The following is a 122,248-nucleotide window of genomic DNA, read 5'->3' as shown; positions in this document are numbered from 1 at the left end:
GCAGGGTCTTCTGAGGAATTTACGACCTGTGACCACAGCATTCTGGTTGTAGAAGCAGAGAGCGGGGGATGGTGCTCGCTGTAGTCAAAGAGGGCAACGTCATGACAACTGTATGTTATATATTTTTCTTTGAAATTGATGTTTGGAAGGCAAAGTGACAGTATTTGATGTATCAACCAGGTGGAGATAATAAATGACACTTTCCTCCACTTAATAACTCTAAGATGTGTGTTTATGTTGCGTAGTTTGACTGCTATTGGCAGCGTGTCTAATCCTAAAACCTTTGAAAGGCAATGTTCCCGCATTAGAGGAATCTGCATATGTCGACTCAATCGGAAATTACTTAAATGTGACTGGTGCTATAATGCGGATTATCAACGCTACGGATTGAATTGAGCCCTCGTTTCTGAGCTTTTCTCAGGACATGTCCTTCTAAATTCCAGGAAATGTTGCGTAACTATGGATGTCTTGAGGACAAGCATCAGTTTGATTATTTTAAGATGAAACAATACCAAAACAATGGCAGAGGTCTAGACTACCATCTGTGTTTCATTTGAGTGTTTGTCTGAAGATATTATCGCAAGAGATAAAATTCACTTTATTTGTATACAGATTTGTTTGGGGTGGTGGGAAAATGTTGGGGAAAATATAGAATCTTTTTTTCTCGTTCAAACGTGTGTTGACGTAGAAAGTCATGTTTGCTGTCTCATGGTGGATAAGTGTTTGTGGGATTGGCCTCAGGCCACTTGTGCATGGGGAGAGACTGAGTAAGATAATTGAAATCTGGAAAGCAGTCAACCTCAGACATGTTTGGATCTGTGGTCAATACTAATGTGATCGGGCATTCATAATTCATAATTTCGAACAGTGGTTATATTTTTCCTCTCCTAGTCCACTAATACAGATGTAGGATCTTAATTTGAAAAAGTTTGCTACAGCAGGACAATAATCCTGCAGCAACAGAAAATGTGAATTATTATGTGAATTATAATTAATGGTCAATCTTTGTAGGGAAGATACATTTTACGTTAGGGCAATTAGAAATGTACAACTTTAGAAGCCTTTTTAATCCTTGAATAAACTACACTTTTGTAAATCCTGCAGTACAGGAAAAATATTTTCAGGAAAAGAGTGATCAAAATAAGATCCTATGTCTGCAAGACTCATCTCAGCCTGAGTACTCACCATCATAGCAACACCTGAACACCACCATTCTCAGATATTACCCCTTAGCAATGTTGTTCAGATTTGTTTTAGAAAGAGACAGAGGATCTTAGGATACATCATACTTCTAGTTGTCTGTAAAAGTGAACCACAAATAAATAGCAAACATGAAATAATATAATATTCTCAATCTGTGTGATATTGCTTCAAACAGTGGTTCCCCACTTGGTATTCCCCTGTGACTCAGTGATTAAACAAAGCCAGTGCCTCTTTTAACATCAAAACAGGCTTGACCACAACCCATGGTCCAGTGGCGTGCAAACCACTATCTTGAAAACACTGCTCGAAACGCTATCATAGCATTCACAAAGAATCCTACATGTTCACAAAAATATAATCAGAAAATGTCATACATTGTATTGCATAGGCCAGGAAATGAGTGTCTGATGGCTCTGTGTTGTCTGCAGAATTTTTGTGTTCCTTCTCCTGTTTGGGAATTCTCCAATTACTTCTGGGAAATTCTCAATTGTCATTCTCAGGAAGATGTCCTTTTCCCTTTTTAGATGAGGCTTTGGTGACTTCATATTTCATTTGGAAGTGTGGATGGGGGGGCAAGGTTGATTACTGCACTTTGATAAATAGTGGACTTCATTCTGTACTTCTCCTCGCGGGGATCCTGTCACCAGTGGGTTTTGACACAACTTTCACATGATTACAGTATTAATGGAAAGGGCCTAATTAACATGAATACTGTTGTCCATATATCGTAAGTAAGAAAGAAAACAGTTTGTTAGAAACTGATAAAATTAGTACATGCTACTGTAGAAAACTTTTGTTCATGTTCAGGTCACATGGTCCAGAAAAAACTAATGGATCTTGGAATGAGCATCGACCTCTTTTGTTCACAAGGTCATTGTCAGGACCCGGTTACGAACCCGGGTCTCCGGAGTGAGAAACAATCACTTAACCAACTGAGCCACGAATAGTCGGCAGAACCCAGAAGATGAGGCAGACACAGCAGTACTTGAGACGGTGTATTTAATGAAGTAAAAAGTGAAGTTCTTCAGGAAAACATGTAACTCCACAACCTCAAAAGGAATCCTACAAGAACAAAGGAAATCCTCCAAGACAAAAAAGGTAAATCCACAAGGTGGAAGGTAAAGCACAAAAAGCCTCAAAAGATAATCAAAAAACAAACAAACAAGAACAAAAAAAAAACAGAATTCCACAAGAGAGTCCACCGGGATCAACAAGAGTTCACAGAGTACTAGGGCTGGGTGCTAACATACAAACACAGAGCAAAGAACCGAGGAAAACAAAGGGTTTAAATACAATCAGGGGAAACGAGGCACAGGTGGAAATAATAATGGGGATCAAGGGAAAACAAAAGGTCAAAAGGCACAATGGGGGCATCTAGTGACCAAAAACCGGAACAACCCTGGCCAAATCCTGACAGTCATGATTAACAAAATGAGAGCCGCACACACTAGGAGCTCAGATGCAAAAATGTAATACCAACGTTTCGACAGCCAAGTATTACATTTTTGCATCTGAGCTCCTAGAGTGTGCGGCTCTCTTTTATTTTCAAGTTTCTACTCCGCTAGCCAGCACCTCGTCTTAATAGGTGTGCGTTTCTTTTTCTTCTACATGATTAACAAAATAACACATAGCTTCAGTCACCAGACAAAGGGAATTTGGTGCACGGTGGCACACTCATGGGTTTCAAAATACTACATACAAATGATATTTACGTATGTATGCGTCATAGGAAACCATCATGGTTGTGCAGCATGCAGCGTTGCTGTATCTGAAAACAGCCATCTCTATAAATCAACAACATCGTATAAACAAATAGGCTTACGTACGGAAACATTTTGATGAATGAAAGCGAGCCACACAAATATTTAGGTCACAAGTTTTATTACATCTTGTTTTGTAACTAAAATGTTGAGGGTTACCTCTTGTTAATAGTGCATACAGCTTGAAACAGCTGAACATTTTGTTCTGTGATGCTCACCCAGTAGCACTGAGAAGTCAACACAATCATTCACAATAGTTTTCAGTCATTCAACCCCAGTCAAAATCATTCCGATAGTTCAGTAAACGAGCATCTCTGAATCTTTAGGGATAACTTTCATATATAACTGTCATAGAAAATCTGCAGTCAGGCTATGCCATAATAAATAACACGTTTAATAAAATAAAAAAACTTAAATACAGCTTTATCTTTACTATGCTAAATAACATCAGCATATCATACAATGTATCACAAAGTGATGCTCTCTGCATCCCATCCTTTTAACATAAAAGATATTCAACATGTCCAATTGCACTTTCTTCTGTGCAGAAATTCAGTCTGAATGCTTGTGCAATGTCCCAAAAACCCTGTCCCAGTGTGTGAAGTACGGAGCATAGTTGGACTTGAACTTTAGATGGTGCAGGTCGTGGTGCGGAGCTCCACCGTAGAGCCCAAAGGGCACCAGTCTATGCGTGGACCAGGGCAGGTCATAGCCACAGTGGTCCTCCACAGAAAGCCAGATATTCAGAACATAGAAGAGCATCTCTGTCAGGGGGTGGCAGCCCAGCAGCAGAGGGTTGACCCCAGCGAAGAATCCCAGAGACAGGGTTTCCCAGGCCCCAGAGTACTCAGTGGTCAGGGCGAAGGTGGATGTGTGCTTGTGGTGCACCTTGTGGAACGCCCGGTAGAGCCAGGGCACCTTATGGTGCAACAGATGCCAGATGAAGTATTGGAAGTCGAACAGCAGGAGGCAGGCGACCACGTCCCAGATGAGACGCAGAGTTCCGGGGGCCTCGGGCATAAAGGTGGCTGGTCTCCAGAACCAGTGCAGCACAGTGAGAGGGAAGAGGAACACTACATGGTTGTAGAGGGAGAGAGCCAGGCAGCTCCACATCATGGTCCAGGAGACGTGGCTCTTCTGCTGGATCTTAAAGGTCCTGATCCAGGCCAGCCTGGGGGAGAGGAGGTCCAGCACCACGAAGGGCAGGCAGAAGGTGAGGTAGACACTGAGGGAGAAAAGCACAGGGAAGAAAGGTGATCTGAGCCACGCATGATGTCCCAGGATGAAGTCCCATAGGCTCTGTAGAAGCATTGTGTTCAGTCTTGTTGTGTGTGAGCTTGACAGGCGTGTTTAAACAACCTCCTGCAAAAGCTCTCTCCTTTTATGAGTTCTCTGTGAAAAGTATCCGCCCACAGATGTCCTTATATAGACTTACTAAACTTCCGGGGGACTTCTTACAGTGCCTTCAGAAAGTATTCATACCCCTTGACTTATTACACACTTAGCTAAGTTATCTGATTCAGAGTATGATTGTTCTGTGTGCCTGTATTGAAAATGTCTATACAATCATTAAATGAATACATTCAGATATTAGTGTTATTCTAAGCTAAGGGAAATCAAAGTTTCCCTGTATTGCATAATGTTATCAAAGAGAAGAGGAGGACAAGGAGGAGGGGTGGGTTGAACATTTTTATTTTGCCAGGAGCAAACAACGTGGTGAGAGCTGATGGAGGTCTGACCCACTCCACTGACAGTCAAAGAGACTTCACCACTGTCACAACAGAGCTGTGACCCTCTGATGACTCAACCTGTGAAGCAGGATTCCTGTGAGAGCTGAGAACTTGGCATAGTGACAATGCAAACAGCAGATGGTGCTGTTGATTGCTATCTGTTTCTGTTCTACTAATTGTCCTTCTATTCACATTCCAATGTGTGATGAAATGAACATTCCATTCATCAGTTCTAGGGATGTGTTCCTGAACAGTATTATGTCAGTGCCAGAGATCAAACATAAAAGGAAACCTGTCATTCCTGATGTTGAGTGGTCAACTGCCTTGGTATTTAGAGTGAATAGCTGGATAATAGACCATGACTCATATAGGCTCTGTCAAGCCCTACTCCTGATAAACATCTGTTAACAAAACCCCAGCAATTACAGTATTTTCTATGCACAATGAGGACGTCAATAGCACATTCTGTAAACTGGATGTGGCAACTAACTAGGGGTTAGTTCGGATTAAAGTTCATCCTCATCTCCACTTTAAATTAAATCCATGTATCCTATGAATCACAGGGAGAGAGTGGGAGTCGAGGCAATAGGTGACTCTCCCTTTCTGAGATAAGATAAGGTAAGTTAAGTTCCACTTGTCTTTACTGGTTCTTTGGTGTCAGCTACAAATAGAGATCCTTCCATTCCCGGAAAATCCAAGGTGTACTTTCCAAGATTACCCCACACACAATGGTTACATTCCGAAATCTCAATTCTGATCATATCTGTGGCAGTGCCGACTGGATCTACGGGTTTACTTTGGCTCCCCCCCCCCTGTCATACAATCTGCAAAGGTGAGATAAGGGAGGTAAAGGCAAAGAAAAGGCCATGGTGGTGAAGTAAATACAATATAGCAAGTAAAAAAAAAATACTGGAATGATAGACTTGCAGTGGAAGAATGTGCAAAGTAGAGATAGAAATAATGGGGGTGCAAAGGAGCAAAATAAATAAACAAATAAATACAGTAGGGGGAGAGGTAGTTGTTTGGGCTAAATCATAGATGGGCTATGTGTAACGGAGTTCTTCATTTGTTGAAAGAGAGTCGGACCGAAATGCAGCGTGGTGGTTAATCATGTCTTTAATGAAGAAAAAACGGAACGATACATGAAATAACTAATAAATACAAAAACAACAAACGGAACGTGAAACCTATTACAGCCTATCTGGTGAACACTACACAGAGACAGGAACAATCACCCATGAAATACACAGAGAAACCCCAGCTACCTAAATACAGTTCCCAATCAGAGACAACGAGAATCACCTGACTCTGATTGAGAACTGCCTCAGGCAGCCAAGCCTATACAACACCCCTACTCAGCCGCAATCCCAAATACTACAAACCCCAATACGAAAATACAATAAACCCATGTCACCCTGGCCTGAACAAATAATTAAAGAAAACACTAAATACTAAGACCAAGGCGTGACACTATGTACAGGTGCAGTAATCTGTGAGATGCTCTGACAGCTGGTGCTTAAAGCTAGTGAGGGGGATACGTGTTTCCAGTTTCAGAGATTTGTGCAGTTTGTTCCAGTCATTGGCAGCAAAGAACTGGAAGGCGAGGCAGCCAAAGTAAGAATTGGTTTTGGGGGTGACCAGAGAGATATAACTGCTGGAGCGCGTGCTACAGGTGGGTGCTGCTATGGTGACCAGCGAGGTGAGATAAGGGTAGACTTTACCGAGCAGGATCTTGTAGATGACCTGGAGCCAGTGGGTTTGGCGACGAGAATGAAGCGAGGGCCAGCCAACGAGAGCGTACAGGACGCAGTGGTGGGTAGTATATGGGGCTTTGGTGACAAAACGGATGGCACTGTGATAGACTGCATCCAATTTATTGAGTAGGGTATTGGAGGCTATTTTGTAAATGACGTCGCCGAAGTCGAGGATCGGTAGGATGGTCAGTTTTACAAGGGTATGTTTGGCAGCATGAGTGAAGGAGGCTTTGTTGTGAAATAGGAAGCCAATTCAAGATGTAACTTTCGATTGGAGATGTTTGATGTGAGTCTGGAAGGAGAGTTTACAGTCTAACCAGACACCTAGGTATTTGTAGTTGTCCACATATTCTAAGACAGAACCGTCCAGAGTAGTGATGTTGGACGGGCGGGCAGGTGCAGGCAGCGATCGGTTGAAGAGCATGCATTTAGTTTTACTTGTATTTAAGTGCATTTGGAGGCCACGGAAGGAGAGTTGTATGGCATTGAAGCTTGTCTGGAGGGTTGTTAACAGAGTCCAAAGAAAGGCCAGAAGTATACAGAATGGTGTCGTCTGCGTAGAGGTGGATCAGAGACTCACCAGGAGCAAGAGTGACATCATTGATGTATACAGAGAAGAGAGTCGGGCCAAGAATTGAACCCTGTGGCACCCCCATAGAGACTGCCAGAGGCCCGTACAACAGGCCCTCCGATTTGACACACTGAACTCCATCAGCGAAATAGTTGGTGAACCAAGCGAGGCAATCATTTGAAAAACCAAGGCTATCGAGGCTGCCGATGAGGATGTGGTAATTTGACAGAGTCGAAAGCCTTGGCCAGGTCAATGAATACGGCTGCACAGTATTGTTTCTTATCGATGGGGGTTAAGATATCGTTTAGCAGCTCTGAAACCAGATTGCATAGTGGAGAACGTGTGGTGGGATTCGAAATGGTCGGTAATCTGTTTGTTGACTTGGCTTTCGAAGACCTTAGAAAGGCAGGGTATGATAGATATAGGTCTGTAGCAGTTTGGGTCAAGAGTGTCCCCCCCTTTGAAGAGGGGGATGACCGCAGCTGCTTTCCAATCTTTGGGAATCTCAGACGACACGTAAGAGAGGTTGAACAGGCTAGTAATAGGGGTTGCAATCATTTCGGCAGATAACTTTAGAAAGAAAGGGTCCAGATTGTCTAGCCCGGCTGATTTGTAGGGGTCCAGATTTTGCAGCTCTTTCAGAACATCAGCTGACTGGATTTGGGAGAAGGAGAAATGGGGAAGGCTTGGACGAGTTGCTGTGGGGGGTGCAGTGCTGTTGACCGGGGTAGGGGTAGCCAGGTGGAAAGCATGGCCAGCCGTAGAAAAATGCTAATTGAAATGTTAAATTATAGTGGATTTATCGGTAGTGATAGTGTTTCCTATCCTCAGTGCAGTGGGCAGCTGGGAGGAGGTGTTATTACAGTGTCCCAAAACTTTTTTGAGTTTGTGTTGCAGGAAACAAATTTCTGCTTGAAAAAACCTGATCGTGTTACACAGGGAACAATAAGAAATATAAGTATTTTGGCATTGTTCTCCTTTTAAGGTATATTTCTTGAAGAAATCAAATACATTACATTACAGAAAGGGTAGTGAATACATGTAGGGTAGTAGGCTATGGCTCCGGTGACAGTGACATTGTAGTAGTGCTGATGATAAAATACTCAGAAAAAGGGAAAGAATAGAGTAGCCAAATGTTTTATTTGCGTGTGAAAACCTATTGGGAAATAGGCATATAGCCAACTGGCTGATTCATTTCCCTACTATATACACTACCGGTCAGAAGTTTTAGAACACCTACTCATTCAAGGGTTTTTCTTTATTTTTACTATTTCCTACATTGTAGAATAATAGTAAAGACATCAAAACAATGAAATAACAAATATGGAATCATGTAGTAACCAAAAAATGTGTTAAACAAATCTGCAGCAGAGGTAACTCTGGGTCTTCCATTCTTGTGGCGGTCCTCATGAGAGACAGTTTCATAATAGTGCTTGATGGTTTTTGCGACTGCACTTGAACAAACTTTAAAAGTTCTTGAAATGTCCTGCATTGACTGACCTTCACATCTTACAGAAATTATGGACTGTGGTTTCTCTTTCCTTATTTGTTCTTGCTATAATATGGATTTGGTATTTTACCAAATTGGGTTGTCTTCTGTATACCCCAATACCATGTCACAACACAACTGATTGGCTCAAACACATTAAGGAAATAAATTCCACAAATGAACTTTTAGGAAGGCACACCTGTTAATTGAAATGCATTCCAGGTGACTACCTCGTAAAGCTGGTTGAGAGAATACCAAGAGTGTGCAAAGCTGTCATCAAGGCAAAGGATGGCTATTTGAAGAATATCAAATATAAACTCTATTTTGATTTGTTTAACACTTTTTTGGTTACTACATGATTTCATATGTGTTATTTCATCGTTTTGATGTCTTCACCATTATTCTACAATGTAGAAAATAGTTACAATTAAAGAAAAAGCCTTGAATGAGTTGGTCTTCTAAAACTTTGGACCGGTAGTGTACATATTGTATGTAGGCCTAATGCAAGTTCTCTATGAACTCTTCAAAACCATGAATAAAATAAATATTGCCTCAGATTGAAAATTGAAAGTGAGAGATCAGGAATCTGTATCTTTAGCATTGTAGTTTCATAAGTAGAATGCTGCTGTGTTGTCTGCTCTATTTTGACTGGACACTGGCCACGTATGAAACCCAAACATCTTTTGCCCCTCTTGCTCCTAGTGCAGTGCGCCATCAAGTGGTTAAAACAAGTAATGATAAAGATGAATACCGATAGTTCGTAAACGCGACCCGGTAAATTGTTGGAGAAATCCATCAGTAAATCAAATGTATTGATAAAGCTCTTCTTACATAAGCTGGTGTCACAAAGTGCTGTACAGAAACCCAGCCTAAAACCCCAAACAGCAAGCAATGCAGGTGTAGAAGCCGGATGTATGGTATGCTTGAGATACTGTTAATATGATGGTGCATACACGTTATCTAAATTTCGATTCAGTTGTTGATAGTAGGCTACTGTTTTTTATTCACATAGAAAATACTTTGTTACATGATAAATAACTATTTGGCAGAATAGAAACTCATGTCAGTCACGTATCAGTTTCGTTTTCGTCTCTGCAAAATATAGATAATATGCCAGGGAGTGGCTAGTTCAAGTTTCAAGTTTCTGTGCCAATTATTTCTATATATACTACATTACTTCCAGGGGGCGCTGTTTTGAAGCCTCGATCTTGGCTTGTAAAAAATGTTTAGGAAGCTATATAAATGCATTTATTGTCTACATTATTTTTTTCCATAAATGTATTATATTACAGACACTTTAATGCATACTTTGAAATTATATTATGTGAGCTAACATTATACATATATGTGTGTTTTTTTAATGTTAGCTCACAAAATATAATTTCAAAGTATGCATTAAAGTGTCTGTAATATAAACATATATCAATATTTTATATAAACATTTTCCTTAAAGTACATTTTTTGAGATAACTAATGTACTGTTACCATTACAACAACAAAAATACTTGGCTTCATAGCCTCTCAATGGTCAATCCATAGAAAAATCACAAAGCCAGGGTTTATATACATGATTGGTTTGCACTAGTCTCAGATTTGTAATACCTCAATACTGTGGTCATATATCTTATCTGCCATCGAAAATAAAACAAGGTAAGAATTTTACACCAATTGTAAAATAATTGAATTACACGCACATAATCTATCTCTCTGAACTACTTCATATCACAATAACAAACAATGCTGTTGTGTTGAAGAGGAGGATGATTATGACTGTTAACAACGATAACAATGTTGGGCTAGTAATAATATAATAACTTATAATAATTCATATTTTTTCTATTTCCTCACAGAGGTCAAAGCAGATATGGAAGTCAAGCTGAAAGCACTTGGACGTCACTTTACATGGGGAATAAAAAAGGCTGACATTAAGAATAAAAGCGAAGGTGGAGGTCTGTATCCGTCACTTCTCCAGAGCCGTGGAGTTGAAGCCCTCTAACGACCACGCCAGGGTGACCCTGGCTGAGGCCTACTGGAACAACTACCAGCTGGAAGAGAAGATGAAGATATTCACTGTCCTTTTTGAGGACAAGTCCCTCAGTGACTCAGACAAGCAGCTCTGCTATGTCGGCTTTGGCATAGCAAGAAGAGAGACGGGGATGGCGCCGTGACATAGTTAAAAAACGCCTACCAGATTTGGATTGAGAGTTGGGACAGGAGGCAGGCTGGGAAGAGGCACCTCTCAGCGGATCACAAAGGTGTCAGGGATAACAAGAGAGTTGGCGAGCCCTCTGAGATTTTGTCGTTCCACAAACAGGAAAGGTAGTCTGAGGACACAGGCGACCTGAAAGATTATTTCGGCAAAGGAATGAAACTCAAATGATATGCCTAACTACAACACAATGCATGGCTTACATGGCTCACACTGCTGCATGCATTTGAGCATTTTAATGTTTTTAATGGTGAAGTGAAAAGTAAAGTTCAAGTTGGGAGTACGCATCTCTGGCTGCACTCTTCGTTTTATTTTGTGCAAAAGTTGCAAAGAAAATTTGAGTTCAAATGTATCACTTTTGGGAAAAATATATGTTTCTATGTCTTAAGATGTCAGGTAGTGTCACAAAGTTCAAGTTCAGAGGTCTGAGTAAAATTGCACCATCTTGCAATAAAACAACTAGGCCTATAAAAAAACACTTGTAAGTCTTATTATAATTTCTAAAGTTGATTATTCGTCATGTAAATAAGCATTGTTCAGAAACAATGAGTGATTATAGAGTCACTAGTGTTGAAAAAACAATTTGAATATTTACTCGCTGGAAAATTATATTTCTACAAGCATCTCCTCTCTACCCCTTATATGACCTTCTCCTTTCCCCCTTTATATAGTACACAGCGCCAGTACATGGTCAAACATGGCAGCACAGGAATTCTCTTCATGCAGGTTTGAATAAGGGTGTTGATGACACTGCTTTTCTATTCAAAGTATTAAGTATTAGTTTGTCACATGATGATCACAAGTCAGTAGACCATATACCAACATGTTCTGTAGGCTACAGTGCAAAATGTTAATAATTTACGTATTTGCACTTGTCAGAATGTAAACCATGGCAATACAGCTACGCATCAGTTTCGGTTTCTTTTCATTTATTTGTAAACTGCAGAAGGCCTATATATAGCCAGGGAGTGAGTACGTGTTGGCTGTGTAGCCTATTCAGCGTACCCGGACATTACAAAAACACAACTCGCTGTATTCAACAAGATGAGGTGAGAATTTTACTCCGAATATTAGACAGGATCTCTATGTGGGATATAAATATATGTTACATTGTTATTGTCAATTAATTGTCAATTTATCAATTAATTGAAGGCACAATTTGGCATCACCTGTGATATTTCTTCTTGAAATCATGATTTATTTAGCGTATACTACAATTTGTGTAATTTCGTATTGCTAATAAATAGCTGTCCTGAATTTGACAAGTTTATTTTTGGATGCAATATTCAGACATTAACAGAAGTAATGACATCATAACACAATCATCCAAACCGGAAAATGTAGTTTACAGTAGTCCTAGCGCTAATTTATGAAATATTGATTTAACACAATAGCTAATATTTAGATAACTCTCCGCTGACAAAAAACACAACGTGAATTAGCTAATAGCAATTACTATTTATTACATTTACATTTAAGTCATTTAGCAGACGCTCTTATCCAGAGCGATTTATCACGGGTGAGCTCAACATTGATCGAAATAATTGAGTAAAACACTTTTTAGAAATAAAAAATAATCCGATGATGGGTAGTTTGTGCGCGCCGCCTTGTTTGTTTTTCGCGTCGACCAAAGATAATACGAGGAGACAAGATGAGTTTGGTCTGTTTGCAGTATGCACGTTGAAGGGGCTGTGTCGTAATATCATGCTTTCAAATGCTGTTGAAGATGACGAATTCCCCTCTTTACCGGTTACTCCGTCCAAACCTCCACCCTCCAAAAAACCCAACATGAACTCTGACATCGTGGCTACCCTCTCCTTACGCATCAACTCCAAGTCTGACGCAATTGAGAAAATGGTAGAGGCGCAAACACCATGTTTATCGAAGGCTTGAAAAATACTGGAGTTTGCATGTGGTGAAATCAAGGATGTGAAAACGAGAATGGCAAAAGTTGAAAAAGGTGTGGAAAAGACTAACAATGTCTACCATAGACGTCTCAAGATGCTAACCAAATTCCAATATCGATCAATGTGATACAATCATTTCCCAAAACTTCTGGTCTATATCTTAACATTAATAAATGTGAACTCATGACTGTCAAATATTATGGGACACCTTCATATTATGGTATTCCAGTAAAATAAGAACTTACATATATAGGCATAACCATTACAAAAGATCAGAAGTCTAGAGGCGTACTATATTTGAACCCTATTATTAAAAAAAAACAGAAGAAGCTAAATCAATGGCTAAAGAGGGACTTATCTTTAAAAGGTAGAGTCCTAATAACCAAGGCTGAAGGTATCTCTAGACTAACATATGGCACTCTATCTTTATATCTTGACAGTAAAATAAGCAAGGAAATAGACCAGATGCTTTTCAACTTTCTGTGGAGAATCCGTACCCATTACATTAGGAAAACTGTTGTAATGAACACTTGGTGTTCATTACAACAGAATGGTGGGCTGCATTTTCTGGACTTTACTACCTTAAATATACTTTTAAGTTCAATTGGATAAAACAATTCCTAAGAAGACCCACTTCTATCTGGAATTTTAGTCCTCATCATGTCTTCTCTACTTTTGGTGGCCTTAACTTCATGTTGTTTTGCAATTATAATATTGACAAGGTTCCAGTGAAACGTTCTGCTTTTCATCTGCAAGTTTTCTTGTCATGGTCCTTAATTTATAAACACAATTTTTCTCCACACAGATATTATATATGGAATAATCGGGATATATTGTATAAAAATAATTCTTTGTTTTTAGAATATTGGTTCCGAAATAAGATCCTATTGGTGAGCCAACTGGTAAATGCAGAGGGTCAGTTATAAGGAATTCTTATCACTTCACAAGGTCCCTGTAACACTTAACGATTTTGCAATTGTTTTAGATGCCATTCCCTCAGGTGTTGCTCTATTATTCAGGAACGTGTGCCTCAGAGCCTACCTTCTATTGACCCTGTTGACTCATCAGTAGGAAGGATTTGTTTGTTTCTCTTTTGGTCCATTCAACAACAGAGCGATACGAACCTTGTTTCAGCAGGATGTTGTATCTATACTAGAGGTCGACCGATTATGATTTTTCAACGCCAATACATATTATTGGAGGACCACAAAAAAGCCGATGCCAATTAATCGGCCAATTTTAAATGTTTATTTATTTATTTGTAATAATGACAATTACAACAATACTGAATTAACACTTATTTTAACTTAATATAACACATCAATAAAATCAATTTAGCCTCAAATAAATAATGAAACATGTTCAATTTTGTTTAAATAATGCGAAAACAAAGTGTTGGAGAAGAAAGTAAAAGTGCAATATGTGCCATGTAAAAAAGCTAACGTTTAAGTTCCTTGCTCACAACATGAGAACATATGAAAGCTAGTGGTTCCTTTTAACATGAGTCTTCAATATTCCCAGGTAAGAAGTTTTAGGTTGTAGTTATTATAGGAATTATCTGACTATTTCTCTCTATACCATTTGGATTTCATATACCTTTGACTATTGGATGTTCTTATAGGCACTTTAGTATTGCCAGTGTAACAGTATAGCTTCCGTCCCTCACCTTGCTCCTACCTGGGCTCGAACCAGGAACACATCGACAACAGCCACCCTTGAAGCATCGTTACCCATCGCTCCACAAAAGCCCTGGCCCTTGCAGAGCAAGAGAAACAACTACTCCCAATTCTCAGAGCGAGTGACGTCACCGATTGAAGCGATATTAGCGCGCACTCCGCTACCTAGCTAGCCATTTCACATCGGTTACACCAGCCTAATCTCAGGAGTTGACAGGCTTGAAGTCATAAACAGCTAAATCCTTGAAGCATTGCGAAGAGCTGCTGGCAAACGCATGGAAGTGCTGTTTGAATGAATCCTTACGAGCCTGCTGCTGCCTACCGTCGCTGAGTCAGACTGCTCTATCAAATATCAAATCATAAACTTAATTATAACATAATGACACACAAAAATACAAGCCATAGGTCATTAATATGGTCGAATCCGGAAACTATAATTTTCTAAAACAAAACGTTTATTCTTTCAGTGAAATACGGAACCGTTCCATATTTTATCCAACTGGGGGCAGCCCTAAGTCTAAATATTGCTGTTACATTGCACAACCTTCAATGTTATGTCATAATTATGTACAATTCTGGTAAATTAATTACGGTCTTTGTTAGGAATAAATGGACTTTACACAGTTCACAACGAGCCAGGCGGCCCAAATGGCTGCATATACCCTGACTGCTTGCACGGAACGCAAGAGAAGTGACACAATTTCCCTAATTATAAGAAATTCATGTTAGCAGGGAATATTAACTAAATATGCAGGTTTAAAAATATATACTTGTGTATTGATTTTAAAGAAAGGCATTGATGTTTATGGTTAGGTTTGGTGCAACAACAGTGCTAAATCATCACCCGTTTGGCGAAGTAGGCTGTAATTCAATGAGAAATTAACAGGCACCGCATCGATGATATGCAACGCAGGACACGCTAAACTAGTAATATCATCAACCATGTGTAGTTAACTAGTGATTATGTGAAGATTTATTGTTTTTTATACGTTTAATGCTAGTTAGCAACTTACCGTGGCTTCTTGCTGCCCTCAAATAACATGTAGTCAGCCTGCCACGCAGGCTCCTCGTGGAATGCAATGTAAGGCAGGTGGTTAGAACATTGGACTAGTAACCGGAAGGTTGCAAAAACGAATCCCCGAGCTGACAAGGTAAAAATCTGTCGTTCTGCCCCTGAACAAGGCAGTTAACCCACAGTTCCTAAGCCGCCATTGAAAGTAAGAATGTGTTCTTAACTGACTTGCATAGTTAAATAAAGTATATCGGCCAAATCGGTGTCCAAAAATACTGATTTCCGATTGTTATGAAAACTTGAAATCGGCCCTAATTAATCGGCCATACCGATTAATCGGCCGACCTCTAATCTATATCTTATGTCATGCATTATTGGTATGGATTTATTGATAATATCTGTTTGAAAAAAGTTTGGATGTTGCCACACACTTACCTACTTGTCAACAAAATTAAGGAAGTTCCCTTTGAAATTATTCATAAATATTATCCTGCCAACCACTGTATGAAGAAGTTTAAGGAAAACATCAACTCAAATGGTTCCTTTTGTAATGACCACCCAGAAACAGTGTTACCCAGAAACAGTGTTGCATTTTTTTTGGCATTGTATTCATGTAAGAAAACTGGCAAGACATCAATAGATTTATAATTGAACAATTTTATGAAGGTTTAACACTATTGTGGAGAGATGTATTGCTTGGATTCTTTACCTATGATAGGAATAAGCTGAAACATTTTTATGTAATTAATTTCATTATTCTTTTGGCCAAATTTCATATTCACAAATGTAAATTTACAAACAAAAGAACACATTTTCTTACCCTACAAAAATAAATTGAACTGTATTTTAAGACAATTAAATACTCTACTAACAAAAAAGCTGTTAGAATTATAAATGTATGTATGTCCCTTAAGGTCCTTGTGTAATGTGATTTTGTACCCCCTGGCTCAATTGTCCTTTGTTTATCATGTATATATACTTGTATTTCCGTATTGATTTGTAGTTAATAAAATAAAATAAATAATAATAATAATGTTAAACAAAAAAACAGATGACAGATGTTTACGTGACACCCAGAAGGCATTGTATAATGTGAACGAAACATGGCGCCACACACAGCTGGCAAATAGCTTAGCAGTAGATCATCATAATCAGAACAACCTTCAAAAAAGTATTTTACACACATCATAGATGTCAATTACAATATATGCAATAATCTGAATGCATTATTTGTTACTTGTACTTGAAAACGTGACTAAGACTGTAAATACATTACGCTCCATCCATACATACTTCATGCTACAGTAGAAACGACAACACTATATACAGATAGGCTGTCAAGGCAGACAAATTGCTAAATAACTTTGGCTGAGCTGGAACACTAGCTCGAGCCCAGAGCAAATGACAGGAATCGAATGTTCGCCGAGCCTCTTCGGACTGGAGTGACGCTTAAAATTAAATTTTACCCCTACAATCTGTTCTTAGGACGCAACAAAAATAACAACTTGTGTAGAAAGTAAACATCCGCACCTCGATAGTGCCAAGTGTGCTTATGTCTGCATAATGAGGAAGTAGGGGAAAAATTACAACTTTTTACTATTTCTGGTCTAGCGATCATGACAGCAGAGTACGCTGCCCAACCTTATGTAATTAGAAAGAGGTTATCCACCAAGGTAAAGTTGGTTTTATATTCCAGTTTTGATTTGATATAAATAGCTCAAATCTATATAATGCCATTTAAAACGGTATAAATCAATAACTAAATCACTGTTTGTCACAGAAACATCAAACTAGGTATGATTTATTCTATAAATGTCTAGTATACTTTTACAACCTTTGTTTTGAATAAAAATTCCAGTTTTGATTTGATAGGAATACATAACATCTCAAATATTGCATTTAAAGATGAAGAAATCAATAACTAATTCAGTGATTGTCACAAAAAAAGTGAAAATATGCATTTATTTGCAATAACTTTAAAGAAATGTTAATTTCAAGTCAAATGTGTTCTATAGGAAGTTAGACCATGTTTACATAAAGTTGTACTGTTTGCATTTTTAGTGCAACAGTTCCACATTTTAAAGTAGTTACAAGGCACAACAGTCATTTATTTATATGTCTCTAATTTAACAGGAAAGAGGCCCCTTCCAATCATGTTCTATTTTGGCTTTGTTGAAGTCCTTCTTTGTCATCCCCAGACAAGCTGAATAGTACCACCTCCTGAGGTAATAGACTAAAATGTTCAACACTTACAGCCAAATGTTTAATACAGTATTAATACAGTATTCCCAGAACACGTTCTGGAAAGTCTATAGATCGAGTGGTCACTTTATTAGGTACAACCCCCTTTGCATCTGGAACAGCGTTATTTCAGAACTGTTGATGAAACTGGGAAAGGAGATAAGACTGTTCAAGTTTTTAAGTCCAGTTGGAGTTAATTAGTCAGTTCACGTTTTGGAACTTTTCCGAGTTACAGAAGACCATCACAGACTGCTGTCATTTTGCACATTCTAAAGTTCAAACAAACAGTAACAGAATACCTGAATAAAACTTCTCTGCATGCTTTAGTGTCTAGCAAGCCAAGACCACGGGGCTTGGTGTATGTACTGTAGGAGTAATTTATTTTTGTGAATAGGATGGTGAACCTAATAAAGTAGCAACTGAGTGTAGATATCACAAATAACTCCTTTTGAGCTGTGTTTGTCTGTTATACGTTTCATCAATGGGTATAATGGTAAATCTGATCCCCAAGGTCCTCATAGGCTCACTTAGATATATAGAGTTGGAGATAAAGAAAAAAATATGAAACTAGGACTTTAACACACTGGCAGAATTCTTTCATCCACGTCCATTCACGTAAAATATGTATTTTAAAGTATAAATACCCTTCTAAGTCTTTCTGGATGTTTTAAAAGGTTTGCAAATAGTTCTTTCTGCAAGGAATGTGAATTGAAAGGGATATGGTAATACTTATGTAGGTGATGTAATTTCTCCACTGGTATAATGGGTATAATGTGTGGTAGTTGCACACCTCCCTGCTGAATTATGTATAGCTGATTTGGGCCAGTTGATCTTTTTTTTCATGATCTTTTGTGAAGAAAAAAAATTCACATAGGCTTTGTGCTAGCAGTTTAAGAGAGAAAGAGAGCAAATAGCAAAGGGACAGCCTGGTTGAAGTCCTAGTTTTTAATGGTTAGTGCCGGTAGATTGCAGAGGGTTTCACATACAGTTCAGAGGCAAATCACAATGTATACATTTAGCCCAAAAACAAAACATGTACCTTCCACTTCTTTTATTTGTGTTTTTTTTGTTATCCACCATCTGGTATCTTTCAATACCCATGCTAATACATATATATATATATATATATATATGTGTATTAGCATGGGTATTGAAAGATACCAGATGGTGGATAACAAAAAAAAAGCACTAATAAAAGAAGTGGTCGGTATATGTTTTGTTTATATAAATATACACTGCTCAACAAAAAAAAGGGAACACTGAAACAACACAATGTAACTCCAAGTCAATCACACTTCTGTGAAATCAAACTGTCCACTTCGGAAGCAACACTGATTGACAATAAATTTCACATGCTGTTGTACAAATGGAATAGACAACAGGTGGAAATTATAGGCAATTAGCAAGACACCCCCAATAAAGGAGTGGTTCTGCAGGTGGTGACCACAGACCACTTCTCAGTTCCTATGCTTCCTGGCTGATGTTTTGGTCACTTTTGAATGCTGGCGGTGATTTCACTCTAGTGGTAGCATGAGACGGAGTCTACAACCCACACAAGTGGCTCAGGTAGTGCAGCTCATCCAGGATGGCACATCAATGCGAGCTGTGGCAAGAAGGTTTGCTGTGTCTGTCAACATAGTGTCCAGATCATGGAGGCGCTACCAGGAGACAGGCCAGTACATCAGGAGACGTGGAGGAGGCCATAGGAGGGCATCAACCCAGCAGCAGGACCGCTACCTCCGCCTTTGTGCAAGGAGGAGCAGGAGGAGCACTGCCAGAGCCCTGCAAAATGACCTCCAGCAGGCCACAAATGTGCATGTGTCTGCTCAAACGGTCAGAAACAGACTCCATGAGGGTGGTATGAGGGCCTGACGTCCACAGGTGGGGGTTGTGCTTACAGCCCAACACCGTGCAGGATGTTTGGCATTTGATGAGATCCTCAGACCCCTTGTGAGACCATATGCTGGTGTGGTTGGCCCTGGGTTCCGCCTAATGCAAGACAATGCTAGACCTCATGTGTCTGGAGTGTGTCAGCAGTTCCTGCAAGAGGAACATCATGTCTGGGACATCATGTCTCGCTCTATACACCAACGCCCCGTTGCACCAAAGACTGTCGAGGAGTGGGCGGATGCTTTCGTCCAGGTCTGGGAGGAGATCCCTCAGGAGACCATCCGCCACCTCATCAGGAGCATGCCAAAGCGTTGTAGGGAGGTCATACAGGCACGTGGAGGCCACATACATCACTGAGCCTCATTTTGACTTGTTTTAAGGACATTACATCAAAGTTGGATCAGCCTATAGTGTAGACTCCAAATCCAGACCTCCATGGGTTGATAAATTTGATTTCCATTGATAATTTTTGTGTGGTTTTGTTGTCAGCACTTTCAACTATGTAAAAAAAAAAGTATTTCATAAGAATAGTTCATTCATTCAGATCTAGGATGTGTTATTTTAGTGTTCCCTTAATTTTTTTGAGCAGTGTATATACACACACATATACAGTATATACATACACTACCGTTCAAAAGTTTGGGGTCACTTAGAAATGTCCTTGTTTTTTAAATTTAAGCAAAAAAAAATTGTCCATTAAAATAACATCAAATTGCTCAGAAATACAGTGTAGACATTGTTAATGTTGTAAATGACTATTGAAGCTGGAAACGGCTGATTTTTAATGGAATATCTACATAGGCATACAGAGACCCATTATCAGCAACCATCACTCCTGTGCCCCAATGGCACGTTGTGTTAGCTAATCCAAGTTTATCATTTTAAAAGGCTAATTGATCATCAGAAAACCCTTTTGCAATTATGTTAGCATAGCTGAAAACTGTTGTGCTGATTAAAGCAGCAATACAACTATCCTTCTTTAGACCAGCTGAGTATCTGAAGCATCAGCATTTGTGGGTTCAATTACAGGCTCACAAAGAATAGCCTTCTTTTCTCAGAACAAGAATAGACTGATGAGGTTCAGAAGAAAGTTTTGTTTCTGGTCATTTTGAGCCTGTAACAATGTCTACACTGTACACTACACTGGCTCATTCTGTGGAATGTCCATGTTGATCCTCTTGGTTGTCTTGGTCCTCTAGATCCATCCACTGGTCTTCTTCGTTAGTCAGGCCTGACCACTTCATCCCATAGTTTTGTCCTGTAATCTAATTTAATATGACTGAAGATGCAGAATTTTCTGTCAGGCCCCTTCTAATAGACTCGTTAGAACTTTAAACACACACCCTCTAGATGGACTACATGCCCTCTATCAAATCAACACATGGAATTTTTACTCAAAACCAAAGTTATAAAAGTATGCTAGACATTTATAGAATGAATCATGTCTAGTTTGATGATCGTGACAAAAACGGTGAATTAGTTATGGATTTTTAAATGGATTTTGACGAATGTCTGTTGAATGACTGATGAATGTCTGAATATGTGAATATAAAACCAACTTTACCTCGGTAGATTATCCTGATTAAAATGGTGTCCAACTTGAAAAAAATCTAAAATCTGATATCACGTGCAGAAAACAACTCACGCTGGGGCGACTGTTAGAGATATTTGGAGCTCACCTGTGGAAAGGTTTTAAAGATGACAATTGACAGGCGGGCTACACGTGAAAAACGATTCATATTAAAAAAATACCAAGAAGTAAATAGGACATACTTTGTACTCACACACAGCAACTTCGATAGTGCTAGTGCAATGTTAATGCTCGGGCAGTAAAGGGAGCTAGGCATTCGTGTAAGTGTGTGAAAGGATAGAATAGGCAGATAGTGCCGGTCAGGGGTGTTGATCAACTAGACGACCTTGGGTACAATTGTGATTATGTGACCCTCAGCTTTATGGTCCGACACCTTGGGAGGCAGAAGTGACAACGGTAGTTAAAATGCTGGGTGTTAATTATGGTATTTTTTCCTTTCTCACAGTGCCTCGGTCAAAGCAGATATGGAAGTTAAGCTGAAAGCACTTGAGTGTCACTTCACATGGAGCATAAGGAAACGTGACATTAAGGAACTGGACAGCCTCCCTGAAAAACTCCTGGATCGCATCATGAGGTTTACCACGCCGAAATACCATGCCACATATTTCAACTTACTAGCGTTCCTGAGCCACCTGGAGGAAAATAATGTTAGTGCTCTTGAGTATCTCCACAAGGCTGAGAGTGCATTGAAGGATAGACAGGATGATACAGAGTTACTGGTGACCTATGCTAACTTTGCATGGGTTCACTATCACTCAGGAAACCTTGATGATGTGGATGCCTACATTGGAAAGCTGGAAATCATCAGTAAGGGAATTCCAAGTGCCTTAAATATTCAAGGCAGCTTACCTTCCGTACATGGTGAGAAAGGTTGGAGTCTTATCAGGTTTGGGGGATTATTTTACAAGAGGGTAAAAGAGAGCTTCCAGAAAGCTCTTGAGGGGGAACCAGACAATGCTTCTTTCAATATGGGCTATGCCCTGGTCCTGTACAGGTTGGAGGGCATGGTCAAGAATAAGAGAGTGAGTTCAGTGATGACTGCAGCTGCCAACCAGCTAAGGAAGGCCTTATCCTTGGAGCCTGATAACTCTGAACTTATGATCCTCCTAGCTCTGAAACTTCAAAAAAATCAAGAAAACAAAGTGGAGTCCTTGAAACTCACCAAAGAGGCCCTTAGGCTGTCTCCTGACGTGCCTCATGTACTACGTTATGTGGCCAAATATTTCAGATATGAGGGCTCCATCAATGAGTGCATACAGGTTTTGGGGAAAGCTCTGGAACTGTCTCCAAACTCCCACTTCCTCCATCACCAAATTGGCCTGTGTCACAAACAGCAGCTCATCCAGATGTTCGAGCAGAAGAGGGAAGGGGGAGAGGTGAAAGTGGGCCAGATAAAAGCAAAAGTGTTGGTCTGCATCCGTCACTTCGCCAGAGCCGTAGATCTGAAGCCCTCCAACATCCTCGCCAGGGTGAACCTGGCTGAGGCCTACGGGAACAACTACCAGCTGGAAGAGGCGATGAAGATATTCACTGTACTTTTAGAGGACAAGTCCCTCAGTGACTCAGACAAGCAGCTCTGCTCCACCGGATTCGGCACGTTTCTTTACTACAGGAAGATGGACGAGGATGGCGCTGTGACAGAGTTCAAAAATGCCTACCAGATTCCAATTGAGAGTTGGTACAGGAAGCAGGCTGTGAAGAGGTTGAAGCAGATCGCAGAGAGGTGGCAGGCTAACAAAAAGAGAGTTGGCGAGGCCTCTGAGATTTTGTCGTTCCTCAAACAGGAGAGGTAGTCTGAGGACACAGACATCCAGACAGATTCTTTCGGCAAAGGAATGAAATTCAAATGATATACGTAGCTGTAACACAATGCATGGCTTACATTGAAACACTGCTCAAATCCAACTTTATTTGTCACATTGCGCCGAATACAACAAGTGTAGACTTTACCGTGAAGTGCTTATTTACAAGCCCTTAACCAACAGTGCATGTTTTTAATGGTGAAGTTCAAGTTGGCAGTACGCATCTCTGGCTGTACGCTTCTTTTTATTTTATTTAAAAGTTACAAAGAAAATTTCAGTTCAAATGTATTACTTTTGGAAAACATATGTTTCTATGTCGTAAAGATGTGTCATGTAGTGTAACAAAGCTCCGTTTTTTTGTACAATTGTACCATATGGTTGTATGATAAATCTTGCAATAAAAAAATTACTTTGAAGTGTTATTCTAATTTCCAAATTTGGTTATTCGTCATGTAAATAAACATTGTTCAGAAACAATGAGTGAATGTAGCGTCACTAGAGTTGAAAAAACCATTTGAATATATACGTACTCGATGGAAAATTATAATTCTACAAGCATCTCCTCTCTACCCCTTATATGACCTTCTCCTTTCCCCCTTTATATAGTACACAGCGCCAGTACATGGTCAAACATTGCATCACAGGAATTCTCTTCATGCAGGTTTGAATAAGGGTGTTGATGGCACTGCTTTTCTATTCGCGGTTTGAAAACTTTTGTCACGTGATGATCGCAGGTCAGTAGACTATATGGTCTTTGTTAGGCGACAGTGCAAAATGTTAATAAATGACCTGTTGTCACTTGTCAGAATGGAAACCTTGGCAATACAGCTAAGCATCAGTTTCGGTTTCCTGACTTTTGCGAATCGCAGAAGGGCTATATATGGCCAGGGAGTGAGTACGTGTTGGCTGTGTAGCCTATTCCGCGTACCCGGACAATACAAAAAACAACTCGCTGTATTCAACAAGATGAGGTAAGAATTTTACTCCGAATATTAGACAGGATCTATTGGTGCGATATAAATAAATATGACATTTTTATTGTATTTCATCAATGAATTAAAGGCATACTTTGGCATCACATCTGATATTTCTCTTTGAAATCATGATTTATTTAGCATATACTACCATTTGTGCAATTTCGTATTGCTAATAACACCTATAATTTGTATAATCGATTTGACATAACACAGTAATAATCCGTGTGGTGTGCTGTATGCTTCTTCAGTTCAATTCACATTTTATTTATCCAGAGGGACAATTATTCTGGAAATTAAAGGTGACAGTTGACAGGTGGACTACACATGAAAAATGATTAATATAATTACCACAACATATAGGAAAAAAAAACATTAAGAAGAAAATAGGACATTTGTGTAAGTGTGTGAAAGGATAGAGAGGAGGTAGTGTTACTCCAATTTTTGTTGGTTATTCACCATGAAAATACGCATTGTTCAAACACAACGAGTGATTGTAGAGTCATTAGTGTTGAAAAAACAATTTGAATATTTACTCGCTGGAAAAATATATTTCTACAAGCATCTCCTCTCTACCCCTTATATGACCTTCTCCTTTCCCCCTTTATATAGTACACAGCGCCAGTACATGGTCAAACATGGCAGCACAGGGATTCTCTTCGTGATTCTCTTACTGAATACATTGTTGATAGCACCTCTTTTCTATTCACGGTTTAGAAACGTTTGTAACATGATGATCGCAGGTCAGTAAGCTATATACCACAAGACTTTGTATGCTACAGTGCTAAAGGTTCATAAATGGCGTATTGCCGGAATGGAGACTGGCAATACAGCTACTCATCAGTTTCGCTTTCCTGTCCTTTGCAAGTTGCAGAAGGCCTATATATTGCCAGGGAGTGAGTACGTTTCGACTGTGTAGGCTACGGCCGGTACTTGTGCAATACAGAAAAAGAACTCGCTGTATTCAACGAGATGAGGTACGAATTTCACTGCGAAAATTAGACAGGATCTCATGTTGCGATATAAATATGTTGTAATGAAACTTCAGAGAGTAGGTCTCGAACCCTCGACCTTCTAGCCCGAAGTCCAGCGCGCTATCGACTGTACCGCAAAAGCATGCTCAAGCAGCAGGGGCAATTTCCGCACATATAAACCCAGGCTCATTACAATATGTAACATTTTTATTTTATTTCATCAATGAGTTGAAGGGACACTTTGGCATCACCTGTGATATTTGTCTTTGAATTCATGGTTTATTTAGCGTATACTACCATTAGTGTAATTTCGTATTGTTAATAATAACTATGATTGTATCATCGACTTGACATAACACAGTAATAATCCGTGCGGTGTGCTGCTTCAGTTCAATTCACATTTTATTTATCCAGAGGGACAATTATTTCTGGAAATTAAAGGTGACAGTTGACAGGGGGACTACGCATGAAAAATGATTCATATAATTACCACAACATATAGGGAAAAAAACATTAAGAAGAAAATAGGTCGTACTGTATACTCACACAAAGCAACTTCGATAGTGCTAGTGCAATATTAATGTTTGAGCAGTAAAGGGAGCTAGGCATTCGTGTGAGTGTGTGAAAGGATAGAATAGGCAGATAGTGTAGGTCAGGTCTCAAGGGAGAGGGTGTTGATCAACCTGACGACCTTGGGTACAATTGTGATTATGTGACCCTCAGCTTTATGGTCCGACACCTTGGGAGGCAGAAGTGACAACAACCGTTAAAATGCTGTGTGTTAATTATGGTATTTTTGCCTTTTTCTCACAGTGCCTCGGTCAAAGCAGATATGGAAGTCAAGCTGAAAGCACTTGAGTGTCACTTCACATGGGGCATAAGGAAAGGTGACATTAAGGACCTGGACAGCATCCCTGAAAAACTCCTGGATCGCATCATGAAGTTCTGCCCTTTAAAATACCATGTCACGTATTTCAACTTACTAGCGTTCCTGAGCCACCTGAAGGAAAATAATGTTAGTGCTCTTGATTATCTCCACAAGGCTGAGAGTGCATTGAAGGACAGACAGGGTGATACAGAGTTACTGGTGACCTATGCTAACTATGCATGGGTTCACTATCACTCAGGGAACATGGATGATGTGGAAGCCTACCTTGAGAAGCTGGAAAACATCAATAAGGGTATTCCAAGGGCCTCAAAGATTCAAGGCAGCTTACCTTCAGTACATGGTGAGAAAGGTTGGAGCCTTATCAGGCTTGGGGCATTATTTTATAAAAAGGTAAAAGAGAGCTTTCAGAAAGCTCTACAGGGGGAGCCAAACAATGCTTCTTTCAATGTTGGCGTATGCCATGGTCCTGTACAGGTTGGAGGGCATGGTTAGGGATAACAAAGTGAGGTCAGAGGAAAGTGAAGCTACCACTCAGCTAAGGAAAGCCTTGTCATTGGAGCCCAATAACTCGGAGGTTATGGTCCTCCTAGCCCTGAAGCTTCAGAACAAAAATAAACAAGAGTCCATGAAACTCATCACAGAAGCCCTCAGACTGTCTCCTGATGTGCCTCACGTCATGCGTTACGTGGGAAAGTTTTTCAGATACGAGGGCTCCGTCAATGAGTCCCTACACATTTTGGGGAAAGCTCTGGAGCTGTCTCCAAACTCCCACTTCCTCCATCACCAAATTGGCCTGTGTCACAAACAACAGCTCAGTCAGATGTTCGAGCAGAAGAGGAAAGGGGGACGAGTCAATGGGGGCCAGATAAAAGCAAAGGTGGAGGTCTGCATCCGTCACTTCTCCAGAGCCGTGGAGCTGAAGCCCTCCAACATTCATGCCAGGGTGAACCTGGCTGAGGCCTACGGGAACAACTACCAGCTGGAAGAGGCGTTGAAGATCTTCATCAACCTGGTGAAAGATGAATCCCTCAATGACTCTGACAAGCAGCATTGCTACACCAGCTTCGGCCTGTTTCTGTTCCACAAGAAGAAAGATGAGGGCAGGGCTGCGACACAATTCAAAAATGCCTACCAGATTCAGATTGAGAGTTGGGACAGGAAGGAGGCTGGGAAGAAGCTTAAGCAGATAGCAGAGAGGTGCCAGACTAACAAGAGGAGAGTTGGCGAGGCCTCTGAGATTTTGGCGTTCCTCGCCACTGTAGACAAAGAGGAGAGAAAGGCTGAAGAGCCAAGGGGAGTCAATGTGGACTCTACAGACACAGATGACCTTACAGAAGCCCTAGGCAAGGGAATGAAACTCAAATGATATATTTTATTGTAACACAACGCATGGCTTACATAAGAATACTTCTACGTGCATTTTAATGGTTTTAATCGGGGAGTAACATTTACTTCAAGTTGCATGTATGCTTCTTAAGTTTGATTTTGTGTTTAAAAAAAATGCAAAGAAAATTTGAGTAAGATTCTATTACTTTTGTAAGATTTTTTAAAAATGTCTTTGGATGTGTCCCCTATAGTGTAGATGATTAGATATCTTCATTGACTGTTAAACTGTTGCTTAAACTGACAGTAACATTCTGAAGAGGTAATAAAACACAGTACCAAAGTCTTGATTATCTTTTGTTCTTGTTAAATTGCTATGTTTTTTCTACTTAGTTCCTAAAGCCAACATTGCTTAATAAAGGGGAACCACGTCAGATATACACGTTTCCTGTTGTTCCCTCTAAGAATCTCCATGCTTGCACTTTGATTGAAGTTTGGAGGGACTCACTCGAAGTTTGACAGACAGTGTGTCTACCTACCACTTACATTACAGGGAACAATAAGAAATAAATTCCATAACAAAATGAAAAGTCATTTTATTTCAGATATTTAAGGTCCAATACAGCCTGGATTTTTTTAGTCTCAATATCAAATCATTTCTCGGTAACATTTAAGTCCCTTACTGTGATTGTTTTCAATTAAAAGGGTCAAAAATAAACAAAAATTGTTTCATAGCAAAGAGCAATTTCTCAAGAAAGAATTTTGATAGGACTGTCTTGGAGTGGTTTGAGTGGGGAGGGGAAACTGAAAATGATCTGTTATTGGCAGAGGTTTAGAACTTTCTTATTGGTCTATTAACTAATTTACTGCATGGTGATGTCACCAGAGAAGGCCAAAACTCCCACCAAATTTCAGGCAGTCTTTCCAAACAGCTCTTACACTAATTTTCACAATTTCACAGTACTATTCCAACCTCATAGTTTGGAAATATATATAAATCACAGGAAAATCATGTTTCTACTGCACTGGGCATCAATTGTAGTGAGTAGGCTTCATTTAAGGGGTTAGGCTATGGCTCTGGTGACAGTAAAATTGCAAACTGTTGTGCTGCCATTCAGGTTGCACAGTTGTTAGGAAGAGATTTTCAATGTACCGATTCCATGGATTATGAACATACACAAAACAACACCGGTGTCACGAATCTCGCTGAAGAGGGTGCCTCTTCCTGTTCGGGCGGGACTCGGCGGTCGTCGTCACGGGCCTATTAGCTGCCATCGATTCCTTTTCCGTTTGTGTTGGTTAGTGGTTAATTGGGTACACCTGTTTTGTATTAGGGTTTGTTTTTGTCGGGTATTTAAGGGCACTAGGCCCGCTGGGTATTTGTGCGGGCTTGTTTATTGTTACTCTGTGTTTGATGGTGTGATTTGTTTTCGTATCTTTATTCTCTGGTCTATTTTGTCCTGTTGTTTTGGACTGGCAACTTATATACGCCCTGTGTGTTGGCGTGATCATTTTGGTTGCACCGGTGTAATAAATTTGATAAACGACAGAACCCTGCTCTCTGCGCCTGATTCCATCCACCACTCATAGTTATTCGTAACAACCTGATTAAATTTATATTTGTATGGCCTCCTGAGTGGCGCAGCGGTCTAAGGTTCTACATTGCAGTGCTTGAGGTGTCACTACAGACCCGGGTTTGATCCCAGGCTGTGTCACAACCAGCTGCGACCAGGAGTTCCATAGAGTGGTGCACAATTGGCACAGCGTTGTCCGGGTTACAGGAGGATTTAGCCAGGGGTGCTTTACTTGGCTCATTGTGCTCTTGTGGTGGGCTAGGTGCCTGCAGGCTGACTTCAGTTGAACAGTGTTTCCTCTGACACATTGGCACAGCTGGCTTCTGGGTTAAGCGGGTGGGTGTCAAGAAGCATGGTTTGGTGGGTAATGTTTCGGAGGACGCATGGCTCGACCTTTGCCTCTCCTGAGTCTGTTGCAGTGATGAGACACGATTGAAAGAGGGGGTAAAATACAAATAAATAAACCCTTTTTTATATACAATTCTTGCTCCCAATATAATTGTATATATATATGTGGGATACAACCATCCCAGCTCTGCAGAATTTGCTGCGAAGAGAGAATCATTAGATAATTGTTTTGGTACAGCCCATATGTAGCTTGTTTTTGGTTAACATTACAACATTTACCAGGATCTAACTCTGCAAATAGCACTGCTGGGTGATTTGAAAAGTCATAGTCAATCAATCAATAATATAATCATACTCTTAGCAAAACATTTGATCTTTAATTCATAATCTGTAGAAACTATAAGAATATAAAGGCACAGGTCTTTTGGGAAACATCACAGCACAGTTGAAAAATATATGACTAATAGAAATCAAAACTGGACGGTGTTCAGAGATAGATGGGAGGGGTTGAGCGGAGCTGAAGGGTGGGACTAAATATAACAAAAATAATCATCTGAAAATAAAATGTTCTGAAAAAATTAAAGCATAGAGTAGTAGCCTACGGAAGAGTATTACTGCCAAGTGAAAAATACTAATTAAAACATGCTGATGGATGGAAGTACCCTGATACATTTTTTTTGCGCAGATAGTACTTTAAAAATGTAAAATAGTTTTACAATAAAGTCAAGATTTTGAGAATAAAGTAGAATTTTCATTTTATAAAGTCACATTTAAATGCCGTGAATAAAGTAGCAATATTACGAGAATAAAGTGGGTATATTTCGAGAGTGAAGTCGACATTTTGAGAATAAAGTCGCAGCTTCAAGATTAAAGTAGGAGATTTGGTTATTAATGATTACTGCATCCCTGGATCCTAGTTGCTTGGCGCGCCCACGGTTAAAAAGCCTGAGTTAGATGACTGGTGAAACTATACTTTAGAATTTGCTCTTGTAGGACATACTAGCCATATTATTATAAGTCTAAGGACTTGTAAGAGGTTGTGCCACAAATTGGGTATTTTCAGGAGGAACCACACCGAAATGGAATAGGTATTTCATCCAAGTCCGTGTGGTTACATACACAGGTAGAGACTGGTCGGTTGTGTGTGTGTTTGTGGGCGCTAAAAAGTAGGGGCAAAACAAACAAATGGCCATCGATCTAATGATCTAATACACTCGTTCAAACAGGCAGACTCGCAGACGCACACACGCACACATACACACACACACGCGTTCCCCCCTGGTAATTTCAGACTATAGGCATGAACTCTTCTAACGGCTATGGTGCATTATGAGCGCAAACAAAATACTTTTTTTGGCACTGTCACTGAATGCATCACTTCGTCCGGGTTAGAGAGGGTTTGACCGGTAGGGATATCCTTGTCTCATCGCACACTAGTGACTCCTGTGGCGGGCCGGGCGCAGTGCACGCTAACCAGGTCGCCAGGTGCACGGTGTATCCTGGTGCGGCTGGCTTCCGGGTTGGATGCGCGCTGTGTTAAGAAGCAGTGCGGCTCGGTTGGATTGTGTTTCGGGGGACGCATGGCTTTCGACCTTCGTCTCTCCCGAGCCCGTACGGGAGTTGTAGCGATGAGACAAGATAGTAACTACTAACAATTGGATACCATGAAATTGGGGAGAAAAAGGGGGGTAAAATTCAACAACAACAAAAAAGTACATTCTTAAACCATGTTCCTCTAGGGTGCCTTTGTTTAAAACGTTAATCAAAAACAACCGACATTCCTAATTGCTGCATATGCCAATTGAATCTCAACATGGAAACAGTCAGTGGTTGTAGATTTATTTTGATGAACATTTTATTGAAAGGTATAGATTTCAGCAAATAAAGGCATGCAACAACAGAGGATAAACATAGGTACAAGGTAAAGGGTTTAAGAATGGGTGGGGTTGCAGGGTCATTCAGCTTTCTTGCCAACATCAAATACCTGAAGGGTTACCCAGAGGAGGCCGTGGCTAATTTGGCTAAAGGCTGAGGAGCTCAGAAGAGAGCACTATGAGGAGAACTGTGAGAAACATCTGTGTCACCTATGGAGACCTCACCTGGTTATGTGTGGGTGATTACATCAAGTGCCAGAGCTACTTAGAGAACTGAAGATCAAGGAGAAGTTTCTGGTTCCACATCTGTCTTGTACCCTGAGGGCTATCGGGGAGAAAGGCTGGACCTACCTCAAGTTCTCCTATAACAGCTATGACAAAGCTGTAGCGTGCTTCAAGAAAGCTCTGGAACTGGAGCCTGAGGAGAGTGAGTGAAATGCAGGCTATGCAGAACAAGAGCGCTCTTAATTTCTACTCGCCAGCTATCAAACAGCTGAGACGCGCCCTAAATATCAACCCACAAGACGCAGTCCTGATGGTCCTACTGGGCCTGAAACTGTCTGTCTATCAAATATTCGGGGAGACAGAGGAGCTAGTGGAGAAAGCTCTGGAGATGTCCCAAGACTGCATGCATGTGACACGATATGTGGGGAAGTTTCTCCGACCAACAAGAGCACGTTTGCAAGTCCATTGATCTGTTGAATGGAGCACTAAAGCGTACAAGCCAGTCTGCCATAATATATCATCGATTGGCTTTCTGCTACAAGAGGAAAAATATCGTTCTATGCTAGGAAGCTTCCATGGAAAGGGTGCTGAGATCCAGCAGCTACTCCGTAAGTGCATTTATCATCTGAAGATGTCTACTTTACTGATGTCCTCCTTCACCTATGCCACGGCTAAGCTGGCACTGCACTACGGCGAGGATAAAGACACCGCCAAGGCAGAGGAACTGTTCAAGAAAGTCTTCGACAGAACTGACATTCTGCAAGTGGTCAACCTGCACACCGGCCAGTTCCACCAGTATTACAACAAATGTGAACCTCTGGCCATCAAGCACGACAAAGGTTTTGGAGCTGCAGAAGGACACTGCTGAAGAGAAGAGATGTATCCAGAAACGGATGATGATCGCAGAGAATCCTTTCTCCAAAGACGCCCCATATGAAAAGGCCTGTGGTATCCTGGGGGTTGTGTATAAAATAACAGGGGGAGAAACAGCAGGCCAGAGAATGACAAATACCTCTCTGTGCACTGTGAACTCCGTCTCTCACTGCAGTAATAATATACCAGGGTAAAACAGTCATTTACAAAGTGATCTAGTAATAAATCCCTGCAAGGGTGCATGCATCAACTTTATTAGACATAGTTTAAATTCTCCCTGAGCGGAGAATGATGTGTTTTTATAATAGCTGAAAAATATATATTTTAGCCAATGTACTTATTGAAAAGGAAAAGGCGCAACACTTGCACACCATAACAAAGTATTTGTTTTATTAAGCAAGGTTCAAAAATAAAAGTTTCGGCCTTCAATGGTTTTCATCTGAATAATCACACAAAAGGAATGAACAACATCATATACAGTGGTGGAAAAAGTGCTAAATATTCTCATACTTGAGTAAAAGTAAATATAACTTAATAGAAAATGACTTAAGTAAAAGTGAAAGACACCCAGTAAAATACTACTTGAGTAAAAATCTAAAAGTATTAGCTTTTAAATGAAGCTAGGGGGCACTATTTTCATTTTTGGAAAAATAATGTGCCCAAAGTAAACGGCCTATTTCTCAGGACTAGATGCTAAAATATGCATATAATTGACAGCTTAGGATAGAAAACACTCTGAAGTTTCCAAAACTGTAAACATATTGTATGTGAGTATAACAGAACTGATATTGCAGGCGAAAGCCTAAGAAAAATCCAATCAGGAAGTGACTCATGTTTTGAAACTGTTGTGCTCCTATGCACCCCTATTGGCCATTGAAAGGGATATCAACCAGATTCCTTTTTCTATGTATTCCCTAAGGTGTCTACAGCATTTTGACGTAGATTTGCGCCTTTATGTTGAAGAATGAGAGTAAATGACTACATTGCGTAAGTGGCCAGCTGAGGGCTCTCAGAGTGATTCTTGCGTAAAAGTCAGAGGTAGTCATTTTTCCTCTCACTCCAATTGAAATGTCAATTGTCCTGGTTGATATATTATCGAATAGATATTTGGAAAACACCTTGAGGATTGATTATAAAAAACGTTTGCCATGTTTCTGTCGATATTATGGATATCATATTTTTTTGGTGTTGTCGTGACCTCTTTTCCTGGTGGATTTCTGAACATACTGTGACCAACAAACGGAGGTATTATGGGTATAAAAATAATCTTTATGGAACAAAAGGAACATTTGCTGTCTAACTGGGAGTCTCGTGAGTGAAAACATCTGAAGCTCATCAAAGGTAAACAATTAATTTGAATGCTTTTCTGATTTTCGTGACCAAGCTTCCTGCTGCTAGCTGGACAATGCTATGCTAGGCTTTCGATAAACTTACACAAACGCTTGTCTTGCTTAGGCTGTAAAGCATAATTTCAAAATCTGAGATGACAGGGTGATTAACAAAAGGCTAAACTGTGTTTTACTATATTTCACTTGTGATTTCATGAATATGAATATTTTCTAGTAATATTCTTTGACCGTTGTGCTATGTTAATTAGTGTAGTTGATGACAATTCTCCCGGATCCGGGATGGGTAGTTCCAAGAGGTTTTAAGTATCAAAAGTAAATGTAGTTGCTAAAATATACTTAAGTATCAAAAGTGAAAGTAAAAAAAAAAAATCCTTTATATTAAGGAATCCAGACGGCACAATTATCTTGTTTTTTATTTATTTACGGATAGCCAGGGTCATAATCCAGCAATCAGACATAATTTACAAACAAAGCATTTGTGTTTAGTGAGTCCGCCAGATCAGAGGCAGTAGGGATGACCAGGGACGTTCTCTTGATAAGTGTGCAAATTGGACCATTTTCTGTCCTGCTAAACATTCCAAATGTAACAAGTACTTTTGGGTGTCAGGGAAAATGTATTGAGTATAAAGTACATAATTTTATTTAGGAAAGTAGTAAAGTAAAAGTAGTCAAAAATATAAATAGTAAAGTACAGATACCCCAAAAAACGACTAAGGATTATGTTAAAGTATTTTTAACTGAAGTACTTTACACCACTGACAATTGAGGAGAAAACTCTTCAGCTGGCGGTGCTAATGAAAGAGTATGTGGTAGACTATACATGTTGGTCCTCAGGGTGAGGGGTACTGTGGACTGTCTCCACCTAGTGGTAAAATACAGAAATGGAACCAATAAAACAATTGGGAAGACAGTATATTTCAACCTGCAGGATTTATAATTGATGTTAAACCATTACTATAGAATACATGTTGAATGTTAGGTATTTGAAAAAAAACAAGGCTAAGCAAAACTATGGATATCAAAGGGCCCCTTCTCTTTGTTAGGCCAGTGACAACCAAAGGCCAACTTGTTAATATTTTAGCATTTACTAATGTTTTTATTTTAGTCATATAGCAGACTCTCTTATCCAGAGCGATTTACAGTTAGTGCACCCATCCTAAGATAGCAAAGTGGGACAACCACATATCACAGGCATAGAAAGTACATTTTTACTCAATGTAGCTATCAGTAGAGTCAGAGCTAGAAGCGTGCAATTTAAAGTGCTGGTTAAGTGTTTTTGGGGGGGTGGATTATTTAAGATACTGAAGAGGTAGGGTTTCAGATGTTTTCAGAAGATCGGCGGGACTCAGCTGTCCTATCGTTAGAGGGAAGCCAGTTCCACCATTGGGGTGCCTGGACATAGAATATCTTGGACTGGGCTGAGCGGGAGCCGCCCACGGGAGGGCCATGAGACCTGAGGTGGCAGTGCTTGGGTTGGGGTGTAGGGTTTGAACATAGCCTAAAGGTAGGGAGGGGCAGTTTCTCTTGCTGTTCTGTAGGTAAGTGCCATGGTCTTGTAGTGGATGTGAGCTTCAACTGGAAGCCAGTGTAGTGTGCGGAGGAGCAGGGTCACATGAGAGAACTTGGGAAGGTTGAAAATCAGGCAGGCTGATGTGTTCTGGAGAAGTTGCAGGAGTTTGATGGCACAAGCAGGGAGCCCAGCCAACAGCGAGATGCAGTAGTCCAGACTGGAGATGACAAGTGCCTGGATTAGGACCTGTGCCGCTTCCTGTGTGAGGTAGGTTTGTACTCTAAGTACACTACCAGTCAAAAAACCTACTCATTCAAGGGTTTTTCTTTATTTGAACTTATTTCTACTTTGTAGAATAATAGTGAAGACATCAAAACTATGAAATAACACATGGAATCATGTAGTAAGCCAAATATATATTTAAGATTCTTGAAATAGCCACCTTTTGCCTTGATGACAGTTTTGCACACACTTGGCGTTCTCTCAACCAGCTTCACCTGGAATGCCTTTCCAACAGTCTTGAAGGAGTTCCCACATATTCTGAGTACTTGTTGGCTGCTTTTCGTTCACTCTGCGGTACAACTCTTCCAAAACCGTGTCAATTTGGTTGAGGTCGAGGGATTGTGGAGGCCAGGTCATCTGATGCAGCATTCCATCACTCTCCTTCTTGGTAAAATAGCCCTTACACAGCCTGGAGGTAGCCTATGCCGCACTGACATTGCTCATCCATATATTTATATATTCTTCTTCCATTCCTTACTTAGATTTGTGTGTGTTAGGTATTTGTTGTGGAATTGTTAGATATTACATGTTAGATATTGCTGCACTGTCGGAACTGGAAGCACAAGCATTTCGCTACGCTCACATTAACATCTGCTAACCATGTGTATGTGACCAATACAATTTGATTTGAGTTGTTGGGTCATTGTCTTGTTGTAAAACAAATGACAGTCCCACTAAGCCCAAACCAGATGGGATGGCATATTGCTGCAAAATGCTATGGTAGACATGCTGGTTAAGTGTGCCTTGAATTCTAAATAAATCACAGACAATGTCACCAGCAAAGCACCCCCACACCATAACACCTCCTCCTCCATGCTTTACGATGGGATATATACATGCTGAAATCATCTGTTCCCCCACACCGCATCTCACAAAGATGCGGAGGTTGGAACCAAAAATCTCAAATTTGGACTCCAGACCAAAGGATAGATTTCCACCGATCTAACGTCGATTGCTCATGTTTCTTGGCCCAAGCAAGTCTCTTCTTCTTATTGGTGTCCTTTAGTAGTGGTTTATTTGCAGCAATTCGACCATGAAGGCCTGATTCACATGGTCTCCTCTGAACAGGGAAAGGGGGGACACCTAGACAGTTGTACAACTGAATGCCTTCGACTGAAATGTGTCATCCGCATTTAACCCAACCCCTCTGAATCAGAGGTGCAGGGGGCTGCCTTAATCGACATTTACGTCTTTGGCGCCTGGGGAACAGTTGATGTTGAGAATGTGTCTGTTACGTGTACTCTGTGAAGCATTTATTTGGACTGCAAGTTCTGAGGCTGGTATCTCTAATGAACTTATCTTCTGCAGCAGAGGTAACTCTTGGTCTTCCATTCCTGTGGTGGTCCTCATGAGAGCCAGTTTCATTATAGCGCTTGATGGTTTTTGCGACTGCACCCGAAAAAACTAGAAAAAGTTATTGAAATGTTCCGTATTGACTGACCTTCATGTCTTAAAGTAATGGATTGTCGTTTCTCTTTGCTTATTTGAGCTGTTCTTAACATAATATGGACTAGGTCTTTAACCAAATAAGGCTATCTTCTGTATACCACCCCTACCTTGTCACAACACGATTGGCTCAAACACATTAAGAAGGAAAGAAATTCTACAAATGAACTTTTAATAAAGCACACTTGTTAATTGAAATGCATTCCAGTTGACTACCTCATGCAGCTGGTTGAGAAAATACCTAGTGTGTGCAAAGCTGTCATCAAGGCAAAGGGTGGCTATTTGAAGAATCTCAAATATAAAATATATTTTGATTTGTTTAACACTTTTTTGCTTACTACATGATTCCATATGAGCCTCTAGTCCCACTCAACATGCCTCAGATAGCTCTTTTGTCCCAACTCCAAACACATGCTGTGACCTCAGCCTGCATAACTAGTGCGTCCAGAGATGCAACCTCTCTTATCGTCAGTCAATGACTAGGTTTACCTCCACTGTACCCGCACCCTACCACACCCGTCTATACATTATGCCCTGAATCTATCCTACCACACACAGAAATCTGCTCCTTTTATTCTCTTTCCCCAACGCACTAGACAACCAGTTTTGATAGCCTTTAGCCGTATCCTTATCCTACTCCTCCTCTGTTCCTCGGGTGATGTGGAGGTTAACCCAGGCCCTGCGTGTCCACAGGCGCTCTCATTTGTTGACTTCTGTAACCGCAAAAGCCTTGGTTTCATGCATGTTAACATCAGAAGCCTCCTCCCTAAGTTTGTTTTACTCACTGCTTTAGCACACTCCGCCAACCTTGATGTCCTTGCCATGTCTGAATCCTGGTTTAGGAAGTCCACCAAAAGATTTACATCCCCAACTACAACATTTTCCGTCAAGATAGAGCTACCAAGGGGGAAGAGTTAGTCTGCAAAGTTCTGTCATACATTCCAGGTCTATGCCCAAACAGTTCGAGCTTCTAATTTTAAAAAAAAATTCTTCAGGAATAAATTCCTCACTGTTGCCGCCTGTTATAGACCCCCCTCAGCTCCCAGCTGTGCCCTGAACACCATATGTGAATCGATTGCCCCCCCATCTATCTTCAGAGTTTGTTCTGTTAGGTGACCTAAACTGGGATATGCTTAACACCCTAGTCCTACAATCTAAGCTAGATGCCCTCAATCTCACACAAATTATCAAGGAACCTACCAGGTACAACCCTAAATCTGCAAACATGGGCACCCTCATAGATATTATCCTGACCAACTTGCCCTCCAAATAGACCTCTGCTGTTTTCAATCAGGATCTCAGCATTCACTGTCTCATTGCCTGCATTCGCTATGGGTTTCGCAGTCAAACGAACACCCCACATCACTGTCAAACGCTCCCTAAAACACTTCAGCGAGCAGGCCTTTCTAATTGACCTGAACCGGGTTTCCTGGAAGGATATTGACCTCAGTAGGTCCTGTCAGTAGAGAATGTCTGGTCGTTCTTTAAAAGTAATTTCCATCACAATCTTAAATTGGCATGCCCCTTTAAAATGTAGAACTAAGAAAAGATATAGCCCTTGGTTCACTCCAGACCTGACTGTCCTCAACCAGCACAAAAACATCCTGTGGCGGACTGCACTAGCATCGAATAGTCCCTGTGATATGCAACTCTTCAGGGAAGTTAGGAACCATTACACGCAGTCAGTCAGGAAAGCAAAGGCTAGCTTTTTCAAACAGAAATTTGCATCCTGTAGCTATTACTCCAAAAAGTTTTGGGACACTGTAAAGTCCATGGAGAATAAGAGCACCTCCTCCCAGCTGCCCGCTGCACTGAAGCTTGGTAACACTGTCACCACCGATAAATCCACGACAATCGAGAATTTCAACAAGCATTTCTCTATGGCTGGCCATGCTTTCCTCCTGGCTACCCCATCCCTGGCCAACAGCTGCACACCCCCCGCAGCTACTTGCCCAAGCATCCCCAGCTTCTCCTTCACCCAAATCCAGATAGCAGATGTTCTGAAAGAGCTGCAAAACCTGGACCCGTACAAATTAGCTGAGCTAGACAATCAGGACCCTCTCTTTCTAAAATTATCCACCGTCATTGTTGCAACCCCTATCACCAGTCTGTTCAACCTCTCTTTCATATCATCCGAGATCCCCAAAGAGTGGAAAGCTTCCGTGTTCATCCCCCTCTTCAAAGGGGTTTACTCTCTAGACCAAATCTCTTACAGACCTATATTCATCCTGCCCTGCCTTTCTACAGTCTTCGAAAGCCAAGTTAATAAACAGACCACTGATCATTTCGAATCCCACCATACTTTCTCCGCTGTGCAATCCGGTTCCTGAGCTGGTCACGGGTGACCGTCAAGCCAAGATCAAGGTACTAAACGATATCATAACCACCATCGATAAGAGACAGTACTGTGCAGCCGTCTTCATCTACCTGGCCAAGGCTTTCGACTCTGTCAATCACCGCATTCTTATCGGCAGACTCAACAGCCTTGGTTTCTCAAATGACTGCCTCGCCTGGTTAACCAACTACTTCTCAGATAGAGTTCAGTGTGTCAAATCGGAGGGCCTGTTGTCCAGAACTCTGACAGTCTCTATGGGGGTACCACAGGGTTCAATTCTCGGGCCGACTCTTTTCTCTGTATATATCAACGATGTCGCTCTTGCTGCGGCTGATTCCCTGATCCACCTCTACGCAGACGACACCATTCTGTTAAACATCTGGCCCTTCTTTGGACACTGTGTTTACAAACCTCCAAACAAGCTTCAATGCCATACAACACTCCTTCTGTGGCCTCCAACTGCTCTTAAACGCTAGTAAAACTAAATGGATGCTTTTCAACCGCTGCCCCCGCCCGACTAGCATCACTACTCTGGACGGTTCTGACTTAGAATATGTGGACAATTACAAATACCTAGGTGTCTGGCAAGACTGTAAACTCTCCTTCCAGACTCATATTAAACATCTCCAATCCAAAATTTAAATCTAGAATTGGCTTCCTATTTTGCAACAAAGCATCCTTCACTCATGCTGCCAAACTTACCCTCGTAAAACTGACCATCCTACTGATCCTCGACTTCGGCGATGTCATTTACAAAATAGCCTCCAACACTCTACTCAGCAAACTGGATGCAGTATATCACACTGCCATCCATTTTGTCACCAAAACCCCATATACCACCCACCACTGCGACCTATATGCTCTCGTCGGCTGTCCCTCGCTACATATTCATCACCAGACCCACTGGCTCCAGGTCATCTATGTCTTTGCTAGGTAAAGCTCTGCCTTATCTCAGCTCACTGGTCACGATAACAACACCCACCCATAGCACGCGCTCCAGCAGGTATATCTCACTGGTCATCCCCAAAGCCAACACCTCTTTGGCCACCTTTCCTTCTAGTTCTCTGCTGCCACTGACTGGAACAAATTTTAAAAATCACTGAGGTTGGAGACTTATATTTCCCTCACTAACTTTAAACATCAGCTATCTGAACAGCTAACCGATCGCTGCAGCTGTACATAGCCCATCTGTAAATAGCCCATCCAATCTACCTACCTCATCCCCATATTGTTTTTATTTACTTTTCTGCTGTTTTGCACCTCAGTATTTCTACTTGCAAATCATCTGCACATCTATCACTCCAGTGTTAATTTGCTAAATTGTAATTACTTCGCTACTATGGCCTATTTATTGCCTTATCTCCCCATGCCATTTGCACACACTGTATATAGACTTATTATTATTTAACTTTTTTTATTTATATTGTGTTATTGACTGTACGCTTGTTTATCCCATGTGTAACTCTGTTTGTGTTGCACTGCTATGCTTTACCTTAGCCAGGTTGCAGTTGTAAATGAGAACTTGTTCTCAACTGGCCTACCTGGTTAAATAAAGGTGAAATAGAAAAATAAAGAAATGTGTTCTTTCATAGTTTTGATGGCCTCACTATTATTCTACAATGTAGAAAATAGTAAAAATAAAGAAAAACCCTTGAATGAGAAGGTGTTCTAAAACTTCTGACTGGTAGTGTATGTTGTCGAGCATGAACCTGCAGGAGCGGGTCACCGCTTTGATGTTTGCAGAGAATGATAGGGTGTTGTCCGCGGTCACGCCAAGGTTCTTTGCACTCTGGGAGGTCGACACTGTGGAGTTGTTAACCGTGATGGATAGGTCTTTGCGCGGTCAGGCCTTCCCTTGGAGGAAGAGCAGTTCTGTCTTGTTGACATCCAAGTTGAGATATCTGCCAGGCATGCGGAGATGCATGTCGCCACCTGAGTGTCAGAAGGGGTTGAAGGAGAAAAGTAGTTGAGTGTCATCCGCATAGCAATGATAGGAGAGGCCATGTGAGGATATAACCTTGCTTAAATAAAACAAAGCATTTTTAACCGTGAGTGAGCCTTTTCAATTATGATGTTTTTATTTTATTTCGCCTTGTCTCACATTAGTTGTGCAGATGTATTTATGAAGATCTTGCACTTATGATGGTTATGAAAACTGTATGTTTCTGTGTGGAAATATGGTTTGTGTCATTTGAAGATATAGTTGTGAAATGTATATTATTGTATTCTATATGTGCTTTTAGGTTTATAGGCTTTTACTGCACTTTTATTTACAATACACTTACAATACACAAATGGCTATATTTCCACTACTGTATGATTTAAAAAAATACTTTTATTTAAAGAAATATCAACATAAATTCTTAGGTTTCTTCTGGACATTGTAAGAGAATACATTTAAATTGTGATAGATTCTATTTAGCAGATGCTTCTATCCAAAGGGACTCACAGTCATGGTTGGATACATTTTACAAATGGTCGCTGGAATTGAACATACTACCCTGGTGTTACAGGCACCATGCTCTACCAACTGAGCTACAATGACATAGTGGTGGCTTTGCAATTAATCCAAGGATACCAGGACACCTCCCCTTTCATCTAACTCCATTAAACCCTCTGTGGAAAAGGTTCTACATGGAACTGAAAAGGGTTCTCGCTGGAACCAAAAATTGCTATTCAAAAGGTTCTCTTATGGGGACAGCAAAACACTCTTTTAGGTTCTATACTGAACAAAAATATAAACGCAACATGCAACAATTTCAAAGATTTTACTGAGTTACAGTTCATAGAAGGAAATCAGTCAAATTATATAAATCCATCAGGCTCTAATCTATGGATGTACCATGACTGGGAATACATATATGCATCTGATACCTTGAACAAAAGTGAGCGTGATCAGAAAACCAGTCATTATCTTGTGTGACCACCATTTCCTACATGCAGTACGACACATCCCCTTCGCATGGACTTGATCAGGCTGTTAATTGTGGACTTTTGGAATGTTGTTCCACTTTTCTTCATTGGCTGTGCAAAGTTACTGTTATTTATTTATTTAAATTATTTAACCTTTATTTAACTATTGTTGGTGACTGGAACACACTTTCGTACACGTCGATCCAGAGGGTCCTAAACATGCTCAATGTGTGACATTTCTGTTGAGTATACAGGCCATGGAAGAACTGGGAACATTTTCAGCTTCCAGAAATTGTGCACAGATCCTTGCGACATGGGGCTGTGCATTATCATGCTGAAACATGAGGTGATGGGGGAGGATGAATGGCTTGACAATTGGGCCTCAGGATCTGAAGTCGGTTGCGATGCTGAACTGCAGTCAGGTCAAGACCCTGGTAAGGACAACGACCATACAGATGAGCTTCCATGAGATGGTTTCTGAGAGTTTGTGCAGAAATTCTTCGGTTGTGCAAACTCACAGATTCATCAGCTGTTCGGATGGTTGGTGTCAGACGATCTCGCGTGTGAAGAAGCTGGATGTGGCTGGCATGGTTACACGTGGTCTGCGGTTGTGAGGCTGGTTGGATGTACTGCCAAATTCTCTAAAACGACATTGGAAGCGGCTTATGTTAGTGACATGAAAATTCTAGTCTCTAGCAATAGATCTGGTGGACATTGCTGCAGTCAGTAGGCCAATTGCACGCTCCCTCAAAACTTGAGACATCTGTGGCATTGTGACAAAACTGCACATTTTATAGTGGACTTTTATTGTCTCCAACACAAGGTGCACCTATGTAAGTATCACATTGTTCAATCAGCCTCCTGAGGGGTTGGATTAAATGCGGAAGACACTTTTCAGTTGAATGCATTCAGTTGTACAACTGACTAGGTATGCCTCACCTGTCAAGTTGATGGTTTATGTTGGCAAAGAAGAAATGCTTAGTAACAGGGATGTACATTTAAGAGAAATAAGCTTTTTTTTGTGAGTATGGAACATGGAACCAACACTTTACATGTTGTGTTTATATATATTTTTCAGTGTAGATAACACCTTTTTTTCTAAGTGGATCCAATGTGTGTTATGAAGTCATATGGCTAAGATGGCCTACAGCTTTTATGTTAAGCTCAGAAGGGTCAGACAAGGGTTGTTCTAATATGGAACAAGATAATTGTCCTCCTAGCCCTCTGGTGTAACTACAAAGTAACAAGCGGCAATGTAATAATACATTTTGTAAATCTTTACAAAGCTATACATTTGGTGTACACATGTAAAGCAAATCATCCTGTCTTTTAATGTCATCAATTATTGTATAGGAAATTGGTATGAAAATGCATATACCTTTATAAATGAATAATGACTAATTCATTATTAACTTCTAAGTTCCAGTCTTAAGGAAGTTCCCATTATCATTCATTTCAATAGATCATAGTCGTTCACAAAGGAGTGAAAGACTATGGCTGACCTCCCATGTCAATATCAAGTATTTACGAAACAACTGGAAGACTGTTGTCTTCAGAAATAATCTATTACAAACACCCTGTCTGAATCTTCAGATATTGAAATTGATCAACTTCTTCCGTTACATTTGGATTGACAGACATGGAAACCCTGAAAGGGAAAGGCACATAAAATGAGCAATAATATCACAGCTTTGATAGACAGATCAGAAGGAAAATTCCATATTTCAGCTGAAGCTGTTCTGGTTCCGGCGGAATTATTTACATTCCATTTAGTGTCCGTTTATAATGGCTCATTCTGAGGAAAATCAATCCCAAACCTGAACTACCACGCTAGATTATGTGTACCAATTGACCATTGTTTCTCATAATCTTCAATATACTTTGATATTCCAACAAAACAAATGCAAAACTACACAAAAGCGTCCAATGTTAAGAATTTGCTGTGTTGGTTGAAGGGTTCACATCTTTACTTGAGGCTATGTAGAAGTCTGATCGGCTGCCTTGACAAGGATCCTGTTTGGAATCTGTGGCTTTATTGTTTTTTTTGTGCTTTTGGGTCCTGCGACAGTGGCGTATCCCAGTCACTATACTGATGACCAGCGAGCTGGAGATGAGGGCAAAGCCACTGAGGAAGAAGGTGGCCGTGTAGGTGCCTGTGGTGTCAACTAGCCAGCCTGCGGAGGGAGGAGGAGGAAGGAGATATGAACATTCACTTAGGCTTTAACTTGATGGATGGAAGACTTGCTGACTATAATGTATGTGTTGATAAATACAAAATAAATCATTTTAAAAATCAGTAAAAGTACACTGGTGGGTAATTTAACAAGCTATTGGGGCACTTAATGCAACATGAATATCTAACATCCATGGTGTACTCTTCGGGCCAGTTTCCCGGAATGGTTTAGTCTGTTCCCGGGAAACCAGCCCTACATGACAAAAGATTTATTTAATAACTCTACAACTATTAAATCATTTCCGAATCAGGACTGAATAAGCGGGTCACTTAAGAATGACATAAGGTATACTATAAGTGAGATTGTTTGCTGTTGCCTTTTCTCAAAGAGACCAGCAGGCTTGCTCTACCTGATGAGAGGGAGTATATGAGAGGTCTAGAAAGAAGCCCACTGGGCACACAATGGTTAAATCAACTTTGTGTCCACGTGGAATAGATGTTGAATTGACATCTGTGCCCAGTGGGAGGTAAATGTCTGCTCATTGTTTGCTGCTCGCAAATGTGGTATTTGGCAAAGCTTTTAGTGAAGCAATAACAATGGCCCAAACACGGCTTTTTTTACCAGTAAAAGCTTTCATAAAGACCACTTTTGCGATCAGCAAACAACGCGTGGACATTTACTCCCATATCTTTAGTTCACCTCCTGTGCTATGATCGGTTAGTACTTCATCCCTTTCCTTTCAACACAAGGACACTCACCTCCTATTGGAGGGCTGAGCAGGTAAGGAATGGCATGTAGGAAGTACACAATCCCCAGAGCGGAGGAGAGGTTAGTTGTCCCCACAATGTCTGAGGTCACCACAGGTATGAGGGCCACGTAGGCGCCATCAAAGTACCCATAAAGCACAGAGAAAGGCACCAGCAGGGCGAACGTCCGCAGGAGAGGGATGAAGAGGCAGCAAAGTCCCTCCATGCCCACTGCAATCATGTAGCACACATTACGATACTTCTTCAGGCACCTGGGGGGGGGGAGAAGAGGGCATACAATCAGTCTAAAAACACATCCTACTGGGCACAATGGTTGAATTAACCTTGTTTCCACGTCATTTCAATGAAATTACATTGAACCAACGTGCACTAGATGTTGACTTGATGTCTGTGCCCAGTGGGATATTTCCCATATTGACCATCTGAATGATCTGCGGCTCAACTGTTCATGTCCTTACAGAAAAACTTCATGATTTAAGGTGGAAAATCACGTTATCACATTAACTTCACATAAGATCAGATGTGATCACATGAAAATGTGTTTTTGGAACAATTCACGTGATCATGTGAAATTAATGTGGGTTTTCTTAGAAGTGTGACTTCTTTGATGAAACCAGCTGTTTTCACCTTCAAGATAAAATTGGGTAACAGCTCCATTTCTTAGAGCAGGGCTCTCCAACCCTGTTCCTGGAGAGCTACCTTCCTGTAGGTTTTCAATCTAACCTCAGTTGTAACTAACCTGATTCAGCTTCAATCAGCTAAGTATTAGAATAAGGTGCACTAGATCAGCGTTGGAGCGAAAACCGACAGGATGGTACATTAGGTTTCCAGGAACAGGTTTGGAGATCCCTGCTTAAAGGTGAGAGAGGCACTCTTCATGGAATTAAAATACCTTTGTTGTGGTGGCATGTTCAATGGAACAAAATCTTAACTCAGGCCTACCTCCTGTCTACGAGCCAGCCGAAGGTGATGTTCCCAACGATGTCTATGACCCCCAGGATAGACATGAGGAAGGCGGCCTGGTGGTGGCTTACGCCCACATCCAGTGCGTAGGGCACAAGGTAGACGAACGGCAGGCTGCAGCCGCTGGCTAGGAACAAGAAGCTCACCGCCAGCATCAGGAAGTCCGGCATCAGCAGGAAGCGGTACTCCTGCATAGACTTGAAGCAGCGGCTGTCTTTGCTGTTGTTAATCGCCAGAGGTTCCTCTAACGTGCTCACCAACTGAGCTTTGACCCTATATCCACAGTCGGTATCCAACGGGACCGGACAATGGGCCTCCTCTTCTTCTTTCAGAGTGATAGGGCGCAGTAAGGCCCCACAGACACACAGATTGGAGACAACGCCCCCCAGGATGAGTAGGGCCCCGCGCCAGGAGTAGTGCTCTATGAGCAGCTGGACCACAGGGGCCAGGATGAAGGTCCCGATGCCACTACCTGACATGGCGATCCCGTATGCCAGGGCTTTCCTCTCACAGAAATATGACCCCACCATGGCAATGGCAGGGGTGTAACAGAGGGAAAATCCAATACCTGAAAATCAAAAGAGGAAAAGGTTGTTGTTGGTATGCCATGATCCATACTAGGGCATGTTTTTGGTACAGTATGTCTACCCAGTATCCCTGAATTATATGACGTGTGATTTATAGGGGTTCCTAATGATACTGCAGTTGCCCTTTTAGGTGCCTGTCTGAGTGGGTCAGGAGGATGTCAGGGAGGACCCACCTGTGAGGACCCCCAGGCTGAGGTACAGGTACTCCAAGCTGGTAGCGAAAGAGCTGAGGACCAGGCCGATGGAGGACAGGAAGCCCCCAAGGATCACAGCGATGCGGCACGATAGACGGTTCCCAATGAAGCTGCCTAGAGGAGCTTCAATCACAACACAGTACACATGTTAGTATGGGACTGTGCAAGCACGTAGCTTGAGCTGGGGGCGACCCTTTTCATCGGTCTGCATGTATTGCTTTAGTCTGCATTAATAGTTCAGCAGCACGCACTACCCCTCTCTCTCTCTTTCTCTTTGTGGTGTTTGCTGAGGCGAGGTAGCTACATGTTTGAAAAGATTAAAATGAGTAAAAGTTCATTAACATTTTATACATGTATTCCTATGTTGTTGTGTAACTAGCGAACTATTGGTGATGAGATAACATTGTGTAAAAAGAGTGTTATACCGAGTGATACTACATTTACATTTACATTTAAGTCATTTAGCAGACGCTCTTATCCAGAGCGACTTACAAATTGGGCGATACTGATGCATGCAATGTTAGGTTGGCTATTTTTGCTAGGCTAACGTTAGCTAGCTACCTAAGCTTGCAACAAAAACACAGTATGGTGATCTTTTTCCTTTTGAACTGCAGTTTTAGATGAGCAGCACTTAGTGAGTCAGTGTTCACCCTACAGAAAATGTAGCTTTGCCTGTTATGGAGGTGCCAACATTAAAGTTTTAAAAAAGTACAGAGCATAAGATATTTTGGGGGCGTGCAGAGTACTGTAAATCAAAATCAAATCAAATAATATTCGGCACATGCTTCATAAACAACAGGTTTGGACTAATAATGACATTTACATTACATTTACATTTAAGTCATTTAGCAGACGCTCTTATCCAGAGCGACTTACAAATTGGTGCATTCACCTTATGACATCCAGTGGAACAGTCACTTTACAATAGTGCATCTAAATATTAAAGGGGGGGGGGTGAGAAGGATTACTTATCCTATCCTAGGTATTCCTTAAAGAGGTGGGGTTTCAGGTGTCTCCGGAAGGTGGTGATTGACTCCGCTGTCCTGGCGTCGTGAGGGAGTTTGTTCCACCATTGGGGGGCCAGAGCAGCGAATAGTTTTGACTGGGCTGAGCGGGAACTGTACTTCCTCAGTGGTAGGGAGGCGAGCAGGCCAGAGGTGGATGAACGCAGTGCCCTTGTTTGGGTGTAGGGCCTGATCAGAGCCTGGAGGTACTGAGGTGCCGTTCCCCTCACAGCTCCGTAGGCAAGCACCATGGTCTTGTAGCGGATGCGAGCTTCAACTGGAAGCCAGTGGAGAGAGCGGAGGAGCGGGGTGACGTGAGAGAACTTGGGAAGGTTGAACACCAGACGGGCTGCGGCGTTCTGGATGAGTTGTAGGGGTTTAATGGCACAGGCAGGGAGCCCAGCCAACAGCGAGTTTTTACATAGGGGCAATTTTCCCTCTAAACTGAGCTGCACCTCGGACTGCCACACAGATGAAATATCAGCCCGCACAGAGAATCACGAGATTGAATTTCACTTAACTTTCTAGAGTATTCTCCATGATTCAGGCCTGTACTCAACACAGACCGGTATGCCATAACCAATCAGAGCTGCAGTAGGCCTATATGCAAATAGACATAGCCATATTTGGATCAATCATTTGAACTGGACAGCATGAGCAGTCATGAGTAGATGCGCTTGTTTTGAGATCAAAGCGAGAACTGCATGAAGCAGTGGTGTAAGGTACTTTAAGCATGTTTACTTAAGTACTTGAAAGTAACTTTTAAGTCGTTTTTCGGGGGATATGTACTTTACTAATTATATTTTTGACAATTTTTACTTTTAATGTCAAACCCTGCATGTTTTTTTCAAATGTCTCATGGATTGTAGGTCTACATTGAACACCACTCATTGTTGTTTATGTTAGGCCACTCTGCTAGGCCTACATTATGATCAAGTAGCCTACTTAGCCCCTGCTAAAACTGTAACTTAAAGTGGGAACAGCCTCAGTGTTTACAGGAAATTGCACAGAAATTTCACAATGTTCAAGTTTGTGCTTCGAAGACCTGAAATTTGCTCAGTGCTGAATTTTTTTCGACGGAATATTGCTTGCGGGCCCTACCCAACAATGCATAGAGAAAGAAAATAGAGAAATAATAGAAAAGTAAAACACGGAATAATAGAAGTAATAATAGAGACACAATGAGTGACAATAACTTGGCTATAGACAAGGGGTACCAGTGCCGAGTCAAAGTGCAGGGGTACGAGGTAATGGAGGTGGATGTGTACATATAACTAGGAACAAAGTAGCAGATAGTAAACAGTAGCAGCAGTGTATGTGATGAGCCAAAAAGTTTAGTGCAAAAACTGGTCACTGCAGATGGCTATTTGGTTAACTGTTTAACAAACTATTTAGCAGTCTTATGGCTTGGGTGTAAAAGCTGTCTAGGGTCCTGTTGGTTCCAGATTTGGATGGCTGGAATCTTTGACAATTTGTCGGGCCTTCCTCTGACACTGCCTGGTATAGAGGACTTGCATGGCAGAGAGCTCAGACCCAGTGATATACCGGGCCTTACGCATTACTCTCTATAGCGCCTTACGGTCGGATGCCGTGCAGTTGCCCCACCAGGCGGTGATGCAGCCAGTCAAGATGCTCTCAATGGTGCAGCATAGGGTGTGTGTCTCAGTCACCAGATCTCAACTAGAGGTTGACTGATTAATCGGAATGGCCGATTAATTAGGGCCGATTTCAAGTTTTCATAACAATCGGAAATCGGTATTTTTGGACACCGATTTGGCCGATTTATTATTATTGATTTTTTTACACCTTTATTTAATCCTTATTTAACCAGGCAAGTCAGTTCAGAACACATTCTTATTTTCAAACACGGCCTAGGAACGGTGGGTTAACTGCCTCATTCAGGGGCAGAACGACAGATTTTACCTTGTCTGCTCATGGGATTCAATCTTGCAACTTTACAGTTAACTAGTCCGACGCTCTAACCACCTGATTACATTGCACTCCACGAGGAACCTGCCTGTTACGCGAATGCAGTAGAAGCCAAAGTAAGTTGCTAGCTAGAATTAAACTTATCTTATAAAAAACTATCAATCAATCAATCATAATCACTAATTAACTACACATGGTTGATGATATTACTAGTTTAGCTAGCGTGTCCTGCGTTGCATATAATCAATGTGGTGCGTATCGTTGCTCCAATGTGTACCTAACCATAAACACCAATGCCTTTCTTAAAATCAATACACAGAAGTATATATTTTTAAACCTGCATATTTAGCAATAAGAAATCCAGGTTAGCAGGCAATATTAACCAGGTGAAATTGTCACTTCTCTTGCGTTCATTGCAGCAGAGTCAGTGTAATTGGGCCGCTTAATTTGCCAGAATTTTACGTAATTATGACATAACATCGAAGGTTGTGCAATGTAACAGGAATATTTAGACTTATGGATGCCACCCGTTAGATAAAATACGGAACGGTTCCGTATTTCACTGAAAGAATAAACGTCTTGTTTTCGAGATGATAGTTTCCGGATTCGACTATATTAATGACCTATGGCTTGTATTTCTGTGTGTTATTGTGTTATAATTCAGTCTATGATTATATAGAGCAGTCTGAATGAGCGGTGGTAGGCAGCAGCATGCTCATAAGCATTCATTCAAACAGCACACTTGTGCATTTTGCCAGCAGCTCTTTGCAAGCACAGCGCTGTTTATGACTTCAAGCCTATCAACTCCCGAGATTAGGCTGGTGTAACCAATGTGAAGCTCTGAGACTTGGAGTGGTTGTTCCCTTTGCTCTGCTGTTGTCGTTGCGTTCCTGGTTCGAGGAGCGAGGAGAGGGGCGGAAGCTATACTGTTACACTGGCAATACTAAAGTCCCTATAAGAACATCCAATAGTCAAAGGTTAATGAAATACAAATGGTATAGAGAGAAATAGTCCTATAATTCCTATAATAACTACAACCTAAACTTCTTTCCTTGGAATATTGAAGACTCGTGTTAAAAGGAACCACCAGCTTTCATATGTTGTGAGCAAGGAACTTAAACGTTAGCTTTCTTACATGGCACATATTGCACTTTTACTTTCGTCTCCAACACTTTGTTTTTGCATGATTTAAACCAAATTGAACATGTTTCATTATTTATTTGAGGCTAAATTGATTTTATTGATGTATTATATTAAGTTAAAATAAGTGTTAATTCAGTATTGTTGTAATAAATAAAAAAATCAGCCGATTAATCTGTATTGTTTTTTGGTTGGTCCTCCAATAATCGGTATCGGTATCGGCATTGAAAAATCATAATCGGTCGACCTCTAATCTCAACCCAATGTGTGTGTGTGCGCGTGTCTTAGTCACCAGATCTTAACCCACACACACTTATGGGAGATTCTGGAGTGGTGCCTGAGACAGCGATTTCCACCACCAGTAACAAAATGGTAATCACCAAAGCTTATTCCAGACACTTGTATAATCTATGCGAAGGTTCATTGAAGCTGTTCTGGCAGCTTGTGGTGGCCCAATACCTTTATGTTGGTGTTTCCATTATTTTGTCAGTTATCTGTAGCTAGCTAGCTAATTACACTGTACAATTCATAATAGACTGGTACTAACTAGGTAGCTAGCTACAGTGCATTCGGAAATCATTCAGACCCCATGACTTTTTCCACATTTTGTTACATTACAGGCCTGTTCTAAAATTGATCATCAATGTACACACAATACCCCATAATGATAAAGGGAAAACGTTGCCTTGCCTGGTTAAATAAAGGTACAATAAAATAAATAAAAACCTTTCAGATGTTTCTACAACTTGATTTGGAGTCCACCTGTTGTAAATTCAATTGATTGGACATGATTTGGAAGGGACATACCTGTCTATATAAGGTCCCACAGTTGACAGTGCATGTCAGAGCAAATACCAAGCCATGAGGTCTAAGGAATTGTCTTGTAAAGCTCTGAGAGGCAAAGATCTGGGGAAGGGTACCAAAACATTTCTGCAGCATTGAAGGTCCCAAGAACACAGTGGCCTCCATCATTCTTAAATGAAGAAGTTTGAAACCACTAAGACTCTTCCTAGCGCTGGTCACCCGGCCAAACTGAGCAATCGGGGGAGAAGGGCCTTGGTCAGGGAGGTGACCAATGGTCACTGACAGAGTTCTAGAGTTCCCTGTGGAGATGGGAGAACCTTACAAAAGGGCAACCATCTCTGCAGCACTCCACCAATCAGGCCTTTGTGGTAGATTGGCCAGATGGAAGCCACTTCTCAGTAAAAGTCACATGACAGCCCATTTGGAGTTTTCCAAAAGGCACCTTAAGACACCAGTCTATATAAGGTCCCACAGTTGACAGTGCATTTCAGAGCAAAAACTAAGCCATGGGGTCGAAGGAATTGTCCGTAGAGCACCGTGATAGGATTGTGTAATACTTATATAAATGTAATATTTCCCTTAAATTCTTTAAATACATTTGATAAAATGTCTATAAACCTGTTTTTGATTTGTCGTTGTGGGGTATTTTGTGTAGATTGACAAGGGCAAAAAAAATGTAATACATTTTTGAATAAGGCTGTAACATAACAAAATGTGGAAAAAGTTAAGAATGCGTTCCGAATGCACTGTACACATAATGCCAGCCAGTAAATCAATTATTTATCTAATAAAAGCAGAATCTAATTCATGTTAATAAGCTAACCCCATTGTTAAGGCCAGACATTTTTGTCATATGATAATGGTATTTGGTCATATGATTATGGCAGGGGTCAAAGGCAGGCAGTAGAGAGAGTGGACAGAGAGAGAGCATCGACCATGCTGAGGCAGGGAGAGGACAAACGGGTCATCATCAACTCCTCATCTTTGCAGACTGTAGCCCAAGTGCTATAACACATGTTGTTGCCTACATTCTGATTTCATTTGGTTGTCATGGCAGGGGTCAGAGACAGGCAGTAGTGTGACGGCCTTGAATTTGTCTGAACCGTCTCAGTGCTTCTCCTTCCAATAGGGCGGTTCCCCTTTTAATTCCCTATTAAATAGCCAGCATCAGCTAAGCAAAAGTGGGGTTGTGATGGTGGTGCAAATGAGGATGTGTTCAACCCTCAGTTCCGAAGCTTTTTTACTCTGTTTTGTTCTATTTCAAAGAGTGCTTTGTAGCCTTGTCTCAAATTTAACCACCAGGATCTGATCCATTCACATCTCAGTTGGTCTCCGCTGTTTCTTCATGGCCTTTCTCAGCTGGAAAGGCTGATTGGATTGTCTGGCTGACCGACTGACTACAACTTACTTGCATATGGTATTTCATTTGTTTGAGTGTGATTTATACCGTGTTGAGTTATGTGGTCAGTTGTAGTCGAAGACTACTGAGATTTGATACTCTTTATGGTTGTGTGGCAAAAGAGTGTGATATTGTGATTATATGATTGAGACTGGGTTTAGCTACAGTTTATTAACAGACAAACATTGCGTGACTAAGGTCACTTGGGTTCACTGAACTCCTTTACCGAGCTGGACTTTTTATGCCTGAGATACGGGACTTTTCTTGAGGAACCAGAGATCATTGATTGTTATATTATTATGTGTGTGTGATCATGTATTTTGGTAATACAATCCATGCAAAAGAACACAGTGTTTTGAAGTTATTTCCAATGTTTTAAGAGTTTATGAAAAGTTTATGTCCACACTGACTTTTACATGAGTCCTTTGTATTGGTGTAGACCTGACGGACTGGATGGGACTCATTCCCTCTCAAACTAAAAGAAGAAATCTATATTTTCTTTGGTAGGCACCACCTACCTGGCACCCTACAAACAATAACCTCAAGTCAAAACCGTTACAGTAGAGGGAACGAGAGCACCGCCCATGTTGATGTAGGGAGAGGACAAACAGGTCATCAGGTGAGAATTTGAGTTACAAGGCACTATCAGTCTCCCAGACCCCCTTAGAAGGGCTGTTGACATCGAAACATGTTGACCCTGACCCCCACCAATATGCAAGATAAAAAGTTACGCCCTTCGGATTGTGTATTGCACTAGAGCAGTACATAGTGTCTTACTTGTTTTTATCCAAGTAAATGTCTGGCAAACTGTTGCCAAAAGACCGGTGTATGAATGATTTGTAGCCCAGGGGGAATATGGGCAAACCAGCTCTTTACTTTTCTCACACCCTAACACGATAAAACATGCAGATACAGGAAAAAAGGGTGGAACACCAATTTAGCATAATATTAAGCTCCGATAAGATACACTACATGAACGAAAATATTTGGACACCTGCCTGTTGAACATCTCATTCCAAAATCATGGGCATTAGTATGGAGTTGGTCCCCCCTTTGCTGCTATAACAGCCTCCAGTCTTCTGGGAAGGCTTTCCACTAAATGGTGGAACATTACTGCCGCGACTTGGGCTCGTAGTCGGCATTCCAATTTATCCCAAAGGTGTTCAATGGAGTTGAGGTCAGGGCCCTGCGCAGGCCAATCAAGTTCTTCCACACCAATCTCGACAAACCATTTGTGTGTAGACCTCACTTTGTTCACAGGGGTATTGTCATGTTGAAACAGGAAAGGGCCTTCCCCAAACTGTTGCCACAAAATAGGAAGCACAGACTCATCTAGAATGTCATTATATGCTGTGGTGTTAAGATTTTCCTTCACTGGAACTAAGGCGCCTAGCCCTAACCATAAACAGCCTCATTCCTCCTCCAACAAACTTTACAGTTGGCATTATGCATTGGGGCAGGTAGAGTTCTCCTGGCATGCACCAAACCAAGATTTGTCCGTCGGACTGCCTGATGGTGAAGCGTGATTCATCACTCCAAAGAACACGTTTCCACTGCTCCCGAGTCCAATTGCGGCAAGCTTTACACCACTCCAGCCGATGCTTGGCATTGCGTATGGTGAACGTAGGCTTGTGTGCAGCTACTTGGCCATGGAAACCCATTTCATGAAGCTCCCGCTGTACAGTTCTTGTGCTGACGTTGTTCCAGAGGCAGTTTGGAACTCGGTAGTGAGTGTCGCGGAAACACGATAGTGAGTGTCGAGGAAACACGATTTTCAGAGCAACGGAGGACCTGTTCAGTGAGCGTGTGTGGCCTACCACTTCGCGGCTGAGCAGCTGTTGCTCTTAGATGTTTCGACTTCACAATAACAACATTTACAGTTGACCGGGGAAGTTCTAGCGGGCCAGAAATTTGACGAATTGACTTGGTGGCATGCTATGACATTGCCACGTTGAAAGTCCCTGAGCTCTTCAGTAAGGCCATTCTACTGCCAATGTTTGTCTATGGAGATTGCATGGATATGTGCTCAATTTTATACACCTGTCAGAAACGGGTGTGACTGAAATAGCCAAATCCACTCATTTTAAGGGGAGAGTCCACATACCTTTTCTATATATGTAACTCACCAACTGATTTCAGTCTTATGTAGCAAAATTATAATTGATTTTTTAAATTGGATAAAAGTAGAAACTCAGAGCTACATAATGCTATATCATACACTGCATTTGAGCAAACAATGGGAACGTAATTCTGCTTTGAAAGTTGGTCAACTTGTAAACTCACTTTTGAGAAAACCGTCTTTCAATGTTTTGGTACTTCTATTGGAGAGCCCTTATTTGTCTACACCCATTCAACATTGTTCACACCCTCTTAAGCCTTAGCCAAGAGTTCTGTACAAACTTGCCAGCTAATCCCAGACATCTAAGAGAGCGAGAGAACAGCTAACTGAACATTCCTCGCCCTAGCAGAGCTGGTTAGGCTGTTATGTTATCTAGAGCGTTGGTGACTGCAACTGTGCTGTCAGATTGTCCGTTCGTAAATTCAGAGTGTTTCACGTTCAGAGCGCTCTGGCCAATAAATAGGGTTGATCCAAAAGCTCTGACCTCACGACAGTCAGAGCTAGCTAACAGTACACTTTAACTTGACATTAGGTTTATGCAGTTTTTACTACACAATAAAAAATCAATCAAAAAAAGCCGCGTTCGACACGATTATCTAAACATACTGCATACTGACCAGCTCCAATAGACGCAGGCTATATGGCAGACCAATACAAACTCATCTCTTGGCATGTCCAGCTCACTCATTATCTCAGCCAATCATGGCTAGCGGGAAGGTTACTGACTTTTTCTGTAGCTCAACCAACTAGACTCGTAATTTAACAATATTTACAGTATTTAACAGCATTTACAGATGGCATAAAAGTTTGATAGTAAGGCACATGAAAGTTCACATGTTCGAGAAGGCATTTCTGCCAAAAAACGCATTTTGATTAAAAAAAATACTTTTTACATTCAAACGGCTCTACTGTGAAGTCGTGAATTGCGACATACGCCTAATTTCCTGAATCGGGTCTCATATAGTGTACATCACTGCTAGTTTCAACTTGTATAAATAGATGCAAGTACATTTTTCTCTTTTGCCACTTTTTTTGTCACTTTGGACCATCGATACTGTGAGTAAACACAAGACAAAGAGTTGCAAAATGTGAACCTAGAAGAGAGGTTTGTGATCCGCAGCAGTCCTCTGTGACCCGTGCTGACTTGCCTTGGCATACACCTGCCTGAACATGTTACCTAAGTCAGGCTTGAGTCTGCAATGAGTCAGTTTAAGGGTCTATTTTTACATGCTTTTTCAAAACAGTCTCTATCGTGGTGTCAAATTTCACTGGGAGCAAGCGAAATAAACAAACTCCCTCTGTTGGGTCATAGTGTTGTGACACTGTTTTGGTATTTCAAGATGTTCTCTGTGTGTTGCTGACTTTGTTCTCTTAAGAGCTAAATCAACAGGAAAAGAAGCAAACTCCTCTCTCTGGTGTCTGCTTTAGTCAGCCATGGGGTTCTCAGTACTTCATTCTTAAATACGACTGCACTAATGTGTACCTACTAATAAAATACAATCCTGTGATTCAACCCAAAAACTTTTTAAAGAGCAATCAACATGTCCAAAAGATCTATAGAAGATCCAAAGAAGATCCACACACTTAAAAAACACTAAAACATAACTTCTGTTCTATGTAAGGGGGTCAAACAGGGAACATCCCAAATTAAGAGAAGCAGCAAAAACTGACCAATGGGTTGGCTGAGTTGCAAGGACACATTGCCAGTCAGCGGCCTGTGACTTTCTCAACTTAAGCATACTGTAACTTTGCTGTGTGATTGTAAAATGCACATTTACATGACATTGTCTTCATCATGTGTCCTAATTGGAAGCAAAATTATGTACAAAATATCATAACTTCTCCTTAACTGCCTTTTAAAAGCTTATATGTTTACATCCAATGAACCAAATCCATTTCATGACCTCCCTGGGCATTGAGCAACCTGTCTAGACCACACATTCCAAGACAGTGCCAGGCCGAGTGTGATGCCAGATCACTTGCTGAAGCAGCACTTGACTGATGGCCATTTGTATTTGTATGTATTATGTATCCCCATTAGCTGCTGCTAAGGTATAAGCTACTCTTCCTGGGGTCTGGCAAAATTAAGGCATATATACAATTTTAGAAACATTACAATACATTCATAAATTATTTCACAACACACTAAGTGTATGCCCTCAGGCTCCTACTCCACTACCACATATCTACAACACAAAATCCATGTGTACGCATGTTATTGTGTGTGTGTATGCATGTGTCTGTGCCTATGTTTGTGTTGCTTCACAGTCCCCATTGTTCCATAATGTGTATTTTTAAATCTGATTCTACTGCTTACATCAGTTACCTGATGTGGAATAGAGTTCCATGTAGTCATGACTCTATGTAGTACTGTGCATCTCCCATAGTCTGTTCTGTACTTAGGGACTGTGAAGAGACCTCTGGTGGCATGTCTTGTGGGGTATGCATGCATGTCAGAGCTGTGTGCTAGTCGTTTAAACAGACAACTCAGTGCTTTCAACATGCCAATACCTCTCACAAATACAAGTCGTGATGAAGTCAATCTATCCTCCACTTTGAGCCTAGAGAGATTGATGTGTATATTATTGATGTTAGCTCTCTGTGTACATCTTCCACTGCAAATCTACCATTCCAGTGTTTTGCTTGCTATATTGTACTTACTTCGCCACCATGGCCTTTGTTGTCTTTACCTCCCTTATCTTACCTCATTTGCTCAAATTGTATATAGACTTATTTTTCTAATGTATTATTGACTGTATGTTTGTTTTACTCCATGTGTAACTCTGTGTTGTTGTATGTGTCGAACTGCTTTGCTTTATCTTAGCCAGGTCGCAATTGTAAATGAGAACTTGTTCTCAACTTGCCTACCTGGTTAAATAAAGGTGAAATATATATATATATATTTTAAACATCCAAGGGCCAGCCGTGCTGCCTACTTTGTGGCACCTGACCACCCAACTGAACAGTAGTCTAGCTGCAACAAAACTAGAGCTTGTAGAACATGCCTTGTTGATAGTGCTGTTAAGAAGGTAGAGCAGCACTTTATTATGGACAAACTTCTCCCCATCTTAGCTACTGTTGTATCAATATGTTTTGATATGTTACTCCAAGCAGTTTAGATATGTTTGATATGTTACTCCAAGCAGTTTAGCCACCTCAATTTGCTAAATTTCCACATAATTTATTACAAGATTTAGTTGAAGTTTAGGTTTTTGTAAATGATTTGTCCCAAAGACAATGCTTTTAGTTTTTGAAATATTTAGGAATAAAGTATTCCTTGCCACCCATTCTGAAACTAACTGCAGCTCTTTGTTAAGTGTTGCAGTCTTTTCAGTCGCTGTAGTACCTGACGTGGATAGTGTTGAGTCATTCCTATACATAGACAGACTGGCTTTACTCAAAGCAAGTGGAAACTCAGAGCTACGTAAGGGGCCTAGAAGGCTGCCCTGGGGAATTCCTGATTCTACCTGGACTGTGTTGGAGAGGCTACCATTGAAGAACACCCTCTGCGTTCTGTTTGACAGGTAACTCTTCATCCACAATATATCAGGTGATGTAAACACCTATGTTTTTCCAGCAGCAGATCATGATCAATAATGTCAAAAGATGCACTGAAGTCTAACAAAACAGCCCCCACAATCTTTTTATCATCAATTTTTCTCGCCCAATCATTAGTCATTTGTATAGTGCTGTGCTTGTTAAATGTCCTTCCCTATAAGCTTGATAAAAGTCTGTTGTGAATTTGTTTACTGTAAAATAACATTGTATCTGGTCAATTTTACCCAAAACTTTACTAAGGGTTGGTAGCAGGCTGATTGGTCGTCTATTTGAGCCAGTAAATGGGGCTTTACTATTTTTAAGTAGCAGAATTAATTTTGCTTCCCTCCAGGCCTGATGGCACACTCTTTTAGGTAGGCTTAAATTGAAAATATGGCAAATAGGAGTGGTAATTTCGTCCGCTATTATCCTCTGTAATCTTCCATCCAAGTTGTCAGACCCCGGTGGCTTGTCATTGTTGATAGACAACAATATTTTCACCTCTTCCACACTCACTTTATGGAATTCAAAATTACAGTGCTTGTCTTAAATTATTTGGTCAGATATACTACGATGTGTAGTGTCAGCATTTGTTGCTGGCATGTGATGCCTAAGTTTGCTAATCTTGCCAATTAAAAAAATCATTCAAGTTAGTGGCAATATGGCAATATCAGATAGTTTTGTGATGAATGAGCCATCTGATTCAATGAATGATGGAGCTGAGGTAGCTTTTTTCCCCCAAATGTAATCGAAGGTGCTCCAAAGATCTTTACTATAATTTCTTTAATTCACAGTGTAGTTTTCTTTTTTTATTCAGCTTAGTGATTACTCAATTTGATTACTCAATTTGAGGTACGTTTGCCAATCGGTTGTGCAGCCAGACTAATTTGCCATTACTTTTGCCTCATACCTCTCAACCATACCATTTTTACATTTCTCATCAATCCACTGTGATTTAACAGTTTTTTACAGTAATTTTCTTGATGGAAATGTGCATGCTTATTAGGGGTAAGCAATTTCATAAATGTGTCAAGTGCAGCATCTGTTTGCTCTTCATTAACACACCACTGACAAATATTCTTTACATCAACAACATAGGACTCACTACAAAACTTATTGTATGACCTCTTATACACTATATTAGGCCCAGCACTTTGGTTTCCCTAGATATGGCTACTATATTGTGATCACTACATCCGATGGATCTGGATACTGTTTTCAAGCACATTTCTGTAGCAATAGTAAAAATGTGATTAATACATATTGATGATTTCATCCCTGTGCTGTTTGTAACTACCTGGTAGGTTAACTGATAACCTGAACCAGGTTGCAGGCACTGGTTACAGTTTGAAGTTTTTTCTTGAGTGGGCAGCTTTATGAATATTTAAATCTCCCAGAAAATATACCTCTGTTGATATCACATACATTATCAAGCATTTCACACATGTTATCCAGATATGGACTGTTAGCAGTAGATGGTATATAGCAGATTCCCACAAGAATGGGCTTTAGGTGAGGCAGATTAACCTGTAGCCATATTACTTCAGTATTTAACATGATGACTTACCACACAGCATAGTGGTGCAGTCCACCAGACTGTGGATCCAGGCTGTCCCTGAATAGTCCCCACCAAAGTGCATCTGAAACTCCACAAAAAAAATTGAGATGCATCTGGAACAGAAGAAAAAGATCAAGATGAAGAGAAATCATGACAAAAAAATGGATTATCTTGCATATTTCAAAATGTCTCAGAACTTTAAAATGTATGTTTCCTAGTGGTGTATCTGACACAAATTTCACATAAGTCACAATGGTGTGCATACACGCACACACACACACACAGTCTGACAAGCACACACACACCAACACACCATTTTGGTGTATTCAGCACATGTTCTCAGAACACACTGAGGTTTCTTCGATTATGTAATTACTCTTTTCCAGCTAGACATGGTGATGACCTGAGCGGTCGGAGGGAGCGATGCAACCGTAATGAATTGTGTAATCACGAAGCTGAGGGGAGAGCTGTAAAAAGCCTGGGACGTGTGGGAAGAACGCCTGCTTGGGGGGTAATGAACCACAAGCTCCTACGTCCGAATCTGCAGAGAGGCTGCACCTGTACAAACAGAGGAATAGCACCAGTCAGGCGATAAGGCCCAGATCACTCAGTGTGAATGTGACGGCCATCTGATCCTCATGTCCTCCCCAGCACTGGCCAGAGAACGCACATGTGGGGACCTACACAGGGCGGCCCTCCGTCAGCCTGCTGTTTCCTTACACACACACACAAACGTGTATACACACGCTGTCCGCTACAGCTGGTTTAGGGGGTTAAACTCACTCACTAGACCTTAAAGGACCTTGGGATCACTTATGCATATCAAGAAAGTAGAGGATCAGAACTGCCTAGACTTATTATCTTTGGTTACTCTCAAACCCTTGATAAAATTTCACCCATTCCTTCCAATTCCGACCTAATATTGCAATGTGCAATCGGGTAAAGGTTCATGGTGACAATCTGGGCAGGCATTATCAGTTTACAACAATCAGTGACCAGGTTGCTGTTTGATAATTATTGAATAATGTTGGGAGGGACATTCCAACATGCTCTTCCTTGTTTAAATGTTTTCCAATTATAATCTATACAAAGGATTGCTTTATGGAAATGTGAGATTATAATCTCCTTCTTTATCCCTCACCCAAGAGGTCTTCATCTGACTGAACCATTTATTTTCAGTAACGCAATTCACTAAACCCCCTTCGCCTGGGAAACAAAGCATGAAACGTGAAACCTTGAAAAACAACATTTTAGAGGAGACCTACAAAAATGTATTTGTTCCAGCAAACAGTTCGCTTGAGTTTTTTTTCTGGCAAGCAATTCTATCAAGATTCTATTTGAATCTGTGGCAAACCTGTGGCAACAATATTTAGTGACAAACAGTTTACCAGAAGCCTTTTCTGATGAACACATAAGTTCCAAGACCAGTAATCATTGGTGACCAGTCAGGGGGAGAAGGAAAATCAGTTGGAAAGCAATCTACCTAGCTACCTACCAAAATTGTCCAGTGAGCAGGGGTTGGAACCGGTTCAGGGAACAGAACCAACAACTGAAAAATAAGGACAATTTTTAGAGGAACAGAACCGAGAACTAAAGTGATCAATACTGTTCCGGAACAGAAACGTTATTTTAAAAGCATGGAAATCGTTTAATAATGTTATTTTATAGGCCATTTTTTTCAGTCCCACAACAAACGCAACAAAGTGCCTGTGCAAAGCCCTCACTGTCTGTGCAAAGCCCTCACTGTCTGTGCAAAGCCCTCACTGTCACTCAAACTTGTTCTAGTGTCTGCCTGCCAGCTGAAACTCTTTGCCAGTGTGTGTGTGATGTACTTGCCCCTCCCCCTCCTTCTGAAGCATACATAGTCTACTGTAGCTACTGACGTTTACAGGAGTGATTCAGAAATTAGGGAGAGCAATGTTTAATTAGAAAATAATGGATTAACTTTTTCAATGCTAGTTAAGGATACTATAGTTATCATGTTTCACATTGGATTTATTATCTACAAAAAGCTAAGATGTGTTATTATTTTAATTTGGGTTATTATTTTAATTCAAACTTGTTAGCTAGCTAAGCTTGTTAGCTTATGATCAATTTGCCTTTTAAAATGACAAACTTGTATTAGCTAACACAATGTGCCATTGGAACACAGGCGTGATGGTTGCTGATAGTGGGCCTCTGTACGCCTATGTAGATATTCCATCCAAAATCAGCCGTTTCCAGCTACAGTAGTCATTTGCAACGTTAACAATGTCTACACTTTCTAATAAATGTTATGTTATTTTAATGGAAAAAATGTGCTTTTCTTTCAAAAACAAGGACATTTCTAAGTGACCCCAAACTTCTGAACGGTAGTGTATATTCAATTCAGAGTTTAAAAAAGAAACAGGAACAATATAAACCGTAACTTTTTGGGGTTTGAAATGGTTCAGAACTTTATTTTGCTAGTCGGAACAAAACGATTGGGAAATAATGTTGGTTCCAACCCCTGCCGTTGAGTGTCTAACTTATTCATTAAACATCCTAAGAAACTTTAAAATTGTGTTAGCTAATTGATGCTTAGTTAGCAATGTCATGTTTTGGGGCCTCCCGGGTGGCACAGGGGTTAAGGGCACTGTACTGCAGCGCCAGCTGTGCCACCAGAGACTCTGGGTTTGCACCCAGGGTCTGTCGTGACCGACCGCGACCAGGTGGTCGCACAATTGGCCTAGCGTCGTCCGGATTAGGGAGGGTTTGGCCAGTAGGGAAATCCTTGTCTCATCACGCACCAGTGACTCCTGTGGCAGGCAGGGCGCAGTGCACACTAACCAAGGTTGCCAGGTGCACGGTGTTTCCTCTGACACATTGGTGCGGCTTGCTTCCGGGTTGGATGGCGCTGTGTTAAGAAGCAGTGCAGCTTGGTTGGGTTGTGTATCGGAGGACGCATGACTTTCAACCTTCGTCTCTCCCGAGCCCGTATGGGAGTTGTAGCGATGAGACAAGATAGTAGCTACTAAACAATTGGATACCATGAAAAAGGGGACAAAAAAAAAAAGCAATGTCATGTTTTATCGGATAGAGTGAAACACATTTTGGCTAGTGCTTAACGTTAGCTATCATATTTTTTCACAATTAATGTGATAGCTAGCTAACTAATGATTTGCCTAAACACTTATTTGTTCGGTGAATAACTTGCTGTCTTAGTACCAATATGCATGTCAATATGCTAGTGTCACCGTTCAGAAGCATGTTAGCTAGAACAGCTAAGGTAGCAACAATATGAGCTAACTTGACATCAAAGCCAAACTTTACTTTTGCAGATGTATACCGTTCCCCTACCCGTGGTGTTGGTTGAGGCTGCATTGTGAGGAGGATGCATCAACAACCTGGAAAGATGCACTCCCTCATAACACTTTTTTTAGTGATAAATGAGTGTATCGTCTTCAAGCTTGAAAAGGACGCTATGTAAATGCATGTATTATTGATAAATGAATACATTCATTCTTTGTAACAATTAGATCTCTCATTGCTTTAAACTAGTAGCGAGCTCATCTTAATCACGTGTTGTTAATTCTCCCTTTCTTTCCAGAAGCAATCAATTACAATGCACCTGGTCAAGGTCAAGGTTTCTTGCATGCATGGATTTGTTAACAATAATTAATTTTGGAAAATAATATGAATTCCCATACTAGGCATAAATACATTTTATGTTGCATTTCTTCCACCCAAGCCTTGTACACCTGAGTCAGGAAGAAGAGACAACTAGTATTTTACATTTAGCAGATGCTCTTATCCAGAGCAATTTACAGTATTGAGTGCATACATTTTCATACTGGTCCCACGTGGAAATCAAACCCACATCCCTGGCAATGCAAGAGACATGCTCTAGCAACTGAGCCACACAGGACAACTAAACTCAGCAAAAAAGAAACGTCCTCCCACTGTCAACTGCATTTATTTTCAGCAAACTTAACAAGTGTAAATATTTCTATGAACATAAGATTCAACAACTGAGACATAAACTGAACAAGTTCCACATTTGCCAGTTCTTGCTGTGAGATGTTACCCCACTCTTCCACCAAGGCACCTGCAAGTTCCCGGACATTTCTGGGGGGAATGGCCCTAGCCCTCACCCTCTGATCCAACAGGTCCCAGACGTGCTCAATGGGACTGAGATCCGGGCTCTTCGCTGGCCATGGCAGAGACTGCCTGCAATGACAACAAGCTCAGTCCGATGATGCTGTGACACACCGCCCCAGACCATGATGGAACCTCCACCTCGAAATCGATCCCGCTCTAGAGTACAGGCCTCGGTGTAACGCTCATTCCATTCGACGATAAACATAATCCGACCATCACCCCTGGTGAGATAAAACCGCGACTCGTCAGTGAAGAGCACTTTCTGCCTGTCCTGTCAGGTCCAGCAACGGTGGGTTTGGCAACGTTGTTGCCAGTGATGTCTGGTGAGGACCTGCCTTACAACAGGCCTACAAGCCCTTAGTCCAGCCTCTCTCAGCCTATTGCGGACAGTCTGAGCACTGATGGAGGGATTGTGCATTCCTGGTGTAACTCGGGCAGTTGTTGTTGCCAACCTGTACCTGTCCCGCAGGTGTGATGTTCGGATGTACTGATCAGGTGTTGTTACATGTGGTCTGCCACTGTGAGGACAATCAGCTGTCCATCCTGTCTCCCTGTAGCGCTGTCTTAGGCGTCTCACAGTGCGGACATTGCAATTTGTTGCCCTGGCCACAACTGCAGTCCTCTTGCCTCCTTGCAGCATGCCTAAGGCACATTCACGCAGATGAGCAGGTGCATGTTCATTAATTGTTTATGGTTCATTGAACAAGCATGGGAAACAATGTTTAGACCCTTTACAATGAAGATCTGTGAAGTTATTTGGATTTTTACGAATTATCTTTGAAAGACAGGGTCCTGAAAAAGGGACATTTCTTTTTTTGCTGAGTTTAGTAGATAACTGGCTCTTAATGATCAAGTCCCCAGTCTAGATTGTATATCATAATTAGTTGATTAGTTTGAATCACTTGTGCTAATGCTTGGCTGGAGAAAAATATTGTATACTGTGGCTCTCTAGGAACAGCTGGCCACACATTTAAAGGTAGCTATAGTAAGCCTAAGCCTCAGTTTACACTAGCTACCTTGTTTGTTTATATAGCATTTATACATGACAGAAACATTGCTTCCTTGCTGAAAAATATATAGAATGTATGTTTCAGTGAAAAGCATAGCAACATCAAGGTAACATTGTAACAGCTGATGCTGTTTTTCCAAAGCCAAATCCGCCCATTAGCCGCTGAGTCTACCATTAAAAATGTTTTCAGTAATTGTTTTCAGTATCCTAATGTTGTTTTTGTTTGGTGTGTTCTGATGGTTTCAGTGCATGCTTTCAACAAGTGTTGGACGAATGACTTCCACAAGGCCGCTATCTGTAGCTCAGTTGGTAGAGCATGGCGCTTGTAACGCCAGGGTAGTGGGTTCGATCCCCGGGACCACCCATACGTAGAATGTATGCACACATGACTGTAAGTCGCTTTGGATAAAAGCGTCTGCTAAAATGGCATATATTATCTCCAAAATTCACTCAAAAAGTTATCTTAAAAAAAAAAAAGATTATCTTTTAAAATTCCATTGGTTAAAAGCTATTGCTCAGTCATCACTTGGCTCATGTAGATTCTGTAGTTGCTCCATTAAACATCCCCCGGTCAACATCCCCAATGTGTTCACATTTCTCTCACGTAAATGTTATTTGGGAAATATTCTGGCCTTTACTCTTTTCTTCATTAGCACGCTGATGATTTCAAGTTGTATTGATTTATTTTGATCTGTTTAGACATCGAATACATGTTGTTTAGTATATTTATTAAGTTTAGTTCAGTTTTCTCTGTGAGAAGCAAGTTCATTTGAAGTGATATGTTATTTGGTTTACGTAGACACAACATTTCAATGTTAATACAAAATTCAAAAAGGCACTCGCACATCTGAGCTATCTTTGTTGCAGGTGCGTGGGTAACACTTGAATATGATGAGAAAAAAAGAAGAAACACGCATACTGCTCTTTAATAAGCTTTACATATCGGCCTCAAGGCCTTTGTCAGAGCTTTTGTGAGTGTTTATAATTTGCACCCTTATGTAGACATTACTCCCCCCACATCTCAATGCATCGAATGGGGTTGGAGTCGAGGAAAATTCCCAAAAGGTCTTAATGACGAGATGCCCATTCATGTTGTGTTGTAAATGTGAACATGAATTAATGCCACTAATTCAGACTACTCTTACGTTTTTTTCTTGCACTGTACCGAATGATTTATGAAAACTTATGATTTATGATAGGTCGATGTCCTCATTGTGGTTTTACAGACGTGCTTAATGCGTTTTTATGTACACACTTTATTAGAATACTTATGAAATGCACATTGTTATATTTGGTAACACTTGCTTATTTTCCCTGGACTCCAACCCCATCCGATGCATTGAACAGATGTGGGGGAGCAATGTTGTTAATACACAAAGTAACCAAAAACCTGATATTTGTATACATAATGCTTGTTTGCCAGAAGTTCACAAGTCGCCGCAAATTTGCCACAATAGCTTGCCAGAAAACTCATTTGCGTGTGAAAATATTGTCAAAAATTTGTCACAACTATTTGCCAGAAATAAGCCTGTTTTTTCCCCGTTAAGGGTAGATGTTAAAACACAACCATCCTCACTCAGGGTGTATTGTGCTTCAATGTAGTTCTATACTGAAGGCCTTCTTCTGACCTGCAGGTTGTTTACCAGGCACCCAGTGTAACCTGAACTGGGAAGTGTGATGGCAGGAACACAAGATACCTCTTGCCACTTTAGTAAACCGGAGTCTTGTTCTGAAGTCATACTCAGTCCAAGTTGCACTATATATAGAGTTGACTTTGACCTGTATTACATATATTATAAACATTTCATCATATCATAACAGTGTTATTTTTTGAAAATAATTTTCAGATGTATTTAAAGGGACATACAATATTTCTGTGTAAGATGATAATAAGTATTGGAGAATAAGTATTTTTGAATACCTTTCAACTCACACACTTTATTAAGTACATAGCCCACCATTATAGAATGGATGGATAACCTGCGTCAAGTTTGGTTAAAATTATTGTTGAGTTTTGTTTGAAACTATAATTTGTCCCACAAACTTAACTGTACTCAAACATGTAATAAAATTACTAATAGACTGATTTGTTAGGATGCCCACATATACTGTAAAATAAACACACATGCTTATCACTCCACAGTTCCCAGAGTTGGGTCAGGTCCCAGGGGATCTGCAGTGACTCTCTCCAGCTGCCAGACTTACCTAGTGACGGCACGTGTGCAAACAGTGACCATGAAGCAGCCGGCCACGATCACCCAGCCCCAGCCCCCATCAGGAGGGGGGACCGCTGGTCTCTTCTTCCCCTGAGCCATAGCCGCAGCATGAACCATGCTCAGATCCTTGTTCTGTTCACGCGGTTTTCTCCTGTTCTCAGCCAAGAAGCCCCAGGTACACCTCGAAGACAGACAGCCTCACACAATCACACGTAGAATGGGTTGCACTGATTGTTGAAGAGGCTGTTCAGTTCACTTCAGTTACACTGTTGTAGAACACAGGGAGAAGCAAATATACTAGCTAAGACTATGAATAAGTAAAAAAGAGACTCGGAATCATTGACAGGCATCAATTGAGATGCAGTACCCATAAACAAAAAACCTCAGACATCTTCTCTGGGTCTAAAACATGTCCAGCCCATTCAGCATTTGTTGAAGAGCTAGCCTACGAACAAGGCTAGTCACTGCTGATGTGCATGTTGAAATACTTTACTCCCCGGCCCAAGCAGCACAGTGAGGCGACAGGGTAATGACGTAGGAGTCCATGAGAGGAGGTGTTTACTGGCAAGGTGTCAGGGCTAACTCGGGGTGGTACAATATTAACTTCAGACACCAGCAGCCGTCTGCTGGCATGACTTCGGACCCTGTTGAAAAGCTGTGGCATGTGCTACCCTAAAACACTTTCCATCTCTGCAGCTTTGGTTCCTCAGATGTCAATTGACCAGGTGATTTGGCTACCCTTCATTTCCCTTAAATGTACTCCCGCAAGCAGCAAAAAAGGATTTGATTGATGAATGTCGGTTAATGTCAGTACTTAAATCACTCATCTTAATCAATAATCCAGTTTGATTTAAATCAGTAATCGAAACGCACTAGCTCTATGATATCTTTATATGGAAACTAAATAAAGAGTTAACATTTTTAAATAAGAATGTGGAGGATATACGGTGCCTTCAGAAAGTATTCATACCCCTTGACTTATTCCACATGTTGTTGTTTTACAGCCTGAATTAAAAATTCAATAAATAGATGTTTTTCTCTCAGCAATCTACAAATAATACCACATAATGGTAAAGTGAAAACATATTTTTGAAATCTTTTCAAATGTATTTAAAATTAAATACAGAAATATCTCATTTACATAAGCATTCCCGCCCCTGAGTCAATACTTTGTAGAAGCACTTCTGGCAGTGATTAAAACTGTAATTCTTTCTGGGTAAGTCTCTAAGAGCTTTCCACACATGGATTGTGCAACATTTGCCCATTATTGTATAAAAATTCTTAAAGCTCTGTCAAATTGGTTGTTGATCATTGCTAGACAACCATTTTCAAGTCTTGCCATAGATTTGCCATAGATTTAAATCAAAACTGTAACTCAGCCACTGAGGAACATTCACTGTCTTCTTGGTAAGCAACTCCAGTGTAGATTTGGCCTTGTGTTTTAGGTTATTATCTTGCTGAAAGGTGAATTCATCTCCCTGTGTCTAGTGGAAAGCAGACTGAACCAGATTTTCCGGATATTGCCTGTTCTTAGCTCCATTCCATTTATTTATTTTCCTGAAAAACTTACCAGTCCTTAATAATTGTGACCCGTTTGGCAGAAAAGCCTTCTCGAACATGTGAACTTTCACATGCCTTAATAACAAACTTTATGCCATCTGGAAATACGAATAAAATTGTAAAATTATGAGCCTAGTTGGTTTAGCCACAGAAAACTGTCCAACCAAGCAAAAAGGCAGTAACTGCTCATTTGGTCGAAAATGAGTTGATGTCATTTTTGCTACATTAAATACATGCTTAATCATGTGGACAAGTATCCTGCCTCTATTGTATTGTGTTTTGGAGAAAACGGGGGTCACGTTAGCAGTAACTGCATAAAGTTACTGTGAAACCAAGGTAAATAAAAGCCATTTTTCTCAGTTCCACGCTATAAGCAGCTACTGCCTTTCTGCTTGGTAGGGCAGAAAAAGTGGGCAACCTTCCCTCTAGCCACGATTGGCTGAGATAATGAGTGGGCTGGATATGCCGAGAGATAAGTTTGGATTGGTCTGCCATATAGCACGCTTCTGTTTATTTGAGCTGGTCAGTCTAGTTATTAATCCTGTCTAACACTGCTTTAAAAAATATATATTGCATAGTAAAACTGCATAAGTGTGACTCTCCACTTTCCAGAGGACCGAGTTTTGAAATCTGTGGAATTCGAGTATGATAGTTAATGAGATTAAGAAAACACCTGTCTCCGGATTACATCTTAAAACTAAGGGCAGCCATGGCATCCGACAGGAGATGCATCCATCCATGATGGGTAAGATGGTCTAGCTAGCTACATCTTCAGATATTACATGTTTCTCATTTTGACAGAAAGTGGTTTAATTTCAAGTTAAAATGCACTGTTAGCTAGCTAACATTAGCTGGCTGGCTCACTAGCTAACGTTACGTGTATGATATTATTATTCGTATATCAGAGCCATTTTCTTGGCTAGTTATAGCCTAATGTTAGCTAGCTAACATTGAAGCTGGTTGGTTAGCTACATGCAGATTCATGCAGGGTAGTAATGCCATGAGTTGGGATTATGGTTCATTGTTTAGCTAGCTAACTAGCGACATGTCTTAACTAAAGACTCCACTATTCAAGTAACAATTTTGGGTGCATTCGATTTCAGTGCACTCTGGTCTGAGTGTGCCAGAGCGCAGAATAACAGATGAATTTACGAACGCTCAACATTGAATATGACCAGTGTCAGTAAACGATGGCAAAAAAGCATCATTAACTTGTTGCCAGCAGCACAGTTACAGTAACCAACACTCTGGATAACAAGAAAACAGCCTAACCAGCTCTGCTAGGATGAGTAAAATGCTCAGAGTTTGGGTGTGGACTAAAGCTTAAGAGGGTGTGAACAATGCTGAATGGCTGTAGACAAAGAAGAGTTCTCCGGTAGGTATCAAAACTTTCAAAGGCCATTTTCTCAAAAGTGGGGTTACAAGTTTATCAACTTTCAAAGCATAATTACTTTCCCATTATGCCTCAAATGCCGTGTATGATATACCATGTTGTAGCTCTGTGTCTCTGCTTTTAACCAATGTAAAATACACTATTTCACATTTTGCTACATAAGACCAAATCAAGGCTGTCGGGCACAATTACAAGCATTTTTTGCAGTATTACTTTAGTGCCTTGTTGAAAACAGGATACATGTTTTGGAATATTTTTATTCTGTGCAGTCTTCCTTCTTTTCACTCTGTCAATTAGGTTAGTATTATGGAGTAACTACAATGTTGTTGATCCATCCTCAGTCACCATTGGCCTTACGGTGAAATTCACCTGAGTTGTTGCCTTCCTCTCAGGCAACTGAGTTAGGAAGGACACATGTATCTTTGTAGTGACTGGGTGTAAGTGTAATTAATAACTTTACCATGTTCAAAGGGATATTCAATGTCATTTTTTTATCAATCTACAAATAGGTGCCCTTCTTCGCATGGCATTGGAAAACCTCCATTGTCTTTGTGGTAGAATCTGTGTTTGAAATTCACTGCTCAACTGAGGGAACTTACAGGTATGTGTGGGGTACAGATATAAGGTAGTCATTAAAAAATAATGTTAAACACTATTATCGCACACAGAGTGAGTCCATGCAACTTATGTGACTTGTTAAGCACAGTTTTACTCCTGAACTTATTTAGGCTTCCCATAACAAAGGGGTTGAGTACTTATTGACTCAAGACATTTCAGCTTTTCATTTTTTATGCATTTGTAAAAATGTGAACAAATATAATTCCACTTTTACATTTTGGAGTATCGTATGTAGGTCAGTGAAAAAAATCTCGATTTATTACATTTGAAGGCTGTTAATCAATTGTCTGCACTTCTAGTTGGTTAAAACCTGTCTGACTCCCATTGCTTCAGCTGCTGAGCCCATGGCAACCACATGCCTGGTTCAACATAGCCAGAGCTACATTATTGCACAGCAGGGAGAATAATCTACTGAATATCCTTTTGAGTTCATTGAATCCAAACTATTACTACATAGCCCTATCTAGGTCAATTGTTCATCTAAATGTTGCTGATAAAAAAAATATATATATATATATATATAATTTCATGGCATGTTTGTTTATCATTGTTTTGTTAACCTTAGAACTTAGACATTTGCCACAGTCGGCAAAGTTTTGATTCTGAAGTTTAGGAGATTGCACTTCAAATTCATCAAGTAAAAACATGGGATCATGCGATAATGTTTGAGCCTCATATAAAAACATAAGACAACGCAAGCAATATATCGTATGTGTCGAATTGACAGAAGGCAGATATTGTGTGGTGGGTTCACGCGGTTGAACTATCGACAATGTGGACTGGGTCTCATGTTCACCATATTTCCTCCTCAGGAAATGGCAAGTTCTCAAAAACGTGCAGCTTTAGTAAAATGTGTAAAAACTTTTTCAGACCTTCTTTTCTGTTTGTGTTATCTTAGCGTGCAATAATTTCCAGTTTATATGAAGCAAAACATGTGCATCAATAAATTACGGAATAAACAACTTCGGCGACTTTGTAACATTCTGTTCTTCTAATGAATACCTTTCGTTCTCATCAGCATCGGTCAAAGCGCCAATAGAACACCAGAGGCTGCTGGCTTCGTAGGCTACACAATTTTTTTAAAACAATCAATTGGAAATAATACACACAGCACCAACATTTGAAAATATTTCCAATAAACATTTTCCCCACAGTTTCTAAGATGGAGCAATAAGGTTCTTACCTTTCCAGACACACACATCAGCTGTTGTTGAATTGCATAGCTCAGTCAAGTCATTTACAGCCAACCTTGTCTCATAGCATTTCGTATTATTTTGTACGAAAATCCGAGACACTCCATTTGGTATGATATGTTACGTTTCGTATGGTATGTTTTAATTTGTTGATGTCCATCAGCCATTGTGTATGATATGTTACGAATTACAATTTGTATGATTTGTTACACATTTTCAAAAATATGTTACGAATTGGAAATATTTACAAAATGTTACCAATTTTCAAATCGTACAATTTGTTATTAATTTGCAAAACAAATTCCAATTTGTTGTGGCTAACATTGGCTAGGTGTCTGGGTTGGTAATGCTAACGTTAGCTAGCTGGCTAACGTTGGCTAGGCTAGTGGTTAGAGATAATGTTAGGAGTTAGGTTAAAGTTTTATGGGAAGTGTTAGCTAAAAGGGTTAGGGAAAGTGTTAGCTAACATGCAAAGTAGTTTCACATTAGCTAAAAAGTAGTAAGTAGCTGAAAAGTTGCTACTTATTTCAAATGCTGAAGTTGGCTGTGATGAGATTCAGACACACAACCTTTTGGTTGATAGATGTTCACATTATACATCCGACCAACCACCCTCCATTAGTTTTTGCCCTGAGTAACTTTTTGTCCTATGTAATCATACTAAACACACTGGCCTCCCGAGTGGTGTCTACACACTCATCTCATATGTATATACTGTACTCAATACCATCTACTGTATGCTGCTCTGTACCATCACTCATTCATATATCCTTATGTACATGTTCCTTATCCCCTTACACTGTGTATAAGACAGTAGTTTTGGAATTGTTAGTTAGATTACTTGTTGGTTATCACTGCATTGTCGGAACTAGAAGCACAAGCATTTCGCTACACTCGCATTAACATCTGCTAACCATGTGTATGTGACAAATAAAATTTGATTTGATTTGATTTGATTTGGTGCACAATTGGCCGAGCGTCGTCCGGGTTAGGGGAGGGTTTTGTCGGGCCGGGATTTCCTGGTCCCATCACTCTCTGGCGACTCCTGTGGCGGGCCAGGTGCATGCACGCTGACGCAGTCGCCAGTTGTACTGTGTTTCCTCAACACATTAGTACGGAATGCTTCCAGGTTAAGAGAGAAACGTGTCAAGAAGCAGTGCGGCTTGGCAGGGTCGTGTTTCAGAGGATACGTGGTTCTCGACCTCCACCTCTCGAGTCCATGCAAGAGTTGCAGAGTTGGGACAAGACTGTAGCTATCAATTGTGCACATTCTTCTCTACCCTGCAACTCTTCCCTGGGTCCTTGGTGTACAAAATATGTGTTTGCTGTCATACCTGGTAAAATCATGGTTAATAAACAACTGCAAGGGGTCCTCATCAAATTATATTTAGTATTTTACTGAATTCTGAATTCTGTTTTCTCTTTTTTATTTTTCCTTGTTTGAAATTTGTTTCAGTTTTTTACTCTCAATATTATAATTATTCATAGAGAAACAAAGAAAATGGATGTTCTGCGTCCATGTCAAGGCTTAAATTACAACAGAAGACCATTTTGGAAAAATAAACTGACAAATGTAGATTGAGTGTAATTCCCCTTTAATTGGGCATCTAGCAAGAGAGGAATGTGTTGATCTAGCTATGTTTCTGCTGATAGGACTACTGCTGCAGCATATGGCAGAGTTTGCAAACAATCACCAGCCAATTGATACAAATAATCATTATATTGTTCCCCCGGTTAAACCTACTTTGCAGTTAACATTTTATTTGTTAACATGTTTTTGGGGAAAGTCTTTCTGTCTACCCACAAAGACGGTTATCATTTGCATCGCTAACTGGCTAAATATGGAGTGATAGACAAACATGCGCACCAAACAGACAGACAGGAACAATATTGCTGCAAATTAATTGTCTATTTAAATGAATTCAAAATCAAAAACAAGGATGTCTTGATTGCGTAGGTCTTCACACCTAAGAGTTCATTTGTGATTAAAGCTGTAAATCATTTTGTCAAAATTGCTCAAGCTCAGTCAATTTGGTTGGGAATCATTGATGGATAGCAATATTTAAACCGTGTCTCTGATTTTCAAGCAGATTTAAGTCAGCACTGAGACCTTCAACACATCTTGGAAAGCCATTCTAGTGTGCTGGCTGAAAAATAAAACTCTAACCCAGGGTTAGGTTTTCAGAAGACTGAAACAGATTTTCCTCTATGTTTTTACCTGGACTTTGCTCCTTTCATATTTCTTTTTGTAACAGTTTTATTCTGGTGAAAGAGAGGCGGACCAAAATACAGCGTGGTGGTTATTCATGTTTTTAATAAAGACGACTATACATGAACAGACTAAACAAAACAAGAAAAATGAAAACCTAAACAGTCCTATCTGGTGCAAACACAGAGACAAAATAATTACATGGTCTCTGCCTATATCATTGCATAACGCAGAACATACACGAGAGTTCAGGGGCCTTGCTTTAACAAAGTTAACCATTTTCACTGTAGTGTCCAAAGCGTCATTCAAGCTGTCAGGCATTCCCTTGGTAGCAAGAGCCTCTCGGTGCATGCTGCAGTGTACCCAAGTGGCGTCGGGAGCAACTGCTTGCACGAGCGTTACCATTCCACTATCTCTCCCTGTCATGGCTTTTGCGTCACCAGTACAGATACCAACCCATCTTGACCACCAAAGTCCATTTGATGTCACAATGCTATCCAGTACTTTAAAAATATCCTGGTTTCCAGTGGTTTGCAGAAGAAGTATGTCTTCCTTAATTGACCACCCATAAACGTAACAGACATATACCAGGAGCTGTGCCAGGCCTGCCACGTCTGTTGACTCATCCAGCTGTAACGTAAAGAATTCACTGGCTTGTATGCGAAACAGTAATTGTTCAAAACATCTCCTGCCAAGTCACTGATATGTCATGAATTTGTATTCATTTTATTTAACCTTCATTTAACTAGGCAAGTCAGTTAAGAACTGACGGCCTACACCTGCCAAACCTGGACAACGCTGGGCCAATTATGCGCCGCCCTATGAGACTCCCAATCACGGCTGGTTGTGATGCAGCCTGGATTCAAACCAGGGTGTCTGTAATGATGCCTCTAGCACTGAGATGCTGTGCCTTAGACCGCTGCACCACCCGGGAGCCCATGAAACAGTGTTGTTTGATGAAGAAATCGTCTGTATAGTTTTCTGGCCTTTTCCCCCAGCATTGTCCCAGCCATGTCCACGGCAGCAGGAAGAATTAAGTCCTCCAATAGCATGGGGCTTGCCTGTCCTAGCCACTCGGTAGCTCACCATATAAGACGCTTCTAACCCCTTCTTAGTAATGGTATCTGTTGCTTTTATACATCATACTACTCGAAAGTCATCTTAATTCTCACCTCAAAAAACTCCTGTGGCTGATTTTTCAAATTGGCATGTTTTGTTTCTAAATGTCTGTGCAAGAGTGAAGGTTTCATCGAGTTGTGAGATAGTACTTTTGCACATATAACACACCGTGGCTGAGGAAAGGCTCTACTCCCAACATAAGTGAACCCCAAATCAATGTAGTTCGCATCATACTTGTGCCTCTTCGAGGGTCCAACGTCCCTGTCATTTGTTCGGTGCTTTCCCGGGTAAGGGGGCAGTAGCTCTTCAGCTGCATCAGATTCACAACTTCAGTGTCTGTGATAGCTGGGCTAGCAACAAATGTAGCACTCCTGATGCTAGCATTGGATGTGCTCGTGGAAGCAGAACAACTTGTGTCGTGGTGCAGGTGTAGTACTGCTGGTAGGTAGTAGCAGTACTACCAGTAGAGCTGGTATGTGTCTCTATGGACGCAGGCCTTACTTTTTAAAATCAATTTTCGAACAAACGGAATGAGCAGCAGCTACGTTTACCTACTTACGGACCGTTAGTGGAATTCCCACGAGAGAGTAACGGTTAATGGGATTGGATGTTCATTATTTGACTAGGCTACCTGTATTTGACATTGTGTTGTTATTTCACTGAACACTAGATGGTTTAATTGTATTTTTGGCAGTGAAACGAGGCTACTCAGGCGAGAAAAAAACATCACCCAAATGTCAAGCCAGTTGAAAAATCTAAATGGACTGTTTGAAAATGTGAATCATATTTTTGGTGTACCCCCGACGGCATTGTGCGTACCCTCAGTTTGGGAATAGTCGGTCTATGTCATGGAAAGAGCAGGTGTTCTTAATGTTTTGTACCAAGTCTTCACTAGGCAAGTCTTATAAACACACACAACAGGACAAGGCAGTACATCAGAAAGTGAATGCAACAAACTCAACATATCATCAGGTTAGAGAACAGTTTTAATGACAACAAGCAAAACTGAATTCATATCAAGACCCAGCTCTGTAATCCAGTTCAATCAGGTTCAGAGTTACATATATTATTTGCCATGACATGTATGCAGTAATTCAATTCATAAAGCACATTTAAAAATCTGTCCTAACTTATAGTTGAAAACTCCACCAGGTTAAATTGGGATAAAAAAATAATCGTATGATGTTAGGGAAGTCAGTTTGGGGATGAGTCCAAGATGGCATCATATTCCTTATATAATGCGCTACTATTGATCAAAACCATCGCCCTGGTCAAAAGTGGTGACCCGTCATTCAGGGTAGGTGGGGCAGATGTATTTTTTGGGGGGGGGGGCTGTTTTGCATGTTATTTTGGCATTAATACATGTCACATATCAGTTTGCAAACAATGCAACAAAAAATATATCATTGAGTTAATAAAGCCGCATACAAACAGGCAGCTCCAAAATACAGGTGTTTCAGCCTAGCTCAGTGCTGGGGCAGGCCAGCAGAAAATAGGAGCATTGCACCGTGATTGGCTCAGTGTTCTGTCACTCATGGGGACACTACATCACTAGCCTTTAGCAAGGGTAGACATCAAGAATGTGAGCCCTTTGGTTGCTGCCCATAGAGTTACATTAGAAGTGCCCTTCCAAGAAGGCTCAACGTCAATGACCACAGACAAAATGACATCAAATCACGTTATATGTACAGTAGCTTTGATTGGACTGATCATGTCAACATCTTTCTTTCAAAATCTTAGCTAGCAGTCATCATCATAAATCAACTGGCAAATCCTTTTTAATCCTTGTCATATGAAGAGAAATAATGAAGATAAATGTCTAATACATAGACATAAACATTACACAACAACTTGGAAATCGCAAATTCAACAATGAGTTGTTTGGAAAGAATCGGTGACAGTGGCTAACAGCAAGCATTGCAACTGGGAAGTCAGACTGGGAAGATATGTTTTGAACAGTCATCCAACTCAAAATTGTAAATCTTTTTCTTTGATGACAAAATTTGCCAACATACGGCTGCCGCGCACAGCAAGGTGAGTCCAAAAATGTATTAAATGCTGCTGCATAAATGATGTAATATGCCAGGGAGATATGGTCATATCATCTATGTTTAAAGGCAGTAAACCAGGCTGAATGAATTGTTTTGCTGCCAGACAAGGCTCCGCTGATAACCAGGTGTAGCGGTGGTAAAGATTCACTCCATGGTGCTGAAAAGAAAGCTCTGCTGTCGGGACAGCTTTATGTGGAACCTAACAGTTTGTGGGCACCGCTTGTCACCGTTATAGTGCAATTAATGTATTGTTTAGTGTTGTGTAGTGTAGTGGCTTTGCTGGCATGCATCTAAAAAAAATTGGGGGGGGGAGTTTTCCACACCAAGATTTACATGCTAAAATCACCACTGGTAAATTATATATGGAAAAGCGTGATCTGTTCCAAAGTATCGCACTATAATGAATAGGATGCCATTTCAGATACAGCATGGATGTATTGTTTGGATGAGCAAGTTGGTCGTGGGACCCTCTGAAGTGGACAGGAAGGCAGAAGGGTATGCAGCTCACAGCGGTTCACAGGCCAGCTATGCAGTTTCACTTGAAACCAAAATGCCATCATGAAATGTCATGAAATTTAACCAAGAGATCCAGTAGGAGAGTCAAATCTCCTTTCGACTAGAGTACTCAGCACAGTACATCCAAAACAAATATGAAATGACTATCATAAAGCACATACTGATTATTACCGGTAGGAAGGCAGGCATAAATGATCCCCATCTTTGATGACAATGAAAACAACTGTAGTAAGTAAATATTGTTAAAGTCTCTTCACATAGAGGTGAACACTTTGCGTAGCACTGCTTAGTGAGTCAGTGATTTGGCTTTGCTGAGGAACATGTACTTAATAATGATAATTAGGTGGTTGCTTATATTTGTCTTATTTCAAACACGTGCATGTGTGTATTAATACGCATGTGTGAATTGAAAATGTGTTTTTCTGCATATCCCAACTCCCCTGGAAAGTGGAGTCACAGACAGGGTCTATTTTGTGAGGTTTCTAAGGATAATTTAGTACTGAAGGCTTGGTTCCAAAGTGAACTGTTTCAGTAAAACAGCAATGGAATTATAAGGCATGGGACAGGAAAGAATATACATAATACTGGATTCAAGTGAATACAGACTTAGGATTTTGGTCACTGGTCATTCTACTGCCACTGATAAAAATAGATGCATTATGTAAAATGTTCTAAGATTTTTCAGCGTATTATTAAGCAAAATCAACCCGCAACATTATCAGTCAAATTTAGCTATTGCTTAATGGTCCATATTCCACAAATTGGCAAATCCACAGATGACGGGTTGACAGAATGGGTTGATAAGAGTAACTGCGTACGATTCACATATTCAGTAGGGTAATACATTTGATTATATCTCAAATCATATCACAGAACATTGGGATAGGACGATTGATTAGAAAAAAGTGCAAAAGCTAATTGTAAGCTAATGCTTTAAGTTAAAGATCAATGTAACTACTTGCATCTTGTAAGTACTTTATACAATTTAAATTAAACAAATAAAGGACCAATAAGATAAACATTTTTTAGGGGGGGGGTGGGGGGGTCTCAGATCACGAAAAAGTAAACAAAAGCAAATACACACAAAGGATCAGGGGTCAGTAGCGTTTGGCTTAATCACACATTCAATATACAGTTGGGGTTTTTATAAACAATCGGTACCCAGGTTTGCTTTTCAGTTGCAAATAAAACACCAACCTCATCTCCTCCAGCCTGCATTCATAATATTGAAAATCTATTTTCTTAAACATCAGCAGACGAGGAGGAGGACAATTAGTAGAACCTCTTAAAACAGTTAAATTATTCAAATGTATTTTCCCCATTTCGTCCAGTCAGTAGCAGTGTCTTGTGGTGAGAGTTAGGGTTTCGCCTCGGTCTGTCTCTGTCTCAAAGGTCATCTGTTATCCTCAGTAGTTCCAGGAAGGCACCGACGGCCCCGAAATAACCCTGAAAAAAAAACAGAGTGGCTCGGCTTAATTCATTATCTGTTTAGCTATTCGGCCAGGTTATCATCAATAACCTTGATATTCCTGCTCAGCGCCCAATTGTAACCTATCCAAATATATGCAGATGATCTGTTGTTTACCCTTTTTATTGTACAATTAGACTAAAACAAGTGTGCTGAACATCCCTCACATAACACAGAACGTGGGCGGCAGGTAGCCTAGCGGTTAGAGTGTTGGGCCAGTAACTAAAAGGTTGCTGGATCGAATCCCTGAGCTGACAAGGTAAACATCTGTCGTTCTGCCCCTGAACAAGGCAGTTAACCCACTGTTCCTCCACTGTTCCTCGGTAGGCCATCATTGTAAATAATAATTTGCCTAGTTAAATCAAAATAACACATATATATATATATTGCAAACTACTTACCTCATGCTCTAAGAAGAGAGCTTTTAATTGTCCTTTGGACCAAAAGTCCATGGCATACGCAAGCAGCTTCGTTGACACAGTATTGATTCTCAGGAAATTCCCAACAAACACCACTCTTTCAATTTTCTGAAAGACAACATTGAACCATTGGTAAACCAGACATTTTTAGAGCTTGCAAGAATGACCGTTTCATAAAGCAAGACAGAATTTGACATTTCAAAAGTAAGATGTAAAAAAAAACACACAAAAAACGATTTGTTTAAAGACCTTAGGCCAGCTGTTTAAAGTCCTTAGGCCAGCTCTCTCAGACTAATAGCCATAGATAAGGGACGTCAAATTAGTTCCATGGAGGGTTTAGTGTCTGCTGGTTTTAGTTATTTCCTTTTGAATAAGACCTAGGCAACCAGGCTTAACATTCACATTTTTTAATTTTACCATTATTTAACTAGGCAAGTCAGTTAAGAACAAATTCTTATTTACAATGACGGCCTACCCCGGCCAAACCCAGACAACACTGGGCCAATTGTGCGCCGCCCTATGGGACTCCCAATCACGGCCGGATGTGATACAGCCTGGATTCAAACCAGGGACTGTAGTGGCGCCCCTTGCACTGGGATACAGTGCCTTAGACCACCGCGCCACTCGGGAGCCCAAAGTGAGGGGAGTTCCTTCAGTTCCCAATCAGTGACCTTAATTCATCAGTCAAGAACAAGGGAGGAGCGGAAACCCGCAGACACTCGGCCCTCCATGGAATGAGTTTGACACGTGGCATAGATGGATGTATTGTTGCCATCTAGGGGAGAGAACCTGACATTACAGCAGTGGGAGGAGCTTCGTCTCACGCTTTAGTGACTCAGCAGCAAGGGAGAAAAAGATTGAGCAACAGCCAAGAATGAACAGCTCAACTCCTGTGAATGACATTGTTGCGGGGCTAACAGAGTAAGTCCGCTCATTCTAAGTAAAGCTCTACCGACAAAAAAAAGCGGCGCACTTTGCAGGCTGGTTTTAAGACTTCCCCCAATTGATACACTGTACACTATATGCATAGGTAGTTAGAAAGCTGAATCAAATGTACATTTGTGTACCTCGTGCTCAAAACACTACAATGGGGTTACTCATGGGGCAGATCATTTGCCCACTTGATATTTGTGTCAGAAGACTTCCTGTTGTTGTTCTATGTGCTTTGATAGCCCTGTACAATGCTGCTTGATCTCCATGCCACAAGGCAACACTGTAAAGAAGCTGAAAGCACACAGAGTCCATTCCCATCATCCATCACACTGGCTGCTGAATCCACTTCACTCCTTTGCTTTATGGTGAAAGAAAAATCACTTTGAGAAAGTTGACCCCGTCCGTTGCAGTCACAACCACAGTGTGGTATATTCTCACTGTTTGATTCAGTGTTCATTTTGGCAGCTATTTTAAATTGAGTTTTAGTCTTGAAATACATTTTAGTCTTAGTCACGTTGTAGTCATTTCATCCTACATCGGTTTTAGTTATTATCAGTCGACTAAAACTAGACTATTAAATAATTAATATTTAGGCTTTTCCAACTAGACCTACTATCCCCATGTAAACCGTAGCTGGCTACATTGATATTGTGGCAGATTGTAAACAATAACAGCCATAATTAACCACGTAGGCTATAAAGCCTTGGCTACAGGTTAAACAATTTAGAGCTCTGATTTTCTCCCCATCATAATCGTCATGGGGGGGAGTATTACTTCACTCCTAATATCCAACAAATAGCATTTTTTTCCCATAAGGAACAAGCTACCTCAACTCACATTTGCATACCGCGGCGTGAGAGCAGCAACACGGGCGAGTGAATAACAGCACACATGGGAAAATAGAGCTTCTGTTGTGATCAAAGCAAAAACAGCCTACATGAAAGTACGAGAGTAAACATCGTTGTTTCTAGTTGAGGTTAGTGACAAGTCAAGTGTCCTGGCTTCTCATCAGTTGAAAAGACTAACGAGTGATTGAAGTGACCACCTGGGAGCTGTGTGGGACAGCCGGGCAGATCAGCTCAGACCGTGCAACTGAAAGATGTTAATCCTGCCAATGAGAGGATTGCATGAAATAATCTGCATGCATGTATGCTTCGTGTCAAATTAAATGTTAATTTGTTTCATGTGGAATTCTCCTCTTGTCACATTTCCGTAGACTAAAATGAAAAGTAATTAGTAATAGTTATCTGAGTTTTTTCAGGGCATCTCGTTTCATTATCGTCACAGTTTTAATCAGGAAAAATAGGTTGTCGACAAGTATTTTTTGTCAGAGCTATTATTGACGAAATTAACACGGGTTAGAATTACTCATTGAAGTAAGACTTCCACTGAAACAGAAGTAAATACATCTACTTTGTACCTCATTCACCGCACACATACGAGCAATAGAACCAATGTTGTTGGTGATGGTGACGAGAGTGGCTCGGGCTAGGTCCTCCTTACTGATGCTGACACGCTTCTCCTTGCTCATCATATGACCAAAACTGCAATGAATTATTCACGGGGTTAGTTTCCATAATACTCCGTTTTCAAAGCATACTGTTACTGGAAGTCTTGAGGTTACAACACGTATCATGTATCAGCTAACTTAGAGCTTACCTAGATGCAACTGCAGACCCCTGGAGGCCGAAGCGTTCATAGTCTCCTCCGTAGATGTCCTTCACCAGTTTGTCCACGTTGCTGCTGTCCCCCTTCGCTGCCATTTCCAGGGCCTCCTCGAAAGTCTCGCAGCCAGTCAGCAAGCAGCACAGGCCTAGGAAAGTACCACCTCCCAAACTGTGGGGGGGGACAGGCAATTAATGTGACCTACTACTCTATGGGTTGTACCACTGTTTAGCTTGCAGGAAACAACCCAATGGGCACAGACATCATTTAAACGTCTAGTTTTGGTTTACATTTGAGTGAGTTGTCAACTAATGTGAATTCAAGAAAAAATATCACAATGTCATTGGATTTAGGTTAGAAATTTGGTTTTTTTTTAAATACAAAATTCCCTTACGTTGATTGCTTTTTTTTTTTCATCACATTACATTTTTTTCTTTGTTGAGATTACATGGAAACAAGAGTTTTTGCCCAGTGGGAAAGTTGTATTTGTCTAAGAAGTTATTAACCAGTTACCGTGGTAACTATTATCTAGACTCAAAACAAGGATACTTTGAATACAGATGAACGCGAGCAATGACAGAACTGTGTTACCAATGACAGATCAAATAAATATAGCTATCATGATGTGGAGTGACACAGGATTACCTCTGTTTGCCTACACTAAAACAGCAACAGATTACATTTATTTACCTGGTGCCTGTGACCCGTTTGTAGTTGTCCTTCGAATAGACTGCCAGGATGCTGACCCCTGAGCCAATGTTTACCAACAACATGGGGAAGGGGTTGTCAAGGCAACATGCTTTCTTGACACAGTTCTCACTCTCGGGATCAGAGGGGTTCTCGAAAAAGTAGCACTTTGGATGGCCATTGAACCCCACTGAGTCCACATAGAGAAGACCATGGATAAGACAGTCCAGTTCATCTAGCTTCTGTAGCTCTAGGTTGGCGATCTGGGAGATGGAAAGCAGAAGATCTATAAGATTATAGGACAGAAAGAGAAACTGGAGTGGTTTTGATATGCAAAGGTAACTCCTCCAAGAGCATGAATTGTCTATAACACACCTCAACCAGGCAAGCCTAAACCATCAACACCTACTCCCATCTAATCACATGAGAAACCATGTTGCCTGTAATGATCACGCCACAATATAGTTAACTGACTAATGACATGTAATAACATGCAATAAGACATGAATTCACATCGCCTGTCACTTTCAGTCATTCTCCCTGGCCGACAACACCCAATCGTTCTAGCAACCACCACGCACCGTCCTAAAGTCGTCCTCAAACTTGTACGCCCCTCCGCCGGTGGCACAGAGTGTGGTGTGCAGGCTGGAGAAGTTCTTGTCTCTGCCCATCTGGATGAAGCCCAGCATGTCTTGGGTGGGGAAGCGAATGAAGTGCAGGTTGCCCTTCCGGCCGCACATGGTCAGGTTTTTCAGCTCTAGGTGGACATCGCGGATGCCTGTGTCGCCGTAGGCCACATTGGAGGTCAGGTAGTGGCGGATGCTCTTCAGGCTCTCCACCTCCTCCTGCTCCTCCTCCGCCGTGATGTCCTTAGGCTCAAAGTAAACCAGCTTCACCAGGGTGCCGCCGATGTCCATCCCAAACCAGGGGAAGGCTGGAACAGAAAACAAAAGGTGTTTTGAGAGATTAGTTGGGAGATTCAGGAAAAGCTTGGTCACCATTGCCTGTAGAAAAGCGCTGTTTAGCTCTTATGGAATTGTGCAAAATCCTCTATGGAGAAATGCATACTCTCAAAACAGAGGGCTCTAGTATTCTGTCTAAGTCACAACTAAGCTATTGCTCCATATAAGTCTACCAATGAACTGTGCTAACTGAAACTTACTCAAACCTGTTGCATTTTCTAACTTGATTTCACTGAAGACAAAAGCATCATGGCATATTATGCACACATCATGTCTTCATATTAGTAGATCATTGTGACATGTTTCTCTCTTTTTTTGGAGAGAGGAAGGAAGGAAGAGGAAGAGGGTCGTCTTAAATTCACAGCAGTGTGTTTGCTCTGCAACAAAAGATGAGGGCTTTGTTGCCATGGAAACCCTGGCATGGAGAGAAGATTGCCTGGATATCCTGCCTAACTCTCAATTAACTCTTGAGTGTACAGTACAATGAATGTGTAGTCAATACATCGGCAGGCAAACTGGTTCAATTGCACTTCATTTGACAGAGGGGTGTATAGTCCCTTATTGCTCATTCCACAAACCAGCCTGGTTACATTCAACTATGTGTGAAGCTACAGAAAAGCAGTAACCAAAAAACATGCTTGAGGTGCTTAAAATAGTCAAATTTGAGGTGTAATTGTTGATTTGGTTCTGGCTTGCAATGATACCCAGATTACAACACCATTACACCTCTGATATATGGTCGATCCATTTCTCTTCAATTTCTAGAAGAGGAACGTGACATAACATGAATATATAGATCTCAGCAAATGTGTGAGTGTCTACTCTGGAATCTTCACTGACTGGAATCACGTGCTTTCAATATCTTCAGTCAGTTGTGCTACAGACAGATCCTGCATTGCAATGGTTTCACTGTAAATTGACAGAGGACTGAATGCTTGAATTTCTGCCACTCATTCTCAAGTAATGGCTGAGCTATATTGCTTTTACTATAATTTCACAGTGGTCACATGTATGTGCAACAAAGGACCAAAGCTCAAGTCAATGGAAATGATTTAACGGCATACATTTTCATAGTTGAGTCTGATTGGCAAAGCCTAGCTCTATTTGGGCTCCCGAATGGTGCAGTGGTCTAAGGTACTGCATCTCAGTGCTTGAGGCCTCACTACAGACACCCTGGTTTGATTCCAGGCTGTATCCCAACCGGCCGTGATTGGGAGTCCCATAGGGCGGAGCACAATTGGCCCAATGTCGCCCGGGTTTGGCCGGGGTAGGCCGTCATTGTAAATAACAATTTGTTTTTAACTGACTTGCTTAGTTAAATAAAGGTTAAATAAAAAATAGTCATAACAATTGGGATTCAGTTTGTTGCATCCAAGTGGGAACTACCAATAAGAGACATCAGCAAAGCAAATGATGCTTATTCAATTGATCATACTGGAAGGTAAAAATGTTGTATTTGTCTTCATGCCAAGTGCATTTTAGCAACTTGCTGCAATTGTCCACAATCCCTTCTATTCAATTATATAATAGAAGTGGTATTTTTGGATTCAAGACTTCTTTCCACAGTTCCCAGAGGAATGCAGACAAGCCAGCAGTGTTGTAGCAACCTCTTGGACAAACGGCTGGGTTGCAGGCATTGAAGAGAGATAAAGACCGCTTCTAACTACACCAGCCAAATAGTTCCTGGCGCCAAAGTGTAACATTTGTAAATTTGCTGTTTGTTTGCTTAGATTTGATTCTGCCGAGGTAGCAGATGTAAATAAACAAATAAATGAAAGTAAGCAAATAAGTATATTTCATCCATTTAACAACAAACTTAATTGTGATAATCAGGTCAAGTTGCTTATGGTCAAATACACTTCATACCAAGACTGACAAGTAGTGTCACTCAGTCCTAATGAATTGTGGCATGATGTCATCACAGCAATAAGGCAGACTACAGTTTCCTGACATAGTGACACATTTGTTTTACAATGTTATATTGGAGACAAAGAAAGATCTGTGCTATTCATGGTGCTGGCTGCTCTGTCAGTTTCTTCAGCCAACTTCCTTAGGCAAGTACTGGCGGCTGATTGGTCGACATTATGTGGCTCTCATATCAGCAGCGATTTCAGCACACCTCCTGACTTTGGAACGACCAATGAAAAATGTCTCGACCGACAACATCAAAAATCTCACAATAACAAAGGGGACGAGAGAAAGAGGGGCTAAAGCTCTATTACCAGGAGGGTTACATTCGTGTAAAATACAAATTATTATTGCATAGTATGATTAAAACATGTCGAAATAATACAGAATATGGTGCTTGATTCTTATTGCTTGCTAAATTCTGCATTTCTCATAGACATAAATAGCTTATGGAATGTACTTTGAGGATACAGGAAAACAAAACATTTCTCCACATAGGAGTACAGGCCCATTATTCATTACAGAAGCAGTATCAATAGGATAATTGTGCGGATAGGCTTCCCTATTTACATTCTTGGAAAAGCCTCGCAACGCGATAAAGCGATATTCTATCCTGCAGCATAATGTCTTAACTGGTTCATTGTGTCATCCAAATATACTAGATATGGCACCATAGGAAATCTAGGCGACTGTCACTTTGGACACCCAGAGTAATGTGCAATCAATACTTAGGCCGAAACCCCCTCCCTTTCATTACCTGAGAGGATGCTTTGAAATTGTGTAGGGCAGAATTTGACCGAATGTGTAGTTTCAATGTCGTATAATTTTCATTTTAGATTTTAGACAGCCGAGATGATTGACATCATCGATGCTGAAACAGTGTGGAAACGATTCATATTGTGTCCTACTTACGCGGTCGGTTCTTTTTGCCAGAATCCATTCTTCTCCTGAGTCTGCACCGCTTTGGAGGCGACCCATTATTATGGGCATCCTCCTGAAGATGGTGGACATTTTCAATTCCATTATGGCTACAACCACCACCACCACTACTACTACTACTACTACTACTACACCCGCCACTACCACTGCTACTGGTTCCGTTTGAACCTAAAACATTGCAGCTCCCGTTGTCAGTTTGTGTAGGCTTGAATCCATTTGTCAAACCATTCTCTTGGCAAGCGCCTGTTCTTTTCTGATCCGATGCTTTGCCATTGTCCATTTTTTTTTGCGCAGGGAAAGCACTAGCGGGCAGTCTCCGAAAGGCGAAATCTGTCCGCTTTCCTCGGCGATGTTTCTTCAAAAGAATGTCAGGCTATTTGGTAAAGATCTATTACGACGATAAAAAAATAATGATGTTTGGTCGATGTGGATAATGGGACAACAACTGCTAGAACGTTTGACTAAGGTCACTGTCTTTATACAATCTATGGGTCACTGTCGGTCATCTTGCTTCATCATGCTCCTCTTGCGGCAGCTTCAGAATTAAAACAGCCAGCAGCCTACGTCATTGTATACAGGCTGTTTCTTACAACCCCCAATTTCCCCTGTGGGTATTATTATTACATTGCTTTATCATGCTCCTCTTGTCGCAGCTTTTCGAGTAAAGCTCGCCGGCAGCCTATGTCATTGTACAGGCTAATTCATCAGCCTGGTCTCGGAGCATTTTGTATTATTCTGTACGTAGATACTACTTTTCGTCTGATATATTACATTTGGTACAGTAACATTATTTTACGGTGGATCGATGGCCATATAACACCAACGTCTAGCAACCCAGAGGTTGCGAGTTCAAATATCATCATGGGCAACTTTAGCATTTTAGCTAATTAGCAACTTTTCAACTATTACTACTTTTTAGCTACTCTGCAAACTCCTTTGCATGTCAACTAAACCTTCCCGAACCCTCACCTTAACCCTTTTAGCTAACCTTACCCTTTAACCAACTCTTAAACTTAACCTTAACCCGGACCCCTAACCTAGCTAACATTAGCCACCTTGCTTGTTTTTGTAACATGCTATGTTACAAAAATGTTAAATATCATACGTTTTGCAAATTTGTAATCCATAGTAGGTTTCACAAATCTGTACGTTTTGAAAATTCATAACATATAAAACGATTTGTAATTTGTAACATATCATTGATGGACATCCACAAATTACCACATATCATGCGAAACATAACATATCATACTAAATTTGTCTCAGATTTTTGTACAGAATAATACGAAATCCTCTGAGACCAGGTTGGTTTATTACATTTCTAAACGACTCTTATTGCTGTCTCCCTCCCTCAGTTACTGTTATATTGTTACACATGGTCTCTGACATTGCTCATTCTGATCTTTCTTAATTACAACTTTTTTTTGTGGTGGGGGGGGTTATGTGTGTGTTGTTGTTTTTTTAATTATTGCTAGGTATTAGGCCTACTGCCCTGTTGGAGCTAGAAGCGCAAGCATTTCCCTGCACCTGCGATAACATCTGCAAATCTATGTACCCAGCCAATACAATTTGATTTGATGAACTGACTAGGCTAAATTAACAGTGTATTACTGTGTAATTATTCTTGTAGTGCAGCCTATCAAGAATTGGGCTAATTATGCTACATTGTTATACTCTAGGTCTACTTAAGAACAATGTACAAATCCTCATTACAATTATTGGCTGTGTTGTATCCTACCTGCAAGGCCTAATAAGAACCAAGTACTGCTAGAACAAAAGGTGTGTCCAGTATATTTTTCAAAAACTTAAATAGAAAAAATAGCTATCCTACATTTGATTAGGACTACATTTATAGATTTAGCCTACCCAAATTTCCCCTTGCCATTAATATAGATTAATCCTAAATAGACTATAATATTCCCTATATAAATCTATGTGGGGAAAGAATGATATTGTTACGTATACCGAGAATAAAGCCACAGGATGGCGCCAAATGATATCTTTCAAAGTGTATCAATCCCCCCCCCAGATTCTGTACTCACACACACACACACACACACACACACTTGGTATATGTGTTGCTCCGTAAAAAAAAAAAAAATCTGTGATAGGCCTATGAATATACTTTATTTTGACTGAATAATGTCCAACCAGACTAGGCTACATCTACGCGGGTTCTTCTGACGTCATCCCAGTATATTCCCTTTCCCCAATAAAACATTTTCTCAGTGAGTTCTTTGCTGCGGTAGCCACTCGCGTGAGGGTGACCAATGAATCGCATTACATTTAACAATGTATTACAAACCAAGCTTGTTAACGGGAGTCTGTTTATCCTATTAATCTACTCTATCCCATTAACCTGGTGATTTGGCGCCGGTGGATGGATAACTGGCCTACCGGGACTGGTAATTTAGAAGTTGTGGAAAAGACAAAGGTATCAATTTAGTTGGGAGGAAATTATCATTGTGATTTGATGGATACCCAATGCATTATTAATAACGGATTAATAGGCATTAAAATAATGGTTCCAATGAAATAGTATTAATCTTATGAGATCATATTTGACCAAAGACCTGATGAAGGAATTTGCCAGGACCAGCATGACTACAGCGGGGATGGATCTGCGTTTGCTGAGAGCGCCCCAAACAACCATCGCAATTTTGCCAACTCTGAGCTTCACGGAAAATGACACCAGCTGCGGGGAGCAGATTCTTAACCACGGGAATGTGGAGAAGGTGCTTATCGGAGGAGTTCTCACTGTGCTCACTTTGTTCACTATTTGCGGGAACTTACTTGTGGTGATATCCGTGTGCTTTGTGAAGAAGCTGAAACAGCCCTCCAATTATTTAATTGTCTCTCTGGCCGTGGCAGACCTGTCCATAGCGGTGGCGGTGATGCCCTTTGTCAGCATCACGGACCTCATCGGGGGGCAGTGGATCTTCGGACAGGTGTTCTGCAACGTTTTCATTGCCATGGACGTGATGTGTTGCACTGCTTCGATCATGACCCTGTGTGTAATAAGCATAGACAGGTGAGTCAAGATGCCTTCATTAATGATAAACCAACAAATCTTTCATTATTGCAAATGTTCTTGTTTTATTCCCCCAAAGCCATTATCTATGCAGGTTAGTCTAATTTATAAAAAAAATATATGTCAAAAGCAATTAACACCAAAGTATTTGCTTACATTTTTCATTCTACAATTGATGAATAATTAAGAATGGATTTTCATATGTATACCCAACCCTATACCATGGATGGCCAACCCTCCTCGAGAGTCACTGGGGTGTGCAGGGTTTTACTCTAAGCCTACTTTAACACACCTGATTCTAATGAGCTGCTCATCAGGATCTTGATTAGCAGAATCCGGTGTGTTAAAGCAGGGCTGTAGCGAAAGCCTGCACACAGCAGCTCTCCAGGAAGACAGTTGGACACCTCATGATCTATACTATCCTGTGTGTGCTATATTTCAATCACATTACTTTCATCAGAGACTTCACAATATTTTTAACTAATCTCTTTGCTGTCACAGGTACCTAGGCATAACAAAACCCTTGACCTACCCTGTGCGACAGAGTGGGAGATGCATGGCGAAAGTAGTTCTGTCTGTGTGGCTGCTGTCTGCTTCCATCACCCTGCCCCCGTTGTTCGGCTGGGCCCAGAACGTCAACGATGACAAGGTGTGTCTGATCACCCAAGACGTGGGCTACACCATCTACTCCACCGCCGTTGCATTCTACATCCCCATGTCGGTGATGTTGATGATGTACTACCGCATCTACCGAGCAGCCAAGGTGAGCGCCGCCAAGCACACCATCCAAGGCTTCCCCAAGGCAGAGGACGAGCGTAACAGTGTTGACTGCGTGGCCGCGGCCTTTAAGCTCCAGAAGGAGGTGGAGGAGTGTGCCAGTTTCTCTCGTCTGCTTAAGAACGACAGGAAAAACATTTCCATCTTCAAGCGGGAGCAGAAGGCGGCCGCTACGTTGGGGATCGTTGTGGGGGCCTTCTCTGTCTGCTGGCTGCCCTTCTTCCTGATGTCCACGGCCAGGCCCTTCATCTGTGGGGTAGAATGTAGCTGCATTCCCCTCTGGGTGGAAAGGTTTCTCCTCTGGCTGGGCTACGCCAACTCCCTCATCAACCCATTCATCTATGCCTTCTTCAACAGGGACCTGAGGACCACCTACCGTAACATCTTGCTCTGCAGGTATAGGAACATTAACCGCAAACTCTCCGCCGCCTGCATGCACGAGGCCATCAAACTGGCTGAGAGACCGGATCTGGAGATCTAGAACAGTGTTTCTTAAACTTCTCTAACACTTTGCTACACAAGGACCGGCAAACTATGGTTTAGATCAGGGTGTCAAACATTTGACTGCGGCCTGTGGGTGGTTTGAGTAATAAATAAAAAACTCAATGTAGTGATAATGGACTTACATTTTACAGTCTCTTCACTCTGTCCATCTTGTTAACAATCATCAAAATGAAAGCCTAACAGTCAGGGAGCATCAAAATTACAAAAATAAGGTGCAAAATGAGTATGACACCCCTAGTTTAAATGAAAACTTGGGCTTGACATATGACTAAATTGGAGCAGACAACCATCTGTGGTCCACAGGTCCACAGACCAGGGGTTGAAAAACACTACTCTAGAGGAATCCTATTCAGTTCATGAGTAGAGAAGGCTACATGCATGTGTATAGAATAACTGACATTATTGTTCATACCTGGCACACACAAGAACATTAGATCCACATTGTGTCAGGTTATACACAGTACATTTTGCAGTGTTCATTTCACTTAAAGAGTTCATTTTAACACTACCTCAGATAACATATAGTCCCACTCTACAGAGTGTAAAAAGTACTCTGATTGTAGTGTTACATTTTGAGTGTTAATGTAACACTTCATATTATAAAATATTAACATTGCATTTCACATGCCACTGTTACAGTAAGTGATTTTGGGTGTTGTTTTAACACTATTTGGTGTAAAAGCCAAATTTGCCTTTTCTTTTCAATTGAATTGTAGCGTTACCACCCATGACTATATTTGTTAGTGACAAAGACATGGTTGTTGAATTATTTCCTTTTAAATACCTGTTATAATAAAAAATTTAACTTTATGAAAATAGATTTAAATATATCATAAGGCTTTAATTTGCTAACAAATCTTAACTCGCTAACAATTGGTTTACAAATTACAGGCCACATCAGGCCTGCAAGTCCCATTATGCTGACTGGCAAAGGGATGTATAATTCCTTTTTTAAATCCAGCCAGTTAGGATATTCAACAGTTGGAATTTCTATTTACCCTCAACCTGCATTCAGAATGACTACCAGGGTTAGCAACCTGGTCTCAGAGCATTTTGTATTATTCTGTATGTAAATCTGAGACACGCCGTTTAGTATGATATGTTACGTTAGATACGGTTACATAAGACAGATGGTTAGTTAATGCAAGAAAAAGGACGGTGGTTGGTCGGGGTGGTTGGGTGGGCCTATAACATGGGATGAGTGGGTGTAAAACATGAATATTAGGAAACCTAAACAACTTTGCAACAACTTAGCATGATTGCTAACCCTAACACTAACTTGAACCCTTTAACCTAACTCTTAAACCTTAACCCCTAGCCTAGTTAACGTAAGCCATCTAGCTAGAATTCATATCATACATTTTTCAAATTTGTAACATCTGGTAAATTTTTCAAATTCGCAACATATAATACGAATTGTAATTTGTAACACATAATATGAACTGGGTGATGGACATCCACAAATGAATACATAACATATGGAACGCAACCTATCATACCAAATGTGTGCCTCAGATACAGAATAATACAAAAGAGTTCTATCAAATCAAATTTCATTGGTCACATACACATGTTTAGCAAATGTTATTGTGGGTGTAGCAAAATGCGTGTGTTTGGTCTTAGACCAGGTTGGGGTTAGGAGCTATAAAAAATAAATAAAATAAAAAGGAGACTACCGTGTAGACCGGAACAACCATTTCACTAATGGGTGCAATAAATCAAACTAATTGATTGGATTAGTCTAGAAACATGTATGTTATTTATCTTGTATAGCATAAGATTAATCAATCAATCAATGTACATGCAAAAACACAGATATTAAGACAATCCAACAAAAAAAAGTACCTGCATAGCATGCTGGGAAATATGATAATGATGGTTGTGGTTTTGATGGTACTGGTTTCCTCTTCACAGTGTAAAACAATAACTCTGGTTATTAACACCAACACTGGGGTTCTTTTACACCAATGAGTGTTAATTTCACCCTAACAGAGGGAATTTATAGGTGCATTATGCAGAAATTGCTCCACCTTTTCCTGGTTGCTAAAAATATTGTGTTTGAAGCTGGTGTACAAAACCGAACGTGAAAAACAAAAAACAAATCTTAAAAATGGGAAGCATGAAAATATTTGGTCATGTCGCCCAACAAGTTACATGTTCCAGCTTTAACTCCTGAAACTATTGTGTGCTGTAGCTTGGAAAATAAATAAATATGACTCTGGATGACAACATAATGATGTTTGTTTCCAAAATTAGGTCTGTTTTCCTAAAACAGTTAAATACGGTTTGTGTTTTGTTTCCTTGCCAAGATACTAACGAGTATTGTGATACTAGTATCGTCCCGGCCCTAACTGAAATGCACATAACATTTGTAGATAACATAGCACACTATTGTATTTGATGACAGGGCAAATAATAGTCTACGATTGTGACAGGACAAAATGATGCTGTCGTGTTATTTTATTTTAATATATCTCTGTGTATTTGGTACTTGAAATTGAAATCATTCTCTGTGCATAAAGTTTGCGTGAGTAATGTACTTGGTTAAAAAAAATGTCAGAGTTTAACAGCATCCAACACAGATGGTGAGTCATGCTTCCAGTTGTGTATTGAGTAACAGGTAAATTGTTCATTTTATTGTGTGTTCAAGGAACAACCTTCGAAACCATGTGAAATTGTCATTATTATGTATAGAATGTTGACCAATATCAGAAAGTCATGCAATCATGTTAGTAACCTACTTATATCTGAATAGTATGACAGTTGTTGATATGGATGTTTGGTTAAATTTACCATGTACGTTTGTTTATTTGTTAATTTATTTTAGCTTTTTTCGACTTGTGTGATAACAAGAAGGAACACGTTGCACACTATGTACTGATGTGTTGATTAACAGTTTTGGTAGCATTTTTTTGTTGCCTGATAGTTTTGCATTTGAAATGGTTTATATTTTACATCAATACACTAGGTCAATACATCATGTTATAATTCTACATTTTGGTCATTTGACAGTGACGTGGTTGTTTCATGCCAAAGCCTAGTTAAACAAAGTATCTAAATGTTGAAGAACCAAAAGGAACACAATGTACTAGAAGAGACCAGAGGATCATAGATCTCTCCTCCCACAGGTGATCAGCATGTTCCTCTTGTCCCTCCACACAACCATCTGATAGGAGTGCTGATCACAAGCTTTAATGTGGAAACGTGATGGGCAGAGCTGTACTCACCAGAAGAGATTAGTATAATTATTAGAACCAAGGCATTAATTGCCTTGCTGGGAGAAAGGCGGGGAAGGGCACAGACTAGAGTCAGACGAAGCAGGTGCCTCTCATTCCATTCGTCAGGCACAACAACAGATGGCAGCCATTAAATCAACAAGCGGTGGTCGTGCTGACTGTAACAGTTAGACGTGGGCACTTTCCCTCAAAACAGCCTCAATTTGTCGGGGAATGGACGACAGTACAAGGTGTTGAAAGCGTTCCACAGGGATGCTGGCCCATGTTGACTCCAATGCTTCCCACAGCTATGTCAAGTTGGCTGGATGTCCTTTGGGTAGTGGACCATTCTTGATACACACGGGAAACTGTTGAGCGTGAAATACCCAGCAGCGTTGCAGTTCTTGACACACTCAACCCGGTGCGCTTGGCACCTACTAAATACCATACCCCGTTAAAAGGCACTTAAACATTTTGTATTGCCCTTTCATCCTCTGAATGACGCAGACACACAATCCATGTCTCAATTTTCTCAAGGTTTAAAAAAAAAATCCTTCTTTAACCTGCCTCCTCCCCTTCATCTACACTGAATGAAGTGGGTGATATCCATAAATGATCATAGCTTTCACCTGGTGAGGTATCTTTGTTTTTGACCACTGGATGTATAATGAGTCTCAGATTGAGGGGGAATGAATTCAGGGGACTCAGCTGCCGCCTGGATCGCTGCTTCCAAAGCAATTGGCTTGGCTGGTTCTTTAAAGTGGTATTTGCATTGAGGTGTGAATCATAGACCAGTGAGGGACAGCTTAATTTACAGAATTTTTATTATCCTGTGGCGCACCCTATAGATCACCAATAATAAATAGCAAATCTGCTGTATGGAAGAATTTTAGATACCTCAATTCTCCTGTGCTAGGTTGTGAACAGAGCTACCATTGGCGCACATATGACCTTAAAACAACAATTGCATCATGATGAGACAGTGGAACCGAAAGACAATATTACCGCAACTTGAAAACCGCATGGGAGAACTATTCAGACCATTTATCTTTCCAAAGGAAAGACAGAGGGGAAAACGCAGTGAGATTACATGAGGACAAACAATAATACAGCAATAGAGGTTGAATGATAATCAAATAAGATTTGATTTGATTTGACGCTCGAGTTGGAGCCACTACAATGAATCTGTCCCTGACAATAAGCAAGCTTTGTACTCTCGCCGGCCTTTTATTGCTAAAGCAGACATCAGGGACTGCGCCCTCTGAGTAAATGAAATGTGTCTTTGGCTACAGTGACAGTAGCATCACTGAGACAGTGAGGATATTGGAACCAAGGTGTGAAAAAATGACCTTGAGTTTATTATATTATATATATTGTTCCTAGATGCACTTGCACCATAAATCTCTTTGAATTATCATAGAAAATTGATTGATTCATCCTCTTAAATGACCCAATGATGTTTCCTTTTCAATGACCCAATGCTAAGTTGACCAGTACTACAGAGAGAAGGAAAGCCACAGAATTGAGTTAAGGATAGAGGTTGTTTCCTCTTGTGCCTCTTGAAGGGTAATGCTCAGTGATAGTTGTTAGGAGTGCTGGATGGACATTGCATTCTTGAGAAATTGCAATACCTGGCAGGTCCTTTTTTAAACTTCTGTTAATAATTCTCAATCATTAACACTTTTAAAGAGCCCAAAATGTTGAATTCCGGCTGGTCCACAGTCCATACTCTGAATTCCAGCACAGATATGCACATTCAAGGTATAACTGCAGTATGACAAATGGCATTCCATGAAATAGCATGCCACATTAAATCCTCTCTGTGGGAAAAAAATAACAAGATATTGCTTGTTACTACTAACCAGGTTTCCATCCAATTTTTTAGTGCGAGTAAAGTACATGTCGGGTGATTAGTAATGACAGGCCTGATGAAAATTTGGCAGTAAAATTTCCAAAAGTCGACAAAACAAAATACGCCAGACAGGGTGGGATCTTTTGGTGTCTGTAGATAAATTATGTGAGAACTGTCGGTGGAAACGGTTTTATGCTCAAATATTTATGTAATAATCGTATCAAAGTAAACTTGGAGTCATGTGTTGACATGTGTCGTCGTCCCATTACAACTCGTCAGGAAAGCGTTCAGTTTATTAGGCTACAGATGAAATTCTGCACACCGCCTGGCATGGCAATTGCTCGGCATCCGACCGTAAGATGCTACAGAGGGTAGAACGTATGGCCCATTACATCACTGGGGTCAAGCTTCCTGCCATCCAGGACCTACAGTACCAGTCATAGGTTTGGACACACTGTTACATGGAATGATGCTGGAGAGACGAAGCAGAAACGGGGAGTAAAACATTTAATAAATAACGGACATGGAATGAGACAGGAACAGCGTCAGCAAACAGGTAAAACAAACAAAAGACAATCAATGCAGCAGCAAGTACAGAGCTGGGGAACTGACAAATATAGGGGAGGTAATAAACAGATGATGAGTGAGTCCAGGTGAGTCCAATATCGCTGATGTGCGTGACGAGGGGATGCAGGTGTGCGTAATAGATGATAGGAGTGAGTGATGCAGGGCAGCCTGGCGCCCTCAAGCGCCAGGGGGTGGGGGAGAGCGGGAGCAGAGAGCAGGAGCAGAGGTGACACCTGCTCATTGAAGGGATTTTCTTTATTTTTAATATTTTCTACATAATAAAGAATAATAAAGAAGACATCAAAACTATGAAATAACACATATGGAATCATGTAGTAACAAAAAAGTGTTTAACAAATATTTTATATTTGAGATTCTTCAAAGTAGCCAACCTTTGCTAATGAAAGCTTTGCAGACTCTTGGCATGCTCACAACCAGCTTTACCTTCTAAATAAATCACTGACAGTGTCACCAGCAAAGCACCCCCCACACCATCACACCTCCTCCTCTATGCTTCACGGTGGGAACCACACATGCGGAGATCATCCATTCACCTACTCTGCTTCTCACAAAGACATGGCGGTTGGAACCAAAAATCTCAAATTTGGACTCATCGGAACAAAGGACAGATTTCCACTGGTCGAATGTCCATTGCTCGTGTTTGTTGGCCCAAGCAAGTCTCTTCTTATTGGTGTCCTTTAGTAGTGGTTTCTTTGCAGAATTTAGAACATGAAGGCCTGATTCACGTAGAGTCCTCTGAACAGTTGATTTTGAGAAGTGTCTGTTACTTGAACTTTGTGAAACATTTATTTGGGCTGCAATTTCCGAGGATGGTAACTCTAATGAACTTATCCTCTGCAGCAGAGGTAACTCTGGCTCTTCCTTTCCTGATGCGGTCCTCATGAGAGCCAGTTTCATAATCTTTGCAACTGCATTTGAAGAAACTTTGAAAGTTCTTGATATTTTCCAGATTGACTGACCTTCATGTCTTAAGGTAATGATGGACTGTCGTTCCTCTTTGCTTATTTGAGCTGTTCTTGCCGTAATATGGACTTGGTCTTTTACCAAATATGGCTATCATCTGTATACCTCCCTACCTTGTCACAATACAACTGATTGGCTAAAACACATTAAGAAGGAAATCAATTCCACAAATTAACAAGGCACACTTAATCATTTAAATTAATTCCAGGTGACTACCTCATGAAGCTGGTTGAGAGAATGCCAAGAGTGTGCAAAGCTGTCATGGCAAAGGGTGGCTACTTAGAAGAATCTCAAATATATTTTTTTTATTTGATTTGTTTAGCACTTTCTTGCTTACTACATGATTCCATATGTGTTATTTCATAGTTTTGATGTCTTCACTATTATTCTACAATGTAGGACATAGTCAAAATGAAGAAAAATCCTTGAATGAGTAGGTGTGTCCAAACTTTTGACTGGTACTGTATATACTAGGAGGTGTCAGAGGAAGGCCAAAAAAATTGTCAAAGACTCCAGTCACCCAAGTCATAGACTGTTCTCTCTGCTACCGCACGGCAAGCAGTACCGGAGCCTCAAGTCTAGGTCCAAAAGGCTCCTTAACAGCTTCAACCACCAAGCCATAAGACTGCGGAACAATTAATCAAATGGCCACCTGGACTTACATGGACCCCCTTCCCCTTTTACATTTACATTACATTTAAGTCATTTAGCAGACGCTCTTATCCAGAGCGACTTACAAATTGGTGCATTCACCTTATGACATCCAGTGGAACAACCACTTTACAATAGTGCATCTAAATATTTTAAGGGGGGAAGGGGGGGTGAGAAGGATTACTTTATCCTATCCTAGGTATTCCTTAAAGAGGTGGGGTTTCAGGTGTCTCCGGAAGGTGGTGATTGACTCCGCTGTCCTGGCGTCGTGAGGGAGTTTGTTCCACCATTGGGGAGCCAGAGCAGCGAACAGTTTTGACTGAGCTGAGCGGGAACTGTACTTCCTCAGTGGTAGGGAGGCGAGCAGGCCAGAGGTGGATGAACGCAGTGCCCTTATTTGGGTGTAGGGCCTGATCAGAGCCTGGAGGTACTGAGGTGCCGTTCCCCTCACAGCTCCGTAGGCAAGCACCATGGTCTTGTAGCGGATGCGAGCTTCAACTGGAAGCCAGTGGAGAGAGCGGAGGAGCGGGGTGACATGAGAGAACTTGGGAAGGTTGAACACTAGACGGGCTGCGGCGTTCTGGATGAGTTGTAGGGGTTTAATGGCACAGGCAGGGAGCCCAGCCAACAGCGAGTTGCAGTAATCCAGACGGGAGATGACAAGTGCCTGGATTAGGACCTGCGCCGCTTCCTGTGTGAGGCAGGGTCGTACTCTGCGGATGTTGTAGAGCATGAACCTACAGGAACGGGCCACCGCCTTGATGTTAGTTGAGAACGACAGGGTGTTGTCCAGGATCACGCCAAGGTTCTTAGCGCTCTGGGAGGAGGACACAATGGAGTTGTCAACCGTGATGGCGAGATCATGGAACGGGCAGTCCTTCCCCGGGAGGAAGAGCAGCTCCGTCTTGCCGGTTCAGCTTGAGGTGGTGATCCGTCATCCACACTGATATGTCTGCCAGACATGCAGAGATGCGATTCGCCACCTGGTCATCAGAAGGGGGAAAGGAGAAGATTAATTGTGTGTCGTCTGCATAGCAATGATAGGAGAGACCATGTGAGGTTATGACAGAGCCAAGTGACTTGGTGTATAGCGAGAATAGGAGAGGGCCTAGAACAGAGCCCTGGGGGACACCAGTGGTGAGAGCGCGTGGTGAGGAGACAGATTCTCGCCACGCCACCTGGTAGGAGCGACCTGTCAGGTAGGACGCAATCCAAGCGTGGGCCGCGCCGGAGATGCCCAACTCGGAGAGGGTGGAGAGGAGGATCTGATGGTTCACAGTATCGAAGGCAGCCGATAGGTCTAGAAGGATGAGAGCAGAGGAGAGAGAGTTAGCTTTAGCGGTGCGGAGCGCCTCTGTGATACAGAGAAGAGCAGTCTCAGTTGAATGACTAGTCTTGAAACCTGACTGATTTGGATCAAGAAGGTCATTCTGAGAGAGATAGCGGGAGAGCTGACCAAGGACGGCACGTTCAAGAGTTTTGACTTTTCTTTACACTGCTGCTACTCGCTGTTTATTATCTATGCATAGTCACTTTACCCCTACATGCATGTGCAAATTACCTTGACTAACCTGTAACCCCACACATTGACTCTGTACCGGTACCCCCTGTAGATAGCCTCATTATTGTTATGTAATCTTATTATGTTACTTTTATTATTTTATTTTTTTACCTTAGTTTATTTAGCAAATATTTTTCTTAACTCAAATTCTTAAACTGCATTGTTGGTTAAGGGCTTGTAAAGTAAGCATTTCACAGTAAGGTCGACACTTGCTGCATTTGACAAATGAAATTTGATTTGAAGTTATGATGAACTTCACAGAGTGGTGGTGAAAGTGCAGGGTGATGAGCCTGACGCTCCTTTCCAATAAATATGGAGGGTCTTATTCTGCTGACATGATCATCGATGATTGGCTGTTGTTTGACAAATAAAAATATTCTTGCTCTTTTGTTCACAAAAGTCTCTATCTTATCTTTTATCTGGAGACTTTTATCTCCCTCACCAACTTCAAACATCTGCTATCTGAGCAGCTAACCGATCGCTGCAGCTGTACATAGTCTATCGGTAAATAGCCCACCAATTTTTACCTACTTCATCCCCATACTGTTTTTATTTATTTACTTTTCTGCTCTTTTGCACACCAATATCTCTACCTGTACATGACCATCTGATCATTTATCACTCCAGTGTTAATCTGCAAAATTGTAATTATTCGCCTACCTCCTCATGCCTTTTGCACACAATGTATATAGACTCCCTTTTTTTCTACTGTGTTATATATAGACTTGTTAATTGTTTACTCCATGTGTAACTCTGTGTTGTCTGTTCACACTGCTATGCTTTATCTTGGCCAGGTCGCAGTTGCAAATGAGAACTTGTTCTCAACTAGCCTACCTGGTTAAATAAAGGTGAAATTAAAAAATAATAATAATAATTCAAAACTCATATAGGCTATACCTGCACTGTATCTGTGAGCTGTTGGCTAGAGCGCATGTGCCAATACAAGAGTGGGCATACTCGCTATATAACCATTTTTGGGGGGAGAAAACCATCTTAGAGTTGAAAATGCGATGAAAACCCATTTAACTTGTTTTTTTTTGGTACATGGAAATTTAACCGCAATGTTCACTACGTCATCATGCACAGCCTTTTATCCACGAGTCAATTTGATGGAAACACATCTCTGGTAGGAAAATGAGCATATAGTTTTTAGGTGGATTTTTGAATATTCGCATCCTTGCTGGAATATCCTTTTTAATTTACCGTTCCACTTTATAGGGCAGAGATGGAATGTCCACGGGGCAGGCGGGATCACAAAATCCTCTTCTAGGGTAGACTTTTATGCTCTAATTTCTCAGTCTAATAAACATCCTAATAAATCAGACCTTATTATAATTAGACTTTTTAAAAAAGAAGTAGAGGGGGAAGTTGGAGCTTAATTGTAAAAATCCTGCAGACACGTGGTGCCTGGTGCTCCCGTGGGCCATGTCTTGAAGCAGTGTCTACTCCCCTCCACCCATGGTGAGGTAAACATAGGCAGGGCCGTGGTGCTCAGAGACAAAGGAGTCTCAGGTCCAATAAATCATACAGTCCAGTGGAATATTCCCCCATGCATTTAGAGAAGCAGACTTGTGTATTAATAGACCACCACTAGCGGAGTTCTGACACAAATTGGACATGAAGCTCGCTGAAGATTCTCATTAGGTGGAGAATGAAGAAGGTGACACTGGGTGTTGGGATCGTCAGATAGAGGGTGTACATGCAATCCGTCATCGGTGTCATTACCATTGGATGAGTGTGGGTGGGACAGGCTGGTAGCAGTAGCTTCTGTGAACTGTGGACAACATGTAGGGCTTATGCATTGCCATTGAGATATTCAATTGACCATTACTCAAATGGATAGAAATCTCTGTAAATGATATAACATGGCTGAAACCTCCCAGGCCTCTCTGTGTCTGTCCATCTGTCCAGTGTCTCACTGCCACCCAGACCTCTGTCCTTTGCCCTGCGGACTCTGGGGGACATTGAGAGGAAGTGTGGAATTAATTCCAAACTACAAATGTCAGGGATAAACAGCTGACAGTAAAACTCTGAAGGTAATGCACTCAGAAAACCCGTAATTCATCCGTATTGAATTCATCACACCTGGAGATGAGATTGAATTAAATCTATACACTTCCATCACTTTTTTTCTTGTAGGTGCAAACAGGATTCATTGGATGACTTATTGTAATACACAAGGGACTGATAGACAAGATTGAATAGTTCAGAATTGTGACGAGTCAAATAAGTTATTTCACCCTATTTAGAGACAGAGAAAGAACAATGACATGTACTGTTCCAACATAATCATTTCCTCATGGCAATAGCACTTCATGCAAATTCAATGTCAAATGCTGAGCAATGGTGGGTAGTCAGGCACTAATCCATTTTAGATGGCATGATCAACTGAGAACCAAATTAAATTATAGGTACTTCAGTGTATTTCAAGGTCCTGCTATGCATGTTGGATTGCAGAGATCACAGTCCTAATTGTCCCATTATGTTGTCTCGCCTGCCTAGCAGATGCCTGGTTGGAAGTACATCGAACAAAAATATAAACTCAACATGCAACGATTTCTAAGATTTTTACTGAGTTACAGTTCATATAAGGATATCAGTTTATTTAAATAAATTCATTAGGCCCTAATCTATGGATTTGACATGGCTGGGAATACACATATGCATTTGTTGATCACAGGTATCATACACGTCGATCCAGAGCATCCCAAAAATGCTCAACGGGTGATATGTCTGGTGAGTATGCAGGCCATGGAAGAACTGGGACATGTTCGGTTTTCATGAATTGTGTACAGATCCTTGCGACATGGGGGCTTTGCATTATCATGCTGAAACATGAGGTGATGGCAGTGGATGAATGGTACGACAATGGGCCTCGTGATCTCATCACGGTATCTCTCTGTGCATTCAAATTGCCATCGATAAAATGCAATAGTGTTCATTGTCTGTAGCTTATGCCTGCCCATACCATAACCCCACCGCCACCACGGGGCACTGTTCACAACATTGACATCAGCAAATCGCTCGCCTACAAGATGCCACACACACAGTCTGCCATCTGCCCGGTACAGTTGAAACCGGGATTCATCTGTTAAGTGCACACTTCTCCAGCATGCCAATGGCCATCGAAGGTAAGCATTTGCCCACTGAAGTATGTTACAACGCCGAACTGCAGTCAGGTGAGGATGACGAGCACACATACTGTATATGAGCTTCCCTGAGACGGTTTCTGACAGTTTGTGCAGAAATTCTTCGGTTGTGCAAACCCACAGGTTCATCAGCTATCCGGGTGGCTGGTCTCAGATCAACCTGCAGTTGATGAAGCCAAATGTGGAGATCCTAGGCAGGCGTGGTTGCACATGGTCTGTGGTTGGAGGCAGTTTATGGTAGAGAAAATAACATTCAATTCTCTGGCGACAGCCCTGGTGAACATTCCTGCAGTCAGCCATCAAAATATCAGACATCTGTGTGTGACTAAACTGCACATTTTGGAGTGGTCTTTTATTTTTCCCAGCACAATGGGGAAAATCAGTTCTTTCAGCTTTTGATATGCCACACCTATCAGGTGTGCACAAAATTAGCAAGAAATCATATTTTTGTGCATATGGAACATTTCTGGCCTCTTTTATTTCAGCTCATGAAACATGGGACCAACACTTTACATGTTGCGTTTATATATTTTTTTCAGTGTATATTACCACACTCTTATTTCACTGAGGTCTCTGGACAGCCCCATCAACTGAGACACTGCAGGCCACCAAGCTCAAATATAGTTCTTCAAAGACGAGCTCTACTGTCTCATGTTTCTCATATCATTACCAATAAGATTTGTTTTACCACGTTGACTTTTCCGATAAAAGGTACATATCAAATCTGTACAGTAAATTAAAACAATGTCATGGAAAGTAGTACGTCTTCATCACTAGTGTGTCATTTTAATGAGGCCATAGCAAACTGGGCCAATCAGAGGAGGACCTCCACACAGCACACACCAGCCGGTTCTCACACACGCCCTGTGGAATCCTAATCAGAACATCAAGGCTACTGCAGACCCCAGACCAGACAGCATGACACGGTTGTTACAGACCCCTCCCCAAGGCCCCACCAGTGTCCAATTCCACCTTACAAGTTCAGATGATGATCACATAACCAATGCAACAAACGTGTCAACAAAAAACATTAATCAGTGTGGTGGGGCGTCTGTGCTTCACTGCCTGCAGTGTCCTGTTTGAATATCAGGCGACCTAATTTAGACAAAAAAAATGTACAGGGCATGTTGCTAGTGTCCTATGAACAATTAACATTGCCAGCACTTCTATCGACTTTTAAAATGTATCTCCCGCTTTGCTGCTTGGCTGAATTCAGTGTTCATTTGGCTAGTTCTGAATCTCTAAAAACGAATGGGCAGAACGCAAATAAACACTTGTTACGTTCCCAAGCAAGAAAACCAAATAATGTTGCTCAAACAGAAGGGAGAACAAACAAAGAATCACTGAACAACAACCAAAACCAAACTGATGGGGTTTTATGAGGGGTTCTGAAAGACGCTCATGAGGGTGTCCACTGAAAGTTGCATAGCAACAACAATTGGGACCTAAAAGACACCCACCATGAGCGCTCACAAAATTTGCCTAAGTTGAGGCCAACCAAAAGAAAAACACACACCAAACATCCAGACAGGAAGCAAACCAAAAAGGTGGAGCAAAACATTATCAGATAAAGGATTGTTTGCCACTCTTAAATAGCAGCGAGGCCAGCCCAGCTGAAATACCTTCCCACCAATGAGATAACAACCAGCAAATGTGTAGCACATACGGACTAAATCTAGAATCGGTTTCCTATTTCACAACAAAGCCTCCTTCGCTCATGCCACCTAACATACCCTCGTAAAACTGACTATTCTACCGATCCTTGACTTCGGCGATACAAAATAGCCCCCAACACTCGACTCAGCAAACTGGATGTAGTCTATCACAGTGCCATCAGTTTTATCACCAAAGCCCCATATACTACCCACCACTGCAACCTGTATACTCTCCTTGGCTGGCCTTCCATACATATCCGTCGCCAAACCCAGTGGCTCCAGTTCGTCTATAAGTCTTTGCCTTATCTCAGCTCACTGGTCATCATAGCAACACCCACCTGTAGCACGCGCTTCAGGAGGTATATTGCACTGGTCATCCCCAAAAACAACACTTCCTTGTTTTAAGTTTTTTTTTTACCCCTTTTTCTCCCCAATTTCGTGGTATCCAATTGTTGTAGTAGCAACTATCTTGTCTCATCGCTACAACTCCCGTACGGGCTCGGGAGAGACGAAGGTTGAAAGTCATGCGTCCTCCGATATCCAACCTGCACTGCTTCTTAACACAGTGCGCATCCAACCCGGAAGCCAGCCGCACAAATGCGCCGGAGGAAACACCGTGCACCTGGCCACCTTGGCTAGCGCACACTGCACCCAGCCCACCACAGGAGTCGCTGGTGGTCGCAGGAGTCGCTGGTGCGCGATGAGACAAGGACACTCCTACCGACCAAGCCCTCCCTAACCCGGGCGACGCTAGGCCAATTGTGCGTCGCCCCACGGACCTCCCGGTCACGGCTGGTTACGACAGAGCCTGGGCGCGAACCCAGGTACTCTGATGGCACGCTGCAGTACAGCACCCTTAACCACTGCGCCACCCGGGAGGCCCAACCAACAATTCCTTTGGCCGCCTTTCCTTCCAATTCTCTGCTGCCAATGACTGAAACGAATTGCGAAAATCTCTGAAGGTGGAGTCTTATATCTCCCTCTCTATCTTTAAGCATCAGCTATCAGTCCAGCTTACCGATCACTGTACCTGTACACAGCCAATATGTAAATAGCACACCCGACTACCTCATCCCTATGTTAATACTTACCCTCTTGCTATATTGTACCCCAGTATCTCTATTTGCACATCATCATCTGCACATCTATCACTCCAGTGTTTATGCTAAATTGTAATTATTTTCACATCAATGGCCTATTTATTGCCTACCTCCCTACTCTTCTACATTTGCACACACTGTACATAGATTTTTCTATTTTTCTTTTGTGTTATTGACTGTACGTTTGTTTATGTGTATCTCTGTGTTGTTGTTTTTGTCGTACTGCTTTGCTTTATCTTGGCCAGTTGTGAATTAGATTATGCTCTCAACATGCCTACCTTGCTAAATAAAGGAGAAATTAAAAATATAAAAAAACAGTAAGTCTTGAGGAAGACCATAGTCAACGGTGACAGCAGCAGCCACAGGCAGAACATCACTACCAGTTTACACTGACTTCTCCGCCCAATCATATGGTTTCAACATGTTGACATGACACAGGCAGGTTTTCTTCCTGCGCTCCGGTGTGGCAATGATGTAATCCAGTTTACCATTTTTTTTTACTATGGGGTAAGGGCCTGAAAAGCCTGCAATGGTGGGCAACGAAACCAGGTCTTGGCCACATCGAAATTGTCTCGGGGTCTCGGGCCTTTCGATCATACCAAACTTTAATTTTCATTTGCGTCTTCTCCAGATTATCACTGGCAAACTCACAGGCGTGGTGTAATCTGTATCGAAAAAGCGCTATGTCCAAACACGAGTTCATTTGGACAAAAACCGAGAGATTCCTGAATAACCTCCTGTGCTGTAAACAGCACAAGAGGAACCTCTTCATCCCAGTCTTTCTCAAACTCAAAACAGTAAACTCTCAACATAGACTTCAAAGTCTGATGAAATCTCTCAAGAGCACCTTGAGAGTCAAGGTGGTAGGCAATAGAGGGTCAATGGGTGTTGTAGGAATTTATTCCTATATGTTCAATAACCAATTCAATTGTAACAAAGCAAAACACTTTGTCCGTTTCTAAGAATTTGTAAGGTTCTTATTTGCATAAAATAGACAAAGATCAGTCTCAAAATATACAATAGCCTTTATTCCCGAGAGCTCTGCTCAAAATACCATGTACATTAGTTTATATACCATTCTAACCTACGCACATACATACACACTAACATTTGGATTCTCTCTTTTTCTACTGAAGTCTCACCACAGTTTATTACTACTCAGCTGACAGTTCCAGTCCCCCAAACCTGGAGGGGCACTCCCTGTCCTATCTTATCTCTCCAGAGTTATAGCTGGGTCGGTTCAAACATAGGTTAAGGATCCTCTTTGTTTTCGTTAGGCACACACATATGCATTCCTCTCTTCCCCCCCTCCAACCTAGTTGGAGCTGTGTTTATTATTTTTAATTACTCCTTGTTCATGCTACATAAACGCTAATCCCTAATGGTTAAGTTTCTGGGTAGAAATGATTTAATAATTTATCTTAAATCTTGATAAAATATCTTAACAATGGGTTACACTCAACTGTTGTAGCACTTGCTGGAAGACCTTTGACATGTAATTATATCCTTGGTCTGACTGCACTAGCTGCAGACGTCCAAATGTTGAAAATAATTTCACCAGGGCCTTAATACTGGGAGCCGTGATTTTCCTCATTGGAATGGCCTCAGGAAAACAAGCGGGAGCACACATTATGGTTAAGAGAAACTGGTTACCAATCTTGGCTTTGGACAAAGGACAAATACCATCCCACAGAACCCTGCTGAAAGGTTGGTCAAAAGCAGGAATAGGCTGCAAAGGTGCAACTAGTACAGCTTGGTTTGGTTTACCCATCCACTGACAAACGTGACACAATTTACAGTAAGCCACAACATCCTTTTTCAGACCAGTCCAGAAGAAGTTATGCAACATACGGTCATACGTCTTGTTGACCCCAAGAGGGCCTGCCATACTACCATCATGAGCCAACCTCAGTATCTCTTTTCGAAGTGTAACTGGAAAGACAATTTGAGATACACTGGGCCAATCGTCTTTCCCAGAAGTAGCGCGAGAACATAATTTCCTCAAACTTTATCAGACTCCTCCTCCAGACATATTTCAGCAAAAAGAGGGTAGAGGGAAAAATCTTTACTCTGTTCCACAATCAGCTGCTTCCTTGAGATCGAAGTGTCAACTTTAGGGTCCCTCTCTTCCTTTTGGGTTTTCAAATGAGAAGTCAACTCAGGAGGTTTAGCAAAATCAGGATCACCCATAAAGATATCGGACAGATCGACCATGGTGGAATCGCTGACATCCTCCAGAACACTATACCTTCTTAGACATACCACGTGTAACGGCACATGCTGGGAACAATCTAGGGTACTTTTCTGATAACCCATCAGGTTTCTCTACTCTTGGTTCCTTGCAAATGGCAGGATTCAGCACAGCCTTCCCTCCAGCCAAATCATTTCCCAAAAATAATGATACTCACTTCATCGGTAGGCTAGGCCTCACTCCGACACCGACAGAAACAAGAAATAAGATCAGACTCGAGTTTATACAAAGGAACTTCCATGCAACCCATCCCCACACCTTGTACCAACACACTGTAAACAGTTGCTGAAGTGTCAAAGGCAAAACACCCCGCTTAATGAGTCTGCCAGATCAGAAGCAGTAGGGATGACCAAGGATGTTCTCTTGATAAGTGCATGAATTAGACAATTTTCCTGTCCTGCTAAGCATTTAAAATGTAACTAGTACTTTTGGGTGTTACGGAACATGTAAGGAGTAAAAAGTAAACTATTTTCTTTAGGAATGTAGTGAAGTAAAAGTAGTCAAAAACATAAATAGTAAAGTAAAGTACAGATACCCCAAAAACGAGTTAAGTAGTACTTAAAAGTATTTTTATTTAATTACTTTACACTACTGATTAAAACATCCCCTAACAACCCGGCTGAAATGCTATAGAGGCACCAATTCCGATCATTCCATATGTAAGGTGAAAGGAAATGAAAGGCCAATTTACCTAACTCTCTAGACACCAAAAGAGTGAACGGGTTTGATAACTTGTCATTTTAAATCTTAACAGCAATGTTAGGTATGTTGGAAGTATGTGGAGCAGGGCTTTGTAAACAAAAAGAGAGTAATAATGTGGGTTTATGCCTTGGGGGAGATCTTCGTGGGCTATACTCAGGATAGTAAGTTTGTGGTTGAAGATATCCCTCTAGTGGTATGGGGGCTGTTCTTTGGCAAAGTGGGTGGGGTTATATCCTGCCGTTTGGCCCTGTCCTGGGGTATCGTCGGACGGGGCCACAGTGTCTCCCGACCCCTCCTGTCTCAGCCCCCAGTATTTATGCTGCAATAGTTTGTGCCGGGGAGCTAGGGTCAAGACTGTTATGTCTAGAGTATTTCTCCAGTCTTATCCGGTGTCCTGTGTGAATTTAAGTATACTCTCTCTAATTCTCTCTCAACTGTTCTGCCTGCAGCTATGGAACCCTGACCTGTTCCCTGGACGTGCTACCCTGTCCCGGACCTGCTGTTTTCAACTCTCTAGAGACAGCAAGAGCGGAGACACTCTGAATGATCGGCTATGAAAAGCCAACTGACATTTACCTGAGGTGCTGACTTGCTGCACCCTCTACAACCACTGTGATGATTATTATTTGACCCTGCTGGTCATCTATGAACATTTGAACATATTGGCCGTGTTTAATTATTATTATTAGAATCTCCACCTGGCACAGCCAGAAGAGGACTGGCCACCCCTCAAAACCTGGTTCCTCTCTAGGTGCCGGCCTTTCTATGGAGTTTTTCCTAGCCACCATGCTTCTACACCTGCATTGCTTGCTGTATGGGGTTTTAGGCTGGGTTTCTATACAGCACTTTGTGACATCAGCTGATGTAAGAAGGGCTTTATCAATACATTTGTTTGATCTGGCCAAGTCACAGTTGTAAAATGAGAACTTGTTCTCAACTGGCCTACCTGGTTAAATAAAGGTGAAATAAAATAAATAAATACAATCTACGTGACTTAAAAGATGTAGCCAGCCTTTAGGTAAATAATACAGTGATGAGTCTTCTGTGATAAAGCAAAGGGTGCTATGAAAAATGGCATCCAAGGGTTAAAGAGTAGAGGCATCTGCACTTTGATAAATAGTGTTGTGGAATGTCTTATAATGGACACTCAAAGGCAATATTACATGAATTACTCTTTATTGTCAGCAAGCTGGAGAGGTCAAAGCCAAACTTCGATGTATAAAGTACCGGTCTGAAGTGAGATCTAAAAGTGCGTTCCTTAAATAGAGCCTTTACACGGCTACATAAAAACCTACATAAACAGGATTCATTGGATTGGTTCCTACATGTGACTGGCTCAGTCTCCTACCTTAACTTAAAGAACATATTCTGGGCATCCTGCCAGATGGTCCTACGGAGGGGGTCATTTAGGCCCTCCCTCGTAATCTTTACCAGAAACAGGCAGGAACCAAGAATAGTTTATTACACCAAAGATAAGATGCACAAAGTAACATTTTCTTCCCAATAGTATCACCATAATCAAGAACAGGTAGAAAGGTTGACGACACAACCTGCTTCCTGCTGACTAGAGAGAAACCAGATCTGTTTTTGTAAAAAACAAATCCATGTTTCCATTGGAACACAGGAGTGATGGTTGCTGATAATGGACCTCTGTACGCCTATGTGGATATTCCATTAAAAAATCTGCTGTTTCCAGCTACAATAGTCATTTACAACATTAACAGTGTCTACACTGTATTGCTGATCAATTTTCAGTTTTGATGGACAAAACAATGTGCTTTTCTATCAAAAACAAGGACATTTCTAAGTGACCCCAAACTTTTGAACGGTAGTGTACAGTACAGGGAAACTTTTATAAAGTTCTCCAAGTGACTTTAAATCAAGGTCAATTGGGAAATGGAATTAGGGTGCGGTAATTCATTCTCAGATGACCATCATGTTAATGACAAGGTTAGCACATCCTTAATGCCATAAGCAATCTTAATGTTTCAGTTCAGCTGTCCATAAACTAAAACTTGTCTCCAAAGCTTCCTCAACCCAACTTCAAATGCATCAGCAAACATTTCCTCTGTATGTTGAAATAAGCAAAGCCATTTTTTTTCAAGTGTCAGGGAGTGACATGGTAATAGAATTCAGAAACATTTTCAATTACGAAATGGAATGACTGGGCAAATAAGATGAGAGAATCAAACTGCATCCCAGAACTCAGGATGAGGATATGACTCAACTCCAAATGCATGTTTTCCCCAGATGAATGTGAAAGGCCAATTTAATACCTTATTTATTTATTTATTGGATGGAAGACAGAATATACTGTTTGCAGCTACTGTAATCCAATATTCATAGTAAATCAGGCCTTCTACACTACCGGTCAAACGTTTTAGAACACCTACTCCTACAAGGGTTTTTATTTATTTTTACTATTTTCTACATTGTAGAATAATAGTGAAGACATCAAAACTATGAAATAACACATATGGAATCATGAAGTAACCAAAAAAAGTTTTAAACAAATCAAAATATATTTTATATTTGAGATTCTTCAAATAGCCATGCTTTGCCTTGATGACAGGTTTGCACACACTTGGCATTCTCTCAACCAGCTTCACCTGGAATGCTTTTCCAACAGTCTTGAAGGAGTTCCAACATATGCTAAGCACTTGTTGGCTGCTTTTCCTTCACTCTGCGGTCCGACTCATCCCAAACCATTTACATTTGGTTGAGGTCGGGGGATTGTAGAGGCCAGGTCATCTGATGCAGCACTCCATCACTCTCCTTCATGGTAAAATAGCCCATACACCAGCACACCATAACTCCTCCTCCTCCATGCTTTACCGTGGGAAATACACATGCAGAGATAATCCGTTCACCCACACTGCATCTCACAAAGACACGGTGTTTGGAACCAAAAATCTCCAATTTAGACACCAGACCAAAGGACAAATGTCCACCGGTTTAATGTCCATTGCTCGTGTTTCTTGGCCCAAGCAAGTCTCTTCTTATTGTTGGTGTCCTTTAGTAGTGGTTTCTTTGCAGCAATTTGACCATCAATCCCTGATTCACACAGTCTCCTGTGAACAGTTGATATTGAGATATGCTGTTACTTGAACTCTGTGAAGCATTTATTTGGACTGCGATTTTTGAGGCTGGTAACTCTAATGAACATATCCTCTGCAGCAGAGGTAACTCTGGGTCTTCCATTCCTGTGGCAGTCCTCATGAGAGCCAGTTGCATCATAGCGCTTGATGGTTTTTGCGACTACACTTGAAGAAACTTTCAAAGTTCTTGATATTTTCCAGATTGACTGACCTTCATGTCATAAAGTAAGGATGGGCTGTCGTTTCCCTTTGCTTATTTGAGCTGTTACCAAATAGGGCTATCATCTGTATACCCCCCCTACCTTTTCACAACAAAACTGATTGGCTAAAAATGCATTAAGAAGGAAAGAAATTCCACAAATAATATTTTAAGAAGGCACATCTGCTAATTTAAATGTATTCCAGGTGACTACCTCATAAAGTTGGTTGAGAGAATGCCAAGAATGTGCAAAGCTGTCATCAAGGCAAAGGGTGGCTACTTTGAAGAATCGCAAATATAAAATATATTTTGGTTACTACATGATTCCATGAGTTATTTAATAGTTTTTATGCCTTCACTTTTATTCTACAATGTAGAAAATAGTAAAAATAAAGAAAAACTCTTGAATGAGTAGGTGTTCTAAAACGTGTCAGTGTATGTATTTACCCTGGAATGCTCATCAAGGGACTGAAATTGTGACTGTAATTTCACACCCCTTCGATTTCTTCATATTTTATTGTGTTACAACGTGGGATTAAAATGTGTCATTTTTTGTCGACAATCTACACAAAATACAATTATTTTAATATATATACAAAATTCATAACTAAAATAGTATTTGCATAAGTATTCATCCCCTTTGTTTAGGCAAAGGGGATGAATCAATCACATGGCTGAATCAATCATGTGGACTCTGTGTGAAATAATATGGGTTGACATGATTTTTGAATGACTAACCCTTCCCCTGTCCCCCATACATACATCAGTAAGGTCTCTCAGTCAAGTATTGAATTTCAAGCACAGATTCAACTACAAAGACCAGGGTGCTTTTCGAAAGACTCAAAGAAGGGCAGTGATTGGTAGATGGGTCACAATAACAAATCAGATATTGAATATCTCTTTAAGCATGGTCAAGTTAATAATTATGCTGTGGATGTTATATTAAACCACCCAGACACATCAAAGATAGTGTTCCTTCTGAACTGAGCTGCAGAACGGGAACGAAACTGCACAGGGACGTTACCATGAGTCCATTGGTGATTTTAAAACAGCTACAGAGTTTAATGGCTGTGATGGGAGAAAACTGAGAATGGGATCAACATTGTAGTGACTCCACAATAATGACCTAAATGACAGAGTGAAAAGAAGAATACAAGTATATACAATACAAATATTCCAAATTATACAACAGGTGGGTCTAATCGTGAATGCTGATTGGTTAAAACTGCATTCCGGCCTGTGTCTATTCCACAAATTACCACTGGCTAAATCTACGACGTTAAAATGCTGATTTACTCTGTCCCATCTGACTGCGCAATCCACTGTCTCATCAGCCCAGCAAGACAATTTATACATTTGATCTCCACTATAAAAAGCAGATAGACATTACGAATCCCCGAGGTGACAAGGTAAATATCTGTCTTTCTGCCCTTGAACAAGGCAGTTAACCCACTGTTCCCCGGTAGGTCATCATTGTAAATAAGAATTTGTTCTTAACGGACTTGACTAGATAAATAAAGGTTAAACCAATTTTAAAAAGAAATACATCCTTTCATTTAGTTTTCAACAGCGGAGATTTGTATTAACCTTGCTGTCTGTCTCTCTGACATTTGCAACATTGTTTCAATATTCAAATTGAATCTCCAGCTGTCACATCGTAATGAACATGTCAGGAGTCGGGACGAGACAAACAGGCAGGTAGCTTTTCTCAGCCAGAGAAAATCATGAATCAGTCATATTTTTATGGATATATACACAAAGAAATATCAATAGAAAACAGGTCAAACGAAACAAAGTGCATCTAGTTTGCAGCCTTTCCAGATTCAGTTTGAAGTAGCTTGTGTTGTTGGCTAGCTCCTCTGAACAACAGTGTCTTGACAAGAGACCACATTTTCTATGCCAGGTAAAATCTCGCCTCGTTAGCTCATTATTATGGATGTATAAATGTCACTGGAAATCAGCTTAAACAAATGCAAATGCAGCTACTATGAGGTTGGATTAATACTGGGAAATGATGATAATGCCCTTTAAATGTAAGCGCTTTTTGAAAAGACTGAAATTCAGCCTGTTTTGGTGGGATTGGGTTTTGGCCTGTCACTAAGCGTTTAATTAGTTAATGGACCAATAAGAAAGAGTTCAAAACCTCTCTGCCAATAACAGCTAGTTTTCAGTTTCCCCCTCCTCACTCCCAGAAAGTCAGAACAAAATTATTTCTGGAGAAATTACTCTTGCACTATAGTCTCCTTCAAACTCAGGACCCTGGTACTGAACACCTCCCTCTGCAACTGGATCCTGGACTTCCTGACGGGCCGTCCACAGGCGGTGAAATGCTCATCATCAAGCTGGAGGCCCTGGGACTCAACCCCGCCCTGTGCAATTGGCTCCTGGACTTTGACGGGCCACCCCCAGGTGGTGAAGGAGGGAAACAACATCTCCACTTCACTGACCCTCAACACTGAGGCCCCACAAGGGTGCGTTCTCAGCCCCCTCCTGTACACCCTGTTCACCCATGACTGGCCATGCACGCTTCCAACTCAATCATCAAGTTTGCAGATGACAACACTAGTGTGCTTGATTACCAACTACGACGAGACAGCCTACAGGGAGGAGGTGAGGGTACTCGGAGTGTGGTGTCAGGAAAACAACATCTCACTCAATGTCAACAAAACAAAGGAGATGATCGTGGACTTCAGGAAAGAGCAGAGGGAGCAACCCCCTATCCACATCGAAGGGACAGCAGTGGAGAAGGGCTCTCGAGAGGGTGATGCGGTCTGCACAACGCATCACTGGGGGGCAAACTACCTACTCCCCAGGACACCTACAGCACCCAATGTCACAGGAAGGCCAATAAGATAATCAAGGACAACAACCACCCAAGCCACTGCCTGTTCACTCCGCTACTATCCAGAAGGTGAGGTCAGTACAGGTGCATCAAAGCTGGGACCAAGAGACTGAAAAATAGCTTCTACCTCAAGGCCATCAGACTGTTAAACAGCCATCACTAACTCAGAGGCTGCTGCCTACTTACAGACTTTAAATCATTGGCCACTTTAATAAATGGACCACTGGTCACTTTAATAATAATGTTTACATATCTTGCATTACTCATCCCATATGTAACATACTATATTTTATACCATCTATTGCATCTTGCCTATGCCGCTCGGTCATTGCTCATCCATATATTTATATGTATATATTCTTATTCCATCCCTTTACTTAGATTTGTGTGTATTAGGTAGCTGTTGTGGAATTGTTAGATTACTTGTTAGATATTGCTGCACTGTCGGAACTAGAAGCACAAGCATTTCACTACACTTGCAGTAACATCTGCTAACCATGTGTTTGTGACCAATAAGATTTGATTTATTATAGAAGATCTAGTGTAGACTTTACCTTTTGAGCATACCCTCTTCCTTTTTTGTACACTGAACAAAAATATAAAATGCAAAGATTTTGCTGAGTTATAGTTAGTAGAAGGAAATCAGTCAATTGAAATAAATTCATTAGGCTGTAATATATTGATTTCACATGACTGGGAATACAGATATGCATCTATTGGTTACAGGTACCTTAAATAAAAGCTAGGGGAGTTAATCAGAAAGCCAGTCAGTATCAGGTGTGACCACCATTTGCCTCATATTGCACGACACATCTCCTTTACATAGTGTTGATCAGGCTGTTGATTGTGGCCTGAGGAATGTTGTCCCACTCCTCTTCAATGGCTGTGCGAAGTTGCTGGATATTGGTGGGAACTGGAACATGCTGTCGTACACATCGATCCAGAGCATCCCAAACTTGCTCAATGGGTGACATCTATGGTGATTAGGCAGGTCTTGGAAAAACTGAGTCTTTGTCAGCTTCCAGGAATTGTGTACAGATCTTTGTGACATGGGGCCTGTCATGTTTGTCATTTATTATCATGTCTTGTCCCTGTGCTCCCCATTCTATTCGTTTCCCTCTGCTGGTCTTATTAGGTTCTTTCCCTCTTTCTATCCCTCTCTCTCCCCCTCCCTCTCTCACTCTCTCGCTCTCTCTTCTCTCTATCGTTCCGTTCCTGCTCCCAGCTGTTCCTATTCCCCTAATCATCATTTAGTCTTCCCACACCTGTTCCCGATCCTTTCCCCTGATTAGAGTCCCTATTTCTTCCTTTGTGTTCCGTTCCTGTCCTGTCGGTTCCTTGTTTAGAATTCACCGTGCTGTGATTGTGTATCGCCCTGTCCTGTCGTGTTTTTGCCTTCATCAGATGCTGCGTGTGAGCAGGTGTCTCTGTCAGCTACGGCCTGCGCCTACCCGAAGCGACCTGCAGTCTGTGGCCGCTTCTCCTGTTATTCCCCTCTACAGACTAGAGGATTTCTGTTATTCCCTGTTTGGACATTTCCTGTTAAGGATTCAGGATTTGTCGTTTTCTGTTTGGACTTGAATAAACTCTGTTTCTGTTAAGTCGCTTTTGGGTCCTCTTTCACCTGCATGACAGAAGGAACCGACCAAGGAATGGACCCAGCGACTTCAGACGCTCGTTACACTGCCGTCGAGATCCATGCTCGGCAGACACGAGCAGGAATTGTCTGCTGCTCGCCATGCCGTGGAGAACCTGGCCGCTCAGGTTTCCGACCTCTCTGGACAGTTCCAGAGTCTACGTCTCGTGCCACCTGTTACTTCCTGGCCTGCCGAGCCTCCAGAACCTAGGGTTAATAACCCACCTTGCTACTCCGGGCAGCCCACTGAGTGCCGCTCCTTTCTCACGCAGTGTGAGATTGTGTTCTCTCTCCAACCCAACACATACTCTAGAGAGAGAGCTCGGGTTGCTTACGTCATTTCACTCCTTACTGGCCGGGCTCGAGAATGGGGCACAGCTATCTGGGAGGCAAGGGCTGATTGCTCTAACAAGTTCCAGAACTTTAAAGAGGAGATGATTCGGGTTTTTGACCGTTCAGTTTTTGGTGGGGAGGCTTCTAGGGCCCTGGCTTCCTTATGCCAAGGTGAACGGTCCATAACGGATTATTCTATTGAGTTTCGCACTCTTGCTGCCTCTAGTGAGTGGAACGAGCCGGCGCTGCTCGCTCGTTTTCTGGAGGGACTCCACGCAGTGGTTAAGGATGAGATTCTCTCCCGGGAGGTTCCTTCAGATGTGGACTCTTTGATTGCTCTCGCCATCCGCATAGAACGACGGGTAGATCTTCGTCACCGGGCTCGTGGAAGAGAGCTCGCATCAACGGTGTTTCCCTGCTCCGCATCGCAACCATCTCCCTCCTCTGGCTTTGAGACTGAGCCCATGCAGCTGGGAGGGATTCGCATCTCGACTAAGGAGAGGGAACGGAGGATCACCAACCGCCTGTGCCTCTATTGCGGAGTAGCTGGACATTTTGTTAATTCATGTCCAGTAAAAGCCAGAGCTCATCTGTAAGCGGAGGGCTACAGGTGAGCGCAACTACTCAAGTCTCTCCATCAAAATCCTGTACTACTTTGTCGGTCCATCTACGCTGGACCGGTTCGGGGTGCTACATGTAGTGCCTTGATAGACTCTGGGGCTGAGGGTTGTTTCATGGACGAAGCATGGGTTCGGAAACATGACATTCCTTTCAGAGAGTTAGAGAAGCCTACGCCCATGTTCGCCTTAGATGGTAGTCATCTTCCCAGTATCAGATTTGAGACACTACCTTTAACCCTCACAGTATCTATCTCCGTTTCAGAGTAGTCTGGGTTACCAGCCTCCTCTGTTCTCATCCCAGCTTGCCGAGTCCAGCGTTCCCTCCGCTCAAGCGTTTGTCCAACGTTGTGAGCGCACCTGGAGGAGGGTGAGGTCTGCACTTTGCCGTTACAGGGCACAGACGGTGAGAGCCGCCAATAAACGCAGGATTAAGAGTCCAAGGTATTGTTGCGGCCAGAGAGTGTGGCTTTCCACTCGCAACCTTCCTCTTACGACAGCTTCTCGTAAGTTGACTCCGCGGTTCATTGGTCCGTTCCGTGTCTCCCAGGTCGTCAATCCTGTCGCTGTGCGACTGCTTCTTCCGCGACATCTTCGTCGCGTCCATCCTGTCTTCCATGTCTCCTGTGTTAAGCCCTTTCTTCGCACCCCCGTTCGTCTTCCCTCCCCCTCCCGTCCTTGTCGAGAGCGCACCTATTTACAAGGTACATAAGATCATGGACATGCGTTCTCGGGACGGGGTCACCAATACTTAGTGGATTGGGAGGGTTACGGTCGGGAGGAGAGGAGTTGGGTTCCGTCTCGGGACGTGCTGGACCGTTCACTCATCGATGATTTCCTCCGTTGCCGCCAGGATTCCTCCTCGAGTGCGCCAGGAGGCGCTCGGTGAGTGGGGGGGTACTGTCATGTTTGTCATTTATTATCATGTCTTGTCCCTGTGCTCCCCATTCTATTCGTTTCCCTCTGCTGGTCTTATTAGGTTCTTTCCCTCTTTCTATCCCTCTCTCTCCCCCTCCCTCTCTCACTCTCTCGCTCTCTCTTCTCTCTATCGTTCCGTTCCTGCTCCCAGCTGTTCCTATTCCCCTAATCATCATTTAGTCTTCCCACACCTGTTCCCGATCCTTTCCCCTGATTAGAGTCCCTATTTCTTCCTTTGTGTTCCGTTCCTGTCCTGTCGGTTCCTTGTTTAGAATTCACCGTGCTGTGATTGTGTATCGCCCTGTCCTGTCGTGTTTTTGCCTTCATCAGATGCTGCGTGTGAGCAGGTGTCTCTGTCAGCTACGGCCTGCGCCTACCCGAAGCGACCTGCAGTCTGTGGCCGCTTCTCCTGTTATTCCCCTCTACAGACTAGAGGATTTCTGTTATTCCCTGTTTGGACATTTCCTGTTAAGGATTCAGGATTTGTCGTTTTCTGTTTGGACTTGAATAAACTCTGTTTCTGTTAAGTCGCTTTTGGGTCCTCTTTCACCTGCATGACAGGGCCGTGCATTATCATGCTGAAACATGAGGTGATGGCAGCAGATGAATGGCACAACAATGGGCCTCAGGATCTCGTCACAATATCTATGTGCATTCAAAATTTGATTTTACAGCAATTGTTGTCCGTAGCTTATGCCTGTCCATACCATAACGCCAACTCCACCATAGGGCACTCTGTTCACAATGTTGACATCAGAAAACCGCTAGCCCACATGACGCCATCCCAGGCATCTGCCCGGTACAGTTGAATCCAGGATTCATCTGTGATGAGCATATTTTTAGAGCGAGCCAGAGGCCATCGAAAGAGAGCATTTGCCAACTGAAGAAGGTTACGACACCGAACTGCAGTCAGGTCAAGACCCTGGTGAGGACAACGTGCACGCAGATGAGCTTCCCTGAGACAGTTTCTGACAGTTTGTTCAGCAGTTCTTAGGTTGTGCAGACCTACAGTTTCATCAGCTGTCTTAGTGACTGGTCTCAGATGATCCCGTAGGTGAAAAAGCCAGATGTGGAGGTCCCGGGCTTGCGTGGTTACACGTGGTCTGCGGTTGTGAGGCCACTGCCAAATTCACTAAAATTATATTGGAGGCGGCTTATGGTAGAGAAATTAACATTACATTCTCTTGCAACAGCTCTGGTGGATATTCCTGCAGTCAGCATGCCAATTGCACTCTCCCTCAAAACTTGAGACATCTGTGGCATTGTGTTGTGTGACAAAACTGCACATTTTAGAGTGGACATTTATTGTCCACAGCACAGGGTGCACCTGATCATGCTGATTAATCAGCTTCTTGATATGCCACACCTGTCAGGTGGACGGATTATCTTGGCAAAGGAAAAATGCTCACTAACAGGGACGAAAACACATTTGTGCACACAATGGGAGATAAATAAGATTAGGAACATTTGTGGAATCTTTAATTTCAGCTCATGAAACATGGGACCAACACTGTGTTTACATTTTTGTTAAGTGTAAATTAATTGGAATGACTGGAAATCTGACAGACTGGTTTTTAATGTAAAGATATATCCTAATCATATTATTATCTGTAGTAGATGACAATGGGTTAGAAAAAGCCTGTAAATCAACCCATAAAGTAAAATGCAACATCCATTTATTGCCAGCTGTGTAAACTCTTACATTGATTTATCCTGCAATAGAGGTTGTTTAATTGGTAATATTAATTTAGTCTTCCAATGCATCTTAAGGTGAAAGTAACGTAAAAATAAATGAAAGTAATCAGATTACAACACAGAGTTTGGTTAATCCAAAAGTTACCTTGATGAGTAGTTTTGTACATGTAACTAACATTACATTTAGAAAGTAACCTACCCAACCCTGTCTACCTACACTAAGTGTACAAAACATTAGGAACACCTTTTGAGTTGCACCCCTTTTTGCACTCAGAACAGCCTCAATTTGTCAGGCCATGGCCTCTTTAAGGTGTCAAAAGCGTTCCACAGGGATGCTGGCCCAGAGTTAGGGTAACCCTGACCCAGTTGTGTCAATTTGGCTGGATGTCCTTTGGGTGGTGGACCATTCTTGATACACACGGGAAACCCAGCAGCGTTGCAGTTCTTGACACACTCAAAGCGGTGCGCATGGCACATACTACCATAACCTGTTCAAAGGAACTTCAATATTTTGTCTTTCCAATTCACCGTCTGGATGGCGCACATACACAATCCGTCTCAAGGCTTAAAAATCCTTCTTGAACATGTCTCCTCCCGTTCATCTACACTGATTGAATTGGATTCAATAGGTGGCATTAATAAGGGATCATAGCTTTTACCTGGTCAGTCTATCATGGAAAGAGCAGGTGTTCCTCATTTTTTTTGTACACTCAGTGTATATGTACACAGCTACCTTAATTACATCGTACCCCTGTACATCGACTCGGTACTGGTACTCCCTTTGTATAGCCATGTTATTTTGACTAATTATTGTTATGAATTATTCACTGTGTATTTATTCCTCGTGATACTGTTTCTATTTTTTTTTATTTATCTTTAACTCTCCATTGTTTGATGATAAACTGTAAGTAAGCATTTCACTGTTAGAATACACCTGTTGTTTACAAAACATGTGACAAATAAAATGTATAGGGTATTTGTTCTCAATCAAAATGGTAAAAAATATATTTAAAAAATCATAGCATGGCACTTATATTGTTACCCAGAAATGATTAAAAAATGGCTGCTTTGGCCTTTAAAACTGGAAACAAAAGATGTCCAATAACAAATCACATCCCTTGCCAAGGCTCCATATCAATGACACCTCTCTGTATGTAATTTCTCACACCTATTGGCCAGAGTGGAAACACTCAGGACTTTAATCAAAAACAAAAGGCTGCTGTAGTTGGAAGAGGTAAAAATCGATGTTGAGATAGATTGGGGGGGGTGTATGTTCCCCTGCTTGTTTAGATCTGATTATTTATTTCAATTGACAGCCATTCAGTAGTCATGAAGCAACGCGGAACATTTACATCAAGAGCACTCAGTAGAGAAACTGGTCCTTGATAAGAATCCACATACCATCACTAATCACCTTGGTGAACTACAGAGCTTTTCCATTTACTCCCTTGTCCTCAGAGCTGACCACTGATTGGCCACAAACACTAGCTTTCTTCAACAAGGTGACTGTTGAAAATATTTTCTTCTGGGTGACTGCCTATACGCATGAAAGTGGTGATCAGTCATTCCCAACACAGCGCCGATGTGCTCTGCTGTGACCGCTTCAAACGCCCACAGGCCTGCGAACTTAAGTACACATATTCAAGTAATGATTTTATACTGGGAAGTGTTGTAGTCCATATTTTGGGATTTTGCACAATGCAGCCAAGACATTGACAGTTCAAGTTGAGCTATGTTCTTGAATAAATGATGTGGCAGAGTGTGTGGGATCTTGCCATCGTAAGGAAACCATTATCTTGGCCACTGTTAGGCTGGTAAGACAAATCCTTCTCTTCACTGAACTTAACATACAGGCAGAGTCATCGGTGAGCAGTAGCACATTGGGAAGACATGGGATGGATTTAGACAAAATGCCTGATAATGATGAAGTGACAGATTGCCTATTCCCCCTCAGGAAACTAAAAAGATTTGGCATGGGTCCTGAGACCCTCAAAAGGTTCTACAGCTGCAATGTCGAGAGCATCATCA

At 41.3% G+C, this 122,248-nt stretch overlaps 5 protein-coding genes and 2 pseudogenes across 11 annotated transcripts; 4 read left to right on the top strand and 3 right to left on the bottom strand.

The window, feature by feature from the left end:
• Positions 1-2,793: 2,793 nt before the first annotated feature.
• LOC124039270 (cholesterol 25-hydroxylase-like protein) lies at positions 2,794-4,301 on the bottom strand. The gene has a single exon (XM_046355193.1). It carries the CDS (start codon positions 4,272-4,274, stop codon positions 3,516-3,518), a length of 759 nt encoding a protein of 252 aa, XP_046211149.1. The 5' UTR covers positions 4,275-4,301; the 3' UTR covers positions 2,794-3,515.
• A 7,101-nt stretch (positions 4,302-11,402) lies between these two features.
• Positions 11,403-23,269, top strand: LOC124039269 (interferon-induced protein with tetratricopeptide repeats 5-like). Of its 2 annotated transcripts, XM_046355192.1 has the most exons (3): positions 11,706-11,765; positions 17,445-17,536; positions 21,479-23,269. In XM_046355192.1, exon 3 carries the CDS (start codon positions 21,498-21,500, stop codon positions 22,824-22,826), a length of 1,329 nt encoding a protein of 442 aa, XP_046211148.1. In that variant the 5' UTR covers positions 11,706-11,765; positions 17,445-17,536; positions 21,479-21,497; the 3' UTR covers positions 22,827-23,269. The 2 variants fall into 2 exon arrangements, with proteins under 2 accessions (XP_046211147.1, XP_046211148.1); XM_046355191.1 differs by lacking the exon at positions 17,445-17,536 and having other exon boundaries at positions 11,403-11,765.
• A 211-nt stretch (positions 23,270-23,480) lies between these two features.
• LOC124040030 lies at positions 23,481-27,339 on the top strand (annotated as a pseudogene). Its single transcript, XR_006839671.1, has 2 exons — positions 23,481-23,806; positions 25,597-27,339. The product of XR_006839671.1 is annotated as an interferon-induced protein with tetratricopeptide repeats 5-like (transcript).
• Positions 27,340-30,969: 3,630 nt separating this feature from the next.
• On the top strand, positions 30,970-31,884 carry LOC124039013 (annotated as a pseudogene).
• A 9,244-nt stretch (positions 31,885-41,128) lies between these two features.
• On the bottom strand, positions 41,129-72,035 carry LOC124040027 (monocarboxylate transporter 12-B-like). Of its 5 annotated transcripts, none has more exons than XR_006839670.1 (8): positions 67,233-67,740; positions 59,909-60,012; positions 46,389-46,532; positions 45,608-46,196; positions 44,657-44,916; positions 43,695-43,898; positions 42,243-42,365; positions 41,129-42,155 (listed from the first exon to the last, which is right to left on the bottom strand). XR_006839670.1 is itself a non-coding variant. In XM_046356732.1 (8 exons), exons 2-8 carry the CDS (start codon positions 67,358-67,360, stop codon positions 42,316-42,318), a joined length of 1,479 nt encoding a protein of 492 aa, XP_046212688.1. In that variant the 5' UTR covers positions 67,361-67,509; positions 71,998-72,035; the 3' UTR covers positions 41,129-42,315. The 5 variants fall into 5 exon arrangements, 4 of the variants coding, with proteins under 4 accessions (XP_046212688.1, XP_046212691.1, XP_046212690.1 ...); XM_046356732.1 differs by adding an exon at positions 71,998-72,035 and having other exon boundaries at positions 41,129-42,365; positions 67,233-67,509; XM_046356735.1 differs by adding an exon at positions 61,395-61,448 and having other exon boundaries at positions 41,129-42,365.
• Positions 72,036-77,637: 5,602 nt separating this feature from the next.
• On the bottom strand, positions 77,638-87,558 carry LOC124040028 (pantothenate kinase 3-like). The gene is made up of 7 exons (XM_046356737.1): positions 86,857-87,558; positions 83,656-84,008; positions 83,078-83,337; positions 82,382-82,558; positions 82,143-82,266; positions 79,772-79,897; positions 77,638-79,348 (listed from the first exon to the last, which is right to left on the bottom strand). The coding sequence occupies exons 1-7, from the start codon at positions 87,161-87,163 to the stop codon at positions 79,289-79,291; spliced, it is 1,407 nt and encodes a 468-aa protein (XP_046212693.1). The 5' UTR covers positions 87,164-87,558; the 3' UTR covers positions 77,638-79,288.
• Positions 87,559-89,013: 1,455 nt separating this feature from the next.
• On the top strand, positions 89,014-92,261 carry LOC124040029 (5-hydroxytryptamine receptor 7-like). Its single transcript, XM_046356738.1, has 2 exons — positions 89,014-89,914; positions 90,416-92,261. The coding sequence occupies exons 1-2, from the start codon at positions 89,433-89,435 to the stop codon at positions 91,170-91,172; spliced, it is 1,239 nt and encodes a 412-aa protein (XP_046212694.1). The 5' UTR covers positions 89,014-89,432; the 3' UTR covers positions 91,173-92,261.
• The last annotated feature ends 29,987 nt before the right edge of the window (positions 92,262-122,248 follow it).

This window comes from Oncorhynchus gorbuscha, linkage group LG07 (genome assembly GCF_021184085.1).
Source record: "Oncorhynchus gorbuscha isolate QuinsamMale2020 ecotype Even-year linkage group LG07, OgorEven_v1.0, whole genome shotgun sequence".
NCBI classification, from domain to species: domain Eukaryota; kingdom Metazoa; phylum Chordata; class Actinopteri; order Salmoniformes; family Salmonidae; genus Oncorhynchus; species Oncorhynchus gorbuscha.
This window is presented reverse-complemented; position numbering and strand designations above follow the sequence as displayed.

Bases quoted from the DNA above. Each gene is read 5' to 3' on its own strand.
- LOC124040027 (XM_046356732.1), bottom strand. From the start codon at position 67,360: ATGGTTCATGCTGCGGCTATGGCTCAGGGGAAGAAGAGACCAGCGGTC. The intron at 44,917-45,607 runs GTAGGCCTGAGT...CCCCCCCCCCAG, and splicing joins GGCTGGCTCGTAGACAGGAG to GTGCCTGAAGAAGTATCGTA. The intron at 43,899-44,656 runs GTGAGTGTCCTT...CTCCCTCCGCAG, and splicing joins GCTCAGCCCTCCAATAGGAG to GCTGGCTAGTTGACACCACA.
- LOC124040028 (XM_046356737.1), bottom strand. From the start codon at position 87,163: ATGGACAATGGCAAAGCATCGGATCAGAAAAGAACAGGCGCTTGCCAA. The intron at 84,009-86,856 runs GTAAGTAGGACA...TTTCTGTTCCAG, and splicing joins TGGCAAAAAGAACCGACCGC to CCTTCCCCTGGTTTGGGATG. The intron at 79,898-82,142 runs GTACAAAGTAGA...GTTGTCTTTCAG, and splicing joins GTATGTGTGCGGTGAATGAG to AAAATTGAAAGAGTGGTGTT.
- LOC124039270 (XM_046355193.1), bottom strand. From the start codon at position 4,274: ATGCTTCTACAGAGCCTATGGGACTTCATCCTGGGACATCATGCGTGG.
- LOC124040029 (XM_046356738.1), top strand. From the start codon at position 89,433: ATGAGATCATATTTGACCAAAGACCTGATGAAGGAATTTGCCAGGACC. The intron at 89,915-90,415 runs GTGAGTCAAGAT...TTGCTGTCACAG, and splicing joins TGTGTAATAAGCATAGACAG to GTACCTAGGCATAACAAAAC.